The 134,167-nt window shown below is 39.7% G+C and overlaps 13 protein-coding genes and 1 long non-coding RNA gene across 27 annotated transcripts; 8 read left to right on the top strand and 6 right to left on the bottom strand.

The window, feature by feature from the left end:
* Positions 1-1,326: 1,326 nt before the first annotated feature.
* On the top strand, positions 1,327-2,196 carry LOC310950535. The gene is made up of 3 exons (XR_014593298.1): positions 1,327-1,349; positions 1,830-1,947; positions 2,057-2,196. It is a non-coding gene; the product is annotated as an uncharacterized lncRNA (long non-coding RNA).
* Positions 2,197-21,543: 19,347 nt separating this feature from the next.
* Positions 21,544-35,938, bottom strand: LOC310950508 (uncharacterized protein). 3 transcript variants are annotated; one of them, XM_083918353.1, is made up of 21 exons: positions 28,477-30,528; positions 28,010-28,393; positions 27,631-27,918; positions 27,252-27,548; positions 26,308-26,685; positions 25,924-26,211; positions 25,478-25,771; positions 24,905-24,940; positions 24,464-24,802; positions 24,064-24,360; positions 23,866-23,956; positions 23,687-23,734; positions 23,441-23,467; positions 23,269-23,313; positions 23,155-23,181; positions 23,040-23,081; positions 22,932-22,958; positions 22,793-22,831; positions 22,634-22,699; positions 22,499-22,529; positions 21,544-21,695 (listed from the first exon to the last, which is right to left on the bottom strand). In XM_083918353.1, exons 1-21 carry the CDS (start codon positions 28,613-28,615, stop codon positions 21,669-21,671), a joined length of 3,210 nt encoding a protein of 1,069 aa, XP_083774479.1. In that variant the 5' UTR covers positions 28,616-30,528; the 3' UTR covers positions 21,544-21,668. The 3 variants fall into 3 exon arrangements, 2 of the variants coding, with proteins under 2 accessions (XP_083774479.1, XP_083774480.1); XM_083918354.1 differs by having other exon boundaries at positions 23,040-23,078; XR_014593296.1 differs by lacking the exons at positions 21,544-21,695; positions 22,499-22,529; positions 22,634-22,699; ... (14 more) ...; positions 27,252-27,548; positions 27,631-27,918 and adding exons at positions 30,708-30,735; positions 30,851-30,922; positions 33,354-33,389; ... (7 more) ...; positions 35,331-35,422; positions 35,827-35,938 and having other exon boundaries at positions 28,260-28,393; positions 28,477-30,608.
* Positions 35,939-42,088: 6,150 nt separating this feature from the next.
* Positions 42,089-50,843, top strand: LOC310950186 (B-cell receptor CD22). The gene is made up of 10 exons (XM_083917848.1): positions 42,089-42,181; positions 44,502-44,572; positions 44,728-45,090; positions 45,760-46,050; positions 47,088-47,339; positions 47,435-47,689; positions 47,812-47,902; positions 50,324-50,413; positions 50,534-50,606; positions 50,686-50,843. The coding sequence occupies exons 2-10, from the start codon at positions 44,524-44,526 to the stop codon at positions 50,719-50,721; spliced, it is 1,500 nt and encodes a 499-aa protein (XP_083773974.1). The 5' UTR covers positions 42,089-42,181; positions 44,502-44,523; the 3' UTR covers positions 50,722-50,843.
* Positions 50,844-55,737: 4,894 nt separating this feature from the next.
* LOC310950185 (uncharacterized protein) lies at positions 55,738-58,669 on the bottom strand (the record flags this gene model as incomplete). Its single annotated transcript, XM_083917847.1, has 6 exons — positions 55,738-56,733; positions 56,835-56,913; positions 57,573-57,687; positions 57,794-57,835; positions 58,005-58,037; positions 58,288-58,669. 6 exons carry the CDS (start codon positions 58,667-58,669, stop codon positions 56,659-56,661), a joined length of 726 nt encoding a protein of 241 aa, XP_083773973.1. The 3' UTR covers positions 55,738-56,658.
* A 7,116-nt stretch (positions 58,670-65,785) lies between these two features.
* Positions 65,786-72,753, top strand: LOC310950522 (TBC1 domain family member 15). 4 transcript variants are annotated; one of them, XR_014593297.1, is made up of 10 exons: positions 65,786-66,037; positions 67,409-67,594; positions 67,744-67,862; positions 68,245-68,348; positions 70,417-70,484; positions 70,622-70,768; positions 71,275-71,365; positions 71,500-71,648; positions 71,734-71,891; positions 71,990-72,052. XR_014593297.1 is itself a non-coding variant. In XM_083918375.1 (10 exons), exons 1-10 carry the CDS (start codon positions 65,929-65,931, stop codon positions 72,156-72,158), a joined length of 1,215 nt encoding a protein of 404 aa, XP_083774501.1. In that variant the 5' UTR covers positions 65,786-65,928; the 3' UTR covers positions 72,159-72,753. The 4 variants fall into 4 exon arrangements, 3 of the variants coding, with proteins under 3 accessions (XP_083774501.1, XP_083774500.1, XP_083774499.1); XM_083918375.1 differs by having other exon boundaries at positions 71,819-71,891; positions 71,990-72,753; XM_083918374.1 differs by having other exon boundaries at positions 71,750-71,891; positions 71,990-72,753.
* Positions 72,754-73,798: 1,045 nt separating this feature from the next.
* Positions 73,799-79,009, top strand: hsc70 (heat shock cognate 70). The gene is made up of 9 exons (XM_083918365.1): positions 73,799-73,940; positions 75,291-75,495; positions 75,599-75,804; positions 76,445-76,597; positions 76,670-77,225; positions 77,373-77,575; positions 77,705-77,903; positions 78,034-78,266; positions 78,468-79,009. The coding sequence occupies exons 2-9, from the start codon at positions 75,291-75,293 to the stop codon at positions 78,660-78,662; spliced, it is 1,950 nt and encodes a 649-aa protein (XP_083774491.1). The 5' UTR covers positions 73,799-73,940; the 3' UTR covers positions 78,663-79,009.
* Positions 79,010-79,993: 984 nt separating this feature from the next.
* LOC310950184 (chymotrypsin-like protease CTRL-1) lies at positions 79,994-81,914 on the top strand (the record flags this gene model as incomplete). Its single annotated transcript, XM_083917846.1, has 6 exons — positions 79,994-80,113; positions 80,227-80,306; positions 80,402-80,483; positions 80,626-80,806; positions 81,226-81,356; positions 81,707-81,914. Coding segments are annotated over 6 exons (756 nt in total), but the record flags the coding sequence as incomplete, so codon positions are not given.
* Positions 81,915-83,083: 1,169 nt separating this feature from the next.
* On the top strand, positions 83,084-85,469 carry LOC310950524 (chemerin-like receptor 1). Its single transcript, XM_083918377.1, has 2 exons — positions 83,084-83,176; positions 83,805-85,469. Exons 1-2 carry the CDS (start codon positions 83,167-83,169, stop codon positions 84,878-84,880), a joined length of 1,086 nt encoding a protein of 361 aa, XP_083774503.1. The 5' UTR covers positions 83,084-83,166; the 3' UTR covers positions 84,881-85,469.
* Positions 85,470-87,710: 2,241 nt separating this feature from the next.
* On the bottom strand, positions 87,711-91,951 carry lin37 (lin-37 DREAM MuvB core complex component). 2 transcript variants are annotated; one of them, XM_083918384.1, is made up of 10 exons: positions 91,935-91,951; positions 91,520-91,585; positions 90,673-90,748; positions 90,529-90,579; positions 90,337-90,366; positions 90,032-90,117; positions 89,700-89,860; positions 88,528-88,659; positions 88,369-88,442; positions 87,711-88,088 (listed from the first exon to the last, which is right to left on the bottom strand). In XM_083918384.1, exons 2-10 carry the CDS (start codon positions 91,551-91,553, stop codon positions 88,001-88,003), a joined length of 732 nt encoding a protein of 243 aa, XP_083774510.1. In that variant the 5' UTR covers positions 91,554-91,585; positions 91,935-91,951; the 3' UTR covers positions 87,711-88,000. The 2 variants fall into 2 exon arrangements, with proteins under 2 accessions (XP_083774510.1, XP_083774509.1); XM_083918383.1 differs by having other exon boundaries at positions 91,520-91,939.
* Positions 91,952-92,114: 163 nt separating this feature from the next.
* proser3 (proline and serine rich 3) lies at positions 92,115-97,498 on the top strand. 4 transcript variants are annotated; one of them, XM_083918364.1, is made up of 14 exons: positions 92,115-92,415; positions 92,539-92,554; positions 92,645-92,735; positions 92,845-93,107; positions 93,651-93,802; positions 93,924-94,033; positions 94,594-94,679; positions 94,760-94,890; positions 95,083-95,321; positions 95,429-95,955; positions 96,026-96,218; positions 96,628-96,799; positions 97,107-97,188; positions 97,364-97,498. In XM_083918364.1, exons 2-14 carry the CDS (start codon positions 92,544-92,546, stop codon positions 97,413-97,415), a joined length of 2,109 nt encoding a protein of 702 aa, XP_083774490.1. In that variant the 5' UTR covers positions 92,115-92,415; positions 92,539-92,543; the 3' UTR covers positions 97,416-97,498. The 4 variants fall into 4 exon arrangements, with proteins under 4 accessions (XP_083774490.1, XP_083774488.1, XP_083774489.1 ...); XM_083918362.1 differs by having other exon boundaries at positions 92,627-92,735; XM_083918363.1 differs by having other exon boundaries at positions 92,115-92,554; positions 92,627-92,735; positions 93,924-94,021.
* hspb6 (heat shock protein, alpha-crystallin-related, b6) lies at positions 97,437-99,093 on the bottom strand. 3 transcript variants are annotated; one of them, XM_083918387.1, is made up of 4 exons: positions 98,978-99,093; positions 98,718-98,875; positions 98,139-98,261; positions 97,437-98,054 (listed from the first exon to the last, which is right to left on the bottom strand). In XM_083918387.1, exons 2-4 carry the CDS (start codon positions 98,871-98,873, stop codon positions 97,896-97,898), a joined length of 438 nt encoding a protein of 145 aa, XP_083774513.1. In that variant the 5' UTR covers positions 98,874-98,875; positions 98,978-99,093; the 3' UTR covers positions 97,437-97,895. The 3 variants fall into 3 exon arrangements, with proteins under 3 accessions (XP_083774513.1, XP_083774515.1, XP_083774514.1); XM_083918389.1 differs by having other exon boundaries at positions 97,437-98,051; XM_083918388.1 differs by lacking the exon at positions 98,978-99,093 and having other exon boundaries at positions 98,718-98,970.
* Positions 99,094-100,347: 1,254 nt separating this feature from the next.
* psenen (presenilin enhancer, gamma-secretase subunit) lies at positions 100,348-103,266 on the bottom strand. The gene is made up of 4 exons (XM_083918390.1): positions 103,160-103,266; positions 102,743-102,821; positions 101,816-101,920; positions 100,348-100,885 (listed from the first exon to the last, which is right to left on the bottom strand). Exons 2-4 carry the CDS (start codon positions 102,801-102,803, stop codon positions 100,746-100,748), a joined length of 306 nt encoding a protein of 101 aa, XP_083774516.1. The 5' UTR covers positions 102,804-102,821; positions 103,160-103,266; the 3' UTR covers positions 100,348-100,745.
* A 2,741-nt stretch (positions 103,267-106,007) lies between these two features.
* On the top strand, positions 106,008-129,854 carry kmt2bb (lysine (K)-specific methyltransferase 2Bb). 2 transcript variants are annotated; one of them, XM_083918350.1, is made up of 36 exons: positions 106,008-106,317; positions 107,878-107,956; positions 108,127-111,657; positions 111,758-111,939; positions 112,124-112,243; positions 112,477-112,663; positions 113,142-113,373; positions 113,530-113,597; positions 113,681-113,938; positions 114,125-114,231; positions 114,550-114,675; positions 115,227-115,340; positions 115,683-115,829; positions 115,922-116,014; positions 116,414-116,531; positions 116,642-116,755; positions 117,312-117,496; positions 117,632-117,733; positions 118,202-118,312; positions 118,448-118,524; positions 118,740-118,963; positions 119,056-119,159; positions 119,273-119,410; positions 119,642-119,800; positions 119,910-120,024; positions 120,152-120,230; positions 120,330-120,490; positions 120,594-120,746; positions 120,871-124,018; positions 124,554-124,648; positions 124,820-124,957; positions 125,114-125,366; positions 125,757-125,864; positions 126,123-126,206; positions 127,015-127,144; positions 127,250-129,854. In XM_083918350.1, exons 1-36 carry the CDS (start codon positions 106,012-106,014, stop codon positions 127,523-127,525), a joined length of 11,622 nt encoding a protein of 3,873 aa, XP_083774476.1. In that variant the 5' UTR covers positions 106,008-106,011; the 3' UTR covers positions 127,526-129,854. The 2 variants fall into 2 exon arrangements, with proteins under 2 accessions (XP_083774476.1, XP_083774475.1); XM_083918349.1 differs by having other exon boundaries at positions 106,008-106,341.
* Positions 129,855-130,386: 532 nt separating this feature from the next.
* Positions 130,387-133,814, bottom strand: igflr1 (IGF-like family receptor 1). Of its 2 annotated transcripts, XM_083918380.1 has the most exons (8): positions 133,698-133,814; positions 133,431-133,620; positions 133,199-133,226; positions 133,066-133,116; positions 132,278-132,374; positions 132,113-132,193; positions 131,796-131,900; positions 130,387-131,550 (listed from the first exon to the last, which is right to left on the bottom strand). In XM_083918380.1, exons 1-8 carry the CDS (start codon positions 133,780-133,782, stop codon positions 131,225-131,227), a joined length of 963 nt encoding a protein of 320 aa, XP_083774506.1. In that variant the 5' UTR covers positions 133,783-133,814; the 3' UTR covers positions 130,387-131,224. The 2 variants fall into 2 exon arrangements, with proteins under 2 accessions (XP_083774506.1, XP_083774507.1); XM_083918381.1 differs by lacking the exon at positions 132,113-132,193.
* Between the last annotated feature and the right edge of the window lie 353 nt (positions 133,815-134,167).

The following is a 134,167-nucleotide window of genomic DNA, read 5'->3' as shown; positions in this document are numbered from 1 at the left end:
TGGTTGTACTTAGCAGCATTAACTTGCCCTTCAATCTTTAATCCTGACCAATTGCCCAGTCCCTGCTGAAGAGAAACCAGCCCACAACACAATGCTGCCACCACCATGCTTCACTGTAGGGAAGGGGTGTTTTGGTCGGTGTGCTGTGTTGCTTTTCACCAAACATAGCGCTTGGAGTTCCCAAAAAGTTCAGTTTAGATCTCATCTGACCATATAAAGTTTTGTCACATGGTATCAGAATCCTCAATATGTTTTTTGGCATACTGTAAACTGAGTCTGTGTGACATTTTGTCAGAAAAGGCTTCTTTCTTGCCACCCTGCCATTCATGTAGAACTTGTGAAATTGTTGTCACATGCACAGATCAACCGACCTCTGCCATTTAGATATCTAACGCATTACATTAAGAGCAATGATAAAAAGTTGCCTATCCAGAACAACATTGTTCAGAGTGGTGGTGACTTTTATGACGCAAGTAACCAAACACTGGCCCAGTTAAGAATGGTTAATATTTTTTTATTTCTTCATTTCTTTTACAGGTAATGCAGTTTCATTTCCTGTTACAGGTCTTTTTAAATAATCGTTTTAGTCACTATCAAAGTAGGAAGGTAGGAGTGTCTGAGGTTGAAGACAGTCCCCTTCCAGAAAAACTACTTATACCTGTGGCAGATCAAACTGAAACTCAGTTGAATCCTGCCGTCGCAAAATGCATCTCCTTACGCTGATCTTTGGGATCGTGCTTCTCCCTAAAGGCAAGTTTTTGTTCTTGTATCTCATTTTTTAAAACTAATTAATCCTGATGATTTGGCCTCTTTTCTGTTCTGTAGTTGATCAAACAAATAAACTGTTGATCAAAACAAAAGGTTTTTATACTGCATAAGCCATATCTGCAACTGCTCATGATTTTGATTAATTTGCTTCAGAGTTAAGATATTAAAATGATCTTGTCCACCCCTTGTAGAAGTTGATTTCTTTTTTTAAACATACGCACTTTGTGTTTTCTTAGCCTACACTCTGAAGTGTTATGATTGTTTACAAGACCAATCAGGAAACTGCCCACAAACAGAAAAACAATGCCCCTTGCAGGGACAGGAGTGCGCTGTAATAAGAATCATTTCATATACAGGTACGGTTAATTTTACATTTTTTAATGTTAAACTGTTTGGAAGCAACTCAGTTTACAAAGGTTCTTCTTTTGTTGCAGGTGGTGCAAAACTTTCTGATATCAATTTGAAACGCTGTGTTTTGCCAGAAGAGTGTTTCGAAGGATCGGTCAACTATGCAATTGCAAAATCCGTATATATCAGCAAGTGTTGTAAAACTGATCTCTGCAACACCCAACCTCCTCCCGGTAACTTCCTTGCTTGTTTGTATTCAGATGCCTCTCTGCACTGAGACCTGTTTTTGTTGCATGAGGAAAAGCTTAAAAACGTAAAAACTGTTCTCCTTAAAAGTCAGTTAGTGTTGACATTTCACACACCAGTCCATGTAACAGAAGTTGAGACAATAAGTTAAGAGCTGACATTGTTTCAGATACAATACTCAAATGCCAAGACAAGCCAAGGTAAAATGACTTTCCCTTTATTACCATCTGCTATAGGGCGCCCAAGGGCATGATACTCCCAACTACCACAATGCATCTGTGTGTGTGTGTAAGTGAAAGAGGGAAATCTTATTTCCTTGTATATCATAATCAGATAATGGACGAAAACTGTCATAAATATTTGCACTTCTTATATCTGTTAATCTATAAGCTGTTGGTGCATTGCAGGCCCCCCTCAACTCCCCTCTACATCTCCAAACAATAGGAATAATGTTTGCTCTATTACAGAACCCAGCAAATCCACTCCAAATGGTAAGAAGTGCTTCAGATGTGACGGTGTAAATTGCATCGCAACTGTAAACTGTGAGGGGAGCGAAGACCGCTGCATCACGACATCACGTAACAGGCATTTATTTCATCCATCTGTCTGTTCCACATATTTACTCAGAGGGAGGTTTGGTGATTCTAGTAGATGTGTTACAGCTCTGACATGAACATTTTTATCCTCCCTTCAGTGACTGTAGGAGATCAAAATCTGACTACGAAGGGTTGTGCCAGCAAAGCGATATGCTTAAGCACACCATCTACACAGATACCAGGCGTTGGTTCAGAAGTTAAGTGCTGTCAGGGAAACTTCTGCAACAGCGCCAGCGGCACAAGTGCTGGTCTTCTGCTCCTGGTGGCACCGCTGATGTCGTTGGGCATGTTCCTGTAACTGGGGGAGAGACGGCAGCAACACTGCTCAGCTTTTCTTCTCATCTTTGAAAGTTCATCAAGCAAAGTATAATCTAAAGTTGTGATTGTTATTTGTCTCTTGGCTCATACAGTTTATAACCAGCTTATTTTCCTTTTCTCGCATGTTGTTGCCTAAGGAAAGAATAAAAAATGTCATAGAATAACTGTCAACAACAGCTCATTCTGATTTTTTTATTGGATAATTCAAGGAGAATTAAAAAAAAGCCATTTTATTATTAACCTAAAGCCTATTTTTTGACTATGAACTGAAAATGTTGGTTGCTGTTAAAAAACCTGAAAAAATACATGTATTAAAATTCCTCACTGCATTCTGATGTATTTCTGTGTTTTCTTTGAGTCCTCTAAATCATTTCTGATTTTTACTTAAAAGACAGTTGTGTCATATAATTCAGGATAGGCTACTTAGTTTTAACGTTAGTGGATGGAATAGTTTGCTTCAATGTGATGTCATGAAATCATTGGCAACAAATTCCCGTTCATGTAAGGCACATCATGTCATGAAGGCATCATGGCAGCCCTCCTACTTCCCCCTTGTGTTATTGTTTGTCATCCCGTGTGTGACCCTGCATGTTTTTTTCCCCTGCTCTGTGACCGTTTGTCTGGGAGTTGGTGGGTGTGACTATCCCCCTGCAGGTTGTTCCAGATGATCATCAACATTCTTAATCATTTTGCCTTTCATCTCCCTTCCCTGTTAGAGTAAGTAGATTTAAATAGTTAAATTGTGTGTTCAGTCTGAATAACTGGGCACGCTCTGGAGAGCTCACCACCATTCCCCCTGCACTGAGGTTTGTCCTGTTTTTGGGTTTTTGTATTGTGAATTTCCTGTTTTATTTTGAAAGATAACTCACCTCTCGTTCCAGGTCACTTGCCCTTACTCTTGCGTCACTGGTCTGACGTCATTCCCTGATTCCTGATTGTTTCCACCTCTGGCTCCCCTTCCCTCATATGTATAAAGTCCATGTCTTTCCCCTGTTTCGTGCCAGATTATTTCGTACCCTGCGTCGAATGTATCCAGCGTTTTGTTCCACAGTCTTTTTCATGCTCTTGAGATCTTTGTTTCATTGTTCCGATGTTTGTACTCATGTTTTGGTCCAAGTAAGTTTTTCCCTTTTTTGATTTCTCTTGTGACTTTGTTTTTTCCTCCTGGTTGGAGCGTCTTTATTTAATTAATTATTTTGTTCCCTTTGTATTTGTTTATTCCTCCCTTACTGAGTGTACTTATTTTGAGATTTATTTGTTAACTTGTGTGCAGAGCGCTTTTATTTGGTACTTTGTCTTTAACTTTCTGATGACTTCGGTTTTGTTCATCCTGTGCAGAGTGATTTTTTTGTTGGTGACTTTTTCCCTGTGCCACATCCCAGTCGACAAGTTAATAAATTCAGTGTTGATCCGCAAATCTCCGCATCTGAGTACTCTTTCCTGCCCCGGGTCTGACAGTATAATCTGGCCAGTATGGACTCAGCGGAGGCATATCGTCTATCGGAGGTGCTGCGTACTCAGGAGGCCCGCCTCGTCCAGCAAGAGGAGTTCCAGACGGCCACGGCCAACCACATGGGACAGCTTTCCGCACAGCTACAGGACCTGCTGGGGCATCTTCCCCGACCAGCGGCCACAGCTCCTCCTCCGGCCGTGAACACTATCCCAGCGCCCACCTCGCCAGCCAGGGGCGCAAGTTGCAGGATGGCTTCCCCTGCACAGTATTTGGGAGAGCCCGGAACTTTCAAAGTCTTTTTAATAGACTGCTCGCTGCATTTTGAACTTCTGCCTCATGCATTACCCACGGACCGCTCCAAGATTGCCTTTATGATTTCTCACATGTCTGGTAGTGCCAAGGCCTGGGCAGCAGCGGAATGGAGCCAGGGCTTCGCTCTCTGTTACACTCTCCCTGATTTCCAGACCGCGTTTCTCAAGACTTTTGACCCCGTAACCACACACCGAGAAAGGGCGCAGGAACTCAGCATTCTCATGCAAGGTAGCAGGTCTGTATGTGACTATGCCATCCGTCTCACATTTTGGCGGTAGAGAGCGGATGGAACGCCAGTTTTATACGACGTGTTTTTGAAAGGACTTGCAGCTCCCATTCAGGACCTCCTCATCCCTCTGGATCTTCCCACCGACCTGGACGATCTCATCGCACTTGCCATCCGAACGGATAATTGGCTCGCATAGCTCAGACGACAGCGAGGTGGAGGATTCGCGGCGACAGAGCAAAACTCTCACTCTTTGCTACAGAGCAGACAGTCCTACCACCGTTCACCACCAGAGCCACAACCTCGTTTTCACTCCGATCAAGATGAGGAGCCCATGCAGCTGGGATGAGCCCGGCTGACACCGGAGGAGCAAAGTAGGCGACTGCTGGAGGGGAGGTGTTTCTACTGTGGGGAGATCGGTCACCTCGTCATCTCATGCCCAGCCAAGATTCCCCAGACGGTGAGTCCCGTTAAGTCTTCTCACCATACTCCCCGTACTCTAACCACCGTCTAAATTTTGCATCATGCCTTGTTCAATCAGAACGCCCTCATCGACTCTGGAGCTGATGAGAGCGTAATGAGTTGGGGTTTAGCTAAAAAGCTAGGCATCCGCTCAGAGCTACTGGCCAAACGTATCCGGGCCAGATCGCTCAACGGCCAAATTTTTTTTTCCATAACCCATGTCAGTGAACCAGTAAGATTGCGGATTGACAGTCATAAAGAACACATTTGTTTTGATTTATTCATGTCTGCCATGCACTCATTGATCTTAGGATATCCATTGCTCATTCAGCACAACCAACACATAGACTGGAAGACTGGGAACATCATTAGGTGGAAAAAGGGGTGCGCCGAAGACTGTACATTGTCCAGCCATCTGACTGATGTAACTTCTAGCAACCTGTTTTCTGCCAACCCTGCCACACACATTGAGAACCCAGACCTGACCTCTGTTCCACCCTTCTACCATCATCTACGAGAAGTTTTTAGCAAGCTCATCCGTCCCTCATCAACCGCAGGGGCGGGGTTTTTTCTTTGTCAAGAAGAAGGGCGGATCCCTCAAACCCTGCATAGACTATAGTCCACTTAATGACATCAAGGTAAAGAACCGTTTTCCTCTCCCCTCATGTCCTCAGTTTTCGATCAGCTTCAGCAAGCTCGATTGTTCCATAAACTTGATCTTCTTAGCACATACCATCTGGTACAGATAAGGGAGGGGGACGAGTGGAAGACGGGATTCAACACCCCTAGTGGACACTCCGAGTATCGTGTTAAGCCTTTTGGTCTCACCAATGCGCCGGCAGTATTTCAGGCCATGCTTAATGACGTGCTTAGGGACTTTCTTGACGCAGACACCCACCACAGCCATGTAACCCAAGTGCTCAAACGACTTCTAGATAACCATCTTTATGTCAAAGCCAAGAAGAGTGTTTTTCATGCCGACACCGTATCTTTTCTGGGCTTCATTGTAGCTCCTGGAAAGGTACAGATGGACCCGGCTAAAGTTAGCACTGTGGCCGATTGGCCTACGCCTGACCAGGGGCGTTTCTTGGGACAGAGAATATTGGGGGCTGAGCCCAGAACATTATAGGGAAGTCTAGGAGATCCTACCTTGGGAAAAAAGCTCTATGCTTTCTTGAGCCTTATTGCGTCTTGTTTTTAGCCAAATACTGCCAATATGTACTTCAAAATGTGTCAAAGTATAATGATATTATATTGAAATATAATATCAATATAGAAACAGGATGATGAACTTACAGATAACACAGGAATTAAAGCCAAAAAAATAAATATTTTGAAAATATTTTGACTGAAGCCAAGTCATATAACCCCCTCAATTTTTAATTTTTTTTTAGAGGTAACATGATTTTCATTTTTTAGTTTGCTTTTTTTTAAACACCAGACGATTTGAAAAAGTTGAGTGATGTTGTCGACAGACTATATAAGGAGCCATATTTTGAAAAAAAATGCACATTTCAGAGTCAGTTTAATTTTTGGTATTTTATTTTTTCTTCCACCCCTACTGTGTTGTGTTGACCTGTCTCTGCTGCTCTTTTTTCTCCATCTGCTCATTCCTTCCATCCTTTGAATCTGCTGCCAGAAAAACAAAGACATGTATACTGAATGACAACAGAATATATTAAATTAAATATTTAAACAAAACATTTCTTTTTTCACTTGGACAATTTTCAGATAAATGTCATCGAGTGTTACTGTTCCTTTCACTTTTCCAGACTGCTGCCGTTTCCCTCCACGACTCATGTTTCTCTGTCACACATCTTATGAAAAAACTAAACAAAAAAAAAAAAAAACAGATGAACAAACTGATTTCAGGCACACACCATTTTCTGGTGAGGCTGACTCACCATGCTGTAGTTTTCAACTCTCCATCTGATTCTCTTCTCTGTTTCCCTCCATCACTTTCTGCTCTCCATTGACTTGCTTGTTTTCCTCTTTCACTTGCTTGTTTCCTTCTTTCACTAGCTTGTTTCCTTCTTTCACTTGCTTGTTTCCTTCTTTCACCTGCTTGTTTCCCTCTTTAACCTGCTTGTTTCCTTCTTTAACCTGCTTGTTTCCTTCTTTCACTTGCGTGTTTCCCTCTTTCACTTGCTTGTTTCCATTATTCCAGCATTTATTATTATTATTATTTATTCCAGCATTTATTATTATTATTATTATTATTATTAATTCCATTTATTTTGTTTCCCAGTATTCCAGCAATTCAAATGTTTCAAACCTACTTGATTAAAATGCTCTTTTTTGCTTGCCAAACATGCTAGAAGGAAAGCAGTGATTTTTTACGCGTCTTGGTCCTGTGTCTGCGGCCCCGAAATCACTGACCTCAGTGTTATTGCCTTCCTCACTGTTGTCTTCTTGGTCTCCTATCTTACTTTCATCTTCCTTCTCTGTATTGTCATCTGTAAACAGAATATAACATCAGATTGATTTGATCATAGCAGACGTTATCAAAAAGCAATCATATAAGGGAACTGGCCCTTGCAACAGGATTAGCATTTACTTGTCTTTTTCCTTCCTTGCTAGTGGCACTCACTGGGCTCAATTATAATGTTTTAATTATGAAATACAAGAGATGGCAGTAAAGAGTTTAAATGTTGCAACAATACATGAGTAGCCTAATCAATAACAACATTGACAAATATCTACATGAATAACTGTATACATGCAGGTAAAAGTAGATAGCGGTGCTCAGCAGCGCTATGCAGCCCTTCGGAAGTCCTAGGGAGTTTTATTTTACCCACACAGCATCGTTAAAAGGACATAACAACAGTTACGTAGTTGCGTGCGGTAACTTATGTGAGAAAAATATCACTGAATTTATGTGTGGGAAAAGTCGCCAGCTGTACCGAGCCTTCAGGGATTTCAACCCACCTAAGAGGGTCTATCAACATGAAGGACTGTCCCGCAGCTCCGCTGGCACCCCCCCCCCCCCCCCCCCAACAATACACGTTTCACATAATTTTGAAGGAATAAACAGAATTTAAAATATTAATTTACCTCTTTCTGGTAACGGCTCCCCGGAGACATGAGCCTCAGCCGAGTCAGCCTCCTTGTTTTTGAAAAATCGGCTTATATCCATGATCTTTCGTGTTGTTGCTAAAACATCTCCCTCCAGCGCGACAACGGTTTAGATACAAGAAGAGCCTGCTGACGCGAGGCTATCAGCCAATAAAACACGGATGCTTCACGCAACCCCTCTCTTTGATTAGCCAGTCAGTCTCGACGTCATCCTGTGTTGCATTCACAAAAAAAGGAAAACTACAACTTCTATAGTGCCTCGTTAATGTACAGTGATCATTATTTCTTCTGAAGTTGAATTATCCAGGGCTTACGAAAAAACGTTCGGGGCTAAAGCCCCGGATGCCTAGGCCAGGCGACGCCACTGCGCCTGACAGTCGCAACAAAGTTCAGCAATTCTCGGGGTTTGCTAACTTCTACAGGCGATTTGTCAGAGGTTTCAGCGCAATAGCTGCTCCTCTCCATGCTCTCACTTCTACCCAGGTCCAGTTAGGCTGGTCGCCGTAAGCAGAGAAGGCCTGGCAGACCCTCAAGAGGCGCTTCATCTCAGCCCCCATCCTCACCATGCCTGACCCGCGCCGCAAATTCGTGGTGGAGGTGGACGCCTCCAACGAATGGGTGGGAGCAGTCCTCTCGCAGTGTTCAGAGCAGGACGTCAAGATGCACCCTTGCGCCTTCCTGTCGAAACGGCTGTCCAAAGTAGAACGGAACTACGATGTCGGCAACTGAGAGTTGCTGGTGGTGAAAGTCGCCCTGGCAGAATGGAGGCATTGGCTGGAGGGGGCCGACCACCCATTTATAGTCTGGACTGATCATAAGAACCTTGAATACATCAAGAAAGCCAAAAGGCTAAACTCAGGCCAGGCCAGGTGGGCTCTCTTCTTTAACCGTTTTTTTTTTCTCCCTCTCTCGCAGCGTCAAGCCTGACGCCCTGCAACTAGTGTTCGACCCCGAGCCTGAAGCCAAGGAACCAGAAACCATCCTTCCACTGAACCGTGTGGTTGGAGCGGTGACTTGGCCCATAGAAACTGAGGTAAAGCAAGCTAATGGTGGAGCCCCATCACCTAGTGAATGTCCCGATAATCGCCTGTTTGTCCCCACCGAGTTGCGTCCACAGGTGATTCATTGGGCTCACACCTTGCTGCTTTCATGTCATCCGGGAGTCAGAACGACTATGTCCGTCATCTCCCGGCGGTTCTGGTGGCCATCCATGGAGCCAGAGGTCCGGGAGTACGTGGAGGCACGTTCGGGCTGCGCAAGGAACAAAACATCATCCGGGCGCTGCATGGGCTTGCTACAACTAGTGTTGTTTTTGGCGGCCTGTTTTACTTTTAGTCTAGTCTAGTTTTAGTCGACTAAAAGTCTGAGAGTTTTAGTCTAGTTTTAGTCGACTAAAAGTCTGAGAGTTTTAGTCTAGTTTTAGTCGACTAAAACTTGTGACATTTTAGTCTAGTTTTAGTCAAAGAAAATTGTATATTAGTCTCTTTTTAGTGATGCAATTATATTTAATCAATATAATAAAAGTACCTAGTAGTATTGACGAAACCAACATTTCCTTTTAGCCAAACCCATGCAGATATCTTTAGTTTACAGCATGTACAGGTCTAGTAGAAGTAATCCAATTTATGTTGATGCTAAATTCAGTTCAGTGTGATTTGCTCTGTGAAATACAAAACTAGAGAAAGTATTGGGCCAACAAGGGGAAGGTTAGTGCACCGATAGAGTGAGACAGTCAAGTAGGAACTAAAAACACACTTTACACTCTCTCACAAATATATACACACACATACGCTAGACGCGCGCGCACACACACACACACACACACACACACACACACACACACACACACACACACACACACACACACACACACACACACACACACACACACACACACACACACACACACACACACACACACACACACACACACACACACACACACACACACACACACACACACACACGTCTCTCTCACGCACACACACGCGTTAGTCTCTCTCTCTCACAAACACGCTAGTCTCTCTCTCTCACCCACACGCACGCACGCACACACACCTCCAGTGGCTAACGGTAAAGCTAGCGTTAAAACCCGACACATTAACCGTAGCCTCATGTCGCATGAGCTTTCTAAAACAGAAAGTATCGTTACGTTACGTCTTGACTTACCTAAAGTTCATTATGCGGTGCCCTGAAGTATCTCTTAAGATCCGTGGTGTTTTTTCCTGTGATTTTTTGGCTGCATTTCTCTCTTTCTTTTTCCACAACACATTCCGTTTTGCTTTCCACGTCTATGTAATGAAAGTGTTTCTTCTTTTCCTCTCAAACACGACCCCCGGCTGGTGTCACACTTTGTTCTCATGTTTCTTTAGTTTAGTTAACTCTAACGTTAACGCTGACCCACAGCAGGGGCAGCTTCAGAATCCAATGATTGCGCGTGTGGGGATTGAGGAAGTGACGTCGCCCAGACGCGAGACTGGGAGAAAACTACAAAATAATAATAACAGGAAGCCAACGGCTAGACTGAACGCCTCAACCAACAACTGGAAACCGGCCTCCAGTGCCTGGTTTCACAGAATCCCTCGACATGGAGCAAGCACCTGGTCTGGGTGGAGTATGCACACAATGCCCATCCCACATCTGCTACTGGTTTTTCTCCCTTTCAAGTTGTCTTTGGTTATCAGCCACCTCTCTTCCCAGAGAATGAGCGGGAGGTGTCGGTTCCCTCAGCCCATGCCATGATCCGACGCTGTTGCCGCATCTGGGCAGCAGCCCGTCAAGTAGGACAGGGGGATCGATAGGGGCAGACCGCAAGAGACGTCCTGCCCCTACCTATCAGCTCGGCCAGAAGGTTTGGTTGTCAGCCAAGGACTTACGGCTAAAGGTCCCCTCCGAGAAGCTGGCCCCACGATTCGTCGGTCCATTCCCGGTCACCAGACTCGTCAGACCTGTGGCAGTTCGACTTCGCCTGCCCCGGTCTCTTCTCGTACATCCCACCTTTCACGTCAGCCAGGTGAAAACAGCGAAGGAGAACTCCGTGGTACCAACAGCGGCACCCCCTTCTCTCCCGGAAGTGATCGACGGGGGACCAGTTTACAAGGTCAAGCAGTTACTGGCGGTACGCAACAGGGGCCGGGGCAGACAGTTTCTGGTGGACTGGGAAGGATGTGGACCCGAGGAGAGACAGTGGGTTCCCTCTCGCCACATCATGGACCCTAGCTTGATCAAGGACTTCTTTCAAGCCCATCCTGAACTCCCTGGGCCGTCAGGTGTCGGCCCTAGAGGGAGGGGTACTGTCACGCCAAGGTGAGGTTTGTCTTGTCTTTGGGTTTTTGTCTTGTGAATTTCCTGTTTTATTTTGAAAGATAACTCTCCTCTCGTTCCAGGTCACTTGCCCTTCCTCTTATGTCACCGGTCTGACGTCATTCCCTGACTGACGATTGTTTCCACCTGTGGCTCCCCTTCCCTCATGTGTATAAAGTCTGTGTCTTTCCCCTGTTTCGTGCCAGATTATTTTTTGCCCTGCGTCGAATGTATCCAGCGTTTTGTTCCACAGTCTTGTTCATGCTCTTGAGATCTTTGTTTCATTGTTCAGGTGTTTGTACTCCTTGTTTTGGTCCAAGTAAGTTTTTCCCTTTTTGAATTCTCTTGTGACTTTGTTTTTTCCTCCTGGTTGGAGCGTCTTTATTTAATTAATTATTTTGTTCCCTTTGTATTTGTTTATTCCTCCCGTACGGAGCGTAATTATTTTGAGATTTATTTGTTAACTTGTGTGCAGAGCGCTTTTATTTGGTAGTTTGGCTTATTACTGACAACTTTGGTTTTGTTCCTCCTGTGCAGAGTGTTTTTTTGTTTGTGGCTTTTTCCCTGGGCCACGACCCAGTCGTCAAGTCAATAAATTCAGTGTTGATCCGCAAATCTCCACATCTGAGTCCTCTTTCCTGCCCTGGGTCTGACAATATTCACCTTTATTGTACACAGTTTCTCTGTGCATTGTTCCCAACAAATCATCATGAACCACAGAGAAAAAAAAGAATGTATTATGTTGTGAAACTTTTTTTAACTTGCAAGTTCAGTATACTGACTTTACTGACAGCTTTTGAAGCGCACACCAGGCGACTTTAAGAGTTTGCTTGAGTTTTCATTCGAAGTATCTTGGATTCAAAAGCCCACAGCGTTGTTTATAGTCTTGTTAGTCTTGTTTGGAATATCTAAAATAATACATTTTTCATAAACTGAGTGACTAAGTGATTGTAAGTGAGCCAGGACTCAGTATTAAATTATGCATGTCTCAACCAGGGCGGCTCTGGCTCATAGAACGGGTCGTCCTCCATTCGAGAGATCGGCGGTTCGATTCATGGCTCCTCTGGTCTGCAAGCTGAAGTGCCCTTAGGCCAGGGATGTCACTCACAGTGGGCCAAATTTAAAAATTGGGACAGTTTGTCTGAAGAGACTGGTAGCATGGACGCTCATCTTTGTCAACAGAAAAGTAGCGGTGTATGTGCTTTATACTCGCGGGCCAGTACTCATAGACCTTGATATGATCTTGCGGGCCAAACATAATTACACCGCGGGCCAGATTTGGCCCACAGGCCGGAGTTTGACACCCCTGCCCTAGGCGAATGGTTAGATTAGATGGTATTCACATCCACTGCCATCAGTGTGAATGTCCGTGTTAATGGGTGAATGTGACAAATAATGTGAAAGCGCCGAGTCGTAGTAAGCGCGAGAGTATAGAAGACTAGAAAAGCGTAATATAAGTCCATTTACCAACCAGCAAGAATTATACAAGCAACAGCTGTGGCTCCTGTGGTAGAGCCCTGCCAGACAATAACATTTGGCTGATTATTACAGCTACTTTTTATATCTAGCCTTCAAAATTTTTATGTCATGGGTCCTAAATATCACCTGGTATAAATGGGACAGATCTGATGAATGAAGAACTGTGACACGAACAAGTGATTTAACAGATTAAATCAAACATTGAGAATTTTTTGTTCATGTTATATGAAATTATATATAAAAAACTATATGGAGTAAAGAGCTTGCCTTAGGTTTTATTTCTCCTCATGTCCAACATGTGGTTCATTTAGAGCATATTTAAGTCTGTCAGCATTTGCTTTGGATACTGAGTGAACAAAAACACAAAAAAATGATGTTATAAAAGAGCATATTGATTCAAACTATGGACAAAGCATAATTTTAATTTGTAAATCAATATTTCTCCTCTCCATTAAAAGAAGAGAGCAAATGAAAAACATCTGTGTGTCTTCTTTGTCCATGTTGACCTCAAACAAACATATCATTTACATCTTTAAGGTAGAGGTAAAGATTAGTCACTCATTTAACAATTACATTTTGTCTACTTTTGCTGGGGAGCTTGGGTTCAACCTGAGGCATCTCCAAGAACTAAAGCTGATACCAATCCTCGGTTGTGTGCTTCTTTTTAAAATCTTTTTTCCTTGCATAACTGTTCAGTCAAATTCTATGGTGAGCAGCGATGGACTGCCCTCTTCAAGTCCATCCACAGATGTTCTGTAAGATTCAGGTCAGCGCTCTGATAGGCCAATCCAGGACATTCACCTTCCTGTCCTTTAGCCACTGTGTTTTTATGGTAGTGTGTTTTGGGTCGTTGTCATGCTGGAAGGTGAACCACCTGCCCATATTTTTAAGTGTCTAAAAGAGGGCTGCAGGTTTTCCTCATGAATTTGGTTGTACTTGGCAGCATTAACTTGCCCTTCAATCTTTAATCCTGACCAATTGCCCAGTCCCTGCTGAAGAGAAACAAGCCCACAACACAATGCTGCCACCACCATGCTTCACTGTAGGGAAGGGGTGTTTTGGGTGGTGTGCTGTGTTGCTTTTCACCAAACATAGCGCTTGGAGTTCCCAAAAAGTTCAGTTTCGATCTCCTCTGACCATATAAAGTTTTGTCACATGGTATCAGAATCCTCAATATGTTTTTTGGCATACTGTAAACTGAGTCAGTGTGACATTTTTTCAGAAAAGGCTTCTTTCTTGCCACCCTGCCATTCATGTAGAACTTGTGAAATTGTTGTCACATGCACAGATCAACCGACCTCTGCCATTTAGACATGTAACTCATTAAAGGTCATTGTGGGCCTCTTGGTAGCGTCCTTGATCGATCTTTTCCTGGCTTGGTCATACAGTTTGGAGGGGTGAACCGATCTAGGCAAGGGTGGTGCCATATGCCTTCCACTTTTGGACAATACACTGAATGGTGCTCAGAGGAATAGTTAAAGCCTTTGAAATCTTTTTAGATCCTTCTCCTAACTTGTGCCTATCCACAACTTCCCGGAGCTCTTTTGAAAGCATCTTTCCAACCATGGTGAATTATTTGTGTTACCATTCACTAGGAGTGGAATCCTCAAGGAACAGCTGATTTTGAAGTAAAAATCAAAAACACCACAGTTGATGTCAGGTGGAGGCCAATTAACTTGGTGTGTGATCTGGAAGGTGATTGGTTATACCTGAGAATGTTTTCATCACTTTCCCAACCCTGCTTTTCTAGTTTTTCATTTTTTATTAAGCTTCAGAAATTATGGAAAAAAAAATCACTGGAATATTGTAAGGCAAATGTGTAAATCACACTGGAAAAAAATATATTTTAATGTATTATAATCTCAAGCTGTAAAACCAAAAAATGTACTTTCAAAAGGGTATCATGACTTTCTATAGGCACTATAATGTTTAGTCAATCATTGCAGAGAAGTAAAAGTAGACTTTGGTCAAAACATCTGAGATACAATAATATTTATTGTGTAACTGAACCAGAAGCTGGTGGCAAATAAAAGTAATTCTGCCTACGGCTCTTTTTTTCTGATGCACCAATGCAAAAAAACACTTACGGGGGACGTTACACAGACCTACATTAATTTCCTGTAGACTTTTACCACAACCACTGAATAAAACATTTTTTTCCCCCAAATGGGGACAAAGCAGGAACCCACACTCATACACACACAATGTTAATACAATAGCAGTTAAAAGACCAAATCCTCAAGTTGTAAAAAAAAAAAAGATCAGAAGGCAGCCTTCATTTTGTTATAATCATTATAACTGTAAATATATTAGTGTATATTTGATTATTTTGATCTACCTGTCTCTGTGTTGTGTTGTTCACGTTCAGGCTCAAACAACTTTATTCATCCAAACGTCAATTCATTTTAAAGTCTACAGACCGTACAACATTTACACAAACAGCAAATGGGAGTGTGTCAGAGACAACACAAGAGGACTGTGCAATGAGTATACAATCTAAGGTGAAGTTAATGAGCAATGATAAAAATGTTCTGAATTGCCTTTTCAGAACAACTAAGCATTGTTCAGAGTGGTCGTGACTTTTATGACGCAAGTAACCAAACACTGGCCCAGTCAAGAATGGTTAATATTTTTTTATTTCTTCATTTCTTTTACAGGTAATGCAGTTTCATTTCCTGTTCATTCACAGGTCTTTTTAAAGAATCGTTTTTAGTCACTATCAAAGTAGGAAGGTAGGAGTGTCTGAGGTTGAAGACAGTCCCCTTCCAGAAAAACTACTTATACCTGTGACAGATCAAACTGAAACTCAGTTGAATCCTGCCGTCGCAAAATGCATCTCCTTACGCTGATCTTTGGGATCGTGCTTCTCCCTAAAGGCAAGTTTTTGTTCTTGTATCTCATTTTTTAAAACTAATTAATCCTGATGATTTGGCCTCTTTTCTGTTCTTTAGTTGATCAAACAAATAAACTGTTGATCAAAACAAAAGGTTTTCATACTGCATAAGCCATATCTGCAACTGCTCATGATTTTGATTAATTTGCTTCCGAGTTAAGATATTAAAATGATCTTGTCCACCCCTTGTAGAAGTTGATTTATTTTTTTAAATATACGCACTTTGTGTTTTCTTAGCCTACACTCTGAAGTGTTATGAGTGTGCACAAGACCTCTCAGGAAACTGTCCACAAACAGAAAAACAATGCCCCTTGCAGGGACAGGAGTGTGGTGCTATAAGAATCATTTCATATTCAGGTACGGTAAATTATACATTTTTTAATGTTAAACTGTTTTGAAGCAACTCAGTTTACAAAGGTTCTTCTTTTGTTGCAGGTGATTCAAAAGTTGTTGATGTCAATTCGAAAAGCTGTGTTTTGCCAGAAGAGTGTTTTGAAGGATCGGTCAACTATGGAATTTCAAAAACCGTATTTACCAGCAAGTGTTGTAAAACTGATCTCTGCAACACCCAACCTGCTCCCGGTAACTTCCTTGCTTGTTTGTATTCAGATGCCTCTCTGCACTGAGACCCGTTTTTGTTACATGAGGAAAAGTTATTAAAAATGTAAAAACTGCTCTCCTTAAAAGTCAGTTAGTGTTGACATTTCACACACCAGTCCATGTAACAGAAGTTGAGACAATATGTGTATAGATGATATTGTTTCAGAAACAATACTCAAATTCCAAGACAAGCCAAGGTAAAATAACTTTCCCTTTATTACCATCTGCTATAGCGCGCCCAAGGGCATGATATTTCCAAGTACCACAATGCAGCTGTGTGTGTGTGTGTGTGTGTGTGTGTGTGTACGTGTGTGTAAGTGAAAGAGGGATATCTTATTTCCTTGTATATCATAATCAGATGATGGACGAAAACTGTCATAAATATTTGCACTTCTTATTTCTGTTAATCTATAAGCTGTTGGTGCATTGCAGGCCCCCCTCAACTCCCCTCTACATCTCCAAACAATAGGAATAATGTTTGCTCTATTACAGAACCCAGCAAATCCACTCCAAATGGTAAGAAGTGCTTCACCTGCAACGGTGAAAATTGCACCGCAACTCTAAACTGTGAGGGGAGCGAGGACCACTGCATCTCAGCATCAGGTAACAGGCATTTATTTCATCCATCTGTCTGTTCCACATATTTACTCAGAGGGAGGTTTGGTGATTCTAGTGGATGTGTTACAGCTCTGACATGAACATTATTATCCTCCCTTCAGTGACTGTAGAAAATCAAAAGCTGACTTTCAAGGGTTGTGCCAGCAAAGCGATGTGCTTAAGCACACAATCTTCACAGATACAAGGCGTTGGATCAGAAGTTAAGTGCTGTCAGGGAAACCTCTGCAACAGCGCCAGCGGCACAAGTGCTGGTCTTCTGCTCCTGGTGGCACCGCTGATGTCGTTGGGCATGTTCCTGTAACTGGGGGAGAGACGGCAGCAACACTGCTCAGCTTTTCTTCTCATCTTTGAAAGTTCATCAAGCAAAGTATAATCTAAAGTTGTGATTGTTATTTGTCTCTTGGCTCATACAGTTTATAACCAGCTTATTTTCCTTTTTTCGCATGTTGTTGCCTAAGGAAAGAATAAAAAATGTCATAGAATAACTGTCAACAACAGCTCATTCTGATTTTTTTATTGGATAATTCAAGGAGAATTAAAAAAAAGCCATTTTATTATTAACCTAAAGCCTATTTTTTGACTATGAACTGAAAATGTTGGTTGCTGTTAAAAAACCTGAAAAAATACATGTATTAAAATTCTTCACTGCATTCTGATGTATTTCTGTGTTTTCTTTGAGTCCTCTAAATCATTTCTGATTTTTACTTAAAAGACAGTTGTGTCATATAATTCAGGATAGGCTACTTAGTTTTAACATTGGTGGATGGAATAGTTTGCTTCAATGTGATGTCATGAAATCATTGGCAACAAATACCCGTTCATGTACGGCACATCATGTCATGAAGGCATCATGGCAGCCCTCCTACTTCCCTCTTGTGTCATTGTTTGTCATCCCGTGTGTGACCCTGCATGTTTTTTTCCCCTGCTCTGTGTCCATTTGTCTGAAGGTTGGTGGGTGTGACTATCCCCCTGCAGGTTGTTCCAGGTGAACTATCTACATCATTAATCATTTGCTTGTCACCTCCCTTCCCTGTTCTAGATTGTTAAATTGTTTGTTCAGTCTGAATCATCGGGCACGCTCTGGAGAGCTCACCACCATCCCCTGTGCACTTTACACTGTAGTGCAAAGTGCACACTGTATATTAACAATGCACACAGTTTCTCTGTGCATTGTTCCCAACAAATCATCATGAACCATAGAGAACATAAACAATGTATTACGTTGTGAACCTTTTTTTTCTTGCAAGTTTAGTATACTGACTTTACTCACAGCTTTTGAAGCGCACACCAGGCGACTTTAAGAGTTTGCTTGAGTTTTCATTCGAAGTTTCTTGGATTCAAAAGCCCACAGTCTTGTTTATATGTTTGGAATATCTACAATGATACATTTACCATAAACTAAGTGACTAAGTGATTGTAACTGAGCCAGTACTCAGTACTAAAATATGGCGAATGGTTAGATTAAATGGTATTCAGATCCACTGCCATCAGTGTGAATGTCCATGTTAATGGGTGAATGTAACAAATAATAACAAAGAATGATGGCCCTTTTATGTCCTCATGATAGATTTAGATCACTCTAGACCAGTTGTTCTCAAACTTTGTACACGGTGTATCACCTCAGGAAATATCAGGCTCTCTCAAGTACCCCCACTAAGACCGATGTTAAAATACAGCAGTGTGGGCTGACACTATTCAGCCCGGAATAGGAAGGTTTATTCCTAATCAGAAGAGTATTTATTGTTGACTGTCTATAGGAAGGGGCAGCATCAGAACTGACATGTCAGTTGTCACAAGGACAATTCCATATACATAAAGTCAAAATGTCCAAGGCAAACCCTTCATTCCCATTATTTTTAATTGAATTAAAATATTTTTTGAATCTCTGTCATATGTTGAATCCAACAAAAAATGTTTATCAGCTATTGAATTTTATTAAAATTACATTATTTGTTGTTTGATCCTTTTCAATTGTTCATACCATTGACATATATTCAGTGGGGGATTAATTCAATTCAATTCAATTCAAATTCAATTCAAAAAACTTTATTTGTCCCCGGGGGGCAATTCAGGGCACACAGAGCAGCAAATAACGACAGTGCAACTATACAAAACATTTTAACCAACACAAGAATAAAGTGTAAAAGAAGAGTAAGTGTCAGGATGTTAGTGTGTTAGTACAGGTTAGAATAAGTGTCAGGATGTTAGTGTGTTAGTACAGGTTAGATACAGAGAACATCGTCGGCGTGAGATGTAGAAAGACATGTGTGTATCAGATGTAAGCAGAGAAATGGACAGGCTCGCCTTGGCTGCAGCCTAGGGGCCCCACGTGTACAGGGGCCCCAATTGGTCAGACTATTTTACATTTTTTTAAATGTATTACACTATAAAATTGCCTCCTATTGGACCTTTAGAAACATTAAAACAAATTAAGTCACTGATTGGATTGATATGGGACACATTTACCTAATCAGCTGCCATCATGTGGCAGGGTTCATAAGGTAAATTTTGTTGTCAAACGATACGTCGCTTACTGTAACTAGACAGTACACCTGCAAAATGTCAGAAAGGAAATACGATAGCAGAGAACGAAAAAGAAAAGCACAACAACTGAAAGAACAGTGGGACCAAGATCTACTAAAGAAAATATCTTAAATTGACAGGATTTCTCAAGGTTGCAGACTCTTCTTCTGTTCCTGCAGCTTTTTTTCCTGATAAAGCGTGATTAATAATGTTGGGGGCCCAAACAAACAGTAGCCTAGTGGCCCATGACCACCTTAATCCGCCACTGCATATGTCTATTGTTAAGACTATTTGATAATAAATAAAGTTTTTTTTTTTTAAATTAGGTGATAATAATAAAAAAAAAGAGGAGGATTCTGGCAGGGGTCAGTGAAGATGATGGAGAGGTACGCAGATTCCGTGGCGATGACAATCCTAGGGGGAAGGAAATCTTCCGTCATTGTCTGTCATGTTTTTTTCCCCGTGCTCTGTGTCCGTTTGTCTGGGAGTTGGTGGGCGTGGCTATCCCCCTGCAGGCTGTTCCAGGTGAACATCAACATCATTAATAATTTTGCTTATCACCTCCCTTCCCTGTTCTAGATTATCAAATTGTTTATTCACTCTGAATCACTGGGCACGTTTTGGAGAGCTCACCACCACCCAGCCCCTGTGCACTTTGCACTGTATATGCTGAAATCTCATTGGCCCTAGATCTGATAAGTTGTTGGTGAAGTTCATCGACACATGGCAAGGACAAACGCTGCTTAATCAATGATGACAGCTAATCTACTGATTTAGGACCAGTTTGTAATTTCCAGCTACTACAGTAATGGTAGGATTGTGACTGTAAGAATGGATCTCTGGTCAGCAAATGTGTCTTAAATGGCACACATGCGCAGGCCACCAATAATACAACAATAATGAAAAGATAACATGTGCTATGCATATGGATACATCCACTGTTAAGCAGCCTTACTGACTGAGGGAAGAGGCAATTTGTCTAGTTTTTTTTCCCATTGTCCAGTTGCCATTGTTTCAAAGGTGATTGGAGTGATCTTACGCAGACGCCATAAAACAGATTGTTCAGAAGTTATGTGCTGTTAAGTTTGTGGTTTTCTGTTTTATATCCATTCTGCAGCTGTGGTGTGTAGCCCTGTTGATTGTCTGCTGAGAACTTATGTAACCCTGTGCTTCTAATGAACGCCGCCATGTGTCCAAAAATAATACCGCAAGATGTTTGTTAACTACACACTGTCATGCCAACAATTAACATAAATGGCTCCTATACTAACCAATGCATAGAATCTAGGCAATGCTCTGTACAACTGACCTTGATTCAGCCAGGATCAACTAGACCTGTTCTCAATAACTGAGTACAAGACAATTTTGAGTCCAACAAGGCACGAGACCAAGACCTGTGCAAGACTTCAAAAAAGTTGAGTCCAGCTTTTTCTGTTGCTTTACAACAACAGAAGACCATGAACAAATGTTCAGTTTATTCCATCCATCCATAACGGCTTGTCACGGGGGGCTGAAACCAATCCTAGCTGACATCGGGCGTGAGGCGGGTACCACGCCAGTCTATTGAAGAGCACATAGAGACAGACAACCATTCACACTCACACCTACAGGCTATTTAGAATAATCAATTAACCTAACACGTGCATGTCTTTGGATTCGAACCAGCAACCCTCTTGCTGTGAGGTGACAGTGTTAACCACCATACCACTCTGCCGCCCAATTCATTCCTATGAAGTGAAAAAAGATAATAAAGGGGCACAAGGTAAGAAGTATTGAGTCAAGGTTATTTCGCAAAAATACTGGGAGCAGGACCGAAACAGAGAAGCAATTCATGACACACAGTGTGGAGAGAAAGTCACAAGATGGAAGAAACAAGAGAGCATGAGTGAGGGGGCCAGTGTCTTGGGCTTTCCTTTTGCAGCAATTAGTGTAAATGTTGAGTAGTTGTGGTAGTTCTGTGCAAAATCTTTGTCCTCTTTACAGCAGTCAGAAGTTGACTAATTACACTCATACAACCCGTCAGAACAGTCAATAGTACGGCGATCAAAGTTCAATAAAGGTTTTGTGCTCATACCAAACTTCTTGAGACGCCTCAGAACATAGTCTCTGTTGGGCTTTCTGAATGCAATTGGGGTTTGAGATTACAGGAAAGTGTCTCGCAGCAAATGCCAAGAAATGTATGTGTGTGCGTGCATGTGTGCGTGCGCATGTGTGTGTGCGTATGTAGCAGTACATTTCCTAAAGCCTTGAAGTCTGAAATGCTCCTGGCTTTCACATTGACAACTAGTTTTTGTCACAACACAAACAACTGAGGCAATTAAGAGAAAAGTATTATTGTGTTTATTCGAAGTTTACAGATGATATACTTTCTTTAAAGGAAGCAAACACATGTACTGTGCAGTGTGTTGATAGATGTAGAATAATAACAGCAACGATATCTTGAAGAACTCAACAGTTGCCATAAACATGGTCATTCTGAAACAAATAGGAGAAAAAAAACAATTATTACACTATCATACAGTTTAGTTTCTAGTGAGTCAAGTACTCAGGATGTTGCTGTTCTCCATGACCCAAAATCTGGTCTGCCAAAAGAAGGGTGTCATTTAAATGGAGAAGAGCTGAGAACAAGGAAACATGTGTATCCTGTGCAGAAGGTAACATCCTGTCAGTTGGAATCTGTTTGATCAATAATCATAGCACATTGCTGCAATAGGCAAAGGCTATTTACATCCTGGTACAAATATTAATGTGTACTATTTGTAACCTGGTTTTTATGTTGTCGCCCATTTTTTTTTTTTTGCCTAAACCTACCCAAGTAGTTTTGTTGTCTAAATCTAACTAAAGTGCAAAAACAATAACAATAATTTAAAATGACATCCCAGGCTGATTTCCAAACATGGTCTCCTGGGTGAGAGCTACCACCACACCAGGGATGAGAGGTCAGGTGTAAATCGCCAAATTGCATGGCAAAGGCTATTTTCAACCAGGTGTAAACAGACACTGTGATATTAATATTACTGCATTGTTTTAACACTGTGGATTGGATCTACACAGAATAGCCACTGCAACAGCAATAACAGGACAATATGTGGCTGTAATTTGATTTTCTTTTTTTCATAATGGGAAAATATTCTTATTATAGAACCATGAAGGTTGTTCAGAAATGCAATTGAATTATTGGTTGGATGTCTTTTTCCCTAATGGTTAGTGGTAAAAACATGATATAAATGGCATCATATGGCAAAAGTCTCTAGTTCACAGTTGAGTTAATGACTCACCACAGCACGACTGTGAAGGGGTCTCTTGTTACTAGATCAAACAGATATATAAAAAGGAAGCAGAAGATTAATGCACAACTACATGAAGCATATTAGAATGTAATTTAAAAGAGCTAGGAACTGTACTGTTCTCACTCCTTCGGGGATTGAAAGCGTTGTGTCGAGAATTGAGTGTCACATTTAACAGTGGTGGTGTTGTTTCTATAGGAAGAGGAAGGAATCCCACAATATTAGATTTTTTTCTGTTATATTATGGTTATGTGATGTAGTAAAGGATCATTGATAATTACTTACAAATAGCCAACACTGAGGTTTGCAGAGTTGCCTTGGTTTCTGTAAGGGTGATAACGCATATTTTATTTACGTTAATTTATATTTTTAAATGATGATTTAGGTGATTTCTTACAATGGTAAAATTGGTTGACATAGGTACCTTGAAAATCTGTTCCAGAATGAATTCCTGTAAGAAAAGTGTTGATGAAATTAAATTGTTAGAACTCTAACAGTGAGAATGGTAAAATCTACAAAAACAATCACCTACCTTGGTTCTCTCACATTTCTCCTCCCGGCATCCTCAGCTCTACTGAAAAGGGTTGTGAACATTAGGCACTTAGTCTTCAGATTAAAAGTGAATGTTTACTTAAGGATGTGCTTACCGGGAAAGTCGGTTCCAAATTGACCCCCTTTATGGAAAGCACAGTGTTACTTCATGTTAATATACAGTAGGCTTACTACTTTGTTCATTATGTAAAACAAGTTTGCCGACATACCGTTTTTCCGGCCTTGGAGGTCTCTGCCTGTCTTCAGGGTTTCTCCTAGATATTTCAATGAATAAAAAATATTTTCATTATAGAACAGATTACAGCTCATCACTGAGTTTATCTCTCATGGTTTGAGACCAACAAAAGAGATTGGTCTTGAGGCAATATTTCAGAAGCTTACCTGGATAATCTGTCCAACAGTGATCTCCTGTTAAAGTTTAAATTGCAGAGACAGAGATTTACATTGCTTTTTGGAGAGAATTCAGGATGTATATGTATGACAAACGAGCCGGCAGAGCACTACGTCCTGTTTGCATCAGTTGATTGACCTCAACTGTTCAATCCAGGCTTCAATCATTGGCTCATGCAGCCCCGGTAATAATCTCCTGACTGAAATCTAGTTATCAATGATGTCGTTTAGGTTTACCTTTTCTCTGGTCGAGGTGGAGGTCTCAGGCAGTCGTTGGAACGCTTCCTGTTGGTTACATTTTTTTTTAATACAAATTATTATTATTATTATTTACGTCCCACAATAATCAATAGCATCAATAGCACCGTTGTTCCCCAACTTCAGTATTTTCACATTTTGAGTAGAGATGTATTTACCTTCTGTAAAAGAACACTCCAATCAGTACAGCTAGGATGATTAGTAACAGGACAAGAGCTGACACTGCAATGGCTGCCGGAGAGCTTGATCCTGGTGATATAGGAACATTTGAGACTCATGCAAATGTACTAAGGAAAATACATCACTTTCAGTGTATGATAGAGATAACCAGGACAGATAAATTATGTGGCTCTAACCCTTCACAGTCAGCTGGACTGTGCTCGCTCGTCGCTTGCCGCGCCAGAAGTCAGCAGTACAGGTGAGACTTCTCATCCCGTCTCCTCCAGCAACCATGAAATTGATCGTGGATGTCGACTGCCAGATGCCCTGCTGTGTCCGGGTGTTTGTAGCCTCACTGGTGAGGTTAGGGACACTCCATGAGAACACTGGAGGGTGTGACTGACATGTGTGTGTCACAGAACAAGAGACAGTAATCGTTGAGCCAGCATCGACTTCTGCAGGAACTGAGGTCATCAATGGTTTTTCTGGGGACGCTTAGCATGTAAGACCAAAATGAGAGTACATTTCCATTAGAAAGCACACACATAAGTAGATGGACATTTTGAAAAAGATGAAGAATTAGTATCGATTTCAGACCTTTCATAATAATAAACACGCAGCTATCGTTGAATCTTAATCTGTTTGTTTCTCTCTCTGCATGGAAACAGAAAGGCCCATTGTCAAAGGGCTTGATGTTATCAATCTCTAGTGAGCAGTCTCCCTCATTCAGGTCTCCTAATATTCTGGTGCGACCCTTGAAATGGTCAACCACATCGGTCTGGGCATTATGGTAGATGATGCCCCCAGTTTTTTTGGACCAGATTCCACGCGTGACTGGCATATCTTCCTGGTACGGGAACTTGCAAGGTATCACCACACAGGAGCCAGGCAGTGCGTTGAATCTGAAAGGGACGTCAGCCGCCTGAACGTGGAACGCTGTATAGAGGGAAACGTAAGCCAAGATTAGATCCCTGTATAAATCCGTCCACTGGTGACATAACATGGATGAGTTTTGAGAGAATTGAAAAGTTCACCCACTGTCATTTTCATATGGATCATATGGTTTCTCGTATTCTGGGGGGGGAAATGACGACAGGCAACTGTCAATTAAATCTTCAAGGGTTATCTCATCATTAGAGCAACAGTTTTGTATTTTGGGAAATAATCTTATTTGCTTTCTTGCAGAGTTAAAGGAACATTGTTTGAGTCCTGCGCCAGCTACAGCCAGCAGTCGGTTGGCTTAGATAATTTTAACATAAAGACTGGAAACAGGGGGAAACAGCTAGCTTGGCTCCGTCAAATGGTATCAAAATCCCCTTAGCAGCACATCTAAAGCTCACTTTATATCACTGTCCTGTTTGTTTAATCCTTTAAAATCAGTGGAGACTGCAGGCCAGGAATAGTCCAGTATACCATTTGTTAAATAGTTATATAGTAGTTGTTTTTGCTCATAGGTTTTTGTACAGATTAAACAAACTCGACATCATACATTTATCAGTGAGCTGTAAAGGTGCCAGAAAGCAGATTTTGTTACATGCAGAAAGCCAAAAAGAAAAGCTTCCAATATGTTGAACAAGTTATTTAAGTGACCAGTGACATGAAGCAACTCACTTTTTATATGAAGAGTTTCATTGTCTGAGGTCTCCCCAGAAGCAAACTGAGCTGTGCAGGTCAAAGATTTACCATCATCCTCAAGAGAACCAATAAAGGTTAGATTCGACAGTGTGTTAAAGGTATTGCTGGAGACCTCTTTGGTTTTTGACAAACTGTACATGTCCTCGTAGTTCCACACGATGGTTGGTTTATTTTTCTTGCACTTGTAGGAAACAGAACAAATGGTAGTCTTTGCCATACCCTCAGTTATCTCGCCTGGACGCTCAGTCATTGTGATTTTATCATATGGACCTAAGCAGAAATGCAAATGGATGGTAAATGGATTTGGAGCTTTCCGATCACTCAACAACACATTCATACTCTGGTTTCATCCTGCTCGGCAGGAAATGATAATCTCATTCTAAATCGAAACAGGAACATTTTCATTCACACATTGTACTCACATTCAACATTCAGCTTGAGCTCACTTGTGGCTTTCTGACCGCCACTGTAGCTTACAGTACACATCACACTCTGGTCCTCCTCTTTTACAGCCCAAGTTCGCTCCATTGTCCTTTCCCAAATCCCATCAGATACGACAGTGTCTGTAATGACATCTTTTCCAGGTATACCATTTAAGGTCAGGATGGGGGGAGAAGAGATACATGTATGGCGCACATTGCAGGACACTGTGCTCTCCTCTCCCACCCTGGGGATACCAATGATGCTCAGCTGCGGTTCCTGTGCATGGTCTATAAAAACAAAGAATTATTATTTGGAAAATAGCCTTTCTTGTAATTTGGATTGGATTTACCAAAAAGGGGGACTGAATGCATCCAAACACTAACCTATAACAATAAGTTGCGAGGTTTTTTCATAGAACTTGAGACCCAGGCTTTGGAAGGAGGTTATAGGGTTCTTGTCTACCCATGGGTAAAGCCTGTCCTGGTTGTGTGACATCTCCAGCCTGTCAATCTTAAGACTGCAATTCCTCTCCCCCACAGATCCAATTAAGCTGGTTATCCCATTAAACTTACTAATCATATTCTGTCTTTCGTCAAATACAGGTGGGTACTTATTGCTCTGAAACAAGTACCATATAACTCGGAGGCCAGCTGGCTGGGAAATAGTGTAGGTGAATGTGCAAGGAATGATGACACATGAGCCTCTCATGCCTGTGATGCTGCCAGGGGTGGTGAAGGACCAACCCCGAGAGAGCATGTTTCCTGTAAAAAGAGGAAACATCTGAGACACAGTTTTTTGTTTGATTTGAATTATTTTTAAAAGCAGGAGGAAGTGAAAGAATCCAATATGTCATGAGAAAAAAAAAAGAGAAAAAGTATTAAATTACTTGTTTTCTTTGAAGTAAGAGATACACAAGTAAACACTGCAGCACTTATAGAGGGTTGGGAAAATGTAGTTCATTTAACCGAGGTTCAGGAAAAAGACCATATCCCTCTTCCTTCACTAATTCTACCACCCTGGCCTTAGAAAATTAAACAACCCAGGTCCCATTAAGGCAACACCTGTGTCTCATTAACGCAACCACCTGTGCAACCATATATATATATGTATATATAGATATATATGTATATATATATATACCCAATCTTACCCAAAACCCAGTTTTTCGACCCCTTCTTTGTCCCACCTATATGCAACCCTCACCCCACCTTCTTGCATCCCCCGGCTATTCCTAATTCAACTTTTCAAAATCGTACAATGGTGTGGTCTTGTCAGTGAAAAGTAAATTACATCGAAAAACATTTCTCTTGCAGTTCTCTTTACTTACTCTTGACCCGTAGGGTGATGCTCTTTTCCTGCCTTTGTCCCCCATTGAATCGTGCATAACATATCAGAGATCGTCCATGGTCTTCAGCTGATGCTTTGAATGTCAGCGTGGAGACAGTCCTCCACATAGTGGTTCCACTCTTACTGGTATCAGTGTAGGCTGACATGCCACCATAGTTCCATGACAGAGTTGGTATATGTTTTGAGCATGTGTATGAGGCGGTGCAGATGACTTTGCTTGCCTGTCCCTCAAGAAATCCGTCTGATATAGAGCTGATAGTCAAAGGTGAAAAAGAGCCTGAGACACAAATGATATATGTTAACATTTTTAGGTCAATATAAAAGAAAACAGGTTTTATTCTTGCATATTCATCACCTACATTCTGCATTCAAGATTTCAGTGGCTGTTGCAGTGAGTCCGCCCCTGTGTCGGACGGAGCACTGCACAGTTTGGTGGTCTCTCTCTATGTTCAGTGTGGTTCTCAAGGTGGTTTTGGATGTTCCATCAGACATGGAGCCATGAGTTAGACTGTGGCTTTGCAGGGGGATGTTGAGACTCAGAGTCGGGGGATAAGTGGGGCAGGTGTGATAAACAGTGCATTGCACTGTCACGGACTGTCCAACCTTCATGTTTCCAGAGATCATTATATTTGGTGTCTCTGCTCTGTCTTTACAAAAGAAATATGAGCAGTTATTGAGAAAAAATTATAAATATCCATCTAAAAATGTATCTTTTTCTAAGCTTGCATGATTACTTACTCACAACTTCAATTTTTACAGTTGTATCATAGAAAGCGTGTGTGTATTTCCCAATGTTCTCTGGATCTATCCAGGGGTAAATCTTCTGTCTGTGGTGAGACCACGTCACTGGGTTGATTTCAAGACTGCATTTCTTCTCGTATGAAGAAGTAAATGCCCGTGTTTTTCCATAAAATATGTTGATGACAGATCTTGGGTACCATCTGTCATAAACTACAGGATATCCTTGGCTCACATACTGGTACCAAACCACGCGATCTGGTCTTTTAGGTGGATAATGATAGTAGTCAAAAGTGCAAGGGATGACAAGGCAGGAACCCACCAATCCTTTGATATGGCTTGGGATATTTACATGCCAAGCCCTAGAACCACAGAAGATGTATCCTGCAAGAGCAACAATATGCATTTAAAGACATTAAAATGTAATGTTTATATACTTAAAAAAAAAAAATTCAGAATGACATTACCTAGAACACTGATGCTCAGGAGAAAATGGGTAAATCCGGACATCTTGTAAATGGTTACAAACCTAAAATATGTACAAATCATGTTGGAAAGAAAAAAACATAGAATACATAGCTCCAGAAAATTTAAAATTATATTCATCCTACGGCTCCAATGTTAAAGGGGTAGTCAAGTCAAGTTAATATTGAATTTCAGTTCAAAACACTATACTTACTTAGCAAACTAAGTATTAAAAAGTATTCAACCAGAACAGGGTTTTGGAGAATAAAAAAGGAAAAACAAACATAAATAGCCCAAATAGCATATGATTCCATACAACTAATAAATAATACCAACACAATAACTTCATGTGTATATAGTGGAAATAAAATGACAATTCATCTTTTATGTATTCATTTTAAATATCAAACACAATGTACACCTTATGTAGAATAAACCTGGTAAAAAAATAGGCAGCAATGACACGAGTTGATGACAAAGCAGCATATGAAATACATACAGGTAAGTAATGAGATACATGGTTTTAAAGAAAACCATAGAAATGCCATAGATAACAATAAAAACAACATAAAATTGTAAAAATAAACAAACAAAAAAACCTCATTGATGTAAAGCAGGTTATTTTAATGTTTTAGATTTAGGCCATTCTGTGTTTCCTGGCATCAAAACGCAGAACAAGGAAAGCTTTGCCTTCAAGAAAAACATTCAGAATTCTAGAAAGCTCCCATGTAAGCTCATTTTAAAAAGCTAAATCATCAGATATCTTATTTCGTGTTGTCAAATTTTAGATACGACAAAGGCATATTTGATTCTAAATTGTACAACAGACAGATTTGTTTTAGCAACATGTTAGCAGAATGTTTTCCCGTATAACCTACTTAAATAAGTGTCTTCACTTTCTAATAAAATCCAAAGTATGTGCTATTTTCTGTCAGCAACTACATTTTGAGGAAGCCATTAATATCACAAGAGATAGATACATTTATTTTTTGATACATATATTCCAAATACAACATTTCAGCATATAAACTAATACCTAAGTTGTAAAATACAAGAAAAAAAGAACGCTTCTTTCTGTATACATTTTCTTAAAGATCAGAATGACTTACCTTCAGAATCAGAATATTTGTGAAGACTTTACCCCCCTTTTAAAGTCCCTAACCACTGATCTTTTTATGAAACCTCCTCCTGAATGTGGGCGGAGGCTATAATTTGCCAACCCCATGAGGGCAAAGATGCAGCTTGCTGTGAAAGATATTCTCTATTCTGTAAAAGCCAAATGATTCTAAAAGCATCTTCGGATGTACAAAAAAAATCAATGGACCTCATCAAACTGGGTTCATATGTATTACTGATATCTAGAAAACATTTCAGCTGTCTTTAGATGCAGGACAATAAATTCCTCTTGTTGACAGGAAATGTGATTCTCCAAATATACGTTTTTTTAACCCATCAAAGAGCTTTGTTTTTTTTTCTGTTATATTTTGTGTTAATGACTGTGAGAAATCAGGTTAAACAGATAAACCCATTCCTAAAATGTATAAGCCAACATCACTTGGATTGCTATGCAGTGCACAGTAAAAAAAAAAAAAAAAACAGGATTTAGGAAATTAAAAACAGAGATATTGTCTTTTTTTATATTTGTTTTGTAAAATTAAGCTATCAAATACACCAGCTTATGAGTGAATGAACTATATGTATGTAGATTTTTTTTTTAATTTGACATTTCAGGAAATACAGTTAATACAATTACAGCTAACAGATAGTTTGTTACCTTAGATTAGCATAAAGACTTTAAATGTGTCGAAACAGGTAACACAACCAGTAACAACCAGGTAACACAACCAGTAACAAATAATAGAATAAGCATATTTACCAAACTGTCAAAATATTTTATTTAATTTCATCCCTCTTTATTTTCTTAATTTATTTTATTCATGTAATTTAACCTCAAATCAGGGAGATTACCACAGTATTCATATATAACAAAACAGCAGTCATGAGATGATCTTACTACTAATGATCATTATGAGCTTGATTTGACTTGTAGTTTTGCTTTGTTGTTTGTTTTTCAGATGTTTCCATAGATGTTAAGGTCCACAGTGTTCATGTAATCATCCCTGTCATCAATGTCCTGTGAGAGATTAAGGTCATTAGTGTCACAGATACAGATCGGTTGATAGTGCCACTGTGATTCATTCTTGAGAATACATCCTTTGTGATTTAAAAGTACCTCTTGGTCATTGTAGGATTTCGGCACGCTGAGGGCCATTAAAAACAACAACAACAAAAACAAGAAGACAAAGAAAAAGAATGAAGAGATTGCTGTTCTACAATATATGGTATTTTATCAATTGCTTCAAGAGGAGAAAGTACCTTTTGGGGGACGGGAAGCGAGCCTTGGAGACTTTCTGGTCGGCACAGGATTTTGAATTCACATTTTTGTGCCTGTGGAATAAAAGACATGTCACTATTCAGCTTGGAAACCAACGATTAGCAACTTAAAGTCCCAACTCAAGACACGTTTTAAAGTATGTTAAAACTACTCTGCTATGGTTAATATTTTGTTTAACATGGAAAGCAGAGAGTTGAAAAAAATCTAGAGATGGAGCTGCATGCACATCTAATCTTTCTCCCTCATTGAGAAATTCTGCATCTGGCCTCAGCGCTGCTACTGAGACTCTCCAGTGACTACATTCTAGCTTCTACTCCAGGTTGACGAGCAGGTCTGAGGTGAAAGAGAAGCACGCAAACGGCTCATCCAAATACATCTAAGAAATTCAACCATGGGCCTACATATTTTAGCCGGCTGCAGACAGGAGGCGGCGGGGCAATGGAGCCCCTTGGGCAGATAGATGACTCGCATGCGAGATGAGATGAGGAATCTGTTGTGCAGTTTAAACTACTTTATTCTTGTTTCCGTTGTTTGTTAGCTTGTATCTGGCAGTGTTTTCTCTCTTTGTACTGTCCACTCTGACCTGTAGGTTTCATAATTCTTTGCCTGTGTTGTGTCAAAGTCGTTTCCTTGTCGAAAAGTGTTCCTGTATTAGACAGGGATTGGTTTACAAATTAGAGATGTATCAACCAGGCCCGGAGTGGCTAATCGGGAGGACCGGGACAATTCCCGGTGGGCCGGTCTGACTTTTGGGCCGCGAGGGCCGGTGTTCAATTATATTTATTTTGTGCGGTGTTCAGTCATGGCACTGAGTGGAGTGGGTATCACGTGTATGCTGTTACCGCTGTCGCTGGTCATATCAGGGAGCTGGCGGTCTGTTAGATCATGCCAATGAAACTGGGACGCGGACGCAGGTTAAGGGCACGCCCACCAACAAGACACAGACGCAGACGCAGCCTGATGTAACGTACGTGTCGTGCACTAGTCCGCACACTTTAGTGGTGTTTGCCTAGCTCCAACCACAGATGTACAAGGAAAATAATAACCCAAAATGGAAAATAAAAAGAGCAAGGGTGGCGCAGAAAAAGCGAGGATTAAAAAGAGAAAAGCCCTGGAGACAGATGCAGCCAAATGTGCAAAAATTGGCAACTCTCCTCTCACACTCGGTGACAGCGCCTGGCAGCGCGCAAATTCTCGGTGACAGCGTCTTATAACGTTCATATAATAGTATAATATAATTTTATATATAATATCACGGCCGTAGCACGAGGAGCTCTCGTAGGGATTGGGCTTCGCGGGGTTTGTTTACCGGCCTTGTGTGGAACGCGGAAGGCCGGTTCCACACAAGACTGGATTTTTTTTTATTACTGGAAAAAAATAATACAAAATAACTCGGTGTTGGCCTCAACCACTGGTAATACCGCATACCGCGGCAACCCTGAATGTTACTAATAATTGGCATAATAATTTCTTATAGCCTGTCTAACCTAACGTTACATAATTTAAATAATATTATGATGCAACGCCACATAACTGGCCACAAACTTTAGGGGATTCGTAGCCCCTCAGATACAAGATGCATCACCAAGCACCAGCCATCAGCCCACAGGTCCAGAGTGTGCAGGTAGGATTGCTCATTAAGTGAATATAATTAGAATTAATATAATGAAGAGTATGGTGTAGACCTAGCCTGGTCCTACCAGACTCGTACTTCATTTCATTTGCACAGAGAGTCTGGACCTACTCAATTGATAGACTTTAACTAACTTGGAAGGCAGGTGTCTGTTGAAATTTAAAACTATTGGATCTGCCCAGTGCCACTCTGGATCTGCCATAACCAGTCGCTAACGTTTGGCCGGGAATCACGTTGCACGCAGGCTGTAAACAAACCAAACACTGCATGAAGATGTAAACGAGAGCTGATTGGACCCAGATTGCAATTGATGATGATAGAGGATTCAGCACTACAATAATGAAACTGACTTGAATTTTTGACTTGAAAAAGGGGAGATTTGTGACGGGATTTATGAACATTTTTATGATTTAGAGTCAGAGGCAGAGCCAGGAGCCAGTGGTGAGGAAGAAACAGGTGAGCTAGTGTGTGAACAAGCAAGCATCAGTTCCAATAAAACCACTTTCTATGCCCCAATGATAGTAGTGGCCCGTTATACTTTTGATCATAAGTAATAGTAAGAATTACAGTAGGAATTACAAGGCTTTAGAGAACAGTGCGCTATTGTATGCTTAACATATAAAGTTATAATTACATTATTTTAATATAATAGGCCGTGATCTAAAGTGGGCCGGTCTGAGGTATGAAACTCCAGGGCTGAAAATGAGTCCCACTCCGGCCCTGGTATCAACTGAGCTTGCCCAGGTTACCCTTGAACCTCAAACGTCTGACAAGTGCACATACATCCTTCTCTTTGCTCAGAAGTCACTATAGTATAGGGATTTTAGTTTTCCTATGTTTAACACACTTACATATGACCAAAATCCTCTGTGTCCCCTTTAGGTCTTCTGTTATGGAAAAAATGCAATAAACATCATTTACAGTTTTATACAGAAAAATAATACAAAGAAACAAATAAAATGCATTGGAAAAACGTATGTTTGATTTAACTGTGAAAACTAAAGTGTGAAAATAGGCTTATCAGTGATAACAGACACGTTAAATGGTTTTCATGTCTCACCTTGAAAATCTGCTCCAAATAGACCTTCTGCAAAAAAAGAGGAATAGAAACAACGCAAATGTTGTGAGGCACACAAATAAAAGCATAGATCTTATCAAGACGCCAAAAAAGCAACACAGCTCTGCACACTATGCAAATGACAGTGAAGCCATTTAGCAGTATTTACAAAGCTGCAGAGGGAAGTAAAACTAAAGTCATTAAAATAACATAGACTGTTTGAAAAGATTAAGACCTTTGATCAAAACGAGATGGTCCTGGGTCGTCAGAACGATTCCTGAAAATTCCACGGATTAAATTACACATCAGTGCAATTAAAGACTTGTATGAGATGGAAAAATAATGACAAACACTTTTTTTCCCTCACCTGCGAGTCATCCTGGACAGCCGGTTCCACATGCTAAATACAATGCATGATACAGAAAATAAATAGCAAACATTGAAATCACTTTTGTATGATAAACTAAATCTGCTTTACAACATTTTTACCTGCCATCCCCACTTTGGAGCTCTGCAATGCGTTTCCTTGAGGAGACAGAAAACAATATAGTTTTATTGGGGAACACATACTGTACACAAATGTATTAAACATAGGAACATGCGCCAGATAATATTTGTATTTCCTAACTGATGTGCTCTGTCAGTCAGTTAATGTTAGAATACAACTCACTTGTATCTTTTCACCATTAAAATGCAGAAGACTGCAAAGATCACAGCTGTACCAATCGCCACCACTGTGGGAATGATGATGTGGTTATAGTTGTCTGTACCTGCAGATAGACAGAGCCAAAGATAAAGGCCTTTCTTCCTTTGAATTACACAAATGGGAACTTGGACATCCTCAAAATTTCAACATCAGGGAGAAAATATCTCACGTTTTACATAGAGTTTCAATGTCGAAGAGGAGGTCATCCCGCCGTTAAACTGTGCTGTGCAGGTGATCTCACTGTGGTCGTCCTTCTCCTCAGGAATGAACGTCAGGATGGACTGTGCCTCCCAGTAGCCAAAACGAACTTCTTTGTGGACCTCATTTGCCTCATCTGCTGTGCCTCTGCTCCATGTGAGTTTAGGCACATGGGAGGGGCAGGTATGGGTGACTGAACAGGTGACAGTGTAGGGTCTTCCTTGAATGGCCGTCTTTGGGGGAATCAGTGTAGGTTTCATAGGATCAGCTAGAAATATAAAAAGGCAGTAAACAAGTCAAGCAAGAGATAAATCATTGTGAGATAGAAAAAATTGATATTGACATAGAAAGTCGTGGACATACGGAGCATTCTAAACGTGACACAATCCTCCACAAAGGAGAACTTGTCACCGGTGTTCTCTGTTCCTACTAATTCAATCCGGAAACAGAAAGGGCCGTTGTCATGATCTTTAATGTCAAGAATTTCTAAGGTGCAGTTGCCCTGACCCAAATGTCCCAACAACTTTGTGCGGCCCCTAAAGTTTTCCAAGACTTGCGTGTTATCCTGGTAATAGATGCGTTGATTTCGATCATTTGAATGTTGCCAGATCCCTCTGAGTCTGGAGGTGGGCAGGTTTTCTTTAGGATGGGTGAATGAACAGGGAACCACAACACAGGAAGTGACCAGGGTGTCAAGCTCTTTTACAACACTCGCCCTCCATTCTCCGGTAAACACAGGGCTGCTAAGGGCTGAAAGACAGTGATGGAAGTGACAAAGGAAGAAATTACTTCTCTTTTGATGCTTTTGTTGAAAAAGGGTGTATGTAGCAATGAGATCGAAAATAGAGAGGTGACTTATTATATTACCTGCTAAAATCAGACAGAATATCATCATCTTGCTGTCTTTGTTCATACGTCTCAGAGGTTTTGGTGAGAGGTTTAGGCTGAATAAAAAGAAACTAAAAACAAAATCATAAGCACTACCTACTCCCCCTGTATGCAAATTACAGCAAGGTTGTGTGGAACTTTTTAAAACCACACTAAGCTGAACATGCTAGAACCATTTATTTATACAGTAAATCTACGTATTATTAATGTCCTCACACAGAATATACACATCTGAAACAACACATAATGCATTATCAAATGTTTTCACCAAAAGTAAATAGCAGTTTCCTTCATATATGAATTGCCTGTACTCTTCTCTAGTCATTCTCATGGATTTTTTGACAAAGTTGCACACAAAAATAAGGATGATAAATAACATATTCAAAAGAAACCTTCAAAATGAGACAAATGTAGCAAACCAACATTCATTGGATGGGCTGTTGTACCATAATTAAGTATAACGTAGAGTTCTTACCTGATGAAGCTGCCGTCTGGCTCGTATGATGACATGAGGTGTGGATTTCTGCAGTTGAGTTGACAAAGATATGAACTCTAGAGGCAACAGAAAAAACTGCAGGTCACATTTGAAACTAAATTAGGTTTGATTCTTTGTGTGTGGAAGGTGAATGTAGATGTAGTTGAGGCAGTAGCAGTGGAGTTAATGGTGTGAAAAGCAGGGGTGGTCTCTTATTTACAGCGGCAGCAAATCTAAGATTGAGATTTTCATTTCAGTCAAGAATCCATCAGGGATCTGCCACAGATCTACATGGGTCCTGTCACGGCACTTCTACATGGCTGCATTTGTATGTGCGTGATATCATAGTTATAGACCTTGTTATGGGAATTATTGTGTTAAAACACTTGTGCTTTTAGCTGCCTACGAGTGACTGCAGATGAAAACTAGTATAGCTTAGCCTTGACATATGTGTTGTGCATGGCCCCTGTTAAAGAATTTATGTATATATATATAAAGAATTATATATATATAATATAAATTCTATATATAGCATATAGAATTTAGAAAATAAATGTACACTAACAAAGTATAACAAAGTAAACTATAATTTATATATATATATATATATATATATATATATATAAATTATAGTTTACTTTGTTATACTTTGTTAGTGTACATTTATTTTCTCTATGTTTTTTTCCTTTTCTTTATGACTGCCCATTAATTTATGATAATTTTGTTTTTTCACATATTCGAAAAAAACGATCTTAACTAAAAAAAAAACTAAAAACTAAAGAAACAATAATTTTTGGAAGAAATGTTATGAAACTGTAATAGTCTAGGAGGAAAAAACACTGAAAGAATAGTGTCATAACGAACCCTCCACATAATTATCCTAGATCCATAAAACTGATGTCTGTAGATCATTTGTAGGTATGATGTGCATACTACGGTCTGGGTGGGACGTCATGGTCCTAGGCGCTGAGATATAAAAATGATAAGGTCCCCCCACAAATTATGCCAATATGTCCTTAACAGCTAATAAAATATCTTAACTCTTGTTTTAATAGATAATTTAATAGATAATAACTTGGAACTCGGAATATACCAGTGGTGGTCACATCTCTATTTCCTGATCCTTGCCAGTAAGTTCTATGTTTTTTATGACAACCATTGCTAAGGAAACCTTGCAACAACTCTATACAGATACTGTCGTTTTTGACTGTTTTTGCATGATTTTCAAGTTTACACAGTTGGTTCAATAAGTACAGTCAATGAAATGTAATTTGCATTCCTGCAGATTTTAATATATTTATCTTACACATGGAAATATCCCATAAACCTCCTTAGCAACGTATGGCTGAGGTTTTATATAAGTTTCGAAGGTAAGAAAATCATACGTGAAAATTGCATCTGCTTTACCCAGTTCATGCGTTGGCATGTTATGTTGTACACATAGCCCTCATCAGACATACTGAACAGTGTTTGTGTGTTTCGGGGATGGTGTGGCTATCAAAGCCCTGTCCAAGAAACAAGGTGGGCAACCACTATCAAATAAAAAACAGTGTGCACAGAATGCATACAAACAAATAAACACAATTTACAAGCATAAGAACATAAAAACAAATAATATAAACATAAAAAAGACATGCATAAAAATAAATGAAAACTATGTATGGTTGGAAAGAGGAAAGTGGGTTTTTAGCCACAATTGCCCTTAATTGCCATTAAAGCTATATGTATTTTGGCCACTAAGGCCTTTTGAAAGTCAAAAAAAGAAATACTCTATAAAATGCTGTAGTCAGGTATAAAGCTAGGTTTATTGTTGCTGTAGTGTCCCTAAATGATACCATCACATCTTTCATGTCTGACCTGAAGGCTCCAAAATGTGTTGTGGTGCTTGGTCATACACCTCTAAACTTTTGTAACTGGGCATGTAACATCTGGCCAAGGCTGCAGATTAAAACTTCATGCTAAATCTGTCACATTTACATAAATGTTAAATAATATGCACTGTCCCTGTAAAATAAAATAAAGATAGATAGCTTCACACAGGGAACACAGGGACAGTCATATAGAGAGGCAAGAGACAGTATGTTAATAAATACAGTAGCCTACACATTTGCACAAATGCAGTGTTTGTTGGCATTTGTGTTTCCAGGTCTGTCTTTTTTCTGTTACTGACTGTAAAGCAAATGATTATCAGCCTAATAACATTTATTACATGTTGTCCTTCTCTCTGTCTGTTAATAGGAAAGGAGAATGCTGTCAGTTCACATAAATATAAAACTTCACACACCAATGCATCCTTCATCTCACAGTCATCTCACCTATCTCTGCAGAAGTAACACGTTTATTTTTGATTCTGCTTTTAGATAAGATGATTTTATCTGCATGCAGAATTATTTTCTGTTCTTCTTTTTCTTACCAGGAACAGAGTCTGAAGGTGAGAAATGAAAAAAAGAAGTGCACTGAAAAATGTGAAACTGCACAGTTAGTTTAATAACTTGAAATGTTCTCGCAGATAAACTCTATAGGTTTTTTTTGCCACGTTTGCTTGAGAAGGAAAGTATTTTTTCTTGAGCGTGTGGTAACTACATATCACATTTAATCCTGGCTCAGATGTGATCCTAACTGCACTCAGATTGTAATGTGTCCTGCTTGCATTTACAGCCTGGCATTGAACTTCCATTCTGTCCTTCTGCCAGACAAAAGATATACAGATATAGATTTCATGTTAATACCAAGTGCACATGGGGTGTATTTCTTTACATACTCGGAACATGACGGAAATATGATTGTCCTTACCTGCTAGACACTTGACCTTCTTGCAGAGTTATACGTAAAAATGCTGTTTGTGACTACAAGTGACCCCTTTCCGATTACATTTCATTACCTGATGCAGCTTTAAGAGTCCAACACAAAAAACTCCTATTTATTTTCTTGTTCAAAATCAAAAGAAAGCAGAATAAGCGATAGCAGCCTTGATTACTGTCTGCCACAGTGCCTTTTTTATGCTACCACTGTGGGGACACCAAAGTTGGAAACTTTCAAATCCTACATATGTTTTAAAAGGTTCACTATAAGAATACAGTTTTGATTGAATTAAATGAAGGAGCAAATCATTTGCCAGAAGATTGAATGAGTTTGTTTGGCAAGCTTGCTTACATGTTATTCACATATTAGCTTTAGAGACACAGCACATATACACATAAATGGCAACCTAAAAAAAAGAATAAAAAAATAAATAAAAGTAAAGTTTTGTTTGCAAAGCTGGATTTTATAGCATCCTAACTCCCTGAAAATAAACAGTTAAGTTTATAAGGAGTACAATACAATTCATAAAAACACACTCTTTAAGCTTTATTCACTGTCCACTGGTATGTGATATCATATTTCTCAGTTGATAATTAAAGCTAGTGTGATGACTCACTAATACTAACACCTACTACTTCCTGTTTTTAGAACACATGAATCAGAAATGTTAACATTTTTCTTTGTACATTAAATATGGATTTTTTTGCTAAGTTTTTCTCGGACGGTGAGGGGGAAAACGTGGAGGATTGGACCCAAATGCAGACACGAACTCAGTTTTAACAAAAGGGGTGCACAAAGAACAAAAGGAAAACTGAGAGAGGACTGAGAGTCCGAGTGAGACTCAGGGCCGACTTAATATACAGGGAGGCAGGTGATTAGTGCCAACGAGAAGCACCTGGATCAAACTTCCGTGGAAAACCAGCTCAAAACAGGGAAACACAGACAGAGGGAGAGAAAAACACAGAGACTAAAAAGGAGAGGAGGGCTGCCCTGATGTAATCATGACACAATCTGTTCTGATTGCTTCACCGAAAACTAAAAACTAAGAAAAAACAAAACTTTACTTTCAGAAATATTCAACAGTTTGAGATATTTGGTACTTTGTTATTCAACTGCTGTTAGATGGAGCTCCTACACTCGACTTCTTAGTAAAACCTTTCATGGATAATGAGTGGTTAAAAACTTAAAGCAACATGTTGAATTTGCTCTCGGGCTCCCCCTATAGTTGGGGAACAGTATTTTCTTCGACTACTGTCGTGAAAGTGGCCCTGGTTACTTGATCAGGGGATACATGTGCATTTGTTGACAAGCTGAGGATACATGCAAGGCAGTCTGCCAATGGGTGAGACGTATGCCGTATAGCAGACAATTTTTTTTTTGTCTCAACCCGAAATCCAAATTTGCATTGTGCCAGTGAAAGCAATACAGACTCCTTCAGGATACAATGTGTCATTAAATGTATTGCAAGTTGATGTACTACCACAAGAGTCATGGAAATATATTATGAAGGTTGAAAAACTACATGGTGTTGCTTTAACTACTATGGATGTTTTGATTTTTTTTTTACAAACTGGTCACTCTGCACACATGAAGTCATGTCGGCCAGATGGTGGTGCTTTAAGACTGTTTAAGAGTAGCTGAAGACATCAAAGAGTGAAACCAGAAGAGGAAACAAACTGAATTTGTTGACAAGTGTGATGGAAAGTTCAACTTCAATAACAAGAGAGCTCAAGTTGAAGCATGTAAGAGAAGAACATCATACAAGTCTTTAAATGTTCTACTGTGAGAGAAGATCTTGATCACATTTCCATAACAATCACTTATCTATAGCATGTGATATAACAGAGGTATTGGTCTTACGTTCAGCGATGACACTGCAGCCTAATTTAGAAATGATCTCTGTTGTTGGGGATTTAACGTTATATATCTCCAGAGAGTGGCTTCTGCCTTCAGTTTATTCTCCCTCTTGACTGAAAGCAGAACTACAGAAATAAAGAAGGGTAGTTAAATGTGTCCAAAAAAAATGTTAAATGGCTGAAATATGTAGTAAACAGGTGCATCATCTATTATGTTTGCCATAATTGTGGAGATTGCTTATTTCACTTGTGTGAATCAGCATGGGTGCTATGAGAAAATGATTACTTCACAAAGGTTTACATTAGAGTACACCATCTCAAATGCTGTAGCCTATGATTCCCAAAAAGTCCCTAATTTCAAAAACAACTGATCCTTATGCTCATTGAAAAGATGCAATGCTGTATAGAGTGGCTAATGTGACATGAACCACCTCATGGGAAATGGGGGTGAAGAGTCAACTTACTGACAAATGCAACAGAGGCAACCAGAATTCAACTATTCAGAAACAGAAAAAAGTTTCATTAGATGTCGTACTCCTTCATGTAGGCATTTAGTGGACTCTTATACACTTTACGGTATAGTTTATATTATATTTAGTTCACCAACAATACATGAAACTTGAAACATGAAAAATCTATCTGAAACACTAATAATTAAGACCTTGGCCTACAGTGAATCAATACAGCTTTAAACGTGATGACTTGTGTACATGCTTTGCTTGTGTGTTCCCCAGTGATTGATTATCTGACTGAATAAAACAAACTGATTTCAAGGTCCATTCATCAGCAGTGATTAACTCATCCAGAGAGATACAATTAATTGTTCCTTTGATGATAAACACGGTCGAGTAGTCATTGCCCGGCAGGACTGTCTTTAAAATGGTCCCTGACCACCTCTCATTCAACCTTAGAACTTCAGCAGGCAAACCAGAGGCGAGGAGGGACATAATTGTGACCTATATCAGTAGGTATAAAACCACTGGTCTGGATTCTATAGTTCGGCATGGTATTTTTTTATTTAATGTGTCATTTTCATTTGGTGCCTTGTCTGTTTTTTTAATTCACAGATTTGTTGCAATTCAAGCATATTCCCTGTCATGGGTAACTCGCCAGCCACCAGCTTCGTCGCTTCCACTCCCAGGAAACTGTCCTGGAGCCGCCCGAAAGAGGGCACAGTCAAGCTGGATGAGTTCTTGACCAAACACGAGGAGGATCGGTGGAGAGTTAAAGGAAAGCAGAGTTTATCTGTGAAAAAGGCCCCTCTCACTCGCAGCATCCGTTATGTGGACCTAGCTTTTCAAGACAGCGTCAGCTTTTATCCAACCAGGGGAGAAATAAACCCTACTTTTGTTGGAGACCAAGGTCCATGATTGACTGATTTCACCGTGGACACATTTGTGATGTTTGAAGGAGTAAAAAGCCCCTTCCGATGCCACTGCAACACGAGAGGTCTGTCATAGGGGGCCAGTTCTTACCACAGGACTGTAGGTGTGAATCCATGAACAGGAAATGAGGCATCAGTGTAGTTTGCAGATGAGAGAGGTCCCTTTTGTTTTGTTTTTTTGCAGGTGGTGTGAAGCAAATAGAGTGTGATACAAACAACTGATGTAGTGTCATATTATAACAATTTGTGCAAATACCACACAAGTGAGCTGGGCGAAGGAAACCCTGTCTTTACATCTCTACATCTGTGTAAGGTAGAGTAAATTTCATTTTCTTGTTAGAAAATATCAAAAAAGGGAGGGATATCATTTGCAGCTGCTACGGACTTGTCAAGCAGATTACATGCCATGGCTTTTATCAGCATTTGCTGGTCAGGAAACTTTGCATTACATGGATTTTGAATCTTTGTATTTTGTCTTAGCACGTTGTTGTAAGTATGTTACTGTCCTTTCTCTGAAGCAGATAAAGTTTGCGACTATCATCTAAGTAAAGTCGTTGGATAAATACATTCAACCTTCCATTTCACACTGTTTGAGCCTCTTGATTTATTAATAGTGTGAAAAATGGATCATTGTACTCTGTAGTCTTCTCTATCAATGAGGTTTCACCACTGCTTTTTATTGTTGTCTTTGTTCAGCTGAAGGAATACAAACTAATTCACATGTGGCCTATTATAATATATTAGGAAATGACACCAAAATAGTATTTCATTAACAAATCACTTAAAGATGACATCCTTACCAATGACTGTTAATAATTAAGTAATTTTACAGTCTCATTGTTTCAATAATAACTGCTTCTTTAGTCACTGAGGACAGGGTGGACTATAATGCTTTATATGACCCCAGCATGAATGAATAATTAGAGGGTCCATTACATCATATGTAACAGGGGGTATTTGGTGGCGATGAGCTGATGAATATGCCTTACAAAAATAAAAATTGGAGAAGTCACGATTACTAAAATAAATCAAATATCCATAGAAGGAAGTGGGAGCAGCATGGTGGCACAACAGGACCCAGTTGTTCAAAAACATTTCTTTTGGATCTGAATGATAAGATACAAACTTTTAAAGAGTACCAACTCCAGATAACCAGTGCTAAAAATGGGACATATACAAATGTAGGCTTCTCTTAAGAAGAACAGTTTATTTTTACGGAAAGGTCATCAAAAGTATTGATGTTTCAATATTTTTTAATTGCACATGTTTCAAAACAATACAATATCCACAACAAGTGTTGAAAGTACCAGAGCTATAAAGAAAAGCAGAACTACAATCAGATTTTCAAAGCAAGGCTGAGCAAATATAACGACGTGGAAGAAAATCAGTGTTGTTAAGAGTTCAGTGATGTTTTTTCTGAACCAACACTGTGTGCAGGTTGTTAATTTTAAAAATGATGGGGATATAATCCTCTTTTGTGTGTCATGGGCTTTTGTTGCCTCTGTGCCGGAGACAGCCGCGGCCAGAGGCATTATGTTTTCGGGGTTGTCCGTCTGTCCGTTCATCAATCCCATTCTTGTGAACACGAACCCTCCAGGAATCTGTAAATGTATTTTCTTGATATTTTATCAGATTTGGCACAAAAGTCCACTTGGACTCGAGGATGCACTGATAAGATTTCGGAGGTCGAAGGTCGAGGTCAATGTGACCTCACAAAACGCGTTGTGGGGCCATAACTCAAGAATTCATCAACCAATTATGACATTTCAACCAAATGTCTAATAGGATAGAAATGATGAAGTGATGACAGTTTATATCAAAAAGGTCAAAGGTCAACTTCATTATGACATCATAATGTGTCTGTCCATTATTCAACGCCATAACTCAGGAACAGAAGGGGAGACATTTGGACGGATACTGAATTGGTGATACTAATCTAGCAACTGTGCTGAATGTTTGGATCTTCTGTGCTTCCCAATTGAAGATGTGTGTGAAGCATCGGCATTTCACCAAAAATTACACTTAATACCTTTTATTAAATTATTTCAAACTCTTCACAATATATGTTATGTAAGTCTAGATAGTTTGGATGTAAAACAACCTTGTTTCATAGGGACAAAAACGTCTTCTGAAATTTTGCTGTACTGCTCTACCTCCTGAGCCACAGCCTCTCCCCAAAGCTCCCTAAAACTGAACTATATGATCGCATCTGGTTTTTCTTTTGAATAACTTATTTGCAAGATTTGATCCAATCTGATCAGATTACGTCACCCTGTTATAAAATCAAGGTTCATGATATCAGATGCAAAACAGACATAACGTTTCAAACAAAATGAAAAAATGTATTAGAGCCGTTTGGACACTTCCCACATTTATTGGTTTATGACAGTTAAAAATGAAAGATATACAGCTCAATGAGAATAGCTCAGAGTGCAAGACATGGTTAAAAAAAGATTAATGATGATTAATAGACTTCCCCAATATATGTCTGACGAGTCAAAAATCTGATTTTCTTTGTGTTGTGTATGTGTTCTGTATTAAAAGTGGAATGGAAACTAGACAAGTCACCCCCACGAGAGGGAAATGACAGTGGCACCTGACAAGCCTGGAAATATTTGCTACTTTATTTGCAGCATATGACCCCAAGAGGATGAGATGGATTCTTTCAAATGGCCTCTGTTGTTTGTGTGCCTTTGCTTTACAGGTATGGTCCATTCTCTACACTGCTGTAAAATTTCACTGCTCACAAAAAATACAATCAAACAGTCTTTTTGTTGTGTTATTTGTATTTGATTTTGAGTAAGTTCTTCTCACCTCTTTGTTTAATTTCATCACATTTTCCTCTGCATTTTGCTACAGTTGGTCAAACCGAAGCCTCGTCTTGGACCATTAAGGTGCCGTCCTCAGTAAAAGGTCTCCCTGGATCCTGCGTGGTGATCCCTTGTTCATTTAACTACCCAGATCTGGGCAGGAGGGTCACTGAATTCACTGGGATGTGGGCAGAGGAAGGACATAAGCTCATCTATCACCCGAATGAGTCAAAAATGATGCAGCAGTATCGGAAAAGAACAGAGCTGCTGGGAGATGTCACACAGAAGACCTGCTCACTGAAGATTGATCCCCTCCAACAAAGTGACCGAGGGCCTTTTCATTTCAGGATCGAAATGGGAGACTACGAACGATATTCCTACAGAGAGAACACAGTCTCCATTGCAATGATTAGTAAGTAATATTAACAAATTTCCTCAGATTTCTGTAACATTACTGTTAATTCCTGCATTAGTGTTCCAACAGGGCAAAATGAGTCAGGAAAATAATTTATTTGGTTACTGTCCTTGCTTACTTTTTTCTACTTCAGATGTTACATTTGTGCAAACAGCCAAGAGTCCAAAGAAATAATAAGACAACATTTTAACTATACAGCAGTGTTTACCTCAATGGTTTACTTCAATTGTCTTTGAAAGCTGATCATACATTAGAGCTGGACTGGTAACAGTGGTCATTTAGGTTTCGATTTTCAGAAACTATCCAATCCTCACTTCCTTAATTGTGCTATTGTACCTAGTTGCCCTCCTCTCTCTTTAAATAACTTTGATCATACAGTTGAAACAGTTTCATTTCTGTAGAAAGATGTAGGACACATGGCATACATAGCACATGAATACACAGGATATATCTTACGCTCTATACATTAAGCAATCCTGTCTAACATGTTTAGTGTCAACTAAAAGTCTTCCAAAAGTATTTAATACCGAAGCAAAAATACAATGTGTCAAAAGAAATAACATTACTTCGAACAGCCCAGTAGACGAAGTGATCTCCCTTACTTGCAATACAGAAGTTTAATGATCTTTGCCATTGCCTGTCATGGTTTTGTTTTTCTGGTTACAGGTGAACTAAATCCCATTGATTTCTCTGTAAAAGTGGAGGCAGTGGAGGGTCAAACTGTGTCTGCGTCCTGTTCTGTGTCTCACTCCTGTCCAACCTCTCCACCTGTCTTCACGTGGAGTCACTCTGGAGAGGAACAGGTCAAATCACAGCAGCTTGACGATGTCCAGTGGAGAGCGACATCAACCCTGAACTTTCAACCTACCAGCAGTGATCACAACAAGCCTTTACAGTGCACTGTAACTTACAAGGGAGGGCAGCGCCACAAAACATCCAGGCTCCTCACAGTCAAACGTAAGTGTCTATGGCGGGGGTCATTTTAAATGCTGATGTGTTACTAATATAAACTAATATACTGTAGCTCTTTTCTAAACCAGGATTACTGTACAAATTGCTTCACAGTTACAAGAAGAGGATGAAAAACAATTGAAGAAATATGAAAATTCAAATGATAGGCAGAACTTTTAATGTGATGACATCTCACATACTGGATTTAGTGTTTTCTTTACAGGTGTTGAAGCTTTTTTGCAAACACATAACATTCAAATATAGTAGATCTATACCTTCTTAAATGAGGCTTAGTCACTGTCAGAGGATATACAGTCATCATGTATCTGCATTGGAAAAAAACATCATGCAGTCCCTAACTGTCATTTAGCTTACATATTGGATGAGCTGGTTACATGAAGGGCAGCACATTTTGCCTTTCTTATTGCTTTTTTTGGCTCTGCCGGCCCACCACTTTGGTCTAAAACTGAAATATCTCAACAACTGTTAAATTAATTGCCAAGACATTTAGGCATTTGTGGAGAGAATTCTACTGACTTTGGTGGTCCCCTGTACAACAGTACATGTGCTAAACATCTTCATGTTAGCTTGTGTCATTGAGATCATGTTGCAATTCTAGCGTTAGTGTTTGCGAGCTAAAGCACTGCTGTCCCTAAGTACATCTTCACAGCTAGCATGGCTGTAGACCAGAGGTCATCAACTACATTTGTTCGAAGGCTAGAGTGTTTTGTAAGCAGACACTGTGGGGGCTGGACTATTATTACTATTATTATTATTTCTGACAAAATTAATGTTGTTTTTATTAGCCTGCCAGTGAGCACAGACAGACAACACATGGGAAAACCATGAATGTTAAATACAAGCTTGTAATTCCAATGAAGAAATTCTATATATTTTCTATAGCCTTTTTTTTCTCTCAAACAATTATTACCTTATCGTTTATCAGCAGTGGCATCCACTCAGCTTTGACTTTACTTTGTAAAAGAGTAGGCCACAACATGTACTTCACCATCATAAACAAATAACCGTATGTTTCCATGCAGATGCCCCAGTGAATGTGAGGGTTGAGCACAAGTCAGATATAAAGGAGGGAGAAGTTGTGCGGCTGAGATGCTCCAGTGATGCTTTCCCTCCTGCCGGAATCTATCAGTGGTATAATGAAACTGGCGCTCAACTGCATCAAGGAAACGTCTACATGTTGCCAAACGTCTCCAGACACACAGGTGCTCTGTACTGTACTGCCATGAATTCAGTAGGACGAGGAAAATCAAGCCCTGTGCAGCTGAATGTGTTATGTAAGTCAATAATCAAAGAAATATAACAATAAATGCGTGGGTTTTCATGCAAACATAATAAAAGTAACTCATAACTAAATTCCTTGTGCTTACAGATGCCCCTGAGATTAAAACGGGTTCTTCCTGCTCCTCAAAGGCAGATGTGATGAGCTGCGTGTGCATTGCGGAGTCCAAGCCCCCCAGCATGGTCTATTTAGTGCTTTCTGACAGATCCCTGCCAAGCACCAGGGTAGAGAAACATGGCTCTGTTACCATCGGGACTGCAGAGTTTGAATCTTCTGAGGTTGTCTTGTGTCTGGCAAACAACACACTTGGCAATGCAAACCTCACACTCCTTTCACCCGTTAACAGTAAGGACGTTTTCTTCTTTTTTTAGTTCCAGAAGTGCGTTACATATTCCTTGAAGACAAACGTAACACATTTTTATATTGAGAAAGAGAAAAATAACACTAGGCGGTTTTTGTTTTGACAGGTAAGATGCAGAATCTTTATATCGTCATCGCTTCTGCAGCAGGCGGGATTTTGTTGATGCTTGTAATAACAGTTATAGTTGTTAAAAAGTGGTAAGTTGGTATCATGTTTATAATGTTGAAAGTTATGTTTTAATTGTATATTTTTAACTATTAAAATTCAGAATATGATTAAAGAATATATATATATATATATTTATATTATATAAAGAATATATTAATAACAGACACCAGAAAGAAATATATAGATATAACTCATGCATGTAGAGAAGTTTGCTAATGGAGAGTAGAAATGTATGTTTAATAGCCAAAACGCATTCTTTTTACCATATGGTAGCAGAATTTCAGCTTTCAAGTTGTAAGTAGGAGTCTCTACAGTAACTTCTACAAAACTCAAGATTACCTTCAACAGTTTTAGCAAAAGTTTAGCATAATAACAATATCAGACACTTGGCTGAGTAACGATAAAGAGCGGCAGGACGGATCAGAGGGCGATGAAATGTTTTGGGAAGCAGATTTTCCAGTAAAAGGGGAGGAGGTGTGTGTCTGTTTGTGATGTATGCTCCTAAATGTAAGGTTATGGTGATATGACAACTGTTTCAACAATTTGGTGGAATGTGCAACCATTGAAATGAAGGTTTAAAGATTAAAATAAATAAATAATTAGTTGCATGTATAGAACACCAGGGTCGTGCATTAATAACGTTAATAAGAAGATATCTGAACTATACAACGAACATAGTAAATCGAATGAGCATACAAAACCTTGCAGAATAACAAACAACAATGTTGATTGACAATATTTTTGTAATTGTAACTCATGGGAAGATAAAAAAAGTGGACTATTAATAAATAAGCAACAAGTTTAAATTAAAGGCAAAATAGAAACGATATCAACTTGGTCAAAAACAAATGATCAGAGGCTAATTTGGCAGAACGTATAAATCATGATTGGCAGGACGTTTTTGTGGAAGACACATACTGAATCATGTGATGCATTTTTAGATACAATCTTGACAGGTTATGACGGACATTGTCCATTGAAAAAATATAGAAATAATTCCAAAAAGAGGGGAAAACCGTGGTCAACAAAGGGTTTGGAAAAAATAGGCTCTGTAGGGAATTTCTCAAGCTTCAAACAAAGGAAGAGGAAGAGAAGTACAAAAAAAATATCAGATTGACATTTATGATGAGACTGCAACAAAAAAAGACTATTATGTAAAGTTGTTGCAAAACTATAAAAATAAAATTAAGGCTGCATGGGGTGTGCTGACTCATATGATAAGAAATCAAAGTTAAAATGATTTTCAAACATATTTTGTTAAAAATGACATCATTGAAAATAAAGAGGACATTGCTACTGAGTTGAATTCTCAGTGAATTCTTCGCACAACATTGGTTAGAAAGTTACTGTGTTGTGTTTGCGGATGACACCAATTCATTTTGTTCAGGGGAGGGCATGAAAGAATTATTAAAAATTGTAGAGATGAATTTGACAATGTTAAAAAAATGGTTTGACATTAATCGGTTATAATTAAATGAAAGCAAAACAAAAATGTATGGTATTCAGTGGTGTCAGGGCAAATTGTGAATTTAAATGTTGAAATGAAATTGAAAGAGTATATGAAACAAAATTCTTGGGAGTGATTATATATTAAAAACTCTGTTGGAAGCCAATGTAAATGATATAAAGCCATTGCTATTATTTACAAAGCAAGGGATCTGTTGGATAAGAAATGTCTGCATATATTGTACTGTTCACTTATATTGCCATATACAGGTATGTTGTGCTGTGTTAAGGTTTAGAGAAATACTTTAAAAATTGACTCTATAATAATCTTCATAAAAGAGCTATTAGAATAATAAATAAAGATGGTTTCCCTGAATCAACTAACAAAGTATGTATTGGATATTGCACCTCTTAATATTTAAAATATTGGAAATACTTTTTTTAGGTTAAGAATAAAAGCCTTCCTGTTTTGATTCAACTTTATTTTTAAATTAAGAGAAGAAAAATATAGTTTAAGAGGCTTGTGTTTTATCTTTGAAACATGTAAAGTGAGAACCAATGTAAAACACAGATGTGTTTCAGTTTTAGGAGTTAAACTTAGGAATGGACTGTGAAGTTTCAAAAAAGCTTTGAAATGTAAAATAATTGAAACAAAAATATTTGTTTAATATTGTATTTTTTCAAATTATTTTTTATTCTCTTTCATAAAGCTGATATTCTGGAATATTATATGGATTGTATAGGATAGGCAAAAATAAGCCTAGCTTTGGTTTTTGATTGTTGTGGATTATATTGTGTGAAATGGATCAGTGTAAACATTTATGATCCTTTTTTTGTCAACCGTTATGGTTTGTTCTTTCTAATGTAAAACCCAAATAAATGATTTCTTTCATATATGTCATGATAGTCTGTGTTCAGGTAGTTTGCATCGTTTCAGTGGCTGTGAAAAGTGTCAATAGTTGTTCTTTTCCAGGTTTCTGAATTAAAAAACATTATTCTACCAGCAGGGGGAGACCTGAGCCGACACCACAACAGATGAGCACCACAAAGGCAGACAAAGATGTGGGACTCCCTCAGTATGTTGCAACAAAAAGGTTTTAGTTATTCACCTCAGTTTAATCTTTAAAAAATACTGTTAAATGCATAGTCCTGTGTGTTTATGTCGTAAAAAAAAAAGGTTTTAAAAAAGTTTGTTTTCTACATTCTGTCCTTAGAAAAGGGACGAACTATGAGGATGTACACTGCTCTAGCATTTACAGCAATGATCATGTATATGGCAACATGGAGGTATGTAGAGTTTCCTACATTCATTCATTTATTCAATATTTCATGTGAGAGCATGAGTTTACTGTGTTTCTGACTTCAGATTGATGGGGATGATGCAATATACGCCAATGTGTGACGTTGCCAAAGTCATTGGAGGAACAGCTGCAGTCGTGTTGTCCAACTGATCAAAATTTTGTAAAAAACAAATATTGATTTGCTATCTGTATATAAGTCTTATTTTACTGCCGCCTGTAATTCATATATATTTTTTGAGTAACATATGTGTTGTAAAGAATCATCATTAAACTGCTGTAATTGTTTACTTGCAAATATGTTTGATACCTCCGATTTTTATACAGCATCAGCCACATACTGCACAAGTTACACCGTTTTGAACTTCCTCTTTAGCAGAAGCGATGATTGCTTTATCAGAGTGACGGATGAGAAAAAAGCTGTCAAAGTTTTGAAATGCAGATTTCCTGCTGAATACCACACTCTGTAAAGTACAGCTCAAGTATTGACATTTAAAGCACTACTACAAAAGCAACATGGTCAACGATAAACATGAATTGAACATAATATACAGTAGGTGCACATGACACACAGTGTAATGTATCATAATGCCAAACATTCAGGGAAGAATCAGTTTAATGCCCTATTAACTGACTTAATGAGTTTAAAAAAAACATTAACTGTAAATGTATCTATGTATGAACACACAGATTATTTACATTCATTCATGTGTGTGACAAAGTGTAAGTGTTCTGTTTGGTCAAAGTGGAAAAACCCTTGTGTGGCTTGGAGGTGCGGTGATGGTAAATTCACAGGAAGGCAAAGGGGAAGCACCATCTTAGCTACCAGATAAGAAGTAATTATCGCACATTTCAAACACCGAACACCGCCCTGTTCTCACACCTGCACAAGTCTCCGACCTCAAACGTTCATAAAAACGATAAAACAGCTAAAACAGCATATCTGCTTACAGCTTGTCTGCAAATTGCTAATTTTGCATTCTTAAGGAATCAAAAAAAATAAAATAAAATAGATGAGTAAGGAATAAACCATTATAGATTTTCTTGGATAAGGAATTCAAGTTGATTTGATTTAATACATATTACCATACCACCAAAACTGTGTTGGTTTACATACAATCATACTGAAATTACTTTGTAAGTATGTGTGTACATTGTTATTTCCCCATCGTGCCCTCCTGTTTCTACACAATCATACAAACAGTAAACACACAAACAGGGTGACATTTAGATGGTATTTATTGTTAATCACACACAATAAATCACATTAGCCTATTAAGTGATCATGAGAGTGACAATGAGATTTCTGGTCTTTCAATTAACATTACAGTGTGTAGCGATGTGTTAACTAGCAGATTGTGTTTGGTCCAAACTCTCTGTCCTTCCACCACATCAAGGAAATACATCTCTTCTACCAACATCTGTATGGAGAGTAAACTTGCACAAATGTAGCAGCTGTAAGACAATAAACTACAGATCTGATACTTGTTGACACTTTCATTATCTTCGCATGCAGAATGAGAGGGGATATTAAGGTTCATACTATGAGAATCATGGAGCTTGTCGCCTGCTTGCTTCCTCTGTACCGCACCGTGCAGTTTAAAAGCTTGTTGAAGTCGGTGATCTTAGGGGGGAAGATCAGGGTTGCCCTGGTTTCCCACTTCCACGTGTTCAGCCTCTTTGTTCGGCGGGTTACAGCTCCGGAGTGACTCCAGGTGAACTGAGGGGGAATCGTTGGGCAGGTGTGAGACGCAGAGCAGGTGGCCGTTACTTTGTCTTTCACCTCCACAGACAGAGAAGGAGGCTGGGGGTCTTCTGCAGAGTTGAATACAATACCAACACAATTCATAACACAATGATTCAAATAGTAAAAACAAAATGTAAGTGTGTTGCCAAATAGAATTAAAATTATCTATAATACTCACGTATAACATCGATGGTCACTGTGTTTTTTGTGTAGGAGAAGCTCTTGTACTGCGGCATTTCAATCCTGAAGTAGAAAGGGCCAACATCAGTCTTCTTGACACTATCCAGCAGCATGGTGCAGTTGCGTGCTCCCAGATTTCCCAAAAACTGGGTTCGTTTTTTGTACTCCTCAGACAGTTTCCATTTGGGGAGATTGGTTGAGATGATCTTTTTCCCTTTCATCCAGAATCCTCTCCACCTGTTCAAGATCTTCTTTGAGGTGGGCTTGGGGTAAGTGTAGATGCAGGGAATAGCCACACAGGAGCCCTGCAGGACAGGAATCCTTTTCGGGATGGTTGCTGTCCATTGTCCACGAGAGGACTGGGTGTCATGGATCACTGAATACAAAAGAATACATTCATTTATCATTAAGTGTAAGGTGAATGCATCATCTTTTTTTAATTTAAAACTCACCGTTTAACAACAGAAAGGAAAACCACAGCTTCAGCTCCATCACTGATGAGGAAGAGGAATTAAAAGTGTTACAAAAAACATAAAAGCAATGAAATACATATTAAACTGTACTGATGTATTTATGTGCACATGCCAATAATTCACTTACCTTTTGATGGTTTTAATGTTTAATTTTTGAATAAGCCTTCATTTACAGTGCTTGTGACATATCTGCAGTGTCTTTGGATGTCATATTTATAGTCTAGCTTCACGCTTTAAAATTGAATGTTACCAAATGTTTTACAAAACGTTGAGCTCATAATGTGAGGGGGTGTTTAAACAGCTACAGCAGAAGCCCAGGAGAAGGAAATTGTTGCAATATGTGATAACCGTCTTGTTGTTTGCTCTGTTTAACATGTTCATTTGTTACTTTTTTCCACCAACAAATGAATACAGAAAGAAAATCCATGGAACACAGAGTTCCAGTAATGCACAGATGCAACAGGGAAAATGATGAGTCAACAAAGGACAAACTAGATAACTGCTGCTACAGCAAGGTCAACACGTTAAAAACAAAACTCGTGAGAATCAATAACAAGAACAATGCATCAATAGTCATAGATTATACCCAACTTAAGGAGGTAGACAGTTTGACTCTTTACACTGTGGACGGAGGAACAGATAAGACAAGAACAGCATTTAACATCTTAAATAACAACTGAAAAACAACTAAAAAAACAAACTGGCACTTAAAATCAAACAGAAAATTCAAGCATCAAAATCCATTCTGTTTTATGGATCCCAAACAGGGAAAATTACCACCAACATACTCAACATACTACAGACAAACATCAGCCACTGCATCTGAGACCATCACCATCGCCATCACCAACCTGTGTGTGAGTGCACCAAGCAAGAACCCATGGCATCGATCTTCAAATCTGGAGAAGGAAGAGGAGCTGGATAGGCCATACACACACAATCGATCACCTGTAAGGCATTAACATGGAACCCACAAGACAAATGGGAAAGAGAAAGACCTAGGACCACCTGGAGAAACACAGAGCAAGAGTAACTGACTGAGGGGCTGTCATGGATCGAAGACCGGAGAGGATGGACGGCTTTTGTCGATAACCTTTACTTAGGAAATATGAAGGCCATATAAATGTAGCTTTTTTCCACTCTGTGTTAAGTTTGTTTTAAGGGAAATACCACAGTGAACCACATCTTCTTTTGAGGAAATCAACATTGAGGAAATTTCCATTCCTAAATTTCACAGCTTTGCTGTTCAGGCATTTTTGACTCATGTGATGGTCAGACAAATGAGGTCATGAAACCTCATAAAGAAGAAATGACCTCTTCTGTATTTTATAGCTGTCCAGTGTATTACTGTAGGTTGCCACTCTAAGTTTGTAAACTGAAAAAATGCAGAAATGTACTTTTATGAATTTGAAATTCGCAGGAGTGATCTTGAATGCCCTTGAAATTCTCTACGTTATCCCATTTATTACACAACTACATCAATATTTTGATATGAAATGATTTGTGTGGTCACCGTCTAGTACGCTGTTTTATTACATTGCATTGTTACTCGGTTCTAGTTGGTCAATTATGGAATTTTACGTTTGTTATTTCTGAATGGCAGACTGCCACTATGAACTACATTATCCCTTACATAATGTACAGAAGAAGCTTTGATCTGTCACATAAGATAAATTACAGAGGAATAGTCTGAGGAATAGTGTTAGAGACAAACTCTGGAAGGACAACAGCAGACTCTCAGCTGTGATATAAGCTAGCGCTGATACACACTGATACACGTTGATACAACCAAGGTCGAGAAAGTCTCATTCCTCTGAAACATCTTGTTAGAATGCAAAATGATAGTACAAAAAAGAAGACATGACTTCCATTTTATTTACCACAGCTGGCTGCTTTTGTTAAGTTCAGTATTTTAAACACCAGTTGCAGTGCAGTAGAAGAGGAGTAGGCCATGTTTATCACTGTGATTTAGCAATGACAGCCACTTTTTAACCCTTTATTGTTTGTTGCAGTTCAAATGTAACATTACAATTAATAACTTAATCTTTAAACAAGAGCCTGAATCAGAAAAGAAAAAACAGAAGTTTCAGCTCCAGCACAGATGCCGCAGGAAGTGAATTGGCAAACATATTGAGAAAGACTAGAAACAACAAAATGTATCATTAAACCCGAAGTTTGTCAAGCGAAGTTGTTCAGCCGTACATCTAAAATGTCCTGTATTACTCAGTGGTGCAACACAGCACTAACACTGGCAGGTTAACAACAATAAAATAAATAAGAACAACAACAGAAAGTTGTGTTGTATTTGAATAGGTTTACTTTGATTCCTTTTGGTTCATTTTTTGTTGCAGTAATTCACATAGAAACCTGTATAGTGTGTGTTTTAAAAAGTAAAACCAATTTTGTTTGCCTAATTTCCTCAGGCAGTTTGTTCTAAAGTGCAGGCATGAAGAAAGTGCAGTCACCTTTGGTCCTGAGTCTAGCCCATGGAAAAACCAAAAGTGCCTTGTCTGATGATCTAAAGCTGTTTTCTGGCTCATAAGGAGTTGAAAGGTCATTGATATACTGTACCTATATTGACATATCAGACTAGGCCTTTTCTGCTTTAAAAGTATAGTTGAATCTTAAAATCATCTCAGAATCTCACAGGTAGCCACTAGCCACAACCTGCTATGTTTAATATTGGCCATGGAGCAGGTAAAGCGGTGCATTCAGCTGTAAATGGACAATGTGGACAATGTTTTTTTAATTATCACTTTCCACCATATCTACAATATCAGGTAGTCACAGAAAAAAAGGGAACAATCAGGGTTGAGGAAAATAAACTGTAAAAAGGGAAAGATCATAGTTACCATTAAAAGGAGAACATCAATTGTAGGTCAAAATAGGCAAGGGGGGGGGGGGGGGGTCAAATTTGTACAATGAGTAATAATAAGTCACATTCAAAGGCCTGATTCTCAAAAATAATAAACATTAGCAATGATGAAATGTTAGATTGCTCATTCAGTATAATAAATCAAGGCCAAATAAACAACTTTTTATATTGTTATATAAATAAATAGCTGCTATTTGTAGCTCGGAATAGCCTGATGGAATTGATAAGTATCCCCAGCAAACAGACGTGTAAATGACCCTCCATCTTCACTACATTTAGCACCAGGACACCCAAACCAACCCACGCAGCCATGTTATCTGTATAATTTTGTGCCTCTTGTGGTCCATTATCTGCTTGTGGTCATTTTGTTTCTATTTCTAGTTATGTCTTTGTGGTCTTTCTTTTTGTGGCCGTCTCTTATCTGATTTTAGGGAGGGGCCCGCTTGTGGCCCCAATAAATGCTGCTGTTTTAAAGCTTCAGCAGGATGTCCACAATCTCTATACAACACTGGTGAGGAAAATGCCATCGTGACCGATAATGAGCATGATTTTCTCTCTGAAAAAAATATTAGGAACCAAGCAAGTTCATGTTTTATAAACGAATAGCTAGTCTTTGAATTAATCCCTCAGAGGAAGCTGCGACTCCTTACTTCCTCGTGATAAGAAAGCCATGTTTGTACATAGACTGTACACAAAACAATGCAGAATACAAAAAAAGCCTTTAAAAATGTAAGTCCAAATAGATTTGTGAGTTGACGTTTTTCTATTATTTGGAATAATTCACATTTGCATATATATTGTCTGTGTGGTCCATACTTCGATCCATTCGAGCTGGAAAGGCCTGTAAAGACAGAGGTTTGGTCAATCAAAGGTCCCCTGTGAAGTTTAGGCTATTGTTACCATATTTTTATACTAAAACCCAACTGAGTGGGAGTATTGCACCTCAGTGTTGATGTAGACAGGTTCCTCAATGGCCTTCAGTTCAGAAAATTTCTTGTTCTCTTGTTTTTTGCAAGCGTCGCTGAAAAAAACAAAAGAAAAAGACCAGAAATGTTTCATGTCATGTCTTCACATTAAATATCTAGTGGATTAGCTGTTTTCTCTATCGTCAAAAGTCTTTGTGAGTCTAGTATTCATCTTTAACTTTTGGATTGCTGATATACACAGTGGTGACAGATTATATACTGTATCCATTCTAACTTGGTTTCACAGATCATGACACAAACCTTTTGGCTGGTTGTGATGATTCTCTGCTAAAATTTGCATAATATCCAGATTCCTCCCTGGTAAAGGATTGTGACCTGTGGAAATAGGTTCAAATGTATGATCCTATCATCTATCTATGTAAAGATATCCTAGGACACCCTCCCTATGTGTTTATGACCAAAGAAAATACTAATAAATGCTTTAAATAACATCTATTTCTTATTTTTTCCACGTTGGCCTCCAGCCGAATTAGATGTGCTGAAACTCAGATTGAAGGTGAGCACAGAGCAACTTTTCCCTTCTGCAGATGAATGTGAAAACAACCTTCTGCTGTCAAACCACACATACTGCACATCCTTCTGTGCAGGGAAGGTCAAACATCCAAGTGAAGTTACAATAAGCAAAACACATTTTTGAATGGAGGGGGACCTTACAATATGGTAAAAACCTCAAATGAGTTAAAAGAGAATTTACCTTTTGTATTTTATGTAAAGTACAATTCCGACAACAAGAATGATGATCAGAAGTGCAGCAATCGGTACAAAGATGGCACAATACTTCCACACTGGAGTCTCCAGGGGTGCACCGACTGTGGAGAACACTACAATTTATGTAAGAAGTGATATTTTAGATAAAGGAAACTCAGATTTTGACATATCAAATGTTATCATTGGAAGCAAACCGTGTACACTTACTTGTTGTTGTTTCAATGGTGGGTAATGGTTGCGTTATAGTATCTAATAAAAATAAAGAAAAGTTAAAAAAAAAAAACAGCTTTATTATAATTACATTTACCCTACTTTTTTATTATAGTGATTGTAGAAATAAGAAAAGCCAATTGGCGAACTGAAGAGCACAAAAATATATATACACGTGAATGAGATAATAAAGACTGAGAGGTTATACCTGGCCTAAGAGTGACTGGTATAACACCTGGACCTGTGGGAGAAACATGTGAAGTATTCATTTAATTTCAGAATCAGAATCAGAATCAGGTTTATTGCCAGGCAATTTTCATCGCAAGGAATTTGACTTGATTTGACAGTGCCTACATAAATATAAACCTGAACACAAGCAAACTAAACATATGGCATTGAATTATATACATGAAATATAAGTGACTGTATTTGTATGACCAGTGCAGATATATATTTAAATCATGATCAAAATGTGTTACTGAAATTCTTACCAGACATATAAATGCTGACATAATCTGCTCTGAAGCTGTAGTTGTCTCCCTTTGCGATTACTCTCACATAGATATTTGGTATGTTTTCCGTGATGTTAAAGATCACAAGGGAGCAGTCTCCTTTGGGTTTTTTTCCAGTGGGCATTTCATATTTTTTCCCAATGAGCCTGGTCTTTCCTCTGTACTTCGCAAGCACAAATGTTTCATTCGGGTGAGAAACGTATGCATTGCGGTCATTGTCAAAGGTATTAAAGGTGCTCCGCACAGGTGTTTTCCAGTACACTTGAAGATTTTCAGTACGTTGTTTGGGCGGATAGGTAAACATACAGTCTATGGTCACGTCCGAGCCCTTTGTTGCTTTAATGCTTCTAGTGACCGTCATATTCCAGTTTTGACCTGTGTTCAAAACCAAAACCAGAATTTATATTTATCAAAGCTCATTCTTCCCAAGATAACATTCAGACTAAACACATCGACTCGTTATGTCACCCACCTTTTGAAAAAGAAGCCAGGATCAATATGAAACTAAGATCAATCAGGACCGGCAGCTTCATCTGATCCAAGAACGACATTTTGAGGTTAACCCATATAATCCCGAAACCTTAGAGTGAACTCAGTTTTACAGCTGAATCATCACATCCGTTTGCCTACATGCCACAGCCTTCTGGAGTACAAACGGTTTGTATTCTGCATGTGTAAAGGAAATACTCACTGTGAGAGGGGACCAAAAAGAAGCGGTCAGGCTTTGTTTTGCTGGGTCAATATGTATTAGATCTTAACAATGATGTGAAATTGTTGGGTGTGTTTCCTGTTTCAGTGTGACAGAAAAAAAAGGAAGTTGGTACAGAAAAGTGAACACTGACCAGGGTATGACTTTCTCATTGAGTTTCGGAGAAACTTCAGTACCAACACTGTACAGTGAATGTGTGCTGCATATAAAGGATATTGACTTGAAGCTTCTTTGTGCAGTATATTTTAAAGGTTATTTAAATCACAAACAATTTTTGTTTTGAGTTTTTTACACTCAAAACAGTAACTCAGAAGTGTTAAGATATTAAGTAAGTGTTGACTTCACAAGTATGAAAATGCTCCAGTGCCTTCGAGTTTGTATCTAAATTAAAGTTGCTGTTTTTTTTTTAAAAAAAGCTAAGAATCCTGACATACCCATGTGTAAACTGTCCCTCCTGCACTGGCCACAAAGGTCACTAAAAGATTTTCAGCAGTCTGGAGTGGAACAAAAAGCTTTATCTTTCAGAATTGCATTTTTTTTTAGCATTAAATCCCCTCTTTGTGTGACTATCCCTGCTGCAGAAACACAGCCCATGAAAGCACAAAGAAGAATTTCAAAACTGAAAAGACAGTAACCCTCTTGGTATTTTTCCTCAGAACAACTGTGGATTTGTCCCAATCACTTTAATTTAAATGGATTGTAATTCATTTATTATATAGAGCCTTTCTAGTCTCTAAAGCACACTAAAGGTGCTTTTACACCACTGGCCACATTCACACACGTTGACACACACACATTCATACTGATAGCAGAGGTTGATTTCATCTGCTCATCGGGATCTGGTCTAATTCTCATTCATACACCGATGGCACAGCCTTGGAGAGCAATTTGGGGTTCGGTGCCTTGCCTAAGGACACTTAAGATAAAATAAGATATTCCTTTATTAGTCCCACAAAGGGGAAATTTCCTTTTTACAGCAACAAAGTGGAAAGTAAACATAGAGAAACATCAATAAGAAACAATAAATCATAACAAGCAATATAAAAAAAGGAAATAAAGAAAGATATGAACAATAAAAATGCGGGGAAATATAAAATGTAAGGAAAATAGGAAGGAACATTATATACACAATATTTATAAATTTACAGATTTACAACATGGACACTTTTTTTCTGATTAGTGGACGACCTGCTCTCCCTCCTGAGCCACAGCTGCCCTTAATCACAGGACTGCTTCCTGTGCGCACCGTCAGGGGAGATAAACCAGGCAAATGTGCCTATAGGATGTCCATTTATATGTAAATTTTGCAATGACAACTATAAAACCCCTTAAACGTCCCATAAAGGCACTAAACATTACATTGTAGCTGCCCCAATAAACTTGGAGTTTCTGCTCGGTTTGCTGTTACATCTGTTAAGATTGTGCAGCATGGACTATGTTTTGGTAGCAACAGAAGATCAAAGGTCAACAACTGAGTCAATTTTAGCTCAAATGTTATTTTTGTTTGTTTTCTGTATAGCATATTACACATCTGTCATTAGATTCAGTTTCAGAAGGCCATGAAACTGCTTGATAAGTACAAATTAATGATTTGACCTATTCATTTGCTTATATAGATTAGAAGATATATATTTTTTTCTAAGCTCTATTTAAGAACTTGTTAAAACACTCATGGGTCTTTTGTTTTGTTACATCAGCAAGTGCAAGCAAACTTGATTAGCTTCCAAGTTGAATTGGCCACGAAGTAGGAAAAACATCAAATGGAAATGATCTCCATTTAAGCTTAAAGGGGAACACCACTTAAATCAATCGATGTTATTTCCATATTTCAGTCAATATTTATGAACATGAGATCTCGCTCAAAGCCAGAGCCAAAGTAAACCTCAAAAGTCTGATCTAATCAAGTATAAAGTTTTTGCTAATGTTCATGTTTACTTATAATTTCAGACTGTCTTTGACCGTAGGTACTGTGGTACTTTATGACATGCAGTACTGCAGTACCTGTTCTTGGCATGCGGTAACACAATTATATAGTATAATAATAATAATGTGGGTGTTCACACTGAACATTATTCTGAAGAAATCTTTTTACAAAACAGTTTTTATTTGTTTGTCTGTTTCGTATTATGAACGAATGTTTTTTGGATTATGAACATGTGACTTCCATATCCTGTCCAGATGCATCAGGGGCATTCCTACATAACAAGAGGAGGTCCAGTGATGCTTTGCTCTCAGACATTAGCAAGAAGTCTACTATGTTATTTACATATCTGTGAACACGAGCACCTCTCTCTGAAATCCAGACACCAGAGAAGTAAGTCTCAAACATGGGATACAACCAAGTATGCAGTCTGGAACAGCTCCAAAGTCAAAGATTTTTTAAATAAATATACACAAAAAAGCATAATGTTTTATTGTAGTAGTGAAACAGACAGTATACCCATATACTCAGAACATTCCCCTTGGTGCTCTCAGTGTAATCAATAACATATTTCACAATCCATTGGCTTTAGAGCAGCTCTAGACGTTTTAGCACAACATTTTTCATGTTTTTCTAATATTATAGGACTGTCATAGACCATTGGAACAAGATGCATAAATGTTGACAATGGGCGCGGCTTCATGCTGTTAAATGAGACCACTAGATGGAGTGAAATCCAATGTGAACTTTAGCACTCAAGTCCACCTGGAATGTGAGTTAAACTCGGATCTCAAGGTGCAGTCACATGACTGCCAGAGACTCAACAGAGCTGGAAATGGCTCGCTGAAACTCATCTAACAAGTCCTGTGATCCTGAACGAGCCACTGACTCCTTTGTTGATGTCCTCGGCTGCAGATGGGTGTCGGGAAGAGACGAGCTGTTTAGGGGAGCAGTAGTCTGCGGGGGGATGACAGTTTGGTCCCTGTATACAAGCTGTTCTTCACCTGTGCGCGAGCGGCGGCTTGGTCGGGAGTACTGCAGGTACAGATGGAGGATCTGGAGCCCGGGAGTCCGCGTCAGGCAGCCGAAGATGAGTCTAACTCACCGGACACTCACCGGTCAGATGTCCGCTTCCAAAGTAGGGTAGCAGCGGTCAGCTCTCCTGCTATGTCCGCTGGACGTCTCACCTTACCTGGAGTCATGGACGCTGAGGGGAGGCAAGGCAAGGCAAGGCAGCTTTATTTGTATAGCACTTTTCATACACAAGGCAGACTCAAAGTGCTTCACAGCACAACATGTCATGAATTCAAATGCATTACAGGAAGACAAAGAGAATAAAAACATAGACAATAATCAAAACAGTGCGGACGTTAAAAGTGCCAAGATTTAGCAGAAAGCTAAGGTGAACATAAAAGTTTTCAGTCTAGTTTTAAAAGTGGTCAGAGTGGGTGAAAGTCTCAAATCTTCAGGAAGTTTATTCCAGCTGTTTGTTGCATAATGACTGAAAGATGCTTTCCCTTGATTTGAGTTTACTCTGCGAACCACTAACAGATTGGTCTCAGAGGATCTTAGTGATCTAGAAGGCTTATGTAGTGGGAGCATATCAGTGATATACCTCGGCCCTAGACCATGAAGTGATTTATATGTGAGCAGGAGGATTTTGAAATCAATTTTCTGACGTACAGGAAGCCAGTGTAATGATTTAAGAATTGGTGTAATGTGCTCACATTTTTTGGTCTTTGTTAGAACTCTAGCAGCAGCGTTCTGAACGAGCTGTAGCTGCCTGACAGTTTTTTTGGGAAGACCTGCAAGGAGACCGTTACAGTAGTCTAGCCTACTGGTTATAAAGGCATGGACAAGTGTTTCTAAGTCTTGAGCTGACATGAGCCCTCTAAGTCTTGTTACATTTTTAAGGTGATAGTAGGCCGATTTTGTTACTGATTTGATGTGACTGTCGAAATGTAAATCAGAATCCATAATAACCCCAAGATTTCTGGCTTTATTTGAGGTTTTCAGGGACAGTGATTGAAGGTGTTGGATGACTTTAGACCTTTCTTTCTTAGCACCAAAAACAATTATCTCAGTTTTATCCTCATTTAGTTGAAGGAAATTTTGGCACATCCAGTGTTTGACCTGCTCAATGCACTGGCACAGAAGATCTATGGGGCGATAGTCATTTGGTGATAGCGCTACATAGATTTGGGTGTCATCGGCATAGCAATGGTGGTCAATGTTATTATTTTGCATGATTTGTCCTAGTGGGAGCATATAGATATTAAATAAAGTCGGCCCCAAGATTGAACCTTGGGGGACTCCACACGTTACGTTGGTTTGTTCTGATACAAAGTCGCCAATGGAAACAAAATAGTTCCTATCTTGTAGATATGACTTGAACCAGTTTAGGACTGTGCCTGAGAGCCCCACCCAGTTTTCCAACCTGTCCAAAAGTATTGAGTGGTCGACAGTGTCAAATGCAGCACTGAGGTCCAATAGCATTAGTACTGAAGTTTTGCCAGAGTCTGTGTTAAGACGGATGTCATTTATAACTTTAATAAGGGCCGTCTCTGTGCTATGAAAAGGTCTAAATCCTGACTGGAGGTTGTTGTGGCAGCCAGTAGAAGCCAAGAAGTGATTTAGTTGTTGGAGTACAACTTTCTCAATTATTTTACTTATGAATGGTAGATTTGAAATTGGTCTGTAGTTGTTGATAATAGAGGCATCTAGGCTCCGCTTTTTTAGAAGAGGTTTAATGACTGCAGTTTTGAAGGCCTTTGGGAAATTGCCCGATTGAATAGAGTTATTAACTATTTGCAATACGTCTGTTGATAGGCAGTCAAAAACATTCTTAAAGAAGTTGGTAGGTAAAGCATCGAGACAGCAGGTGGTTGGCTTTAGATTCGTCACTGTTTCCACTAGAGTTTTAGAGTCTATGGCATTAAAGCTTGCCATCATTGCTGTGTTATTTTGGCCTAAACGGGGTGGTGATCCAACTTTTTTGTTTGAGATATTGATGGCACGTCTGATGCCTTCAATTTTATTAGTATAAAAGAATGCAAACTCATTGCATTTCTGTGTGGAATGGAGTTCGGCTGGTATTTGTGTTGGGGGGTTGGTCAGTCTGTCGACAGTTGCAAATAGGGTTTTGGCCTTATTAGTGTTGCTGTTTATGATATTGGAGAAGAATGTTTCTCTAGCACTTTTTAAGACTAAATTGTAGGCCTGGAGCCTCTCTTTATAGATGTCATGGTGAATATGAAGTTTTGTATTTCGCCAGATTCGTTCAGCCTTCCTGCACTCTCTTCTCTGGGCTGTTACAACAGCAGCTTTTCTCCAGGGTGCCTTTTGCTTACCAGAAATCGTTTTAACTGTAACCGGTGCAATGACATCTAAGATATTCACAATTTTGGAATTAAAGTTGTTTACAAGATCATCAGCATGGCATGGGTTTAGAGGTGGTAGCGAGGAGATGGCATTTTTAAAGAGTACATTAGCATGTTCATTGATGTAGCGCTTTTTGACATTCTTTGATTCTGTTTGTGTCTCCGGAATTAAAGAAATATTAAAGAAAACACAGAAGTGATCAGACAATGAAAGATCAGTCACAAGAACATCAGAAACATTGAGACCTTTTGTGATAATCAGGTCCAGGGTGTGTCCTTTACAATGAGTAGCCTCTTTCACATGTTGAGACAGGTCAAATGTATCTAAAATAGTAAAAAGTTCCTTTGCACCCTTGTCATTCGAATCGTCAATATGAAAATTAAAGTCACCAGTTATAACTAGGCAGTCAAAGTCAGTGGAGATACTAGACAATAATTCGGTAAAATCATCGAAAAAATTTGCTGAGTATTTAGGTGGCCTGTAAATAATTAACAGAAGAATTTTGGGAGAGCATTTCAACACAGCACACAGGTATTCGAATGATGTAAAATCACCAAGTGACATCTGTTTCCCCTGAAATATGTTTTTAAATATAGCAGCAACCCCTCCCCCCCTTTTCCCAGATCTACATACATCAATAAAGTTATAGTTGGGGGGTGATGTCTCGATCAGAATGCTTGCACTGTTATATTGCTCCAGCCATGTTTCAGTTAAAAACATAAAATCAAGTTTGGAAGTAGTAATAAAATCGTTGACTAAAAATGATTTGTTATTCAGAGACCTAACATTGAGCAGACCCATCCTGATGGTGTTATTGACAGGCTTCGATGTTGACTTTGATTTGGAGAGGATAGGAATGAGATTGTTCAGGTTAGCAGGGTGTCTACGTTTCCCAATGTTCTCTCTCTTGGTAGTCACAACAGGAATGCAGAAGGTGCCATGCTTTGACGTAGGCAGCCTTGGGCCCAGCTGATAATGTGGTCTACTGCTGAACCCTGTTTTGTATCAATAATATTCAGGACTGCTGTCAGGGCGGGGCGGGGGTGGCCATGAGGGGGGGGAGGAGGAGTGGGCAGCGTCAGAGCTGGAATGAACTACTGGAAGTGGACGTTGAGGGAGTAGAGGGGGTTTACGTAAGAGGGGCGGAGTAGGGCTGAGGGTTTGTGAAGCACACTTTCGTGGAGGGGGGGGAGGAGGTGGGAGGGAGGTGCCACTGAGATAACGCTGAGGGGGGGATCGCTGAGGTCGGTCAAGGGGAGTAAAAATAGGAGTAGGGCGGGGAGTGGGTGGGGGTAGCTCCCGGAACTCCAAAGGGGATAAGGGGGGAGAAAGGCTTACTTGAGGGAGGGAGAAGGATGGAGACCTGGATTTAGGCTTGGGGGGTGTGGGGGAGGGATCTTCAAGCCCATTTGAAATGAAAGGGGAGGTAGAGGGGGATGGACACGTCTCCTCTTTGCTCCGGTGTCTCTCATGGTCAGCGCTCTCCTTTTGCAATGGCGGTCCTCCTTCGACGTTCATGATAAGCTGTGTTGTGTCTGTCTTTTCCTTTGGTTCCTCTTGTCTCTTGTCCTTGGCAGTGTTAATAGATGGATGACGCAGGAAGTAAGACATGTTGGTCATGAAAAGCTTTACTCCCAGCTTATTTAGACAAAGTCCGTCTGCCTTAAAAAGAAGGAGGGTCGACGAGTCAAGACTGAGGATGCATATTTTCAAAAACGGTAGGCTACATCTATCTATCTATCTATCTATCTATCTATCCATCTATCCATCTATCCGTCTATCCATCTATCTATCTATCTATCTATCTATCTATCTATCTATCTATCTATCTGTCTATCCATCTATCTATCTTTTGGCTTTAGGCATTTCATGACAAACTTAATATTAATATATCTAATCTAACTTTCATTATACTAACTTTTCTCATATCTTAATCTAAAATATTTGTCATTGTCTCATTTTAGTAGAAACTGATGATTGTGAGGTCACAACAGGGCAAGCATACATCTTAAATAATCCCATAATGCCCATTTAGAAATATAAAGTCTTTACTAATCCAGTATTCATACCTTCTGTATTAATACAGTACGGTATTGTATGACAATTTCTTGGCATGCCGTTAAGTATCTAACCTATAATAATGTGTTTTTTCACACTGAACAGTGTCTTGATGAAACAAACAAAAAGCTTTTACAAAATTGTTTCATTTGTTTGTCGTTTTAAAAAAGTTGTCGTCTTTTTTTAATTTGGATAAATGTGTGACTTTCATATCTAGAAAACTACAGACCAAGAGGTAGTCAAGTGATGCTCTGCCCCAAGACACTAACCGAGCCACAGTCGAACCATTCTCTCAAATCTAACATAGCATTGTACATCAGACCCCCTCGGGCAAAAGAACTCCACAGCGTGACTGCTGTAATAACACAGACAGATACCCTTTAGACGGCTGGTAAGATTCCTAAGAAGCCGAATTAAATCACATGAGATTCACCAGCCGGACGAAAACATTCAGCGAAGTGTGAAGCTAAGAAATGAGGATACCTCTGTTTCAGAAGTTGCTTCAGTGCACACATAGGATAAAACAAACCCTTAAACACATGTATGTCGCTCAACTGGTCCTGTCAGTATCTTGGCATGCTGATTGATTTGGCACCAGTCACAGGACAACAAACATCAACACGTAGGATTTCTGGCTGGGGTAAAACATCACTCTGAATCTATCACATATGAGCAAGAATGTGAAAACTCGCCCTCCTTTCCTTTGGCCTTTTGACCTTTATGCACATTCCATCCCTACAAACATGGAGACCAAAGATTAAAGAACCCGCAGAGCGAAACATTACATTAGAGGTCCAGAATCCTTGTCTCAAATCCCAATGAAAGCCGGGTAAAGTTCACAAAACTTGGGATCAGCGATTGTTTCCTAAATATGTCCTCGTTTCCCAGCTGCAAAGCTCTATTTCTCACATGTGACGTGTTCAGGGTGTTTGTTTTTGGTTCGGGGGAGGTTTGACCAGATGATAATAGGTCAACTGGTGAGTTATATTGACTCACTGTAAATGATGAAATGGTTTTCAATCCTCTTCCAGGCGGCGTGTGTCCCTCTGAGCGTGGCCTGGTGTGGCGGTTCCTGTTTGGGATGTACCCGTGCAGCTCGACAGCTTTAGAGCGCTCTCTGCTTCAGGAACAGATGGTCGTACGTTACCGGGTAATGAAGAGAAAGTGGCAGCAGCTCCTTCCTTTGGCCGTACGGATGCGCCTCAACGGCACTGACGGTAAAAGCCTAAAAACGTGCCCCAACTCTGTCAAAACCAAGAAAGTCTCAAGTGTTTCAATGTTTCATTCTTGTTTTTATCTTTTTCCCTGCCCTACTTTCTCTCTTTTAAAACGTCTATAACCACTTGATCCTATACCTTTGTTCCAGCTGAGTTGGTGGCAGCAGTCAGATACTTTGACCAGAGGCAGGAACAGGCCCAGCAACAGACCCAGGACCAGTCTGAGGAGGTCAGGGAAAAACTGTCTTTCTTGGAGCTTCAGGCACAGGTTAGATGAGCTAAATAAGCATAATGTTTATATTTCAATGTTATGTTTCCTGTTTTATATGTGCTTCTGTTTTTTATTGTGTTTTTTTAGATTTCTCGATTCATCGTTTATTTACATGTGGTATCATTTAAGTGTTTATCACTTCAGTCTGTCTGTGTGTGCACTCAACAGCTGAAAGATTTTTGCATTTAGATAGTGACACTTCACATGCAGCTTCAACAGAATGAACTGACACTAGTGTACACAGTCCACACATTCCTATTATCATGTCTAGCGCATTAACAATATTGAGTGTATTCAAATGCATGGACTCCAATAATGCAGTTAACGCACAATCCATAATTGGACAATTAAAACGTTTTAATTCCATTCCTGTTGTCAGATATTGTTTGAGCGGGTCACGTTTGACCAAGATGAGCTTCGAGAAGCCACACGAATCATTGACAAGGACGTGCCAAGAACCAACAGAGACCTGAACTATTATCAGTAAGTCATTGTGAGCCACTGTTGTGTTTTTTGATATACTTAATGTGTCAACACATAGTATATGGTATGTGGTTGCTGACCCTTGACATGACGTTTGTGGGAGTAGGCAATAGAGTGGGGTAAGTCAGGTTTGACATATTGTTTTAAGACCATAATCCCGATACAATCAACTCTTCAAGGGGAACCGACATTCCCATATGTCATTTCCATGACCTTGGAAATATATAATTTGTAAACATGAGGTATACTCTTTCAAAGCCAAAAATCAGAGATGTTAGTCTCAAACTTGATGTCGTCAGGAGCTGCTCCATTGAGATTGAAAGATAGATTTTATTTTTTTCCTTTTTTTATACTTAAATGAGCTTTATTCTACTGTAGTGTTCTCAGAAACAGAACCTGGCAACAGAACAGAAAATGCACCCACATGCTGGCATACTAGCGTGCTATTTGATAGGTTAAAATAGTATGTGAGTTTTTTTTAGTATTTCAGAAACCTTTGTGTACTATTTCCGGGGAAATATTATATTATGTAACACTGAACCCTGAGCTTGCATGAATATCCCACAATGCAATGCAGTAGTAACAACAATTTTCATAGCAGACAAACAGACAGCGACCAAGGCAGCTCTCCAATGTCAATAATGCTTCAATTAACAATTCTTATTCATATTAAAAATAAGTGATTTTGTTACCCATGACCGTTGGACTAGTTGCTTATCTGGCAAAGTCTGGCGAGCTGAGGTTTGCAAGGGTTACAAAAAACAACGTAATAGTCATTTTACCTCATTCCTATTGATTAAAAAGATGTCTAACTGACGAAAGAGGTGATCGTAATTGTTCACATGTTCGGCCGTTGTTGTCTGTTTTGTTTCAACGGAGCGTTTGGACCTGGAAATCGTATTTTGAAAGGGGGTTACTTCAGACTTCAAAGCCGGATAGAATTCATATTCGTATTTAGTGGATATAGTATATAATATCGGACACAGACACAGACCATTCCCCTGGATTCTCTCATCTACAACGTCTTTCCTAATTCAGCATCTATGCAGCAGCTCAGACTTTATACTTTATGACATCACACATTTGAGGTTTAGCAGTTTAGTTTTGGGATTTTGTCCTAGAAAATGAGGGTAGTTCCCCTTTAAGGCCACATGTTTTTTAAGTTTTTAATCTTTAAACAAAACAAGGAATCCCTGGCATATTATTGCACAGCACTTAGTAACGCAGGTCTCTCACACTTTGTTTTCGCTTGGCTTAGGCTATATTAAAATTTACTAAAGGCCAGAAGTGCCCAATGCCGGTCCTGGAGGGCCACTGTGCTGCATGTTTTAGGTTTCTCATTGCTCTTACACACCTGATTCTAATGATGTGCTCGTTATCAAGCAGCTGAAGCTCGTCACAGATTTCAGAATTGTTAGAACCAGGTGTGTTAGAGCAGGAAGAAACCAAAAACATGCAGGGCAGTGGCCCTCCAGGAGCAGGATTGGGCACCCCTGCTATAGGCTATAAGAATTTTCTACCTGTTAACAGAAAGACCTTTGGCCCTTAATTCAAAGATTATTTAGTTTGGTGAGCTGTCAGTTGCTCTGAATTAAGATAAACACTGAGAAAAATAAACAGACCCAATTTGATTTGGGAGTTTCCAGGATATTTTGTCTCCTGCCCCTCAGGAATCCAGAACCAGCCTGACTGCTACTGCTAAATAAGCATGTTGGTACAATGCTGAAATGATACATACAATGTAAAAATGAACATGGAGTAAATTAGATTATAGTTTGAAAGCTTAAGCTTAAATTTCAATCACTTATACGTATGTTTGAAAGTGTTGACAGTGTATGAAAGAATAAAAGGCATTCAAGTAAAAAATCTATTCTAGTATTTTCGTACTGAAAACAGAAATGTTCGTTGTTGCCTTCCCTATAAATATGAGGGAGCAACTACCCTCGTATTCTATGTTTGTATGTATGTATTCTATGGGTTATTACCATTACTATTGATAAGGCTTATCAATAATATTAAAGCTGCCAACTCTATATATTGACTCATTCTGCTCATTTCACTTCTGCAGGGGGGAAGGTTCGGGCAATCTGTTGGTGTTGAGAGATATCCTCATCACTTATGCTGCTTTTCATCCAGGTAGACAACAAGAATGAGCCCACCTCAGGTTTATTGACACTGACAAGATCAGACAACATTAGAGGAGGCGTGTTGTGCCGTTAAAGACACTGACTGTTGGTTGTTTGTGCACCACTTTGTCTCCATTGTTGGTCCAGAGGTCAGTTATGCCCAAGGAATGAACGACCTGTGCAGCCGGTTCCTGGAGGTTCTCGACTCTGAGGTTGACACTTTCTGGAGTTTTTCCTGCTATATGGAGAAGTTCTCCAAGGACTTCAGGGCTGATGGGCTGCACAGGAAAATAGGTGGGATTACCAAAAAAGAAATGCAACTTTATGTATAATAAATGTTACATTTTCCAAGCTGTTGTAAAATGAGATTCCCTCCTAAATGCACTTGCAAAAAACATTTGGGGACCTCTAGTGGTAAAACAAGGATTTTGAAAATGTATCTCCAGAACAATAATTTCAGTCTGTCATATTACAGTAAAGTGTTGGGAGTTTTCTCATGCAATAAAATAAAATAAAATTCAATTAAAATAGATATACACACAATCACAAAACACATTAGATATTAATTCAATTCACTCTGTCTAGAACAAAGAACAAACCTTTTTGTTTTAGACATGTTTTATTTATAGCTTATACAGTAGCCTGTTGCCCCAGCAACCAGGCCCCGGATCCTCAGAAATGGATGGATGGATGTTTTACCTGCCACTCCAGCTTCCACTGTAACAAAGCACAGTCTATAAATTAGTTTAGATACTGTAGTGTATGCATATGAAATAGTTGTGTTTGATGATGTCTTTTAGAGTTGGAGGCAGCCCTGTTGAAGGAACTAGACCCTCAGCTTTATGCTCATTTGGTTACAGACAGCATGGAGAGCTTCACCTTCTGCCACAGGTACAGTGTATCTATCGGGCAGATCTATGGTACCATTCTGTATTCGTATTCTCTATTTCTGAATGTGTATTTATGTGTTTTTATTTTAGTGAACATTTTGTTTGTGTGCTTGCATGTGTCGTGTGCCCTTTAAGGTGGCTGCTTCTGGGTTTCCAGAGGGAGTTTGAACACAGTGACGCATTACGTTTGTTCGAGATTCTGAGCTGTGACCACTTGGAGCTTATCTCCCAGCAAGTAGACCGAGCTCGTTATCAGGAAAGGCTGGCGCGGAAATGCAACACAGGTAAAAATCCCAGAACTCATGTTGGCAGAGTAAATAAGGCTGAATGGGGATAGTTACCTCTGTTGAATGTCTGACTTTAATGTAGAGATATGTCCCAGCAGAGCACAATTTAGAGTCCCGACAGCAGGCCATCAACACCGACTTCACCTTTGAGCTCTTCATCTGTGCAGCCATCCTGTTAGAGAACAGAGAGTTTCTGCTGCGGTGCCGAGATGATGTACAACTCATCCAGTTTACTAGCAGGTTTGTCTGTATGCTAAAACATGAAAATATCATCACAAAAAAGGCATCGTGTACTTGTAAATGAATGTGGCGGTTAAACTTTTTGCCTTTTTGTGCAGCCTTCAGGGAACACTGGACCTGAACAGCACGCTGAAGCAAGCGGAGCACCATTTGTACAACTACTGCAAGCGCTGTGCTTGGGACTATATGAATGGCTGCTGCAGAACAGAGAAGACCAAAGAAGAGGACTTTTTATATCAACTCCGTAGTTTACTTGTTTTAAAGTGATACCTGATGTCAAAGACTGTAATGAAACTGTAATTTTTACAAGGGGGACATATAATCCCTATTTAGAGTTTTGATGGCACATATTCTTAATCTTTATATTTCTGAGGGAAACACACTGATGGCTGCTTACTTTAAATTTGAAAACTCACTGCTTTTTATTATAAATGTACAGTATTTATTTTAAGACAGTTGACCAACACCAACTGTGAGTTATTTTGGTTGCTCTCCTGAACATCCATGAATATGAAAATACTTAATATCTTAGTAGGAGATAGGAATCCACACTTTAAAGGGTTTGTTTTTCTGGGTTATGTAATTTTCAACTGCTAGAAGAAAACAACTACTCAACTGCGGCATGTGAATGTAAGATCTGGTGTGTCGCAACAGGTGGTTGCTCTGTAACGAACTGCAGTTATATTTAATGCCAGATGGCCTATGTGTCAGAGAGGCCTATGTAACAAGAATAGACGTTCAGTTTTTAAGCTCTGGTAGAAGGATCATGCAGTAAGGGGAAGGAAAACTTACTGCACTGCTGTGTCTTAAATAGTGAATGAAACATATACACAATATAAATAACCTGATGTTGATACCTCAATAAAACCACTGAAGATTGACCCCTCTTATTATAAACCAGCTGCTGCTAATAGATCAACTGGGATAAAAGAATAAGACTCAATTTGAAATATAGGAATGCAAAAGAATAGAGTTCTCTCAGAAATACATAAATGTACATGACATTTTGCAACCACAGTTACAGTTATTACATAATGCCAGGGGCCATTTAGCTTCGTCCGATGGTCCAGGGAATACTCCCAAAGCACAGTTTTCTTTTATAAACAAGCTATGTTTTAATGCTTTTCTATGCACTAGTGCACAAGTACAAAAAATAATTCCCAGTGTGAATAAATGCATTTTCATTATGAATTAGAATAAGGTTGGAGGGCCCCATGGCACTGTATCACATGCCATCTGGCTCACAGGTCGTTAGTATCACTGGTGTCAATGGAATTCCTTTTAATTATCTTTTTCTGTCCTAACACACAAAGGGTTTCATCATTTTTCCCTGTCATTCAAGCATTCACACACATGGACAGCAGTGGAGCAACTCGGGGTTCAGTGTATGGCATCAGGACACGTTAAGGTGTGGGGTGTGGAGGAGCCGGGGATCGAACCTACAACCCTGCAGTTAATGGAGGACCTCTTACTCCTCAACCACAGCCAATACCTGGCCAGACAAAGTGTGCATTGGTTGTCTATATGATTTCAGACGTTTAAGGTATATCCAGAGCCATTTACACATTGGCTAAAAAGTAGGCTGTTGAATGTGACACTGCTGTTCAATGTCCCAGCAGTGTTTGCAGTAGAGCATGCAAACTACATTATCCATGTTCAGGATTATTTCTTTCATAGCAAAAAGATGAAAACATGTTTGATTTAGATGCCAAATCAAAGCTGTATCATTTTACTGTGTGTTTGTATTGCTCAACTAGCAGAGGGCTACAGAGGTACAGCAAGTTTTCTTTCAAGGAAATCCAGTCCATGAACAGACAGATGAGCCTAGAACTTTCCTTGGTGGAGTCACCTGACACCCTGATGGGCTCTCCCTGCACAGTAGTCTATATACACCGGAGAGCAGAGACACTCGTCCTTTTAGTCCGCCGGCCTGGAGAGGGAAAGGAGTGCTGGAGAGGAGTGTTGAGTTCTGGGCAAAAAAAAAAAAAAAAAAGCACTGCTGTAACTTAGTTAACTCTCAAGTCTTGAACATCTGACCGGTCCATCAAGGTAACCCCTTCTATAAGAAGCATTGCACTCAGCCTGGCTTCATAGTCTGTCTTGCTTGCTGCTTTAAAAGCCTAACCGCCAAATTTGAGAGGTATTCCCAAAATAAGAGTGAGGCCTGCATGGTTTGTGTCAAAGAATGGCATGACAAGCTTAAGCAGAATCCCTAAGAAAAAACACAGTTCAGTGACTGTAACAAAACTGAAAACAAAATGTCTCTTTGGATGAAGTTGATGATTACTTTCCATGTCACCACGGTGCTAGTTGAATGTGATCTTGCGGCTTCAGCATTAACTATACTGTATGACTATGACAGAATCTAATACAAACTGTCTCCATATGTGTATCACTTTCTCTGAGGCCACACTGTTGTCATAACCATGTTACAACTTATTTTTTTGAAACTGCACAGCAGGTTTCATATGTGGGTGTGGGCTTGTAGTCAAGCAACAACGCTATGTCAGCATTTTCTGCCGTGGGTTACACAACTGGATAACAAGTGATAATTCAATAGTCTGTTATTTGAAGCAGTTCTGGGACAGGGAAAAAAAGTTTCTACTTGCATCTGTTAAGCACACACTAGGAAAAAGATCACCTTAAAATCGTTGTTGTAATTTGCAATATGTGTTTGTGGTTTTCTCTGCTTCTAAAAAAAGTTTGATTCCCTGCCTCAGGCTGCTGGTTTTGTCAGAGCGTGTGGCAATAGTAGGCCTTTATTGAGTTCTCCACTAATCAAATATGTTTACCGCACTTACAAAGCTCTAGTTCTCTGTGTGTTTTTGAATTTAAAGTCCTCTATTTTATTAGGAACCAGATAAGTCTTGCCATCTAATCATTAATACATTATCTGTTCATTTTTAGCCACCTTCCATTCATTGGCATGTAGATACGCTAATGCTTATTATAGTAACGGCAAGCTATTACGAGCCAGCTGTCGGAAAATAGACACACTGATCACTATTCCAGGATCAGTACATCTCATTTCACCAGCCTGACTTTTGCTGAGGGAGGAATGGAGAGAGAGAGTCGTTTGGTCTCGAGTGACGGAAGGTGATTTAAGCCGCTGGATAAGCCTCACGTGGCCTTGCATCTGGACTTATAATGTAACAGGCACAGGCCAACTGTAGATACACCTACAGAAGTTATACGTGGGTGTACATAGTATACAAGTCTGTACACATTGCTTGAATAATACTAAGGAAACACATACAAAGACCAAGTAGGAAACAAAACATAAACATAGAAATAAATATAAAACCTTTATTTAGTGATGATGACTGCATACACTAATCCGTCCAAAAAGAGGACTGCAATCACTCACTTGCTTTTTTTATAATTTTTCTTTTATCGAAGATGTCTAAAGGACCAGCAGTAGGCATTGATCTGGGCACCACATATTCCTGTGTGGGCATCTTCCAGCATGGCAAAGTGGAAATCATTGCCAATGACCAAGGTAACAGGACCACACCTAGCTATGTGGCCTTCACAGACACTGAGAGACTGATTGGAGATGCTGCCAAGAACCAAGTGGCAATGAACCCAACCAACACTGTATTTGGTAAGGGTTGAAACAACCAAACGACAACAAGATCATTAACAGTGATCTAAAATAAACATATGACTTACAGATTCTTGTTTTTTTTCTCTTAAATCTCCTTCAGATGCTAAGCGTCTGATCGGCCGTAAATTTGAGGATGCCGTGGTGCAGTCAGATATGAAGCACTGGCCCTTCAAGGTTGTGAATGACTCATCCAAACCTAAGGTGGAGGTTGAATACAAGGGTGAGATCAAGACCTTCTACGCTGAGGAGGTTTCCTCAATGGTCCTCACCAAGATGAAAGAGATCTCTGAGGCTTATCTCGGCAAGGTAGGTGACAATCTCAAGTCATCCAGTGAGTTGTTGCTTGATGTACCTAGATCAAAATTGAAGACCGTGAGCAATCGAGCCCTCTCTGTGGCTGCTCCCAAACTCTGGAACAGCTTGCCATTACATGTTAGACATGCGGGATCCATGGAGAGGTTTAAGTATGCTTTAAAAACATGTTTTTTTCTCATTGGCCTTCAGATCCACAGGCACCTCTAATCCAGCCTAGTTTTTTGTTTAAAATGTCTATGTGCATTCAACATAATATTGCACTGTTGTTTATGACTACTGTGCCGTGCACATTTACGTATGTGTATGTATATGCATATGTTTGTATATGTGCAGGTGCTACATGCATGTGTGTGTATGTGTGATGATATCCATGTTTTCCTGTTTCTTGTACTTGCATTGTTTTTGTTTTTGTCTCTGCTCTGTGAAGCACTTTGGATGACTGTTACAGGTCTTTTTAACTGTGCATTATAAATAAAAGTGAACTTGAACAATAAGTGTGCAACCCTACAGTCAAAATGATGCCGGGTTGTTTGGTTTTATGCAGGCAAAAGATATTGTGAGAAAAAGTTTCTATATGTGCCTCGAACACACATATGCTATTTATTGACTCAAGGTCCTACTGTCTTCACAGACTGTCACCAATGTAGTTATCACTGTTCCTGCTTACTTCAATGACTCCCAGCGTCAAGCCACCAAAGATGCTGGAACCATCGCTGGGCTTAATGTGCTGCGCATCATCAATGAGCCCACTGCTGCAGCCATTGCTTATGGTCTAGATAAAAAGGTAACTTACTAAAACAATGCTAATCTTTACCTCTTTTGTGTTCCTATTAGTAATCCTTACCATTTAATTTAGGTTGGCGGTGAACGTAATGTCCTTATCTTTGACCTTGGAGGTGGTACTTTTGATGTGTCAATCCTGACTATTGAGGATGGCATATTTGAGGTCAAGTCCACAGCCGGTGACACTCACTTGGGCGGTGAGGACTTTGACAACCGCATGGTTAACCACTTCATTGCTGAGTTCAAGCGCAAGTTCAAGAAGGACATCATCAGCAACAAGCGAGCTGTGCGTCGTCTGCGCACAGCCTGTGAGCGTGCAAAGCGTACCCTCTCCAGCAGCACCCAGGCCAGCATCGAGATTGATTCCCTCTATGAAGGAGTAGATTTTTACACTTCCATCACCAGGGCCCGTTTTGAAGAGCTCAATGCAGACCTGTTCCGTGGAACCCTCGAGCCTGTGGAGAAGGCCCTGAGGGATGCCAAGATGGACAAGGCCCAGATCCATGACATTGTCCTGGTGGGTGGCTCCACACGTATCCCCAAGATACAAAAGCTGCTGCAGGACTTATTCAATGGCCGTGATCTCAATAAGAGCATCAACCCAGATGAGGCTGTAGCTTATGGTGCAGGTAGGTATCTCTACAGCATTTGGGTTTATGCTAATTTTCTAGTCATGTTACTATTTTAGTGTAAAAGCTGTGGTTCAAACAAGTGGTTTATATTAAAGCATTGTTGTCTCCCTGGCATAAGTTTCACCATTTGGAAACTCTTCACAGCTGTGCAGGCAGCCATCTTGGCTGGTGATAAGTCTGAGAATGTACAGGACCTGCTCCTGCTGGATGTCACACCCCTGTCCCTGGGAATTGAGACCGCTGGAGGGGTTATGACTGTCCTTATCAAGAGGAACACCACCATCCCCACCAAGCAAACCCAGACCTTTACCACCTATTCAGACAACCAACCTGGTGTGCTTATTCAGGTAGAGCAACCTTGAAGAAAAGTTTTAGACAAATAACAATTTACTCTCCATTGCCCTAATGTACTACAATTACAACTGAAAGTGTACACTGAAGCAACAGAATCTGATGATTTAAATAACTGTTTTCAGGTTTATGAAGGCGAGAGAGCCATGACCAAGGACAATAATATCCTGGGCAAGTTTGAGCTGACCGGTATTCCACCTGCTCCCAGAGGTGTTCCTCAGATTGAGGTGACCTTTGACATTGATGCCAATGGCATTCTCAATGTGTCTGCAGTGGACAAAAGCACCGGAAAGGAGAATAAGATCACCATTACAAATGATAAAGGTAGGTAACCATATGAAATACTTCTTAAATCAGGAGCTGGTGTAGCACAAAAGATGAAGGACTGCTGTGCATGATTAGAGAAAATAAATAAATATTACGCAGGAGGGACTTATATGTAATTCTCTCATAGGGCGGTTGAGCAAGGAGGACATTGAGCAGATGGTGCAGGAGGCAGAACAGTTCCGAGCTGAGGATGAGGTCCAGAGAGAAAAGGTCACAGCCAAGAACTCCCTGGAGTCTCTGGCCTTCAACATGAAGAGCACAGTGGAGGACGAGAAGCTCCAAGACAAGATCAGCCCTGAGGATAAAAAGGCCATCGTGGACAAGTGCAATGAAGTCATTGCCTGGCTAGACAAGAATCAGGTAAAATACTGTTGTCTGAACAATGAGTCTAGGTCAGGAGACACAAGTCCCTCTTTGGCTCACATTGTGAAAGCAGAGGGGTAACAATGTGAAGCAATCTCTGCATTTCACTTTACATCATTTCCATACAGTAGTCAACTACAATATATCAACCCACCAAGTCTTCTGTGGCAATTAATTATTTGTTCCTTCTGTGTACAGATGGCAGAGAAGGATGAGTACGAGCACCAGCAGAAGGAACTAGAGAAGGTTTGCAACCCCATCATCTCCAAGCTATACCAGGGGGGTATGCCAGGAGGGATGCCAGGAGGGATGCCAGGAGGAATGCCTGGTGGTTTCCCTGGAGGAGCTGGAGGCGGCTCCTCCTCTGGCCCAACTATCGAGGAAGTCGACTGAACACTATGCTGACAGTGTCTTTATCTCAGATCCCAACATACACCTCAGTGCCTTATACATATTTACTTACACAGAATACACAGCCAATAAATATTAGATCTTATCAGCTTATATTTATTTAAAGGTGTGCTATATTTATTCAAAACTTTAAGATTTAAAATTCTAACAAATCTAAGCAACTAAACCTGACACTTGCACAAAATTGGACTATTCTGTCACATATATTCAGTCTTTTTTCCTCATTATTTCACTTTCCTGTGATGATTTACATGAATGATAAAAAAGTCACCTATTTTATCTGAGGTTTCTAAACATTAAATCATTAAAGAATACTAATGGGACTCTGATTTGCAAAATGTACTGAGTGTTTCTTTTGATTTATGTCTTTTTAATGCCATTACATTTCTGAATACCTTGTGTACATATTCATTAGTGCACACAACAGATATACAGGTACACTTGGTCTCTCAACTTGCAGCAGCTGAAACTTGTAAGATACTGGTTCCTGTTAACAGACCACAAATGTTTTGATCTATATCTGTTTCTTGGAAATTACCTAGTCTTACAGAAGAAGAAATAACATTTTTTTTTAAAAATGATTCAAAAAAGAGTTGCTGCTGGAGTTGTCAAAAATAAGTGGTAAAAACGATATTTGCAGCATCTTGTTTCTACTGACGTGTTTGGTGCAAAACAAGGATGCCACAATACATTGAACCTAAACACAAATTCAAATGAAAGTTTTGTTTATTTTCAGAGTACTAACAAGGGGCAGTGTCGCTTCTTACCAATGGAATCATAATGCAATTGTTTGTTTGCTAAAAGCTGTGACCTATGAGCACAAGAACAGGACAAACACAAGCATAAGACTAAAGCGAATATATGTTTCCTTCATTATTTATCTCAGGTGCTTATCACCAGATGTTCTTTTCTCAGACTTAACACAGCGTGTCTGTGTGGTGCTGGTGGTGGGTATGCGAGGGTGGGAGTACCTGCAGTATGGTGTGTTACACATGTAACTCACGGTCAGGTGTGTGTGATACACATATAAAAGCCAGTGTCCCACACAGCTTACACTCAGGGGAGTAAATCACGATCGAGACGTGACCATGTTCTTGCTTGTCAGTTGTTTGGCTCTTGTAGCCTCTGCACTGGGTGAGTGAGTGACAGCATTTATCTGTAGGACATTTTTATGCAATGGTCTGATAGAACTTGCGAGTATCATTCTGAAGGTTTGGCTGCTTGCATATCAATTATAATAATACTTCCTGGGTATGCAGCATATGCCATATCATGGGATAAGCAGATACATATTTGGTTGTGTGATTTGATTGTTTGATTTGACATCAGGGTGTGGAGTACCTACTATCAAGCCCCAAGTCAGTGGATACAACAAGATTGTAAATGGGGAGACCGCTGTGTCTGGGTCCTGGCCTTGGCAGGTTTCACTTCAGGTAGCCAAAGAAATGCACCTTCCACTGTAATTTTACTACATTCGCAACCCCTTGTGAAATTGAGAAAATGTCATTAAGAAAAAAGTTTTAAACATGCATGTTCTCACTTCAAGGATGGGAGGGGATTCCACTTCTGTGGCGGATCCCTGATCAACCAATTCTGGGTTGTCACTGCCGCTCACTGCCGCGTGTCGTAAGTAATTTTGTCTTGTCCCACATCCACATAAGAAATACTACAACATTGCCATCGCTTTAATCACTCCCTCTCTCTGTTTTTATTCTCTCTAGCCCTAGGAACCATCGCGTTATCCTGGGAGAACATGATCGTCAGTACAATAGTGAGCAAATTCAGGTCAAGTCCATTGCCAGGGTAAGCAACACCATGACACGTCAGAGCTTTCTTTTCCTCAAAAAATGTAATATTTTACTTGAATCAGTTATTTCCTGGGAAGAGGTGTCTATGCAAGATTGCATTATACTGGCTTGTGATTTATGCTCATCTCTCCATCCAGGCCTTCACTCACCCCTACTACAATGCTCAGAACTTCAACAATGACATCACCCTCCTGAGGCTTTCCTCCCCAGTGCAGATGACATCCCGTGTGTCTCCTGTGTGCCTGGCCTCCCCCAGCACCAGCATCCCCTCTGGAACCAAATGTGTCACCAGTGGGTGGGGCAAGACTGGCCAAACCTGTGAGTGGGCGACTGCTTTCTAAGTTTTACATGTAGGGTAAATTTACAAATGGACATTTGCAGTTCCCTTTCCACATTGTAAACACAAACAGGCACTTCTAAAATGTTGCATGCTAGGGTGAAGACTTAGTTTAAGGTTAGGTTTAGGCTAGTATGAGGTTACGGTTAGGATTAGGATAAGTCTCCAAGAAATGAATGTAAGTCAATCTATTGTCCTCTAAAGTGATCGAACTGGACTGTGTGTGTGTGTGTGTGTTGAAGAGGTGAAGCATACTGTGCAGCATACATTTGCATACAGCAAGCAAATTTTATGATAAAGAGAAAAATGAAAATGAATAACCCTCCCCTGTACCTGACTCAAAATGTTGTTAGATTAATTTTTGCGGCTAATCTAATCTTCATTTCTTCCCTGTTCTCAGCAAGCCCCCGCTTCCTCCAGCAGACTGCCTTGCCTCTGCTAACTCCTACTCAGTGCAAGCAGTACTGGGGTTATAACAGGATCACTGATGCCATGATCTGTGCCGGTGCTTCTGGTGTATCCTCCTGTCAGGTAAAACTCTTTCCAATAGCTAAAAATACAGATTAATAAAACTAAATACAATAAGGGGGAGCATTTTTTACTGTCTGAGCTATCTAAAAATTGTGCAAACAACTAGCAGCACATAGGATTACTTCAATGTTAAATAATAGGCTGCAAACAACTTCATTATGAAAGTGTAAAAGTGTCTTGCTGCACATTTGCTTTCCTGTTTCTCAAATGATTTTGAACCAATAGCTGGCCAGCCCACATCCTGAATAAGCTGTTCATAACACAAAGTCCCCTCAATGCACACATTTTTGTTGTATTACTGTATGTAGCTCCATACATGCTCTTGAAAGTTTGTTTTTTTTTCATTTCAGGGTGACTCTGGTGGCCCTCTGGTCTGTGAGAACAGTGGAGTGTGGTCCCTCGTTGGTATTGTGTCCTGGGGCACCTCTAACTGCAACGTGCGCACCCCTGCTGTGTACGCCCGTGTGTCCTACCTGCGTGGCTGGATCGACCAGACCCTTGCTTCCAACTAACGTGTGTTGTGGAAATAGATTCTTCAATAAAGATCAACAAACAGGATCAGCTTTTTCTCTGTGGTTTATTTCGCCAAAGCATTTTCCTCTGCAGACAAAAATACATTCATCCCTACATCCTCACAAAGTTAGAGTCTAGTAGGAATGACGATGTGCCAAATCTCGCACAGTCTTTTAGGTGAATAGCCTTGGTTGGGTGACGTCTTTAGACCAAACAAAAACATGCTTTAGACATTGCAATTCTGAACATTCTAAACCTCTCTCATCACAAGGTCTCTAACACAGGGTACAGATGCACAAATATGCCAATATATCATCATGAGTTAGTTATTTGCATTATCCATCAAGAAGGTGAGACAGAGGTGACACTGAACTGTGTCTGACCTGACAAAACTATGATTATGAATTGCAGATATCAAAAATATTAAAATTCCCACAACACGTGCAAACACACGTACAATACACTTGTGCATGTTTCCCCATCATCCCACTCCTCACTGTGATCAGGGAGTGACTCTATACTGCATCAATATCATTATTTCTATTGGATGCTAGCAACAGCACACTGTACTAAAATGTTTGGTGCATTTGTGAGAAATCATGCATAAAATAAAACTCTTAAGAACACTAGGGCTGGCTTTCATGTTTATACCGTTTGTGTGTGTTTGTGTGTGTCAGGGTTTGTTCTACACACATTGTGGAGATTCACCTTCCTTTTGAGGATGAAATGCAAGTCCTAAAAATATTGCATGCTAGGGTGAAGACTTGGTTTAAGGTTAGGTTTAGGCTAGTATGAGGTTACAGTTAGGGTTAGGATAAGTCTCCAAGAAATGAATGTAAGTCAATGTAATGTCCTTTTAAGCGATGGAACAGGACTGTGTGTGTGTTGGAGAGGTAAAGTAGTACTGTGCAGCATACATTTGCATACAGCAAACACATTTTAAGATAAAGATCAAAATGCAAATGACAAGCAGCTTGGTAACCACAGGAGGTTTGAAAAAAGAGCAGATTTTTTATTATGATAAAATATACAACCTAAGAGAACAATAAATGCTATTTCAACTTTTATTCAGAGTGATGCTCCAGTAAATGTTAACTTATATTCTATGGTGTTATTTTGCCCGCTCCCTGTGTATGGCTTAATGTCATGATGTAAAGCCTGCAGCAGAAGTACTGTCTCATTGGCAGCTGCATGAACGGGGAGGGAGGAGTTATCAGAGAGAGATAGAGGGAGAATTAGTAAAGACAGAATCAGATGAGAATAAAAACACTGTCACACTCTCGCTGCACCAGAAAAAATGGATACTGGTAAGACACTTCTAATGCATAATTGCATTGCTTTTAAATTACATTAATAGAAGGGTCAACCTTCATTTAATCTAATACAACATATGAATGCATAAAATGTATTTAGTTGATAGGAAATATGTTCTGATCACAACAGCAGCTAAGGAAAGGTCAGCTTGCCACTTGTTTGAACTGGCTTTTGTCTTATATTTGCAATTTTGTCTTTTAGTCTTTTTAATTTTTATTTCTATTGGTTTTTATTTTTTGATTGCTCATTTTACTGTTTGGGTCTTATTTAAACAATTTTATCATGTGAAGCACTAAGTGACTTTGTCTGTAAAGGCTGCTATTTCAAATAAACGTATTATTAAATTCATTATTATTATTATTATTATTAATATTATTATTATTATTATTATTATTATTATGTGACTACTTTATTCAATCTCTCCATGGTGGGAGCCAGTGATGCATATCATGGAGCTTTCCAGAATACAATTAATAAAATGCCATTGAGTTAGTTTAACCAGATCATTTACAGAATCTGGTTACAAAAGTGATCAAATTATCTGTTTTCTCAGTGCATATTGCAGAATGCGTTGATGATACTACTGTCTGTTATAACCAATTTCTTTTTTTTGTTCATTAGATAACACCACTTCCACAGAAGATCAACCAGTCAGTATGGACGGGGTTCTCAGAAAAGTGCGCATGGCCTGCCTGGTTATCTACTGTGTGATATTTACAGTTGGAACCCTGGGCAACAGTCTGGTCATTTACGTGACAGGCTGCAGGATGAAGAGAACAGTCAACTCAGTCTGGTTTCTCAACTTGGCCCTGGCTGACTTCCTCTTTACGACCTTCCTGATTTTCATGATCATTTCTATCTCTCAGGATCATCAATGGCAATTTGGACGATGGATGTGCAAGATCAACACCTTTGTGGCTGTAGTCAACATGTTTGCCAGTATCTTTCTTCTGACTGCCATAAGTCTGGATCGTTGCCTGTCAATCTGGGTGGTGGTGTGGGCCCAAAACAAGCGCACTGTTCGCAAAGCCCAGTTCATATGCGTTGTCATCTGGGTGGCTGCTATAGTCTGCAGCATCCCTTACGCCACTTGCCGCGACATTATAATCTTTAAGAGTAAGACTTACTGTGCTTACTCTGCGTCAACTACAAATGGACAAGTACGGAGTCTCAGCATTTTTCGTTTTGTGATGGGCTTCCTGATCCCATTCCTGGTAATATTTGTCTCTTATGTGGCCATAGGTGTTCGTGCAGGGCGCCTTCAGAGGACTAGGAAACAGAGATCTCGCCGAATCATTTTCTCTATCGTTCTTGCATTCTTCATCTGCTGGTTGCCCTTCCATGTTTTGCATTTTCTGGAATTAAATGGAAAAATTAACCGAGATGTTATTAAGATCGCAGGTTCACTGGTTTTGAGCCTGGCTTTCATGAACAGTTGCCTGAACCCCATCCTCTATGTTTTCATGTGTGATGAATTCCAAAAGAAGCTGAAGCAGTCCATATGCTTTGTCCTAGAGAGTGCCCTGGCAGAGGACCACTTGTCCTTTATGTCCTCTCGCTCCTTGTCGTCACACTTTTCTCGGATTACCCGGAGGTCGGATTCTAGCGCACCTTTGGAGAGGAAGGACACAAGCACTTCCTTAAACTTCACAAAATGCGAAGTGGTTATCACTGACGAGAAAGAGAGTGAGCACTGAATAAGGCCTGCACAGTCACTTCCTTTACCTTCACTGATAAGCAAGTGCTAGAGAGAGAGAGAGAGAGAGAGAGAGAGAGAGAGAGAGAGAGAGAGAGAGAGAGAGAGAGAGAGAGAGAGAGAGAGAGATTCATGCAATGGCTCAGGTTCAGTGAGAGAAAGAGCACTGAAGAAGACCACAAGTGATGTAAATATAATGTGTCCACATTTATTAAAGAAAAAAAGAGCTGACACCCGAAAATGACATGTTAAATTGATTCAGACAATACAATAGTTGATTATTTGTTATGCATGATTGAAAACACATGTGAGGGTCAGCTGCGGCTTTAAGGTGTAAATATTAAATCCTTTGTACAACAGTTCATTATTTTGCATCATGAAACTGTAATCTTTAAGACATCAAATATGAAATTGCCTATAATTCACAAGATCAAATGACAAGTTTTGTGTTTGTTTGTATGCTTTTGATGCTACTGCTTATTTGTTCACGGTTATCGACACACAAATCATCCACAACAGCATCCGCAAGACTGAACTTTAATAATTGAGCTATATGTATTTCAATGCAGTGAATAAAACTATATTTTTGATGTGCTGTTCTCTCTCTTCCTTACATGACAAGCATGAGTACACACTACTCACCAGATGGTCTTTAATCTTACAGGACACCACAATGGTAGGCTAAAATCCAACCACTCTCAGATGACTTAAAAGCACACCACAAATCAAAAACAGGGAAATGAAAAAGACAATTTACAACTACGAGTAACCATGGTGGCTTGATTTACTTACTCATAACATATAAGTTCCTTATCTGTCTCACAAACTCTAACACATCTTTGTTTGTGGTCTCTACAAGTAGCAAAAGAACTAGGGTGGTTCCTCGTCGTGAACTATCTCTTGGGTACTTTGTCTGCTTTCCTCAGTTTGGGACTTAAAAGCGCCTAATACTGAACAGCACTGATTCCTCAATTATGCATTCCTATTTAAACATGTTGTGAATTACAAGGCAAACTTTAAGGAAAGAGAATTTCTAATAAATGTCTTCCCGATTTTTACATTTCTGATATCAAAATTTTGCCTTGTAACAACACTTGCAATACAAAAGGTCTCTGTTCTGAAGCTAGCTCTTTTAAACTAACAGATCACATACTACAGTGTAGTTAAAAAGTACTTCACTTTCAGTAAAGTTTCAATCCCTGTGCTCCAGAACATTTAATTCCAATGACAAATGCTGCAGATGTAGTAAAATGTCTATGAACCACAGACATACAACTTCCTGAAACTGTGAACCTATAAAAAGGCAACAAATTCCTACACTGTTCATCGACTGTATGTCATCTTGATCAAACTAGTCAGATGATTCCTATTTCATGGGAGGCTGGACACGTATCTCTACATGTGATGGCTCAGGAGCCTATTTTCTGCACTCCCAATATATAATTGAATTGTGCCAATGTTGGTTTGTTGTGCTGAAAAGATGGCGCACATTCCTCTCACAGCTCTGATTTAGATTTGAGCCACGCACTTGATTTTTGGAAGTCTAAATGCTTGTTCATTTGTGATTAGTGTTTCTCCTCACTAAGGTTTTCAGTATGGTATTATAATACTCAATGTGCCTGAGCTTTTAAGAAGGATTGCACTTCCCCTGTGTGGATACACTTTCTCTACTGTAAGTGGAGATGGGAATCCCTGCTCTTTGAAGGAAGCCGGATCCTGTAGCTCCATTCCTTTTTTTGAGAGCCAATCAACAGAGCGGCTCACTGTGACTTTTTTCCTTTTTTATGGGATGGGGTTTACAGATAATCACAATTATAGGGTAGGATTTGGATCACATTCAAACTCATCCCACCAGTATAATTTAATGTTGTATGTGTGTTTGGCATAAAAACCTTACATAATGTAAAAAAAAACAATAGTTTTGCCATATTACTAGGTGAGAACTTTTCTGGATAATTTTTAACAAATATGCTATAAGATCCTCCAGTTATGCTGTTATGTATTTATTTACAATTTTATTAGCTAATTTTCTCTCAGACGGGAGCCAACTACCCTAGTTTACTTAAAGGAGCTGACGCACAGAGCCGACTTGTTCATGACTAACACGTCTCCAACTGTCTTAGTTCCAAAGAAGAGTGTTCATTAACTTCCCTAACAATACATTTGTTTGGATTACCCCTCTTGAGACGGTAAATTTGATGAATATTTTTGTTAAAGCTTCCAGCTGAGTCAAAGTGGCACTAATTCCACAGATCCTTCCTGCAGGTAAAAGGTTTTAGAAGAAAGCAAACAGGTGTCTGTTTTTCTCAAGGAGCTAGGAGTGCCAACATTCTGTGTACAAATACAAAAGTGAATTCAGTAATTCCATTAAATTAAACATGCCTTAATACCTAGTATTGCTTTTTTGCTATCCCTCCCCCAACCCCCACATAAGTCCACTATTAAAAGATATGCCTTTTAAAATTTGAATTGTGCTAATTCCAGAGTTTAAATTCCCTTGGACATTTAGTGAGCCTTGCAACCCTCGTCGTTTATATACTTTCCTATTTAAGGGGCTGTATTAGAGGGCAAATGTGTTATTGTTCAAAACTTGCTGACCACTTTAGTTCCTGTAGCTTACCATCAAGTCAGCAATATTACAACAGAGAGCAAGTTTTTAAGGATGTGTTCATTAACTGACACTTGACTTTCACCCCTGACTTGGAGAGTTGATTAAGAACCAACAAGCTACTGGTATGCATTTTAATAGACTCAGTCAGTGAACAGACAAACCTCTTTCACTTTATTTTAGTTGTATTGTTAATGATGAGGACGCACAAGTCAGTGTGTCTGGAACACTAATGAATTTATTCAGACATCTACACAACATTCTTTTGAATAAAAACTAAACTACACCACCTGAGAACAGAACTACCATACAAGAACAAACTTAGAACCTTCAAAATAACTTTCTGCATTGCAGAGGACATATGGTCTTTTTAAGGCTCACGGTTCTGTCCATGCTTTCCTTCGAATCAGATTATGTAGATGGCAGGTGAGTTCAAACACTGACTGCTATGCCACAGCTCCTTTCCAGCTACATGGAGCCCATTCTGCAGTGGAGAGCTACAGTGCAAGCAAGTCAGTGATCATAGAGTTCCTTCATCTCCTTAAGCACCTTGATACTCTCGCTGTATCTTAACTGGTTCTTGTTAGAGCACTCCTTCCATCTGGAAAAAAAAGATCAATGTGGGTCAGCTCGACTCACTCCAAATTGTGAATGTTTCTGTGGTTTTTCAAAAATCTAGCTTGCGAAAACACATAATAGTACATCATGATCAGGCTTCATAAGAGCAACAATTCAAATGTTACATGTTGAACCAGTGACACCTAATAACAACCAAGGTTGAGATCCTAACGTTGAGGTGGGTTGTCTATACACAGGTCAGTAAGAATGGATGTAATACTTTTTTTTAAAAAACAAAAACTTGCTTGTCGCAAAGAACATACTTTTGCCTTATCTTTTTCCACCGTTCCATGTGGTCACAGATAAGAGAACCTGAAACAGGAACTGGATCTGTCAACTGTGGGGGGAGGAAATGTTCATTTTTTAGTTAGTTATAATTCATTAGTTGACACTTAAACTGATGAATATATACTATAAAGGACCTTGGTAACAGTTGGTTTTTCAGTCTGTGGGATCCTGAGATTGATGGGTTCACCAGAGTTGTTGATCGGACAGGAGGTTGGAGGAGGGAGTCTGTACACATTCTGACCTTTACCATTGATCATATCTGTAAGCTGACAAAACAAAGACATTTGGAGAAAAGAATGCAGATTAACAGTCATTTAGACAATATTATTCCTGGCATTATGATGCCCAAAGACCATGGCATAATGTCATCTTTGGGCTAAGAAATAACTTGTATTTTGTAAGTAAGTTGTAAATACTTTGTTTTAAGGTTAATTTCACTGTCAAGACAATTTTCTGCAAAATTAGTGATCATAGGAATGATAACGATTGAAAGTTTGGTGTTTCACAACATCAGTTGAAACTTATTACAAAATGTGGGCTTGGAAATTGGTTTGTGGCGCTCAACACTTAAAGTGACAATTGGAAAACTCAATAGCAACTTGATTGCTCAAACAACAGACATTCAGGCTTTCTTACAGGCTAAAGAGCCAAACCTAACATTTTTCCTCTGGGACATTAAAGACTATCTAACCCGTCCCTTCTTCAATAGGGGTGTCCTGGTATACCAGATTTTACATATACTGTGGTAAAACATACCGGTAGTGACAACACTGCAGACAGTTCCATTGCACAAAAAAGGGTAATATAACAAAAACAACCAGAAAACATGTGTATTGGTTATCGGCCAAATGTGTAAAAATCTGTATCGGCTCAGAATTTAACGATCAGTGGATCCCTTATCATTACCATGACTACCGTAACACAGCCAAACCATCCTGTTTTCATTAGCAGCATTATATTGCTTAGCCACAAGAGAGTGCTCTCATGCCGGTCAGATGGAGGCAGAGAGGAGCTCTTGGCTTGTAAGAGCCCAATCTAACTGTGTCCCAGTGCATCAATGTTAGGCCTTGTCATACAAACATTTTGCACTTTTTTGTTACTTGAACCACTGACAATCAAAGAGATCCGATCACGTATGAACCCACACAGATGTGTAACATTAAGGGAATTGAATCATATTAAGTAACTACCATGAGTAGTATTCCCACATAGTTAGATGTAACTTATAAGTTATATTTGACTTTTTGGTAATGTTTGAATATTTTGAATCAAACTGAATGTGTTCAACATAACTGTATAGCCTCACCTCTTCCTCCGCCATGCTGTGTGGGGGGCTTGGGGAAGCAGGCAGCACTCGAACAGAAGGATTGTTTCTCATCCAGGCTCGACAGATAGGATACAGGGGGGTGCTGGTGTTGAACTGAGCCAGATCCACGCTGCGATCAAACAACTTAATAATGTAAGCATCTAACAAGTGGAGAAAGAAGGGAAACAGGAAGATAAAGAAAAGGTAAAGACTTGTACAATGAAGTGAAAGGCAAAGTGACCAGTGACCATACAGTAACTGGTGACAAAAAAGGAGAAATATTACAATGTCATTTCTTACTGAATTATTTTTCTATATTTTCGCTTATTTACTTTGTTTGTGCGGATTGCTCTCTGGTATGCCCTCATCCATCTCTTTCCGCTTCTTCCGCCGGTGCTGTGGAAAACGAGCTGATGTCCTGGGAAGTAAAATAAAGAACGGCAACTTAATAGCATGTAATGAAAAATTCATAGAAGTCGCTGCTTCCAAATCTATTATGGTGAGCAGACACACAACATGTCAATGTGAAATTATAAAATAGCTGACAGGGCAGGACCATGTAAGATATTTTTCTTTCAGCCACAATAGTATACAGAACATTGTTACATGTGTGATTTTTAATTACAGAATCACTTGCCTTTTTCCAGCAGACGATGGAGACAAATCCCTAGAAACAGCAAGTGAAACATGAAATTTAAAAACAAGCTTTTGCAATATGTATTTAATGTGGAAACAATACAACAGATAGTCACTAAATTCACAGTACCAGCTACAGTCAGTATATGATACATTATACAACATTTGACAAATACATTTGATTGATCCATACTTGTTTAAGGAGTCTGCTGATATTTTTCCTGCATCACCCTCAGTTTGCTCCCTGTTCAAAATACAATGATATTGGTCTGATTGGAAAGTAGTCACAATGATTCGATTAGTTTAAAATCGTGATAGTAATAATTGTTATACTGACCTTTCATTTTCACTCCTCTCTACCAGTCCCTTTAAGACAGCATCCAATCTGCTTCGTGCACCAGCCCCCTCTGAATCTACACAATGATGATACAAGTTATACACAGTGGGTGCTAGAGTTTGAGTAGTGACTATTAACCAAATGCTATGGTAGCCACTAGCCAGTTGCTTAGGTCAGTAAAGGTCAGGTCTGGGGTTACATTTTTTTTACTTTGTAGAAGTTCAATCTGCCAATTCAGAGTTTGTTTCTTTTTTTCCCATCAACTTTATTATTATACACGAATACACTAAACCACTAACCCTGCATAAAACTATACGATGGGCATCACATTAATAAAAATTGGATAACAAATAGATGTAACAACTAAATAAATATATACACAGAGATAAAAAATGAAATGATAAATTAAACAAAAAGGAGGGTTGTAAGATATACCAGGGAACATAAGCATGGAGATATTTAAGTGGGAGCAAAGATGTATAGTTTTGATAGCTTTCTTGTTATTGGTACAGGATATTGACTTGAAAAACACCTCCAGTTCTTTCATGAAAACACAAATAATGGGTTTTACTGTGGCAAATTTACACTTGTGGATGTAAAACTCTGCAAGAATTAAAACGAGATTAATTATAAAGTATTATTTTTCAAGCCAAAAAGGACATTTTGCAAGACGAGCTCAAAATCACAGCACATATTATTTAAAAATGAACATACAAATGTCTTGCCACAGTGTACGGGTATATTCACATTTCCAAAACAGATGAATAACAGTCTCAGTATGGGGGTCACAAAAGGCACACTTCAGATCTAGATCTACATATTTGAATGTATGTTGGGGTTAACTCACCTGGCCTTTCAGTCTTGATCTTGACGTGGTGCATTATGTCTTCCTTTCTATAACGTTAAGCATTAACTGGGGAAACGCCGACGTTTATTAACCACACGTTCACTATCGGTAACCATACACAGTGTCTTTAGGTTGATTCCGACTTGTAACTGATGCTACTTGACAACACTGACGTAGGACAGTTACAGGAAGTTAGCTTAGCCACATTCTACGTTAGCATTTACCACTTAATAACGTAAAAGCTAGTTCCTCAAGCCCAGCCTTAACCGTATTTACATATTATAACTATTAGATGATATCGCTAGCTGTGTCCATACAGATAAACTACAAACTGGGCGTGGAATAATAATAATAATGACTTTTATAATAATTGTTATTATTATATCGGACCGTAACGCTTACTAGCTCAAATTACCGTTGCTAACTTAGCTCCTTCAGACGTTCCTCTTCCGCGCGCTGCCGTTTTCCTGTTCACTGATTGGTGTTGGTGCTGTGAGGAACTTCGACGTGATTGGATGAATTATCTGTCCGTCATTTCAAACTCGGTGCTTATTGGCTGTAAAGTATTGTAGTGAATAACGAACAGCAGCATAAACAGTGGCGTTTTCTTCCTCTGGTTCCATCGGTAAACAATCTTATTTGTGAAAAAATAGTGAAGTGATCACTTGTCAGTTAAACGCTTGGACTCGTTGCATGAAAAGATCTTCAAAGTGCCCGCTGTGGCATCTTAAGCTGAGGTTTTATAGACAATTTGTTTCGTACTGTCGTTTGGCTCCATGGTAACTTTCTTTTGTGGAAATGCTAAGTCAACTCGGAAGGCAGGTTGATAATGTGGTCTTCGTCTTTTTAGTTAGATCTTACTTTACGGTAAGACTTAAGTAACCCAGCCAATCCAGGTATGTTTTATAATTTTATCCAAAGACCACAGTTGGGAACATGTATAAATCCGATCCACACTTAAACAACAACTGTGCATCCTGTCTTCTGTGCTATTATAAATCACCTCTGACCTTCTAAAGCTGTAATGAAATCCAGGTAAGGTCTAAAGATCGCATTTATAGCCCCCTAAGCAGTATTGACAATTTATCATAAGTGTTGTTTCTACAGTCGATCTGTGTTCACAAGGCAGAATCCCTTTCAACCAGCATCCAGAGTTGGTAAGGCACACTACCACCCATCCCGCAACCGGTCCCTGTCAAAGAAAGAGAAAAAAACGGTATGTTTTATACTCTATATAATGTTATTTTTTGTATTATTTGTTTGATTCTCATTTGACCTTCCTAAGTCATTGCAAGCATGTCTTTCACTTTGTTGTTCTTTTGCAGACTTTGAGTCCTGTACGTTCAAACCAGCGATCCAGTCCACAATTACACATTCTGGGCCCAGAGAGCCAACAGCCGTTTGCGCAACGTGCAGCCACAGATGGACAACCTGTTTTTGCAGAGTCTTGGCCCTCCACTGAGTGGGGATCTTCTCCTGCTAGCAGTACCACCTCATCTGACATGGAGACAGCCAAACAGCATGCGAGAGCAGGGAAATCCACAGTTTCCTCAGAGCTAGGAGTGCAGCAGGAATCAGTGATGGCAAAGTATGCTTTCCTTAAGAGTCAAAGACCCTCAAACCCTATGCCCTAAGCAGGGGCAGAGAGTGGTCATGGGCCCCTCGGCTAATGTTGGTGTGTGGCCCCCTTTTACTTATCATGTTTAGCAGAAAAAAAGTAATTGGCCATGCTTGCGGTGCCATGCTTGCATACTAGGAATATTAAACGATCCACACGCATACACACATAGAGACAGCTTTTACTACTATAAAGAGTAATGCTACAGATCACTACTGATTGGGTGGATGTAACCTGCATCTACAGGTGCAGGTCACATCCACCCAGTCCCAGTCTGGCCAATCCCAAACCTTTGCGCACGTTAGGCCCCTGGGCTGCAGTGCGGTCATGCTTGTGCATTAATCTAAGCCTGGCTCTAAGTTATCCTCTTAAACAGAACTGAAACTTATTCTCGCAATAAAAAGTTACGATTTGTAAAGACTGTAATTTGTAGAAACTGTTACTGGTCAGTAGTACTTTAATGTTAGTATCTGAATCAATACTTCTTGCCGGCATTGACCTTTGCTCTCCCAGGTACATAGATCGTTTTCGCCATGGTCGACCGCAGAGTCGAGAGGAGCGCCAGCAGATGCCCTCTGCCACTGGAGAGAAGGAGCTGCCTTTTTGGTGGATGTCACCCTCATCTTCACCTCGTAGTTCAACACCAACTAAAACAGCAGACAAAGGTAGATTTCCACTTACTGTTTATTTAATGTAGGTGTTATTAACTGTCTCCAGGTCCTACATTTCAATGTGCAAAGCAATTTTGCTGGTAGAAACTTCTGTGGAATCATTTCCTCTGAACAGATGTTATCCAGCCTATGAAAGATGGACCTGCCATTTTCAGTCCAGCTGGACAGCGTCGTCATGACAGATCCCTCTCCCCATGCAGAGGATCCCTAAGTGTGAGTGCATTTGTGAGTGAACTGGAACTATTTTCTTTCTCTGCTAAACAGAAACAATTGGCGCCTTTTTTGTAGGAAGCAACCTGCGGAAACATTTCTTTTGAAATTAAAAGAAAAACAAACACAAGATACTATTCCATCTGTTTATAATAAGTTATTGGGTCTGCACCATACCCTGGTTTATACCCGATTTGTCTGAATGCCCAGGAAGCAGAGTGTCTGCAGGACAGACACCTTATACTAACTAAGTGTGCATATAAATATTAGCATTTCAACACCACACCACATGTCCATTTGGAAACCTGTGTTTACCAAATGCCTGGGAAGCCATCGTTTATGCAGCCATGTTTGATACATTTATGGCTTAAGTTCAGCCTCCTCATTTCAAATGTATCATCCTCACAAAAATGATAAAAGAGCATCAGTATGCTTGTTAGCAATATGACGCCAAATGCTTCAAACTGAGTCATCTAGTTCTATTCTTTTACACAGTATTGTGAGTGCTCTTCATATTGAAATATCAAGAGCAGAATGTTGGCTTATTGAGCGTTCGGTCTGGTCTGTTTTCTCAGATTTTGTCAGACACCTCCCAGTGTGAATTAGATGACACAGAGATACTGCATCTTCAACAAAAGGCCAGCAGACTTCTACTGAGAGGGTATGAAGCCCAGCAAGTAACATACATGATAAATTAATTAATTCCTGCAACTGTAAGTAACTTTTTTGTCTTTCTAACAGGGAATGTACTCTGACTGATGGATCTATCCCTGTCAGCTCAGAGGGCCTGGAATGCACAGATTTCTCTTCTCCGGTCAGTGTAGATGAGCCAGTGCGAAGACCTTTGATTCCAAGTTTAATCAAATCTACTGGTGAGACTAGAATATCAAGTAATATTCATTTTTGAGATGGAATTTTGTTTTTTTTCTTCGAATTTGAACATGCTCAGTGCTGTTCTTCCTTATGCAACTTGTAGTAGATGATTCCTCTTTTTTCATGCCTGATATTGTAAACTGTGCTTCTGTGTTACTGTTATTGTGCAATGTGTTTATGAACATTTACAGAGAGGGCCAGCTCAGACTCAGTTCAAGCTGTTTCCTGCCAAAAATCCTCTTTCACTCCTTCTGTGGTGCCCCCAACACGTCGGGAAGAGGACATATTGTTCCAGTGGCGTTTAAGGAGAAAGATTGAGCAGGCCAGGGAGTCGCCCCAGGCCCTGCAACACTCCATTCTTCATGGTCCCAAATTTAGCTGGCAGGTCCCCAGCTTAAGCCATTCCTCTGCAAATGGACAGGCTTACAAGGTTGGAGTCACAGTGTATGATATTTGTATTTCCATTTTCTTTTTGTGTGATGTTTATTCCAGATTTACATAGTACTTTTTTTTTCCTCTGCCTTTTATAATCTATAGCAACACCAGAGTACTCAACCTCCTGAATTCTCACCAAAAGTTACACATCTACACATCACTGCTCCCCGACCAGAAACCAAAGAAGCCCCCGGATCATGTTCCCCAGCTTCAGGTCCTACTCACTTGCCTGCCTTTGTTGTCTCTGGTTCTTCAGTTTCTCAACCCCAGACTATTGCCCACGTTCCTCCCCACATGCATTTACTCTGTGATGTCTTGCCCTGCCCCATCCAGTCACCTCATGCTCGCACACACCAAAACATTTCAGAAAGAATAGATGAGTCTCAGAACAAAGTTGTCCCTAAAAAGACCCAAGTCCCTGGAAACACAATGAACATCTTTACTGATGAGCCTTTTCCTGAGCATATACCATCCCCACCACCTGTTTCATCCAGAGCTATAGAAGGAAAAGGGTTTTGTCACCACAAAAGATCTGAGAGGAACAAGAAAGAGAAAGTCCAGGCAAGAGAGTCGGAGAAGAATGAAAAGAAGACAGCGATATCCCTCAGAAAGCAGACGAAATCAACAAGGTAGTATGGAAAGATGCACACTGGGTCAATAAATCAAGTCTGAACGCTTAATAACATTTTTCTTCTGCAGATATAATGCAGATAGGGAACGTGCTGAGGGCCCTGGCTATACAAACAGGAGTTCTTCACATCAGAGCCTTCCCGAAAAGGTCATGTTGCGGGCAGAGCAGCAGCAACAGGAGGGAAGCCAGGGGTTTTCCAGTGAGGGCTTTACTGGCGATCATGCGCCACCCCCCTCTCCAGTCCACAGCGCATTAGGAGAGGTTCTCAAGTTATTTTCTTTAATGCTCTCTATGTTGTTTGATTAATACAAGGGCGCTATGAAGCCACAAAGGTTGTCTCTATATTTTGTCTTAATCTTTTTCCTCCTGTCGTAATTACTTGATACTTTGCCAATAGTATACGTGATAAACTGAAATATGTCAGTGTGTTGCTGCTCAAAATAGACTAGTTTCTGAGGATTTATAAATCTTAAAGTTGATAATCAACCTGCTTTATGATCAGAAAAAGATGTGGAAATCAAACTTTTTACATTATGGGATCTTTAAGGTACATGTGTGTTTAGGTCTAACCATGTCATAGATCATCATGATGATGGTGGTGATGTTCAATGTCATTTTGGTGATTAAAAGCTGCATTAACCAATATGATGTTCTCATTGGGTCTTTACAGGTAGTTTCAGAGGTATTGTTTCCCACGGTGGATTCATCTGATGTACAAAGGACCCGTGTCTTGTCAGCTTCTCCTTCTTCCACTGCTTCTGCACCACCGCAATCCTCAGTCCCTCCGTGCAACGCACAGAACTCTATGGAGGTCATTTCGCAGCTGCTGCAAGAAGCTGAAGGTGTGCTTGTGGCAGCAAAGAGCACCAACCTTTACCCTGTAGTTAATTGTGTAGAATATATTCTGACCTATGAATAGTTTCCATTCCCAACATGCCACAACCCTTAAGGCCAAAGCCCCTAGAACTTTCTCTCTTTTTTTTGTGCATGCTGTAACATTGTGATCCATGTCAAATTTAGCCGAGTCCTAACTTTGACTGCCTTTGTGGGTTTAAACAACAAAAGTTTATATGTACATGCTGATAATATTACATCGACCACCTCCTTGGTTGATCCTACCCTCACCAGTACGGTTTTTCCCTTTTCCAGATTCAGATGAAAAAGAGTTTGAAGACGACCCTTTATTACAAGTCCTTCGCAAGCAGAGAAAATGGGCGAAGGAGCAGATCAGGTAAAATAATAACCTTTAATTTAAATTGCTCCGCTGGCCAAATTGATTTTTCATCATGTAAAATTATGTTGTTCTTAGAAGGGCATTAATCTTAAAATCATATAAAAATGTACCTCTTATTGTTATTCAAATCGTCTAAACATACAACAATAATCGTCTATTCCTTTCCTCTTAGTGAAGTGGACTCTATGCTGAATGAATTCCTGGATGAGCGACAAGTTACGTGAATATTGACAAGAGGCACTTGATGTAGTCACCTTTTTATTATTTTATACAGAAATAAAGTTTATTTTTTCATTTTTGAAGAAATATTTCCACATTTAAAGATTTTGGGGCTGTGTTTTCGTGCATCAATAATCACAATTACAATATAGTGCATTTTTACAAAAGTTGCACACACAAAAATCATCAGTTTGAACTGTCAAACGCAGAATATTTACAAAAACTGGTTCTTTTAAACATCATGTAAGATCGATGAGTAATAGCAGAGCGGTATATACAAAACCTCAGAGAAGGGAATATTAGAACCGTGCCAGGAACAGAACAAATTGGTGTTTTGGCACATGCTGAGTGTTGCTGTGAGTGAAGGAGCCTGAAGTTATTTCTGTATGTGCCTGTGTGTTCTGAAAGGCCTTCATTGCACATGTTTTTGTACGTGGTGAAGATGGCACCAGAGAGAGATTTGAGTGGTATTGGTATTAATGCGATTAGGTCAGGATTCTGGAATTCTCTGTTTGCAGCATCGGTGCAGATATGATAAGGATGCCCTCTGGAGAGACTGCGGACTCCAAAGCCATGATGTCCACTCCCTTCGGGATTCGGTAGCGCCGGTTAAACTGTCGCGTTGTAACACCTGGGCCATCCTTCTAACAAAACATTAAATACAAGTTTAAGAATAAAACATTGTTATTACACCACAAATACAGCAATGTTGCTCCCAGAATACCAACCTTTTTTTCTTCGTGCTTCCCTTGCACTTCCACAAAGTCTCCTATTACTTTGACCATCAGGTCCTCTGGGTTGAAGTGCTTTACATCGACTTGAACTGTAAAACCGCTATCGTCACAGGTCACCTACCAACATGAGTGGAAAAATTGTACTTTATAATAGAGAGTATATAACATACTACTAAAGAACATAAAGCCAGAACAAAGCTCTATTTGCCACCATGCACTTAATAGAGTTGTATATATATATATATATAAATACATACACACACACACACACACACACAGTATACAAGTGTATTCTTGACCTTGGAAAACACTGGTTTGAGAAATTTCCTTTTTTTTTTTGTATCTTTCACCTGCATTTCAGGGTTTTCTTCTGTTGATGACTGTGATGCAGTTCTATAAAAAGCTTCTTTAAAATTGGACATTATATAAAAATTTAAAAAATCAAGATTATTTGGTATCACTGAATGTTTTGTGTTTTCATGCAGTTCTATCAATCCAAAACAAATGTAAACAGCTTTTTTATATTATATATATAAACACAATAGCTAGCTATAGTAACTTGAAATGACCTACCTCTGCAGAGCTGGTATTATCAGTCTCTGGAATCAGTAACTTCGGGGACCAGCTATATTGCCCGTAAGTCCCATTCAGCCGAGGAATAAGAGGTGGCAAAACCTTCTCCCATGGGATACCACCAGCTGGCAGAGTAGGTGGCAGGATGAAGTCCATTTCTAATCAGTAGAAAACAATTAAAAATAGGACGCTGTCTTGACTGCAGTTGAGGCTGTACAACAAGTCAGACTACAAGGCATTCACAACTGGCCACAACTTACCTCTTCTCAAAATTCCCTGACCAAATGAGTGCGCAAGTGAAGGACAGCCCCCGTTTAACTGCTTGTGTTGAGTCCTAAAAGGCACTGTGTGTTCAGATGATGCACTGGTGCGCCCGTCTGTCTGACTCCAAGCTCCTATGACAGAGTGTTTTATACTGGAGTTGTATAATGAGCTTGGAATACATAATGGGGCACCTTGCCTCTGTTATGCTCTGGATGCATTCCCTTGGGTTTTCAGGCAGGGCCATATAGGATAAGAGTGTATTGTTTTGGCAGTGATGCAGCTGTTGCAAGCTTATTGGCAATTAAAGTGTTTATTAGCTATGACAAATATTGCAGCCCCGGAATTCCTGGGGTTGATGGCACAGACTGTTCACGTTTTCTTATAAGACCTGTTACGAAATACATGCTTAAGGTCGGTTGTCAAGGAAGGTCTATCCAAAAATAAGTTCAAAAGAGATGTTGTTGACCCTCGTGAGCTGATGCCAGACAGACAGTGACAGCAGGGACGTCCCTAACACATGCCAGAGCATGTGTGCTCTCCCCCCCATCACTCACTCTCAGTGGTGAACAGCAATTCGGATCATTTACTTAAGTAAAAGTAGCAATATGACAATGTAAAAATACTTCAGACGCTTTATGAAAATACAGCAGATTTTGTAAGCTGGCCTTATGGTTTGTGTATAACATTTTCAGTAAAGAAGCTGTTATAAATGTAGTTAAATAAAAAGTACAATATTTACCTTTGCAGAGTAGTGAAATATAAGGTAATGGAAGTGCCTCATAATTGTACTTAAAGTACTTGAGTAAATGTACTAAGTTACTTTCTATCACTTCACTCAGTAAACACACACATAACACACTTGGAAACAATGTACAATGTCCATAAAAGGATTCTTTAGTTTACTCCTCGTAAATCAGTTTTATTAAGGGACTTGTTGCATCACAAAAGTAGCATGCTGATACTTCTGACTTGTTCTTGGCACACTCTAGTGAAGTCAGCCATTTATACAGCGGGCACATGTGCTCCCTGTTAGTAATGTTGAACCTGTCACTTAAACTTTGACTGGAGTGACTAAAAATGGCACTGATTATGTTATGACTCATATAGGATGATAGGGAAGTGGCGACATTTGGAGGGATTAAGTTATTGGGTTTCAGAACAGGCGCCAGTGATTGTCCAGACTTTCGGAGCCTTCTGTAACAATGCAAAATATGAGTATATATGGAGAAATTAGCTCATCATAATGCCCAGAGGGATAATGATATCCTAACAAGAGTATGGAATTCTGACTTACCATGGGTAATACAGCACACGGAGTAAACACATTGTAACCTAGAGGCATGATGTTTTTTTATTTATTTTTATTTGTCATTCATACACAAGTAAAAACTGTTGGGGGTGCACAATCACACAAACATTAAACTCCACAATGAGGGAGAAAAAATTGCTTGTTAATTCTATTGTGTCCTGAACGAACCCGAATACACATCCAGCTTCATCATCAGATACTGTTAGAAACTTAACATTGTCTTTTATACAGGATTAACTAGACTACTTTAGAAAAGGACTCCACTTTCTCAAACACCTTGGCAAGCACATAAAACATGAATTTTCAAATCCTACAGCATTTATCTTTTAAAGAGATTGCTCTGTTATCGTGATTCTGCCGTTGCATTAAGCTCCAGAGACCGGACAAATCACCACTGTAGTTAAAGAAGGAACATTCTTTGGTCCATTAGTTATTTGACCTGACAGACACAATTTTCAGGGAATTCCCAGTGGAATGGTAAATGAGAGGTAATCCCCCACTTCCCCCCACTCTGCTCTGAAGTGCTGGAATATGGTTATCCAGGTGGTGAGTACCACTACCCATAACAGCAACCCCAGTGCTGACCGCTTCACATCTAGATGAAAAACACACGAGACAATTACGTTAAATAGCGTTTTATAAAGAACAATACATGCTCTAGAAGAGTGTATAACATGTCAATGGAGTCTCACATTTATTTGGGGAAATATTTTGCTTGCGCTATGTGGCAGGTGTATGATGGAGCCCACTGTGTTAATCGTTGAACAAAGCTCAAGAGTACATGTCTGTTAATTGCAGCTAAATGCCCAAAATGTCTGATGCAAATTTTGTCCCACTTTCTAGATTTAAGTGTAAGGATGGATATTGAGATATTTCACAGAGAATGATATTTGTAGCACTATGCCAAAAATATACACAAAGTATAACGGTCAAATGTTATTGTTTATACATGTAAATGGAATGGACCAGAGCTGCTTAGAAACCATTTAATCAACCCTCTTCACCTAGTAAAGTCATCCTATCTCCTCCAGGATTTAAGGGAAATGAAAAATCTATCATAACTTGATCCCAATAGTTGGGTGCTTGAGAAAAAACTGCAAACATATACTGTTGGATGTGTGTTAAGTGAACATATGCTTTGTGATTTTAATGGAGGTCTCATCTGGTTTAAGAATGTAATGAGTGGGGGCGGCCGGTGGCAATGTGGTTGGAGTGGTTGCCCCATGTAAAGAGGCTCAAGGTCCTTGAGGCAGTGGCCGCGGGTTTGACTCTGACCTGCGGCCCTTTGCTACTTGTCTCCCCCTCTCTCTCACCCCATTTCCTGTCTGTCCTATTTAATAAAAGGCTTGGAAAACTGCCAAAGAAAATAAATGTAATGAGTGAATAAATGGAGTCCTATACGTGTTGAAGACAGCAAAACTACTGAGGGGAACGAGACGTTAACATTCTGTTCCGCAATATATATTTTTATTAAACTGAATAAGCGTATTCGTTTGTAAAATCTCTGGTAAATTCTGACACTTACATGTTTTTATCTGGAGCTGTTCACTGTAGGTTGGCTTTACAAAGGCTTCCTTGAAAAACCAAACAACATTGACCAGCCACAGGAACGGAAGAAAAGCAAAGCCACCTGGGAAAGATAGATGGAAAAAAACATAATCAATGACAATACTACTGAATATTGCTACTTAGCATTATATCAGGCAAATCTGCTCAAATTGCTGATGCTTTGCTTTACAAAAGGCTGCCAGTCACTGGACCTGCACTGTTAACCATCCTCCCTCATCTATATTAGGGTACACCTGATCATTTTTAATACAAATATATTATTTACAGAAGCATGTGTTAACACCTCTTGCATATTACCAGAATTTACAAACCAAAGGGGAGGAGGTAAGATAGAAAATGAAGATGTAGCGGTACTTCTGCTGTCGTTATTTTTTTAGGGTTCCTACACCAAGTGAAATTCAAGCATTTCAAGGTGCATTTTCATGCTTTTCAAGAACCTTACAACTGTTTAAAACTACACAGTTGTATTCAGTAAATAGTTTATCCAGTATTCTTATTATTGCACTCGTTCATCACATTAAATTAGATGTTACTGTGTAATAAACAACAAAAATCATGTTTTGAGACAGCTTTCCACAGAAGGGTGACAAATTAAAGGAAACCAACGTTACATGTTTTAAATAAACTTGCCATTAAAAGCTGAAACGATTGGACGTCTACTAGATCAACAGAAATAAAATCAACTATTTTGATCATCTATTAATAATCAAAAGTCGTTTTGCATGCAAACATGTCAGACAATGCTGTTTTCAGTCTCTCAGATATGCAGATCTTTTCTCTTTTATACCACAATATGCCATCCTATATAACATACTGTATGTCAAGCAGTTTCTTTTCTTTTCAAACCTTGAATACAACACACTAGTACTTAAAGTACTCTCACCTAAATAATATTTTCGGCAAAGGCTGAGTTTCTCCTCATTGGGCAGTCGTTCGAGATTCATTGTCAATTTGTTTGGATCCTGCATCAGAGAGAAAAACAAGTTACAACACGAGAGAGCAGCACAAACACATACAACTTTTGACAAAGGTGGAGATAGTTATGTTTCTAGCATAGACCCGACTAAAGCAAACTTTAAAAAACGTTTTAAAATCCAAGCAATAAAGCAGCTTTCTTGTGCCTGCTGACCCAGTTTGCATTGTCAGATGACTCGGGCTTCACCTCACGCTAACGTTAGCATTTTTGCTAGCTTGGTAGTGTAACATTGCGTTGTTCCAACTGCTAAAAACAGCCCTAGCATCGGTCTCTTTATAATATTTATATGGGACTATACAACATTATAATAATATGATAATTTACCTGGTATTTTCAAGTCTGGAATTGTCGCAAATGAACTAAAAAGAAACAATAAAACACTTCCTCCCTTTTCTACTAATTCGCATTCTTCTTCGTTTTTCTTCTTCTTTGTTTGGTTTTAAGGCACGCTAACTTGCACTACACCGCCACCCACCGGAGCGGCGCGTGTGGCATGCTCCACAATGCCATACGCTTTTTATAAGTGATATAAGTTTCAAACATGCTTCTTAGTCCGCAGTTTCTCCACGAGGATGACTGAAAATGTCCATGTATGCAGTTTTTCATTTTTTAATTGAAAACATCAGCATTAATGGGAAGACTCTTGGGGTCCTTTTTGCAATAACTGAACGCAATTTGATTCTGCGTGTTTTTATAAACGTGGTTATTCTTGTTATCCTACTGATTTTGTTGTTTTTGCCTGCCTTTGCCTTGGTTTTGTATGCATACTACTTGGCATTTATGGGGTTTAGTCTCCTTGACTTGTGGTTATGATAACCTTGGCATATTGTACCTCTCCTCCTGTGTGTCTGTGTGTGTGTGTGTGTGTGTGTGTGTGCGCGCGCGCGCGTGTGTGTGTGTGCGCGCATGTATTGCTATTGTAACTTTTTTATGTTAATACATTTTATATTTTTTCACATGCTATCAAAAAAGAATAGGCTATTAATGAATGGTCATATAGTGCCGGGACGAAAGGGCTACAACTTTGAGATTATTTTGTGACACATGCTGTTTCCTTACAGTAGCTGACACACCCAAATACTTATCTGAATGCGTGGCAAGTAAGAGGTCGGATACCAAGACCCAGCACTAGTCTGGGGGGAAAAAATGAATTCATATTCTAACAGTCTTAAATTTTCTTCCAACATCAAATTATTATTGAATAAAATATTTTACTCACTTTTATTAAGCTTCATTAGCCAATTTATTCTGCAACAGTATTTACTTATTTTACTGTGTATGAGCATACAGTTAAATTAATAAAAACGTAATATATAATTATATTCTACTGATGAAGATTTTTGCTTCTTCCTCTTTTTCATCATAAGCTTGTTGCTGCCATCTAACTGCAATGTGCAATCAAAACAGGCCAACAAACTGCAGTGGTGTAAAGTAACAGTAAGAACATTTGCTGTACTTAAGTACAAGTTTAAGATATTTGAACGTTTCTCTGAGTAATTCCATGTTATGCTACTTTATAGTCTACTTCTAGTACTTCACTACGTTTCAGAGGAAATATTGTACTTTTTACTCCACTATATTTATTTCTTCAGTTACTTTACAGATTCAGATTATTAATACAAAATATTATCACCAAATAAATATCTGTTGTTATAGATTAAGCTACACAGCAGTATATAAGGTAAATAATAGCCCCACCTTTATTAGCTGCAATATTTAAGTTATATTTACATTAATATATATATATATATATATATATATATATATATATATATATATATTAATGTATAACTATATAACTATATCTCTTTTATTTTCTGCCTCTGCATTCCAATCCCTCTGCCAGATGTTGGTTCTTTTGGTTAATCAATCAATTATACCATTGTTTAACTTGTTCTATTAAATAGTCATTTCATTTTATAGCTGCCTTTTTCACATTTTATTGAAATGACGCATTTTTTAAATAAACAGTGAATTTTTCCAAATATTTTCAAAAATGCGGAATAGTTTGTTTATCCACACTATTATTTGACCATCATTAGGGGGCAATGGAGGCCAGTGTTGTTTACATTCGGGGTTCAACCCAAACTTAGGGGAGTCCGGCCAGCATGCCCCGAATAAGACCCCCCCCCCCCCCCACACACACACACACACACACACACACACACACATTTACAGCCGCAAGGAAAAGCTCATCCTTTAGAGCCTACATCCTACATTGTATCTAATCTTCATTATTCTGATACCGTGTCCTATAAACATGAGAGCGTCTGTTTATCTCACAGACAACTTTACACTGTCAACAGCGAATCCAAATATGCTCATCAAAAACAACATTTAACTTAACAACACCTAACCAACATTTGCGGTTGATGAAACCGCAAACACATCAACATTTTAACATGTTAAATACACCTTGCCTAATGCAAAAATATGTTTATTGACTGCTGCAGTCAAAAAAGTTGGCCTCATGTCTGAGGTTGCCAACTGCCTGAAATGGGGAGTATGGACATATGGGCATGTAACAAATATAATATGTTTTACACCTGCATAACTGGTTTATTATTATACTCATTTTATCTAAATATATAATATACTTGGTTGTAAGAAGTCATCTATATCTAGCTAATCAAGACACTTTCCCCTGTTCATCGCTGTGCAAAATATGGTTTGTATTTAGGCCTCAGGAAGATACACACACACAATTTTCCCAGCAGGATGCAATTTAACACCCATGTGCCCCGCTCCTGGGAAACACAGCAGCTGATTCAATAACTTTCTTGTAATGTTTTTTAATAGTGCAAGCAACTTGTTTTAACAGTGCAAAGTATTATTATGTCATTCTTTAGAATATAAGAAAATAAATATTATTAAATAGATCAATAATAATAAATCAATAATTTCAGTAGCCTAGTGTGAAAAAACGCAATTTCGCATATTCTTTGGGTCAATACATGAGTCATGTCTATCTAGCGAAATAGCATTATGCGCAAATGCATGAATGAAGATTTCACATACATCCACCCACGTCCACTCCCGTTGGAGCCTTACCGGAAAAAAAACTCACTTTCCCTTGCAGCATTGCGGCTCCCCCCTCCCATCTCGCGCCTTCCCTCTTGTCTCTCCTCGACCTGCTAGCCGTCGGTGTGTGTGTATGTGTGTGTGTTGTTGAAGCAATGATGGCGGCAGCGGGATGCGGATCAGCAACCGCGGCTGCCGTAGGAGGCCAAGGTGGTACCGCCACAGCCAGAGGTCGTTTCCCCGGTCGGCCTTGGTCGTCACGCACTCGTTTGCGCTCCGAGAAGCGATGGCAACTCGGACGATCAGGCTCAGAAGCTGATGATGTGACAAACGGAGGGCCAAGGCCCGCGAACCTGGTGCTATCGTTAAACGAAGACCAGTCTCACTTGCGCTTACTCGGGATAGAGGCGAGCCACCAGACCCTCGGCCAGGCTGGATACAGCTCTAGTGGGAGTGAAGAGGTGAGGTCCCAAACCGAACCAGGAGTTAGTATCTTTATTTCATCTTTTTCATATTTTTGTGTGATTGGTTAAATGTGCAAGTATGAGTGCTGTCCACAGCCAGTGTGACAGGTTAACGTTGGTAGCACCATGGAGAAATGTCAACATCCCTTTCGCTAGGCTAACGTTAGCTTCAAAGCTAACACTTCAGGCTAACCAGTGTTAGCATAGTGCAGCTTTTCCATGACATTTAATGATCAACACAAAACACCACTGAAGCAAAAGCAGCACAGACGTGAAATGAGTTTCCTCAATTGCTCTCATGTGGGTTAAAATATTGGAGTGTGAACACATGAGTAGAATTTATTTTTTATACAGCCAGTACGCCAGTTTGTAAACAGGGGACGCATTTATTTCATGTATGGCCCGCTCGTTATCAGGCCAGAGTAGCAGCGAGCTAACTGTAGCGAACACAAAGAACGGGAGGGCTGCACAGCGGCTAACTGCTCTGTTTTCATACGCTGTCCAGATGCGGGCAGATTTGTCTGCTCAACTGGTTTAGATAAGACAGCGCATATGCATCTTCTAGGACAATATTTATCTGCTTAAGCTAACTGTCATAAAAGCACTAATATAACTAGTAATAAGTTTTCATTTTAAGCTAGCTTTTTTGCAGCCAGAAGTGAGTTTAATAAATGCTTTCCGAGCGGAGCTAACTGCTAGCCGATGTTACCAAAACACGACATTTTTAAATGGAGGTGCAGAAAGTGTGTCTTGTTGTAAGAACTGAAGGCTCCCTAGTATATTACACATGCACGCAACGTTAGTCGCTTATGTATAATCTTGAATTGTAAAGAGTGTAGCTGCGCTGAAGGCTTTCACTTCGCAGCTGCAAACACGAGCGAGGTGTGCACGACTTGGAGGGAATCGTAATTACAGACTGCCTTTCCCTGCAGTTTTTGTGTTTAGAGAGTGTAGGTGTTCTCCCCAGCTGCTCCAGTGTGTGTCATACAAAGGTTGTAGATTTGTGATCTTGCATGAGATGGTAACTAATCTAGATCACATGTAACTGCATCAGGGAAGGTTCAGCGAGAGTTCTCTCAAATAGTTAAATTCATGTTTGGTTGTAACTAAGGCAGGCCCTATCCATGTTGGTGCTACCGCTCAGATGAGATGAATGAAAATATTTGGTTTGAATGTGGAAAAGTGTGAACAATTGTCCATTGCCTCTCATTAATATTGTTGTAAAGTTTTAACCAGGTAACCAGTTTATTATTTATTTATTATTTGACATAGCCGTTGATCCAATATGCTAAGATAAACGTAAATTGTTGTTGGTTGTATTGATAAAATTATCATTATGCTGAACATGAATCCATTCTTCATAATAAACTTTTGGAGACATTTTAAGTGCTCTTTATCTACAGTACAGTGGATACAATTAATGCCATGCTATATAATTCAGAATGAGTACTGTTAACTAAACATTTCCGTCATATGTTTAGCTAATGGTTAAGCAGCCTCCAGCAGAGTGGTGTTACTTTGCTTTGAGTGTTAATGATTTTTATTTTACTTTTCAAGGGAGATGACTTCAGAGGATTTGAAGCTGAGAAAAAAGGCTCCAAAGGACCCGCATGGTCACGACAAAACCCTTCCAAAGGTAAATAAAAAATGGTACTGCATCATATGACATAATTGTCGTAATTTATGAACCACACACAAGTTTGGACTACACATGTAACACATAAAATAGGGTTGTTCTCTATTCCCAGTTCATTGACTAGAGGAGCCATGGATTTTGTAATATCTAAACTCTTTCTTGTTTTGTAGGTGATGCTGTCAACACAAAGTCGAAACGACAAAGTGAGAAGCTACCGCTTAAAATGCCAGCAGTGGAGGCAGATGTTACCCCACCTGATCCTGTAAAGGATGTAAAATCTTTGGAGGAAACACACAGCTTATCTCCTGATGCAGAGCCTGCAAAGGATTGCAGGAAAGGTTCAAAAGGAAAAAACACTATGAATCGACAGTCCACTAAAAGTGGAGCCTCATCAGCAGCACCAAGGATTACTATAAAGTTGGTGGCCAAAAAGAAAATGAAAACCGTAAAGGAACCTCATAAAAAATCTGCAAAGAAGCTGAAGATAAAAGGAATCCAGGATCAGCCTAAAGCCAAGGATATTCAGGGTGACCAGATTTCAAGTGCTCACGTCAAATTAAAAACTGAACCACAAGAGGATAAACATGTCACAGAAGATAAGGGAGGGGGGACTGTACCTGCAAGAAGGCGTGGGAGATCTGCATCAAAGTCAACAGAGCCTGTCTGCAAGACTAGCGCCAAAACTGTGGTCGATGACCAAAAATCAAAGGAGAGAAAGTCAGCCGATCGATTAGACGCTGTAAAGGAGGACGAGACTGTGGAGCCAAAAACAAATGCAAAGAAATTAAAGCATAAGGAAATTGGGATAGAGCAACCTTCTGAAATTCATCAAAAAGTTATTCGTAGGAGCAATAGAGTAACTAACCCACTCACTAAGACCAGTGCAGCTGAACCAGAAAGTCTGAGTAAAAGTGATACCATTTTGGTAGAGTCAAAGCCAGAAGTTACTCAAATTGAGGAGACCAAACCATCAGTGAGAGGTGCCAGACGAAGGCAAAGTAAGAGGCTGAATAAAGATCCTATGGTGCCAGAAAACCACGGGCCATCATCCACAGAGACCGATCATTTAGCTGTAAAGTCCAATGACAGTTTGCCTTTGAAAAATGAGGAAATGCGGGTCCCAAGTTTAAAGTTGATGAAGGTCAGAAACCCCAAATACGGTGCAGACACCAGTAGGAAGAACTCAACTCGAAAGAAAAAACTGAGAAAAAAATTTGTCTGGACTTTAACATTAGTGAAGGGAGAAAGTCTGACAAGGGGAGCCGAAAACAGGGCCAAAATAACAGAGAAGACTGTGAGTGAAGTGGATCAGTCCACTTTCTGTGACACTAGTGTCAACAAGAGTTCAAAGGCGATGGATACAACATTTAAACATAACCCACAAGAGATTAAAAGCCTGGATAATAATGAGAAGACTTCCCAAAACATGGCTGACGTGTCTAGTGAGGAAAAGACCACTTTACAGGTAGAAGTTGAAGTAGAACATGTAAATGAAATGCCTCCACAAGAAATTACTAAAACGGATTGTGGGAAAGTTCCACCTCTTCAGATTAAAAAGGTCTCCTCTCCTGGGAAACATAAAAGCTCAAAACCCTCCTTTTTAATTCAGCAAGTTAGCCCCGTGTCTGAAAAGAAAGAGGATGTTCTGAAAGATCTAAATGAAGTTAATGAGGACAAATCATCATGTCTGGATACTGAAGGCACACCATCTAGGAGACTAAGGAGGAGGGCATTAAGCTTTGATTCACCACAAACCAAGTCTGACGGTCATAAGCCAGTGACCACCCAGAAACGGAGGCCTAGAAAAAGTCCAAAGGATGAAGATACGCCGCAGGTGCATGTTGAAGATTCTTTTCAGGCTACAACTGAAGATTCCAGCTCACACAATCTTCCTAAAGACTCCTCTCAGGACTTAGCGGAGGAGCCCTCACAGGTGAGCAATGTAAATGCCAGTGCAGTTCCTAATCAGGATTCCTCAAAGCTCTCTGATGATCCCTCACCGATGCCAGTTGAAGTTTCTCCGCAGAAGGGGGAGAATGAGGTAGAACCACAGATCAAAGAGGCCAAACCACTGTCTGTGCCTTCCAAGCCAAGAAGATGTAGAAATAATAAACTGGGGAAAAAGCGATCTGTTCAAAAGAAGAAGGCTGTTGTCTCTTCTGAAACTACTTTCAGCAAAGAGTTGGCTACAGTTGAAGCATCTGTAGAAGAGTCTGTATTAAAGGAAGATACTCAGCCTTTAGTTACAGAAATAATTCAGTCAGAAACAAAAGATTGCACCCAGCCTGAGGCAAAACAGGACACTGTCTCGGTGGAAGAAGAGCAGATACAGCCACTGGTGAAAGAGGAAACTGACATTCAGTTGATAGATAGTCAACCATCTTTGGTGGAAGAACGCCCAGAAAGTGATCCACAAACACTGTGCCTGCAAAAGAAATCTCACAAAAAAATGAAAAAGAGGCGTAAAAGTTTGATTGGGCAGCGTCAGAAGCACAGGCACAGGAGCAGAGATGGGAAGTTTGCTCCACTTCAATTATCTGAAAGTGGAATTGTTGATGGTGATAGTGACATTTCCAACCCACTGGCAATTATTACACCAACACCAACTCCAAGATCCAAACTTATTGGAGTACATAAAAAGTACAGAAGGAGACTTACAGGCCTTCATTTTATTGGGTCCAGAAGGCCAAAACCACAGTCTAAAATCATTTCTAAGCTGATGGAAATGAGGCTTGACAATGACAGTTTGAAGCAGGAAGAAACAGACACATTAGTCGATGGGGGACAAGCAAATGTAGATGCCCATCCTGGGAAATCCAAGTTTGTTAAAAACATCAAGCATTTCATAATGCCTGTTGTAAGTGCCAGATCCTCACGAGTGATCAAGACCCCTCAAAGGTTTATGGATGACGCTGGAATGTCTGTATTGCCCCGAAGAAACTCACCAAAGAAGGGTTTCCAACTAGGCTTGCAAATGCGCCCGGTAAAGAGGCGAGATGACGGTATGAGCAGAGCAATATCCCCTATCTTAGCAGTTGACGAGGAGGACATATTGAATGATGCTCAACTGGACGTCGATCTGTTTTCAGCTCAGGACTTAGACGACGACATTGATATAGCTGAAAGCCTATTTTCTGAGGAAAAAAGGGGCAAAATTGAAAAGAAAAAGTCTCTAAAGAACTCTTTTAAGTGGCATGTGCCAGAAGAGTCGAGCGAGGAAGTGTATACACTGGACAAAACTTCAGAGGACAAATGTGAGAATCTGTTTTTATCTACACCAGTTGATAAGCCCACAGAACTATCTACTGACCTCCCGGATGCCCAGAAGAAGAAAAGTTCCCCCAAGTTCAATAAACAAGTGGCCCAACTCAAGATTTATCAAAGGCTAAAGAAGGCGCACATGGGACTTCCGAAAAGCAAAAGCACAACAGAGATGGATGGTGCGAGTAAACCTCTTCCGCCTCCTGTTGATTTGGCAGAAGGACTTGATGATGAGGCCATGAGCATCAGCCTTAGGCAACGCAATACTAACACAGGGAAGAACAAATCCAAATCCAAGATTAAGATAGAAGATCTTGATTCCCCTGGAGTGGTGAGAAAAGTGTCTGTGTGTGTTAGGACTCTGAACTCCAAGTCCCTTGCATTTCAACATGGTAAAGAGGAGGATTTAGCAGGGAAAGACACTGTCCAACTTCATTCAGGTAAGCAATTTGAATCATCTGATTATTTAATGCTAAGCAAGCACTTGCTTCACCACCTATAATGGACCAGAAAAGTATATACATTGCTTTATTTCTACAGGAGAGTTGCAGTCAGAACAGAACCTAAGCGCAGGTGAAGGCGATTGTCCTGGATCTGTGGAGAAGGGTGCTTCACAAAGAGCGCGTCTCACCGGTGCAAATAAAAGAATGTTCAATCTCCTCAGGAAAGCCAAGGTCCAGCTCATTAAGATTGACCAGCAGAAACAGCTTAAGTCATCTGGGGTAAGGTCATGATCACCACAAGCACATGATCTGTCAATGTACCCTTTGATTGTTCATTATTAGATAAAGTATATGTAATAGGACCTGTCATAGATGAGGAAAACCTCCAAGAGTTTTAAATAATTCAGGGGGATTTTTGTATTGTATTTGTATTGATGGCTTGTTTCGCCTGTTAACCTTGTAGCTCTTATCTGGCCCGACTGGTGCCAGGGCTCGAGATGTGACCTCTAAGAGACAAAGGCGGAAGCAGAGGGTTCAGTGTGATGCTGATGTACCAATCAAGACAGAGGCACCTCAAGGACAAGTAAGTGAACAAATCAATAGGCCTGAGGCGGACATTGATCCAACTTCAAATCTTGTTGCTGTTTCTGGTTTTACAGGTTTATTGTTGGTAATGAACATGCTGCTATAGTTGCTATTCACTGAAATGTATGACTGATTTCAGATTTGGAATAAATTGAGTCCTCTGTCAAGTCCAGCCTCTTTACATCAGTGTTTATATCTTTATCTGTTTTATAATTTTTTTTATTTTTACAGCTACAGGTCGTCTCCCCACTGTGCCAAGAGTTCCGCAGAGCAGGAGGTCCACGTATAAAGCATGTGTGTCGTGCTGCATCTGTGGTCCTGGGGCAGCCTCGAGCCTTGGTACCAGATGATATTCCCAGACTTAGTGCATTGCCTCTGCATGAAAGAACCGGCATCTCCCCTTCAGCCATCCCTAAAGGTAGGTGTAAACTGATAGGCTTTTTTTTATCAAACATACTCATAAAACTTTTCACAGCTTGAATGTGATGAATTGATGGCAGCAGCAATAGTAGCAGATGTGATGACAGCACTTGTTTCAACTTCTCATTCCTGGCAGAAGAGGAAATAATTGTTAATAATCGATTTCTTTTAGCAGGATGCTTTGAAACGGAATAATTTATGATGATAATAATACATTGAATTTCATTGGTGATTTATTTAAAATGGGCAACTTTACAGTTGGCCCACTGCTAAAGCATTTTTTCCTATAAATCATACTATTCAAAAGATTTAATGTATCATTGTAATTGTGAATATATTTAAGAATAAAAAAGTGATAGACGAGATATTACTGAGTGAGTCAAACCAAATTAGTGTCACCAAATTGTCTACAAAGACCCTGAAAGGTGGACGAACTACCTGACTGACTAATGGTTGAATGTCTATTGTTGTTGCAGATATCGGGTCTCCCTCTGAATCAGACAGTCCCGGGCTGTCAGATCCAAAGGTCACCAAGGTCAAGAAGCCGTCGAATTTTGTGAAACGGAAAGGACTCGGCCCATTTGGGTATCGCTCTCGGAGGTGTGGTGTATGCAAAGGCTGCAATCACGAGGATGATTGTGGCAAGTGCATGAACTGCCTTGACAAGCCGAAGTTTGGTGGTCCCAATACCAAACGGCAGTGTTGTGTGTAAGTTAATCTATACGTAATCCTTAGTTGTAGTCTAGGGTTGTCAAAAAAAATCGATACTTTGAAATTCTAATATAGTGACAGCCCTAAATGGACTTCATCACAGTCTTTCAAAAACAATCACGCAATTTACTTATTGTGTGTTTTTTTCACAAGGTATAAGAGATGTGATCAAATTGAAGAAAGAAAGGCACGCAGGCTAAGTGGAAGAACAGCACCCAAAGGTAATTTTGCACTTGAGCGCGCAAGCTTCATGTTGCTGTGGTACTTCCATGTCAGGTGCATATTGACTCTTGTTTTTTTTAAGGTGCCTCAAAGCGACGGCGATCCTCTCTCAGTGGGGGTCATTCGAGTAATGACGAAGGAAACGAGGGTGCTGCTGACTCACCATCTGGTCTCCAGGGCGACGATCACAGCCCTTCAGTTAGGAAGCAGCCAAAACGTGTTGTGAAACCCCGTGTCTACTTTGACCTGGTGGACTACGACTCTGATCTAGATGACAAAGCTGTCTCAAGCTCTGCCTCGCCAGCCAGGAGAAGGGGCACTGGATCCCGTTTCAGTCAAGGTAAATAAACCTCATGATCTAAATGATTATTTTAATATTATTGTGTTTTCATCTCAACAACACAGATGAGTATTTGCCTACATAAAATGTAGTGTTGTCTGCAAACCCTTTTTCCAATAGTAAGATCATCAAGCTGTGTGATGTACCTTTTAATAATCCATTCTGTTTTTTTCCTGCCCTTTAAAGACTTTGTGTCACTGGATGGATTCCTTGGAGACATTTCAGATGAAGAAGTCAGGCATCGAAAGTCCAGTTCACACCGCGTTCCAGCTGTTCGACGTAAACCTGAGAAGGTGGGTAATTCTGAGTACATTAGTGCTAACACCCTGGTTGGACTACACAACTTGTTTTGTGTTGCAGAGATGTTCTGACCTACAGGTGTGTGTGTATATATATATATAGACTTAAGAAATAGTGTGTGTTTGGTACAGATCCTCGCAAAAAAAATCACACCATGTTCAATCCTACATGATCAGTATTTCAATGACAATGAATAATTCCCTCTAATATCATGAATCATATTGCAATTGTAATATCAGTCAAAATAGTCACAATTAGATATGTTTTCCAAATTGTGCAGCCCTACATTAGAGTTTATGGTTGTCTTTCAGGGTCTCTCATCTCAGGGTCCTTTGGAGCAGACTCCCCCCAGTGTTCTGGCTGCCCTGGCACATGGATTTGAGCAGAGAGATGCTGAGTCTTCTAAACCTACTCACAAAATCAGGGTCGACTTCAAGGTAAAACGTTTTGTTTTTTTCATGTACTGTATATTATAATCTCTACTAAACTACTTAAAAGATGTTTTTCAGTGGTTACAACAATCATAGATTTCCTGTTTTGAGCCATAGCTATGTGATGTTTGATGATTGGGGTTACACATGTTAGCATATTTGGTTTCTTCAGGCACCATTCATTCCAGAGAATGTGTATTCATTTCAGAGTGCTTTAGTTGTTGCATGTAAATGTAAATTAAAGCCATTGTAATTGGCTGGTTCACAAAACAGCATTATTATATTTGTCCACTAGAGGTCAGTGTTTATTTGTTAATGTGTTTCAACCGATCCGTTTAGTGCCACATTTTAACCTGAGAACAAAAATGTACAAAATCATATATAGAAATGTACATGACCTTTGTCATAACATAAAATGTAAACCCACTCCTTACATAGTCAGCCCACTGAAACAACAACATATCAGTATCTGTCAGCAGACTTTGTGTTATGCAGTACTTTTGAAAGACTTTTCTCAGCTGTTAATCGTGTGGTGTACATGATGTCTTTATTTTCAGGAGGACTGTACTTTGGACAACGTCTGGAATATGGGTGGTTTAAGTATATTGACATCTGCGTCACTTATGCCACCCTATGTCTGCTTCCTTTGTGCCAGTAAAGGGCAACATGAGGTAATTACATACATTTTGCTCTTTTTTGATAAAAATAGTTGATCTAGGGCGCTCTCTAGCTTACCGGGTAGAGCGTACGCCCCACATAGGCTGTCCCCGGTTCAAATCCAACCTATAGCCACTTGTGTCTCTACCCCTTTCCTGTCACTCTTAAGCTGCACCAACAAAAAAATGGAAATGAAAGCGAGAAGAAGAAAAAAAAGAAATAGTTGATCTGTCTCATGTCCCTTCCTACCATTTGGACACTAAATAATGCAGAAGGAAGAAAAAAAATGTATGCATGTATATAATTTGAGGGCAATTTTAAAATTCAGAAACAATTTGTGAATTTATTTTTTACAGATGCTGTACTGCCAAGTATGCTGTGAGCCTTTCCACCAGTTTTGCCTTGATCCAGCAGACCGCCCCACTGAAGAGAACAAGGAAAATTGGTGCTGTCGTCGCTGCAAGTTTTGTCATGTGTGCGGCAGGAATAACAAGCACTCAAAGGTACGGCTATCTTGACTAGTTTTGCTATGTTTTACTTCTCAGTATTTATGTGGTTCCGTCAGTTAACGTTACACTTTTTATGTCTCCCTCAGCCATTGTTGGAGTGTGAACGATGCCAGAACTGTTATCACACTTCCTGTCTGGGACCCAACTATCCAAAACAAAACAAGAAGAGGAAAGCTTGGGTAGGTTTCATGTTTCTTAGGAAGCACAAAGTCGTGTGTTTACTGTAAACCTGATGAGGCTGAAATTATTTGAAGGAGAGTATCAGTAGAAAACTGCACTCTAAATGTAACTATCATTCTTTTTTTGTAATGGTGTCTTTTGTTTTCAGTTCATTGTTCAATTTGTTCATAAAGTATGCTGGAAATTAGGTCCTTTCATAATTGGTTTTGTTGTAGTAATATACTAAAAACAGCAGGAAGGCCGAACTGAGAACACTTTAAAATCTGTTTTATTTGTCGCAAATACCATTGTTGTAGCAATTTTCAACAATGTTATTGTATATTGCGAATTTTCTCACATCTTGAAGCCCTAGTTAGAATACAGTGATTTCTGGTCTTAATGTGCTGGTTTCTGTGCAGGTTTGTGTGACATGCATCAGGTGTAAAAGTTGTGGCGTCACACCTGGAAAGAGTTGGGACACTGATTGGAACCACGACAAAGGACTCTGTCCAGACTGTTCAAAACTCTATGAACTGGGTGAGGCGAGAATTGATTGATTGAATGATCCATCACCTCCTTTAACATTTACCAACTTTACCAGTCTATTGGTATGCTTATCTTATCTGAATGCCTCTTTCTCCCATAAGGTAACTACTGTCCAATCTGCTTCAAGTGCTATGAGGATAATGACTATGACAGTCAGATGATGCAGTGTGGTACGTGTAACCACTGGGTACATGCCAAGTGCGAGGATCTCACAGGTGAATTTTATTCTCTTTGAGGATGAACATACCGTAAGTAAGGATATCAAACCTCATTAAGGCCCTGATCACACGCAGTGCATTTTGCAGGTAGCAAAGCAACAGGCCGTACCACATTCCCTCTGGCAATTTTCTGCCAAGTTTTTCAGCTTCTGCAAAACAGTGAGGCAATGCTTAAGCAGCGGGCAAAACACTTATTGAAAACAATTAGACTGAGATGTGCTCTGTCTGATCAGGTTTTAACACTGGTGAATACATTTCAAACTCAAATTGCTTTATGAATTTGTTATTTCTGGTGCTTTGTCGTTTAGTTGTTAACTGAAAGAAAACAAAGGATATCCGAATAACAAAGAATATAATGAGCAGGAAGAAAAAAGCTTGAGGGGATATCTAATGACTATTATTACTTGTTATTCCATGTCATTTGCTGAGGTTGCATACACAGCCCTACTTAATACAAATACAGTTTGTGCACATGATCTAGTGAAATATTTTGGTTAAAATGCATTACACTAAACCTCCACTGCTAAACTCCTCTCTTGTACATTATTTTCAGATGAGCTGTATGAGATCCTGTCCAGTTTGCCAGAGAGTGTTGTGTATTCATGTCGGCCATGCAGTGTGACACAGCCCAGCGCCTGGAGAGAGCTGCTCTACATTGAGCTCAGGGCTGGAGTGGAAAAGGTGCTGGCTTGCTTGCTGTCCTCCACCCTGACCCAGCACCTTGTTGCCTGTTCACAGGTATAAGACTCTTCTTTTTTCATCAATTGAATGTAATGTGACAATGTAACATGTTTCTTTTTTTTTATTAGTACTGCATCAGCACTGAGACTTGTGAAATGCAGTGTGTCAAATATGCTTTGGTTTCTGCTGCAGTGTGAAAAGTTGGTTGATCCTGACATTGGAATAGAAGGACAGCCAGCCTGTGACCTCCGAGCTGTAGGCAAGAAGTTTGACAAAGGCCTTTATACTACATTGGTGAGTACTCAACATGTTATTCAGTCTTAATTTTAAGGGGCTTTATGGATATACACTTAGAACTTTTGTTAATAATTAAGTGACACTTTTTAGGCAAGAAAACAAAAAATGGCAATATTCTTTAATATTACACTGACATTGTGCTTCAGCAAATATAGTCTTAACATTCAGTAGTTCACTCAGTAGTGATCCTATGCAGTAACAGTAATTGTTTCTGAGGTGCAAGAACTCTAGCCACACAGGAAATATGAGAATCTAATGTCACTGACGACCAAGTTCAAAAATAAAACTTTTAGTTTAAAAGTAAGCCACTAACCCATGTTATAGTAGGTGGTCAAATGACTCTATTTTAATATTTCTCCATGTACGTGTTGTTCTGTAAGGCACCATGTCTGTACAATGGTAGTGGAAACTAAGATGTGCAACTTAATGGATACCGGAAATTTCTTTTAAATTATTTTTTTATAGAAAATGTTCCATGAAGATGTGGTTCAGGTTGTGCGAAAGAGACTCGAACAAGAGGAGGATCTTCCAGAGGAGCAGAGACCCACAGCCCTTGCACGCTCTTACTACTTAAAGGTACAAAAAAGTAGAATTGTCAGTAAACATATTTATTTTAGGATGGGAGTGTGTGAAATGTGAAGCTATTTAATAGCTTTAGGAATACATTTAAGGTAGCATTTATAATGAACTGAATAACGTTTTTTTCTTTAGCTCCTTGAGGAAGTATTTAACTGGTTCAACAGCCAGGACCCAAAGGTGTGGAACTCTTGTACCAAAGACTTGCCAATGTGAGTAATTGTTTCCATTTACTGGTTCGTATAACAATTTAGTGCATACATTAAAACATTTAAAAAAGACGTTTTAAAAGTACTTTTTGCAGATGGCTCTTTGTCAGGATTATTTGTACTTGCATACATATTGAAAGTTACAAGCACATTTCTTTTTATGGCATGAAAATAAATATTTATTAGCTTTTGACCTATTGATTCATTTTTTTAAATAGGGGGATGCTGTCCAATGCCGTTCATCCTCCAACAAAGGAGCATGTTTATGCCCAGTGGCAGGAGAGGGAGAAGCTCTCATCAAGGGCACAGCTGGGGCTCCTGCAGGAAGACAATGGGCAAAGCTTAGATGTAAAGGAAGAGGAGGCAGTTTCTCCATTGTCTGGGGAGCCATCTTGTCGGAACCATTTCAAAACAAGCAGGGCTGTCAGGCTCAAATTCAAAGGTAATGCTGTGTATTTAGTTGAGTCGATAAATGGAGTTGGTTGTTGTTGTGTGTTGGGCCCTCAAAGTCTTAACTTTTGTGCATTTATGTAGGGAAAAGGGGCCGCCTTTCAAAAGCTGATTTAGATACCGGATGGTCTAAGGATGATGAGAGACAGTGCTCTTTGTGCCAAAAATATGGAGACCTCAAACCTAACGTAAGTAATGCATTAAGCATCACAGTGCATTATAAATACCAAACTTGGAGTGTAAATACTGTAGATACAGCACTGATTGGTTACTCAATTATTTTTTTTATTTTGTTCCATAGGAAGCAGGCCGGTTGCTCTACTTGGGCCAGAATGAGTGGGCACATGTCAACTGCTGTCTGTGGTCAGCTGAGGTGTTTGAAGAGGATAATGGCTCTCTGCTACATGTACACAGTGCAGTCACAAGGGGTCGCTTGATGGTTTGTTGTTAATCTACCTTGTAAATTGAGTTGCCTTTAATTTAATAACGTGTATTCTAATGTATACTCTCAATATTGCTAGGAATCTGAGTTTGATTACTTGTAAATTGTAAATCGATTATAGATGAATAGAACAAAAAAAAATTGATAACAGACTCCTAATTGCAAAAGTTATGCATTCTTATGATCGATTGCTGTTCTTCTATTACGTCAATCCCAACTCCCTTTTAGCGTTGTGAACGCTGCAACCAGACGGGTGCCACAGTGGGCTGCTGTCTGACATCTTGTCAAAGCAACTATCACTTCATGTGTGCCCGTTCCCGTCACTGTGTGTTCCAGGAGGATAAGAAGGTCTATTGCTACAAACACAGACATCTCATCAGTGGCGGGGTAAGTTCTGCTCTTCCAATTCTTCCAACATCGGTTCTGACCTTATTAGTGTGATGGTTTTTAATTGGATTCCTGGATGCATTATCACTTGTTTTCCTTTGTTATACAGATGATAACTGGTCAAGAATTTGAAGTAAACCGCAGGGTGTATGTGGATTTTGAGGGGATCAGCCGCAGAAAATTCTTGACTGGACTGGAACCAGAATTAATCAACCTAATGATTGGTAAGCACCTATCTTTTAGCTGGTTTCCTGGTCACACCATGGCATTTACAAAGATCCAAAATGCTTATTATATATGTAATATAGATCTTATGTTTTACTAATCGGTATCAACATTTTCACTACACAGGTTCCTTACAGATAGACCAACTGGGTGTGCTGACAGAACTTTCAGCTAGCAAAGGCAAACTGTTTCCTGTTGGTTTTCAGTAAGTTGCATTTTATCTTTTTGAAACGTAATTATGTAAATAAATCATATGGAAAATGGAATTAAAAGCACTTTTCAAATGTTGTTCTTTCTTCCCAAGGTGTACTCGTTGGTACTGGAGTACTGTTAATCCATTGCGCCAGTGCAAGTACACATGTACAGTTCGGGAGGTACGACCCATCATCCCTGAGAAGCCTGTTGAGGAGATGCCCGACCAAGGAGAAAATCATACCATTGCTCACAGCCCCTGTCCACTACCCGGTGTGTATTTTAATGTTTAAAAACTGCAGTACATTATGAGGTGGTTTACTGTAAATTGATAGATGAAGTTTATAGCTCATAAACTATTATTATGATTCCTCAGAGTCTGAACCCCAAGAGGCTGATATTACAGAATCCCAACCCCCAATGGCGGAAACCTTTATCCCAGGACCTACTCCAAAGTTAGATCATGGTGCAAGGCTAAAGATTCCCAGGAGACCAGCTGGAGGAATGTCCCGACCTCTGCCATCCCCAGGTAAGATATACATTTATTATATATACAGTTATTTTTTTCCCGTAAGAATCACATAAGTTCACTGACAAAAAGTATTTTTGATCCAATCAATAGCACTCAAGTCTCAATTCTGATATCCCCTCAGGACTAATCCAGGTGAAACCCCACCACATATTAACCATAAGTGATCTGGAGGATACTCGAAGGGTTCGTCGCCACAGCCCACACTCACAGACAACGGGCCTCCGCGGTCACATGCCCCTCCCTCCGCTGGGCCCTCTACCTGGACCAATCACCCTCCGTGCTGGAAAGTCTTCCCTTCCCACATCCCCGCTGTTCCCACTTGGTGCTCCAGACAACCTGAATTCTCCGTCATCTCGCCCTGTCGGAGGTAGAAGTGCTTCCTCGGTCCGATGCCCTGGGAATACGAAGACTCATTGTACCTCAGCTTTCTTTCCTCAGTCTACCTGGCAGGAGGGAGCAGGACCCTTTCCCTCTCCAAGTCTGTCTTTCTCAACATCCATACCACATCTACCCAGAAATCGATTGTCGTTTGAGCTGAGCCAGTCAGACTCTGTTGAGGTGCCACACAACTTCTTAGCTTCACCAGAACCTGAAGATGTCTCCCCAGCAAATGGTACATCACCCCAGAGGGATTTAGACCAACAAAAAGATGAAGAAGAATTTCCCTACAGTTCATTCCACAAAGATTCCAATATGAGTCTCGCCCAAGAGATGAGGACAGAACTGGAGATTGAAGAGACACTTCTGAATGAAGGCGTTGCAATGAACTGTGGGGGACAAATAGTGGTTGAAGGGGATGATCAAGAGGAATTTTGGGGGAGAGCCCAAGATGTAAACAAGAGGAAGATTCTTGTTGCCAACCTGCCGCGGTCTGCAGCCTCAGCCAGAGATGACTTGGGCAACAGCTCTTCTGATGATGATATGGAGCACTATTTTGACTTCTCGCGGACAATAGTCAATTGTCCCGGATCAAAAGATCATTCAAAGTCTCCCTCCTCCCCTCCCCCCCGACCTATGGCTCAGCTGGATGGTGTAGATGACGGTACAGAGAGTGATGCAAGTATGGCGACCAATGATGATGCTCAAAAGGTTGAGGGTTCTAGGCAAGCTCAGGTACAAGCCAAACGCCTAAATAATAAAAATGTCCCTGAATCGGACACTACAAACGGCAAACAGGCTGTTCAGAGTGTGTTCCCCAAAGCATCATCCAATGATAAGCACACAGATTCTTTATCAGTCCCCATCTCAGTTGCCAGCAAAAGTCCTAAAGACAGCTCACCTCTAGGTCCCCCTAAATCCCATGATGCCAGTCAGCCAAATGAGGACAACAAGGGATTTGTTTCTCCACAAATTTCACAAAACTCCTCACTCAAAGAGCAAAGCTCCGACACTCCTTTAGTAAATCATGATACTGTGCTTCCTACCCCAGTTCGTGATGCTCTGCCTAACTTACTCACAAAGGTGCCTGAGACCTCCTATTCAGAGGAGTTATTCCAGGGTTCCGGTTTAGGATTTGCCTCTGGAACACCTCTTGTTCTTGAGAGATGTGACTCGAGTCCACATTTAAGTGAGATGGTTCCTTTGCTAGAAGGCCCACTGCTGACTCAACACTCAGAAGATTGTAAACCCTCAGAGCCTGGTAGCAGCCACTCTACAGCGTTGATCAACCACTTAACAGCTAATACAATTGAATCCTCATCAGCAGATTCTACTGATAACAGTCAGGGTGCCCTGCTCGATCTTCTTCAGCCATCCCCTGTAATGTCTGCAGATGTACAGAACCCCTCTCAAGGTCTTGTAGACTCTCTGCAGATGTATTCCTGTTTACCAGGTTTCAGTCAGCCTCCTCTAACAAGTATTACACTTCAGCCTGTAACATCCTCACAAGAGTCAACCTTCCTATCCATGGGGCCTTTGTCTACAAAACTAACCACCCTCAGTCCTGTTGGAGACCTGACGCAACCACTGCTAAATGTTGCCCCTCAAAACGATACAGTTTTATCAGCTACATCAGGCACTTGTCCCCCAACAGTAACATGTGGAACTGTCTCTCTACCTATCTACTCCACACAAACACAGCCATTGGGTTCTACAGCTGTCACCATAATTTCTTCCTCTGCATCAATGCCGTCTCTTTCTGCATTGTCAACACAATGTTCAACAGCTCCAACAACTTTCCAACCCACCTCAGCCCCTGTGATCTTAAATGGTTACAGCTCTTCATCTGTGCAGAAGGAACCTACATCAGGTCACACAATCTCCATCAACTTCTCTACACCCAGGCCAGCTTTAGAACCTCAACAACCTGTGGTTTCCCAGGCTTTACCTGGACATGCTATTCTTACAGTGAAGGAGGTAGGGGGTCCAAATGTGGACCCTACACCACACGTCCTGCTGGTGAATCGCCTGGGGCAGATCTTCGTGAAGAACCCAGAAAGCAACACTTTCCAGCTGCCAACTCCCAGCTCCTCCTCCTACAACTGTGTCACTCAGATTGCAAGCCTTTTGCAAAGCAACGCACTGTCAGCCACGCTCGCAGCAGCTGGTAATATGACTGCTCCAACCCCCGGGACCAACGTTACATCAGCAGTTCCTCTGTCGGTTACACCCACTGTTCAGAATCCAACTACAATTACACAGCTGCTTACTCACAACAGCAACGGTGCAGTGGCGTCAGTTAATGTGAAGAAGCCAAGAAAGAGTACAAAAGCACCAAAAGACGAAACTGCTCCAGAGTTGAAAAAATCAAAGAAGAAAGATTCTAGTGCATCTAAAAAATCCAAATCATCCAAGGCCTCAGGGCAGGCTGCCGCTCCATTAAGTGAGAATCCTCCCATGACTCCTGCTGAAAGTGCTCAAGCAATTATCAATCAAGCAATGGCAAGTAACTACACCCCCAAGTGGAGTGGGCTTCGAACACTAAGCCCTTCTTCACTGGTCTTGCCACCTGGCCTATTGATTGAACCGGAGCCTCCGGTGTTGTCTCACCCTCCATCAGTAACGCCAACACCAGCTCCTGCACCCCGACCTCGCACCCATGTCCGCATGAAGAGAGTGTCATCGCTTTCAGACCGTATTGTTACTAAGAAGTCTAAAGTTGACTTCCTAAAACCAGAGCCACCCAGTGAGGATTTGGAGCGCTGCAGACCAACCTTTCCAAGCATCTCCAGCAGGGCATCAGGAGTTCGCATCAAGACCCCAACAGTGAAAGGAGTACTGAACCTGGACCAGTTAAAAGAGGAGCACATAAGCGATTCTGATAGCTCGGGGTAAGATTTTTCTTGTCTTTAATAGGACTGCAACTAACAATTATTTTTTTTGTTATGGGTTATTTAATTGACAAAAAAACTCAGCAAATCCTTACATTTTAGAAGCTATTTTTGCTCAAGAAATGATGAACTTATTATCAACAACTTGTCTCAATCCACAATACATCAATCATTGCAGCTTAAATCTTAAATATCTATGTAACTTGGTTTTAATAGCAGATTACATCCAATATACACACTAGTTAGAGTTTAAGAACATATTGTTGTGGAACTTACAATGGTTCATTCCCATAAAAATAGTTTTTGCAACATTGACAAATTGTTTCTTTCCCAGTGATTTCAATTAAGCTTCCATATTTATTTGACTTTTATATGCTTTATGAATGGTATATTTTTGGATTTACCAGACCTATACAGCATCAGTGTTCCCACTTTGAATTCTGGAAACAGCATATTACACAGGGAGACCGTATTGCATTGAGTGCATTTGGTTCGTTGTGTTTAAATTTGTGTTGTCTTTTCCAATCTTTCTCAGATCTTGGGATTATATGACCTGGAGTGAACAGGGCAAACAGCAAGCATGGGAACCAGTGGGGCACAGCACCCTGACTGACTGGAAAAAATACTCTGGTATTGCATTTTAATTGTGCAATTTAATAATTCCTTTGAATGAAAAAATATTTTTCATAACAATGTCTGCCACGTAAAGTATGACTAACCATGTGGGACATCGCTTAAACTGTGGCAACAACATTTCAGCATAGTATAAAGACTGACCGTATAAATTGTGTTTTTTTTAAGGCGCTGCTTCCACCACAGATGATGAACCACCACTGTCTGACGAAGATGAGGAATTTTCAACCAACAGAGACCAGCCGCACCTAAGATTTGAAATAACCAGCGACGATGGTTTCAGTGCAGAGGCCGACAGTATTGAGGGTAAGGCTAATATTGCAGAAGAAGTATTTCCCTCAAAAGCCGTCAAATGATCCAATATGCTCTCAAAATAATAAAACGTGTCTTTATATGGTAATTCTGTTACCATTTCTGTTCACTATTTACTTTAAGATGCCTAATTCTCAACTCTTTCCTCAGTGGCTTGGAAAGCAGTGATAGACGGGGTGCAGGAGGCCCGAGCTATTGCAAGGTTAAGACCTCTGACCTTTCAGAGGTTCACCGGAGCTCATGTGATGGGTCTGGTCCATGATGCAGTGGTGTTCTTGCTGGAGCAACTTCAAGGAGCTCACCGCTGTCAACGTCATGCCTTCCGTTTCTTCAAACAGTTCTCGCAGGATGACGACCTCCCTGTAAATCCCAGTGGTTGTGCCCGCTCTGAGCTTTACCTTAGGTTTGTTTACTTTTAACAGTTCAGATCAGTTATTGAATGTATTATCAAGTAGTAGTAGTTAAAATAGTGGTATAACATTAAATTATTTTTTTTAAAGTATGATGATCATCATATACCAATGCTTTGTCACAGCTCTTGGTGTCTGATACCAACACACAAGACACTTGCATGCACCCTACAAAAACAAACAAACAAACAAAAACTTGAAACACAACAATCAAGCAGGGAGACTTCACTCTCTGCTCAGGATGCCATTACTCCACGATATCTTTAGCAAATAGCTGTTTGCTACTGTATTGCTGTTCTGAATGTTGAGTCGAGTTTCTTTAAAGTACTTGACTTTTCCATACTCGTATAAACCCGATACCATTTTCTCTTTTCTCTCAACAGGAAGTCCACATTTGACATGTTTAACTTCCTGGCTTCTCAGCACAGACAGCTTCCTGACATTGGGCTTTATGATGATGAGGAAGATGAGGTTCTTTTGAAGTCCACAAGGTCAGGCTTCACACCTATTGAGTCGTTGATGTTTTTTGTTTTTAAATATAGTAATATTAAAAAAAAACCTTGCTGTTTCTTTGCTCAGTTTACATTTAAATTGACTGCATTTTGTATTAAATCTGTAATGGTAACCTTATGATGGAAGTTAAATACTGTCCGCATAAAATATTTAGTCAAATTTGTCTTTAAAAAATATATGTAAAAAAATTATTTTCTGGATGTTTTTGCTGAATTATCATCTGCTCTTCCTCTTAGACGGGCTACTAGCTTGGAGTTGCCCATGGCCATGCGCTTCAGACATCTGGAAAAGACATCTAAGGAGGCTGTAGGCGTGTACAGGTTAGCCCATAAATATATTTGGAAAAGAATCAGATATCTATGTGATGTTGATGACATTTTGTTTAATTTGGGTAACTGTTTTTGAGTGGCACCTAGGGACAACAATGTTGGGTTTCAACCTTTTTGTGTGACCAAAAAAATTGTAGTGAGTTGAATATTTTCAACCTTGCCTTGTGAAGGTAGTGCCCAAAGTGAATCAAACAAAAGTCATCAGTTACACACAGTGTTAACAGTCACCATTTTAGTCACCTAGTAAAATTTATATATATATATATTCAATATCCAGAAGCTGAAAATACGGATAAATGTTGATAGTCAGACCCAAATACTGGAGAATTGGCCTAACCAGGCTATACTAAGGCACAGTGGTCCTTTGTGCAACATACAAAAATCCGTACGCTTACATGGTCCCATTGAGAATTGTAACATGTTGCTGTTTAACAGATAATATGATCATCAGGTCATCATCACAGTTTAGCATGCTATGCCAACGTTGGCTCACTGGCACAAAACACAAGCTAGTTAGCTTTGCAGGCATTTGGCAAACCCCCTCCAGAGCAACTTGGTTGATCCAATAAGGAAGTGCAAAAAAATGCAGTTCTCCGAGTGTCCACTAGGAGTAGTTTGCACAATAGAGCAGTTTCTCATTGACCCCCATGCTTAATAGGCAGTTTTCACAGCAGAATTAAACCTTTTTTAGGCCTGGTACAAAAAAACAGTATAGTCCTTATGTTTAGGCCATATCTCACATGTCACTATTGGAGTCCCAGCAAATGAATGGGTTCTGACGTTTGTGCGTCTGTTACAGGTCTGCTATCCATGGCCGTGGTCTTTTCTGCAAGAGGAACATTGAAGCAGGCGAGATGGTCATTGAATATGCAGGCATTGTCATTCGCTCTGTGCTCACCGACAAAAGGGAGAAGTACTACGATGGCAAGGTTGGTGGGGTTTCTATTTTATTCGTTTCATGCAAATGAAATCTACAGTAATTATGGGTTAAAATTGAGAAAAGTTAAGCGGATGTGTCATTTTTGCCTTGGCAGGGTATTGGCTGTTACATGTTCCGCATTGATGACTTTGATGTGGTGGATGCAACCATGCATGGCAACGCAGCGAGATTCATCAACCACTCCTGTGAACCTAACTGCTACTCTCGAGTGATCAACGTGGAGGGCCGGAAGCATATCGTCATCTTCGCTCTTCGGAAAATCTACAGGGGGGAGGAGCTCACCTATGACTACAAATTCCCCATTGAAGATGCCAGCAGCAAACTCAACTGTAACTGTGGGGCCCGGCGATGTCGGCGTTTCCTTAACTGAGGCATCCCTCTTATAAAAGGGGAGGATCCTGTTTACCAGTAAGCCTTAAATTAAGGTGGATTGGGCTTGGGGAGGCGGGGGGCAGTCCGCACAGAAGGGGAACTAGCCACTATCAGACCAGTCGGAAATATTTGGCTTGTCAGAAGTGATTCGTGGACATTTTTATGGAGAACCTGTGCAGAAAGTTCTTATCAGGCACGTTTCTTTCTTTTTCCTGGGAAAGAGTTCACAGCAACATGACCACAGCAGTAAATATTTGTGGAGGAAGTGGTTTTGGTGTTCATGACAACAGGACATTTAAAACCAGGTGTTGAAAAAGTAGGAGGTTCCTGGATCAGTGTGGACGATGCCAACAGAGTTTCTTTGATACACACACGTCAAGCCTTATTTGTTTGCATCATTGCTGAGAACCTATAGCTAGACTTTGAGAGGTTCCTTATATGTTTGGTTCATTTCTTGTCTGTCTAAAGTACACTTGTAATCATGTTTGCTCCATCCTCCAGTGATGGGAACATTATAGCCCATTTGTGCAGTGGTGAAGTCAGTTCTTGAGCCATACATCACCCCAGACCTTTGTATGTTTTATCTGACATTTAACACTTCTCGTGTTGTTAATATTTTTCTTTTTAGACTGTTTTTTCTTTCTTTTTTTTCGGGAATTACAAAACAACCATGGTGCTAAGCTTTGAAGGGTCTTTAACGTCTTTAGTTGGACTTAAGATGTCCTGCAAATCAGGAATTGTTTAGCTGTTTATTCACCCTGCTGAGACCATTTATCTTAAATGTATGCACTCGAGCAGTACTCTTATCGTCTTTGGAATGTAAAGTGTCTGCTAAGTTTCACACTTTAGATCATCGGTGTGCTATTTGTCACCTACTCTCTTCCTGTGATGGTTTTAAGATAGATAGCAATGTAACGGTTTCAGTCAGTAACATAGTGTCGTATTTATAAAGACAGAAATGTGTCTTTAAGATGTACAGTGTATGTAGCAAACACTACCCAAGCCAAAAGTGAAAAGTCGTGGTGAATATCAGTTTTTTAAAATATATATTTTATTATTCTCATGGGAGATGCTCATTACCTATTGCAATAAGACGTTGCTGCCCTACAGTTGCACATCAAACGGACAAATTATCTTCATCTTTGTGAAATCCGCTACAGTTTATCTCTTAATCAGGTAGAGCACTGGTATAAAGCGTCGCCACTGAGTGTGTGTATTCAGCTCCTGCAGATTTTCTGGATGTTGCAGGAAACGTTCAGTCTGAAATGGAGCTGAGAGAATGGACTCAGCACCTTAAAATAATGTTTGTTGTTCTTAGTCGATGTTCAGTGCCGTCATTGATGAGACTAATCCAATTCACACTGTTCAAATTGGTAGTTCTATTTATTCATGTTTTGATTTATATTTTTAATGGTGAAAGGTTGTGCTTTGTTTAAAAGGTGATGGTCTAGTGTATTAGGAGATCTTCCCCATTTGTATCTTTTGTTTTTGTTTACAACTCATGTCCTTTGTTTCATTAATTTACTTGAATTTTCTTTTGGGGCAGTTGTGGCATGCGTTTAAGCCTTTATGACAGAAATTGTTCTATAACAGGTATTTTTAATGGATACATTTTATTTGATTTTTGTTATTGTAGATTACTGACGGTCTTAGAACAGCCACAGGAGTAAAGTGAGCACTGTTTGCCTCCCCAAGCCCATGATCATGTTTTATTTTATTTTGTCCCCTTCCATCACATTTTGTCTTGATCTTAATCCTTTTTCCTTCTTGCATGTCCAATCACTGGGATGGAGCCCAGAATAACTTGTCAATCACCTAGCTGACGACAGCAGAGTCACTCCCAACTCCTTGCAAGGATTCTACCTCAGCTGTTTACACAGATGTTTGGGAATACTGATGCAAAAAGAGAGGATGATAATTTAAGAGTCGCTTGGTTTTAATGTCCTGCAGAGCTGGTGAGTGTGTGTATGGGTGTGTGCGTTTGTCGGTGCGTCTGTCATTTTGTGTGTGCGTGTGTTTGCAATGAAGGATGGCACTAGTCAAAACCTGAGGTTATCATGACCATCTCTCCCAGAATCTGTTAAGAAAGCTGTATGTTATATATACACACATATATAAATATATATATATATATAGTAGGGTTATTTTAAAGTAAGTGTAAAAGACATACAAATGAGAAAATATGTGATCTTTAAATTTACGTCTTTGTTACCATGTACAAATAAACCCCGGGTTTGTAAATATTTGTATACATATTTCTAAACCTGTTTAATTTTTCTATGCACTTTTTTATTTATAATGTTATTTGCTTAATAAAGATGTTAAGATGTTTGAACAAATTCCAATTTTTATTTTTAAAGTAGAAAAAGTAATCATGTGAAACAATAACGGTATTGTACATTAGATTATTCGGGGCCACTAATAGAAGTGATGAGTCATCATAATTCTGGTGAAAATGATGTATTATTTCAAGAATAAAGTCATATTACTCTGTTAGATCGTGATGCAACAGTCTGCAAATGGGATACTCCCATATCTTCAGAGCACACCAATAACATAATAAACAACCGACTATCAGGACAGAGATTCTGGATTCTGAAAATCTAGCCTGAGCTGCAACAAGAGGTATCACTCGAATAAAGTTTCAAATGTTTTGTTTTTTTGTTAGTTTTTTCTATCTACTGCAGCTGTAACAAAACCAGTTTGACACAAAAGACCGACTGCTCTCATCCTTATACTCAAGTATTTGAATCGACTATTCTTGTAATATTACAACTTTTTTTCTTGGATTATTGTGACTTGACTCTCATTAAATTACAACTTTCTCATAATTTCACCATTTTCTCAAAATATTACAACTTTATTATTGATATTGGGGTCCTCCCCCCTCAATTTGGCCCCAATACTGTCATACAAATGTTACAAGAGGTTTTTTTTAAAAAGAAAATTGTTGAATAATTATTCAATAGGCTATTAAATGTATTTCATTATGTTCAGAAATAATATAAAAAGTGGGTAAAGATGATGTAAAAAATAAGAAAAAAGACTAAAATAAAGAAGATGTCTGGAATTTTTAGTTACATAAAAAATACACAAAAAAAAGAGTTGTACAGGCAGCCCGTCCAAAATGTATGTTGCTGCCCAGAGAAGAGTGCTAAGCTTGAAAGTTTAATGCAGATTAGCTCCAGCTTAATCCTTTGTGTTGATTTAGTATTGCACATTTACAAAACACCGAGGTACTCAAAAGAGACAATTTAAGAAAAGAATGATCAAAATGAAGCAGCGGAGGCCTATCTGACGTTTAGTCTTTACTACTGTGTCAGGCTCCGGGAGCTCTGGATCCTACTCTTCTCATAATGAAACTAGATCAATCCTCCATTAGATCACTTCTGTCTGATAAATGTCTGCGTTTGAGAACTATCCCTAACCATACTTACTATACAGTTCACTATATTTTCCCTTCGCCATTTAAATTCTGAGTGTGAAATGTATGCTCTAGGGACCTCGGAAGTCCCCTTAATGCAACACAAAAAAGTCCCTCCAGAGCCAAAAGTACAGTTGTTTTCACAAGAGTAGTACTCCTTATGACCAGTATTGATGGAGTGCTCTCTTAAAGACAATGTCTCTTCTGCACTGAACCACTGGTACCTATATTTTTCCTTTGTGCGACTCTCAAACATCTGCAGTGAAAATAATGTTACACCTCCATCATATTCAGTCTGAGTTTGGTGAGAACAGCGATGGCATCATTGCGCGCCATATGTCTGAGCAGCTTCGCCAGGTGCCCTACCGTCCAGTCAGGCTGCCTGCTGGTGACCCCCTCCAAAACAGCTTTCAGAGGGCTCTTACTGTCCTTCATAGAGTAGGTGTAAGTAATCCACGTGGAGGGGAAGGAGCAATGAGACGCCAGATGTTTGGTGTTCTTTACTCCGTTGACTTCTGGATCCAACAAAATCACCAACTCTTCCAAAACATCCAGGTTGTCCAGCACTGTCTGTAAAGGTGCTGACAGGATGTTGGAACCTACAGAGGTAAGTTATAGGGGGTTAAAATGCATACTTTTGCCAATTTATTGCATGTGCATGTGTATTTAATTGGTATTATTAGAGCTCAGTGTAATTATTGGTCCAATAATAAAGTAATAAACTGAACAGCAGCCAGGGCCACACTCCGTTTACATTACCGTTTTTCTTCGAGTAGATCCGGATGCATGAACAAAGAGGTATGAAAACCTTACATTTAGAGTAAGCGGTGTGATTTTCACTCACTCAGAATGTCCTCCAGATCATTGTTATCAAGTGGAGCAGACAGGGGAGTGAACCCTGCATTGATGTATGATGATCTTCTGTTATAGTTCAATACTGTGTGCTGACCTGTGTTAACACAAGCATGAGAGGCACGTTACAATCATCCACCTCGGTACAAATGGGAGTGTTGAGTATAATTACATCCATGGAGGACGATAAATGTTTGCTCTGTAAATAAACACAGTGGCCACTCTTGAATGCAGTTCCCTGGTCATTGCCACGACTCACTTTTACGCTCACCTATCTGTGTTTAAGACCTTTACTTTCAACATGCAAACCTCTTTTCCGCTTCTTGTAGATTAGAACAGCAGATATCACAACAAGCATGGTGGAAATTAAGATCACCAACGGTACTGGCCCTGGAAAACATAGAAAGAAAAAAAGGTAAAGGTTAAATTGAGACGAAGAAATGTATTTCAGAATTAAGTGCATGTTTAACTTACATTGTATGCGTATATCAGGACTAGCTGGTTCTGGGTAGAGGGGAGTTGGTGTGGTTGTGGGATTTGGTTTCAAGCTGGATCCTTGGTTTGTCTGAATCTGAAATGAAAACAGAAGGAACCGTGCCACTGTACGCCTTTAAAGACAGATTATATACCAAAACCATTTTCCTGGTTCTGTTCTAGTATGTTAGAAAGGAAAAGATAATTGCTCTCATATTCTTGCACCAGTAGCCTATTATAAAATATATACGGGTATATATATATATATATATATATATATATATATATATATATATATATATATATATATATATATATATATATATTCAAGAAGCTTTATTTATCCCGAGGGGAATTATTCCTATATATATATATATATATATATATATATATATATATATATATATATATATATATATATATATATATATATATAATGGCTGGGTTCATTTCCTTCTATAAAATATTGATGTAATAATTTCCTGTAACCCAATTAGGCATGTTCTGTATTAAATACATTCTAATATAATAATAACTTAGTTTATATAGCACCTATAGACAGCAAGAGCAAAGGCAACAGCACATCCATACACATCAACAAGGCAAGATAAACGATAGGACACTTATTTGTTGTTTTCACAACAGTAAAAACAACTAAACATTCGTTTTAAAAATGAACTGAACAGAATATATATATATATATATATATATATATATATATATATATATATATATATATACATACATACACATATATATATATATATGATCTAAGATGACATAATTACCGTTGGTGCCGCGCTGAAAGAAGTTGAAACTTGCTTGGATGTTGTTTGTTCCTGAGGACAAAGACACAAAGATCATATACGCCAATTCACCACAACATTAAAACAATATATCGTTTAGGGCCAGCCTACTCACGGTGACAGGAACTCCGGTCGTCCGGCTTCTATAGAAATTCAGAAAAAAAACAGCTACTGAAGAGACTTTGACTCTACTTATCATAATGCTGCTTTGACGTGGAAAGGATGTCTCATAGCCTGTTCCCACGCCGCGGTAAGGTGATTTGCATGTGGTAACTGTTGCATTTCGGTGCGACATATGGGCTGCGGCAGTTTTGCATTAGTCCAAGTTAAAGGACATGTTTTCTTACCCTGTAGCTTGGCACTTGGTGTCAGTCGTTGTGCTGCACGGGCTCGACGTAAACCCGGGCGGACAGGACGCACAAGGTTGACAGTACGCACTGCTGCCATCATTAAAAGTATTGGCTTTGCACTCTTCGAAGTCTTCTTCGTGTCGCCCTCCGTTGTCGTCCAAACCACAGTTAGGGGTGACTTCATGTCCTGTATTGATAAAAAACAACTAGAATAGCAATGTGATAATATATTAGAATAGACTAATAATAATAAACATGAGCTACCTGGCTTTACATTGCACGAAATACATCTTGATTTAAGCCTATCCCAGTAGGTCGTCGGATCCTGGCATCTTTGAGAGTGCGTCATCTCTGCTGTCAGGAGGAGCAGTCCCGGACCGCCGTCACTGAACTGTTCCCGACACTTCAACTGTTCTGTGCTTGTAGGCTGCTCAGAACGGTTTCGACATGGCGCCTCCCACTCCCAGGCCTACACACAAAACCCCTTATTTATATAGACACGTTTAAACTGCAACAATCAAAAGCTTTTCAGATGATTTTTTTAAATTTAAAAATGTTACTTAGAGTGTTTTAACCTGAAGGTTTTGGGGACCAATATAAATAGGCTGCATTGCTTTATAACTCCTAATTTAATGCTTCAATAAATAATTATATAGGCCCAATTGAATGCTTAATTGTCACTTTAAATCAGAAATCAATTGAGACATTAAAGGTTGAATATGTAGAATCTTCAT

The sequence above is a fragment of the Echiichthys vipera genome (genome assembly GCF_963691815.1).
Source record: "Echiichthys vipera genome assembly, chromosome: 8".
Taxonomy (NCBI): domain Eukaryota; kingdom Metazoa; phylum Chordata; class Actinopteri; order Perciformes; family Trachinidae; genus Echiichthys; species Echiichthys vipera.
This window is presented reverse-complemented; position numbering and strand designations above follow the sequence as displayed.

What these genes read in the sequence shown, in the direction of transcription:
- kmt2bb (XM_083918349.1), top strand. Translation starts at nt 106,012, where the DNA reads ATGATGGCGGCAGCGGGATGCGGATCAGCAACCGCGGCTGCCGTAGGA. An exon ending in CACGCTCTTACTACTTAAAG is followed by an intron (nt 118,313 to 118,447) that starts GTACAAAAAAGT and finishes TTTTTTCTTTAG; the next exon opens with CTCCTTGAGGAAGTATTTAA. An exon ending in AGAAGTACTACGATGGCAAG is followed by an intron (nt 127,145 to 127,249) that starts GTTGGTGGGGTT and finishes TTGCCTTGGCAG; the next exon opens with GGTATTGGCTGTTACATGTT.
- LOC310950508 (XM_083918353.1), bottom strand. Translation starts at nt 28,615, where the DNA reads ATGAATATAATTTTAAATTTTCTGGAGCTATGTATTCTATGTTTTTTT. An exon ending in TGATCCATATGAAAATGACA is followed by an intron (nt 24,803 to 24,904) that starts GTGGGTGAACTT and finishes CCCTCTATACAG; the next exon opens with CGTTCCACGTTCAGGCGGCT. An exon ending in CCACCTCGACCAGAGAAAAG is followed by an intron (nt 23,468 to 23,686) that starts GTAAACCTAAAC and finishes AAACTTTAACAG; the next exon opens with GAGATCACTGTTGGACAGAT.
- LOC310950522 (XM_083918373.1), top strand. Translation starts at nt 65,929, where the DNA reads ATGTTGGTCATGAAAAGCTTTACTCCCAGCTTATTTAGACAAAGTCCG. An exon ending in GCGCCTCAACGGCACTGACG is followed by an intron (nt 67,595 to 67,743) that starts GTAAAAGCCTAA and finishes CCTTTGTTCCAG; the next exon opens with CTGAGTTGGTGGCAGCAGTC. An exon ending in CTCATCCAGTTTACTAGCAG is followed by an intron (nt 71,892 to 71,989) that starts GTTTGTCTGTAT and finishes CTTTTTGTGCAG; the next exon opens with CCTTCAGGGAACACTGGACC.
- hsc70 (XM_083918365.1), top strand. Translation starts at nt 75,291, where the DNA reads ATGTCTAAAGGACCAGCAGTAGGCATTGATCTGGGCACCACATATTCC. An exon ending in CCCAACCAACACTGTATTTG is followed by an intron (nt 75,496 to 75,598) that starts GTAAGGGTTGAA and finishes AATCTCCTTCAG; the next exon opens with ATGCTAAGCGTCTGATCGGC. An exon ending in CCTGGCTAGACAAGAATCAG is followed by an intron (nt 78,267 to 78,467) that starts GTAAAATACTGT and finishes TTCTGTGTACAG; the next exon opens with ATGGCAGAGAAGGATGAGTA.
- lin37 (XM_083918384.1), bottom strand. Translation starts at nt 91,553, where the DNA reads ATGCACCACGTCAAGATCAAGACTGAAAGGCCAG. An exon ending in GATCAAGACTGAAAGGCCAG is followed by an intron (nt 90,749 to 91,519) that starts GTGAGTTAACCC and finishes ATCATTGTGTAG; the next exon opens with ATTCAGAGGGGGCTGGTGCA. An exon ending in TCAGCAGACTCCTTAAACAA is followed by an intron (nt 90,367 to 90,528) that starts GTATGGATCAAT and finishes TGCTGTTTCTAG; the next exon opens with GGATTTGTCTCCATCGTCTG.
- proser3 (XM_083918362.1), top strand. An exon ending in CAGGAATCAGTGATGGCAAA is followed by an intron (nt 93,108 to 93,650) that starts GTATGCTTTCCT and finishes TTGCTCTCCCAG; the next exon opens with GTACATAGATCGTTTTCGCC. An exon ending in GCTGCTGCAAGAAGCTGAAG is followed by an intron (nt 96,800 to 97,106) that starts GTGTGCTTGTGG and finishes TCCCTTTTCCAG; the next exon opens with ATTCAGATGAAAAAGAGTTT.
- igflr1 (XM_083918380.1), bottom strand. Translation starts at nt 133,782, where the DNA reads ATGACGCACTCTCAAAGATGCCAGGATCCGACGACCTACTGGGATAGG. An exon ending in TTCGTGCAATGTAAAGCCAG is followed by an intron (nt 133,621 to 133,697) that starts GTAGCTCATGTT and finishes TTATCAATACAG; the next exon opens with GACATGAAGTCACCCCTAAC. An exon ending in CTACAAGAAGCGGAAAAGAG is followed by an intron (nt 131,901 to 132,112) that starts GTTTGCATGTTG and finishes GTGTTAACACAG; the next exon opens with GTCAGCACACAGTATTGAAC.
- hspb6 (XM_083918387.1), bottom strand. Translation starts at nt 98,873, where the DNA reads ATGGACTTCATCCTGCCACCTACTCTGCCAGCTGGTGGTATCCCATGG. An exon ending in ATAATACCAGCTCTGCAGAG is followed by an intron (nt 98,262 to 98,717) that starts GTAGGTCATTTC and finishes TCATGTTGGTAG; the next exon opens with GTGACCTGTGACGATAGCGG. An exon ending in GGAAGCACGAAGAAAAAAAG is followed by an intron (nt 98,055 to 98,138) that starts GTTGGTATTCTG and finishes ATGTTTTGTTAG; the next exon opens with AAGGATGGCCCAGGTGTTAC.
- psenen (XM_083918390.1), bottom strand. Translation starts at nt 102,803, where the DNA reads ATGAATCTCGAACGACTGCCCAATGAGGAGAAACTCAGCCTTTGCCGA. An exon ending in TTGCCGAAAATATTATTTAG is followed by an intron (nt 101,921 to 102,742) that starts GTGAGAGTACTT and finishes TATCTTTCCCAG; the next exon opens with GTGGCTTTGCTTTTCTTCCG. An exon ending in ACAGCTCCAGATAAAAACAT is followed by an intron (nt 100,886 to 101,815) that starts GTAAGTGTCAGA and finishes TTTTTCATCTAG; the next exon opens with ATGTGAAGCGGTCAGCACTG.
- LOC310950186 (XM_083917848.1), top strand. Translation starts at nt 44,524, where the DNA reads ATGGATTCTTTCAAATGGCCTCTGTTGTTTGTGTGCCTTTGCTTTACA. An exon ending in CAGGCTCCTCACAGTCAAAC is followed by an intron (nt 46,051 to 47,087) that starts GTAAGTGTCTAT and finishes GTTTCCATGCAG; the next exon opens with ATGCCCCAGTGAATGTGAGG. An exon ending in TGTGCAGCTGAATGTGTTAT is followed by an intron (nt 47,340 to 47,434) that starts GTAAGTCAATAA and finishes TTGTGCTTACAG; the next exon opens with ATGCCCCTGAGATTAAAACG.